We start from the raw sequence: 136,394 nt of genomic DNA on the forward strand, positions 1-136,394 counted from the left end.
AACTATTTTTGATTTGTCCGTGTTACCCTGGAAACCCCCGTTTACAGACAGACGTCGCGCAACCGCTTTTGTTTCAACCCAGCCATAAACGAAGGTAATTAATTATATTTATTATTCTAAATGTCTCTCATTTTTAGCTTAAAATCATTAATTGATGTCTAATATTTCGTTTTAAAAAAAACGACTTTAAAAAATTATTAAATCGCAAGTTTTAAACTTTTAAACAAATTACGTCACAATGAAAAAAACGGCGTCTGTAAAAAAAAGTCACGGATATCTGCCTCACAACTACCGCTTAATTGTATTTTTTTTGTTACTGTTGCATTTTCTCCGATATGTCAGATAATAAATAATCGATCCAAACAAAGAAAAATTGGGGGAAAAAAAGAATGTTTAAAAGGGTAAATATATGAAAAAGAAAATCTCAACCACTCCTTGATGTCTGCTATTTCTGCATCGCGACCCTTGTTATATTACCATGTTTCACCCCTAATATCCCCAAAAAATCCAGCTGTGGCCATTCACAGCTGTGACTTGACACTCAGTGATACATGCTACATGGAGTTTTTGGATCGAAACAAGGTAAGTACGCGATAATAACTCGTTAAAGTCATGGCGTCTGTAATTCTGCTCTCGCGTGCTCTCACCTCCAGATAGGGTTTTGCTGTTTAAAAAACTTTTTTTTTTTTTTTTTTTTTAAATGCCCTCCTGTTCAAAATTTTTCTTCCCCCAATAAATTGAGATTTTAAGCTTTCCAATGATGTATCACACATGCATATCGGACAATTTTGAAATTTGGCTAAATTGGGGGTCTCAGAGCGGAACTTCAAGTCACCTGAGTGTTTTCCGCCATAGATGTATATGGCGGAAAACAGACAAGACTGAAAAAGAATTTTGTGGTCTTGCACTGCTCTTTAAAAGATACTGCTGTATTTTAAGCCAAAAGAACTGTTGTGTGTGACAGAAAAATATGTCTATATGCTGCCATAGCAGATTCATGGTGCATTAAACCCCCGAACTATTTTTAATTTGTCCATTTTACCCTGGAAAACCCCGTTTACAGACGTCGCGCAACCGCTTTTGTATCAACCCAGCCATAAAACGAAGGTAATTAATTATATTTATTATTCAAAATGTCTGTCATTTTTAGCTTAGAATTATTAATTGATGTCTAATATTTTGTTTAGACAAAAAGCGACTTTAAAAAATGATTCACTCGCGTATTTTAAACTTTTAAACAAATTACCTCACAATGAAAAAAATGGTGTCTGTAAATCACGGATTTCTACCTCATAACTATAGCTGAATTGTATTTTTTTTGTTACTGTCGCATTTTCTCTGATATGATAGATGATAACTAATCGATCCAAACAGAGAAAAATTGGGAAAAAAAACATTTAAGAGGGTAAATACATGAAAAAGAAAATCTCGACCTCTCATTGATGTCTGCGATCTCTGCATCGCGACCCTTGTTATATTACAATGTTTCACCCATAAAATCCCCCCAAAATCCAGCTGTGGCCATTCACAGCTGTGTCTTGACACTCAGTGATACATGCTACATGGAGTTTTTGGATCAAAACAAGGTCAGTATGCGATAATATCTTGTTAAAGTCATAGCGTCTTTAATTCTGCCCTCGCATGCTTTCACCTCCAGATAGGGTTTCGCTGTTAATTTTTTTTTTTTTTTTTTTAAATGCCCTCCTGTTAAAAAATTTTCTTCCCCCAGAAAATTGAGATTTTAAGCTTTCCAATGATGGATCACTGATGGATTGTGCATATTGGACAATTTTGAAATTTGGCCAAATTGGGGTTCTCAGAGCGAGACTTCAAGTCACCTGAGTGTTTTCCGCCATATATATAATCCAATTTGATACATTGTGCTATCTTGGTTGTGATATTATTGACATTTTTTTCTGTAGTCGCGGGACATTTTCTTTGTTCTGCAAAGTTCGTTTCAGTAATGTAAATATAGATATTGCAATATCTTTATACCTGTGGATTGTTTTGTTGATTGTAGCTCCTAACTCATTCACTGCCATTGACAGTTATAGACATCAAATCTATTTAAACTGGGAAGGATGGCATTGAGTGATGTTTCACTGCCATTTACGGCAATAGACGTCCAATTAAATTTTCCTCCAAAATGTATCGGATGTCTACTGGCGTACATTGCACCCAATAGGTTAATAATTTAAAAAATTAAATAAGTAAACCTTATCTTTTTTTTTTTTTTAAACATGATTCTGATCGTCTTTTAACAAATTAAAGTGGAAGACTCAAAGTTGGCCCTTGCATTGATTTTCCTGAAAGCAGCCCTTGGAGAAAAAAAGTTTGTGATACACTGAACAGCTGGGGTGGTCCAAACGTGAGTACACTCCTCGCATTTCTGCAGATATTTAAGTATATCTTTTCATGGGACAACACTGACAAAATGACACTTTGACACAATGGAAAGTAATCTGTGTGCTGCTTATACATTCGAGTTAATTTATTTTCCCCTCAAAATAACTCAAAATGTAGCCATTAATATCTAAACCCCTAGCAACAAAAGTGAGTGCACCCCAGAGAAACTATGTACATCCCTAAATGACCAAATTGAGTACTGCTTGTCAATTTCCCTCCAAAATGTCATGTGACTCGTTACAGGAGTGCTGTCAGCGTTGCTGCAGAGATTGAAGAGGCAGGGGGTCAGCGTGTTAGTGCTCAGACCATATGCCGCGCTCTACATGAAATTGGCATGCATGGTTGTCACCCCACGAGGAAGCCTCTTCTGAAGAAGGTACACAAGAAAGCCCGCCCGTCTCATCAGACCATAGGACATGTTTCAAGTAATCCATGTGCTTTGTTCACATGTCTTCAGCAAACTGTTTGCGGGCTTTCTTGGCTTTCTAGCACCTCTTCAATCACAGTGTCATTTTGTCAGTGTTGTCCCATGAAAAGATATACTTAAATATCTGCAGAAATGCGAGGGGTGTACTCACTTTTGTGATACACTGTATATAAATTAGGGCTGTCAAACGATAATTTTTTTTTAATCGAGTTAATTACAGCTTCAAAATTAATTAATCGTAATTAATCGCAACTCAAACCATCTATAAAATATGCCATATTTTTCTGTAAATTATTGTTGGAATGGAAAGATCAGACACAAGATGGATATATACATTTAACATACGGTACATAAGTACTGTATTTGTTTATTATAACAATAAATCAACAAGATGGCATTAACATTATCAACATTCTGTTAAAGCGATCCATTGATAGAAAGACTTGTAGTTCTTAAAAGATAAATGTTAGTACAAGTTATAGAAATTTTATGTTAAAACCCCTCTTAATGTTTTCGTTTTAATAAAATTTGTAAATTTTTAATCAAAAAATAAACTAGTAGCCAGCCATTGTTGATGTCAATAATTACACAATGCTCATGAGTGCTGAAGCCCATAAAATCAGTTGCACCGAAGCGCCAGCAGAGGGCGACAAAACTCCAAAAAACACAAGTAACAAGTGGACATTGCACTGTGCTGTCATTTTAATCTGTTTAAGCGGGGCATGTGTGTTAATTGTGTCAAATATAATTACCGCCCGTTAACGCAATAATTTTGACAGCCCTAATATAAATGGGAAGTTGCCCAAGCATTAGTATAAAGTGTAATATCTGTGACGTGTTTGTGCTTGAAGATGAAATAGAAAAGTTCAGATAAAACAGTAAAGAGACATTTAAATTTGGACATTGGCTCCAATGATGGTGTATTACGTAAGCAACTCCTGCATCTTACATGCTCACAAGCCGCTGTGGGGGAGAACAGGGATTGTTGTGCAACAGATTGATTGTCCGACTTGCTACAATTTGACTACCACAGAGCGGTTTTGCACAAAATCAGTATGGTATTGAAATGATAACAATTGTGCCTCGATTATTTTTACTGTGTACAGTTACACATCACTTTGAGGTAAGAGTTTAAGAGGCACCAATTAGATTGGATGTTGAAAATACATGAAAGTGTAAAAGTTGTGACAACCAACCCAGTTCTCTCCCCTTTTTTGCTAGTGGATATTTTACTAAGTAACAAAAGAATGTAAATTTCACTGATGATAACATTTGAGAAAACACACAATTCATGCATTCTTATGGACTGAGAATTTTTGAATGTCAAAGCATTTGGTTTTTAGGCTAGCACACGATAGAACACAAGCTCCTATCCGGCACTATTAGGCACCTCTTCTAAATGAGACTTTGGCTGGCGAATATGTCGCTTTGCTTTTTTCTGTCGTTACTGCTTTGTTTCACACTCAAGTCTCTGCTGCCCGTTTTTTAATGTTGTTTCCCCATACTTGGTGGCTATAAAAGTAGGCTAATTAGCCTATTTTGACAGAGCATAGAATAGAATGCGCTTGTTAGATTTTAAGAAAAAGTCCAACTTCAACAAAAATAAATGCTTAAATACAAACACCTGAAAAAACACTAAAGTACTACTATACTGCTACTTTCCACCACCGGTATAAATGTAGGGTACTCCTAATCCATAGTCCAGTGTATACACTGCAAAAAAAAAAAAAAAAAAAAAAAAAAAAAAAAAAAAAAAGTTGCTATACTCTAATTAGTGTTCCCCTATCAGTCAAACCTCTGGGATATTGGTCTGGTCAGTTAAGTAGCAGAGGAGGTTGCTCTTCAGTTTGACTTGCATTGTCGGCAATGATATCAATTACAGGTGTATGTGATGGGGAACAATGAAACGGCCCCCAAAACAGGTATAGTTTTCCAGGTTGAGGCCACTGATGTATCTACTGCTGGAGTTTTTCATTTGGCTTGGATCAACAGATCTGTTGATAGCAATGTGTGGTACCGGGACAAAAGGAAAGGACTGAAAAAAGGTTGGTCATTTCTCTTAGCACTGTCTCAAGAGCATGGAGGAGATTCCAGGAGACAGGTAGTTACTCCAGGAGAGCTCGACAGGGCCGTAGTAGGTCCTTAAACCCTCAGCAGTATCAGTATCACTGCTCCTTTGTGCAAGGAGGAACAGGATGAGCATTGACAGAGCCCAAAACAAATTGACCTCCAGCAACCCACTGGTGTGAATGTTTCTGACCAAACAATCAGAAACGAGCACCACGAGGGTGGCCTGAGATTGAGGGTCCTACGTCCTGTAGTGAGCCCTGTGCTTAGTGCCCAGCACCGTAGAGCTCAATTGGCATTTTTTTAGACCACCAGAATTAGAAACTACTACCACTGGTGCTCTGTGCTCTTCACCGATGAGAGCAGGTTCAACCTGAGCACATGCGACACCCGCGAAACGGTCTGGAGATTCCGTGGAGAACATTATGCTGCCTGCAACATCATTCAGGATGACGTGTTTGGTGGTGGGTCAGTTAAGATATGGGGAAACATATCATCGATGTAAGGTCGCACAGAATTCTACAGGTTATATAATGACACCCTGACTACTATTAAGTATCAGAATGAAATCCTTTGACTCATTGTCAGAACCTACGCTGGTGCAGTGGGACCTTCCTTCATGTTGCCAGAGTATGCAGGTAGTTCCTGAAGAATGAAGGAATTGATACCATTGACAAGCCCCTACATTCACTTGACCTAAACCCAATAGAACACCTCTGGAACATTATGTTGAGGTCCATTGGATGCTGCCAGGTTGCTCCTCAGACTGTCCAGGAGCTCAGTGATGCCCTGTTCCAGAACTGGGAGTAAATCTCCGAGGACAACATCCGTCTTTTCATTAGGAGCATGCCCCGAGGTTGTCAGGCATGTGTACAAGCACGTGGAGGCCACACAAACTACTGAGAATCATTTTGAGTTACTAAAATGAAATTTTGGCAAAATGGACGAGTCTGCTGAATCATTTTTTCACTTTTTTGACGCGTCTTTGATATCAGGCTCGATATGGTGATCCTTTTCATTTTTATCAAATTATGAGGCATCATTTTGCTATGCAATATTATAATACACCACCTACTTATCAGGAATGATAAATCTAGACCCCGTGCCCCTTCTTGGATCTGATGAGTTTTCAAAGTGTTCCTCCAATATTTTTGAGCAGTTGATTCTTTATGACGTAGTGCATACGCAACGAAGGTTATGATTGCCAGCTAGTCTTGATGAGGTTCTGCAGTTAAAAAAAAAAGCCTGCCCTGTTGAACTGCTTAGATACATTTTTTTTCTCCGACAATGTACCAGATTCAGCATTGCAGGTGTTATTACCTTGCTTTTTCTGTGAAATTCAAAAAAGCTCTGAATAAAAATTAGTTTTTTTTTTCCTCCCGTGTTGCGTTCCCATGATTTAAATCGTGGTGACACGAAGAGATGGATTACATTAGGGAAGGACCCAGTAAAGAATCAGGTACCAAATAAAACTTGACCACGTCTGGCAAAAATCCAGGTATTTGCAAAGGGTTCACATACAGCATACAGTTGGCTCTGTTAACTCGAGCCAACGATATTCTTAGAATATACTGTATGTATCCTACCTTTATCTCCATACAAAAGTAATTGTTACTTGGCTGTAATCAAAACACTAATATATCTAAACGTCAACAGGCAATATCAGCCAAATGCTCCCAAAGGAGTAAGCAAATCAGTAACAGTAATTTAACGTTTCTATCGGATTCTCATTCAAAACACTGCTTACATTTGAATGAAATGCAGTTTGACCTTGAGAGTGATACATAGAGACGGGTCCATGACATTACGAAAAAAAAAAAAAAAAGTCTGGGTTTTATTGTTAATTGTGGCATTTGAGTAAATTGCCAAACATTTCTGAGGAATAAAGCAAGACTATTTCAGGGCGGAAATGCAGTATAACAGAGCAACCTCAAACATGGTCTTATATGAGTCTTTGTTGGCATGGTGATGAGAACCTGGCATTGTAATGAAGTATAATATCAATGAAGATTAAAAAACGTAATCACACATACTAAAGAAAGCTAGAGTGACTCTTGCTGCATCTAAACCTTGACCTGATGCTGAACTGAGCCAAAGTTTATATGAAACTAGATGGAAGTAAAACAGGACTGAGTAGAATGGTGTGGAGCAAAGTGAGTGTCTTGGTTGGTGTCTGAAAAGTTGGCTAATGGTAGCAGAGAAAGGGGGAAAAAAAGCAGCATTTGCACTGTCTGGGATGGGTGGGATGCAGTGAATGACAATTAGATTCCGGTGTTCACATGCTTGTCAAACAAACAATAGCAGACAGCATAATCTTTCTCCAATCTCTCCAAAGGCTCTTTGACTCTTCCCTTCACTCCATCACTGTGGCTGCTCATGCCCGCTGGAGTAGAAAAATGTTCAGGCAAAGTTGTGAAGAGCAAGCCTGAACATTTCATTGGTGCACACCCATGCAGAATTTATTTCCTTCAGGAGGAAAATCTGATGAAAACCCATGATTTGATCATTGTCAGCCTGCAAACACAAAGAACAGCACATCAGTTGTACCTGTAACACTGATGCATCCATGTTCAGCAATACATTGATAAATGGCAAATACAGGCTGTTCCAGAGGTCTTGGATACATTTCAATTCTTCCTATCTGTTTAACTTCGAATGGTACCAAGATGAACCTGGTAGAACTAAATGAATTAATGCATTTTGTAATCCGAATGTTTTTGTGGACTACAAGAATGAATGAACGAACTAACTCATTGAACTATTTGCTTGGTGTGTGCCTATGTGACCTACGATGCTCACATTGAACGTTCCATAAAAATATTGAGATTTGCAAGCTTTCAGAATATGTTTTTACATCTTTAATACTTTGAGATATTCAATGTCAAAATGCGCACAAGACTTCTGAAACACCTATAGACTGTAAGAGAAAAAGTTGAAGACAGACATACAGGAAAATCTTTATAGTATATTTGTTTTAAAAAAAGCTTATTTAAAACAAAGGTAGACCTCTAACTGTATTTTCTATACTTACTTTTAGTTGCCCCACAACCATACTCAAGATGCAGCTGTCTGTGGTTGGCTGATGGTCATGTGCTGTAATAGTATGACCAATTTTTTTGATGCCCAGATTCTGTAACACATACACAGAGAGGAAAGTTAACACACAATAATTTTGATTGATGTTGCAAAGGTTCATTTAAAGTGGGTTCTCTCATAATCACGGTTTGGGATTAATGGATTCACTTTCAATATTAGCAGATCTTTTTAATTAATTTAGGATGTTGGCATAAAAATCAACGGATCTTACAAAAGTCAGTACTCCCATAAATGTTATAATACCTGTGCAAATAAAGAATAGTATTTGTTAGATAATAGCGAGCCATGGACCTTCAAAATAAAAGCCTTACCAAGTACTGCTTCATGTTACATGTCACAAAATTTATTGGGCTTTTATTATGAAGCTGTCAAGCGTGTTTCTGACATTGTTGCAGTGGAATGCTTGACTCAATACCCAAACACTGCACACTACTGGAGCATTATACTCAAGATATTTCTTGACATCCAAAAAATCTGTTCATGACATATTGATATGTACAGTAGCACATATTTAAAACTTGTTTACCTTGAAATTGAATCAGTTGAATAATCATGTCATTCATTGAATTGTTATATTTTTTACTTGTTGTGTAAAAGAACTACGCAATAAACAGACCAGGTATTTCACATTTTTCACCCATTTTCCCCACATTAGCCAAAACACTAAGCTACATTTAGGGACCGTTTACACGACAACAGCAACGGGGTGACAATGCAAAAACTTTTCCAGAGAGCCCGATCGTTTACACGGTGACGGCATTGTGGGGGCTGAAAAGGCAAAAATTTGAAAACGCCTTAATAATTTCAAAACAAACTCAAAATAGCCCCCCCAAAAAAGATGTTATTTGTTTTACAATTGTTTTATTTGAAAACGAGAAATTAAATAGGTTGTTATCCGTTTTCCGATTTGGGATTCGAAAACAGATATGGAATGAATGAAACACCAATAAAGAATGGAATGGAATTTTATTATCATCATCAGTATCATTAACAATCACTGACATTTACAAAATGTGATATGATTTGCCCGAAGAAACCGAAGAAGACGACAAAGGCGGACGAGATGAAGCATATGCTTATCAGTTTCCCGTCCCCCATACAACTAAAGACGCACATTCAGGCATGGAACATACATCAAAGCTGTAGAATAACACAGTCCACAATCTGAGTTCAGTGACTAAGCGTCCAGTCAAGCAGCTCGATTAATTTTAGTGCGTACAAGGTTATGACTTTGTCATGTCCCTGACATTTTTGCGTCCGTTTGCTGTGTAACATTTTGTTGTGGCTATGTGTGTGACATGTTATCACAGCTGGTGTGAGTAGCAACTCAAAATGCTTTTCTTATAAGTCTCTTAAAAGGATACATTGCTGAGGTGTACATGGTGGCAACAATTGGTGCACACAAGGTCACTGTAACAGTTTCATCAGACATGAATGTATGAGAAATCAAACAACATGCTGTACATATTTTGTCTCAAGATTAATGTCTCCACAACGAAAACATGCCTATTATTCGTTTTATACAGTATATTTTCCATATACTCAGTAAACTAGACATTTGAATCAGGAGCTCGGTAGACACAGCAGATAATTATGTTTTTACAATTGGGGATTAGGAGTTCAATTGTAATTCATTCCAGGAGATTGTCAATCATAATTGCAACACCCCCTCCCCCCTTAGATGCCCGATACTTTTGTGTCATGTTATATCCATGCAAATTAAAGTCAGAGCCTTTGTTGTCTTTAGTAGACAATCCTTAATGTGTTCAAGATTCTTCTAACTCCTGCCGTTGATAAGTTTCAGCTACCGTCCACATCCACGAGTTGTTATACTGGTCGGCTGTGTAGTATTTACAGTTATCCAGCTATTGTAGTCAGTTGGTCAAGACTCGTAATAGCTCTAATCTTCATATCCTGCGTCTTGACAAGGATCCTGCAATCTGAGACCCAGGTGTTGGCTATTTTTCCAGCTTTCTTGAGTTGACGTGCTTTTCTTGCAATTTCTGCATTTCGGCGAGTTGTCATTCAAAAAAATCTTCGACCCTTTCAGGTGGCGGCGCTGGTTAAGCAGGGCAGTCTTGGTCTTGTGGTCTGCCAGCTACATGAGCACCGTCGCCAGTCCTCTCCCCCCAGATGAGAGCAGAAGGCAGCGACGGATGTCCAGCGGTTCCATGTTTATTCCATACTCTTTCAGCTTAGCAATTGCCAGTTGCGCCACTGTGTCCCCTGGGCCAGGCGTCAGCTGTAATCCAGAAATGATGAGCTCATTTGCGCGTTGGCACTGGTCGAGATCGTCAGCCAAAATTTCCAGCTTCTTGATGCAAACATCTCTCTCCTCGACCGCCTGCTTGAGTTTCTCGTTTTCAGCGCGAATTAAATGGAGCTCTCTGACGATTTCTTGATTCTGGTTTTGAATCAAGCCAGTCAAGGAGACCTCCAACTTCTGTATGGAGGATTTTATTTCATCCAAGTTTCCAGGTTTTAAATTCTTTGGAGCCATACTGGGAGTCGAGCTTGCTGGCCCTGAGCGCTTATCGGTTAAGATAAGAGAGTGCTTCAGAGTGCGTCTGTACACGGCGAAGGCTGAGCAGCGGAATCTAGTCAACTACAGGTAGTCCCGGGTTACGAAAGAGTTACGAAAGAGTTCCATTCCTACGGGGGCAACGTAACCCGAATTCCCATGCAAGTCAGAATTAATGCTTTTAAATACCCCTAAATAAACCCTAAATCTCAAAATAACTATACAAACTATAACTATACAAACATAACTATAAAACATGTATTATACAGCCTATTAATAAAGTAAAAAAATAAGCGGAAAATGGCAGACAAGACACCATTACACGAAAAATGGCCCAAAATGTCAGATGATAGCCGGCGTCGTAAAGTTGAAATCACGAAAGTCAGGTATGTCATAACCCGGGGAGTATGTGTATTCACTATTCTAATTATAGACTCTCATTTAGAGCAGAGAAGAACATTATACTGTATGTCCAGGACGAAAGAGATAACAGCACACAGGAAGGCTTACACGCAGGAATCAAGTTTTGGGTGGTTCTGCCACCTACACATTGGGAATGCATACTACATCGGCAAATTGGAGGTTTCATGCACTTTTGCGCTTCCGTGTACTTCCCCACATATAATGGTCGTTTAAACGCGAAATTAAAATGAGGACAAAACAACACTTTTGCGTTATTGTGCAAGATCTTTGTCGAGTAAATGTGGCCCTAGTCTGAAATATATCAGTTTTGTTACCGATTAAAGATGACTATATATTTTATTTCTTAAATTTTCTGATCCCATTAAAAAAAAATCTTTTTTTAATTCCCATGTGGTATTGAATTATATCGCTTTGTTTCCATATATATCGAATCACATTGGTTCCAAACTGACCCAAATTATAATCAAATTGTTACAGCTTTGAAGATCGAATCTCAACCCTTGAATCAAGACACATCTCAAATCAGTCTGATGCTAAGGGTTCCCAACTTTGTACAAAGTGCTTTACATAATAAAACTCAAGCAAAAGCACAACAGATACCATATCTGTGCACACACAATTTACACCGTTAAAAAAATGTTTTTTTTTTTTTTTTTTTTTTTTTACACATACACAAGCATATTTTAGAGAAGTAAACTGAAGTGAAATTCAATTTAACAAAAAATAAACTTTCTCCTAAACTCAAAAGTTAGAACGGTAAGACTTGCTTTATTGACTGCTAAACGGTCTAAGTACAAAAATATAAGGCCTAAACATACACAGACTGAGGTGACGTCATCAATAAAAGGCAGTGTCAACACGGGGTCCTATATGCAGGGGTTGTCCACATTTTTCATGGCAAAATTCAAGCACTTTTTTAAAAGACTTTCAAGATCAATTGTCCAGTTTTTCCCAGTACCTTTTTTTTTTTTTTTTTTTTTTTAATATACAATTAGGCAGAAATAAAGTATCATGCCTTCTCTCAAGTAAGTAAACATTTTACAAAATGTTCTGCGACCCCGGAGGCTCGAGAAATATAGTTTGAAAGGTGCCGATTCTGAAACATCATGAGAACAGTGAGAGATTTTCTGGCAAACTTGAGCACATTTGTCCTGTAGTGGACGGTGACACATCTCGGCCAAGGAAACCTTGATAAATGTACTTTCTTGAAGTTTGGGAAATTAGGACACTCGAAAAATGGTTCCCACACCTCCAATTTCTAAGCCAAATGATATCTCGATGTACGTTTTGTTTTGAACTGTAGTTTACAACAAAAAAAACTATTCTGTTCTTGCTGAGACTTGTAAAACTCTTTTCAAGGCTATTACAATTTCTACACCTTAAAATAAGATAAGTGGTTGTTTTCTTGTGTTACAAGGGAAGTCGATCGAGAGCTGGGTGAGTAGGCAGAGTCCTAGCGGCGATGAAGCCGAGCAATGTGACTCCCATCCGGGTCAAATGGCGAATAGCAGAGGGGATGTGGAGGTCGCAAAAAAAAATGTGACAAAAAGAGGAACTGGTCATGTGATATAAGTATTGTACTAATCCACAGCAAATGCACATGTATGCATTTAAATACTACTCTATTCCTATACTGTGCGTTTGATTTAGTTCCAAACTACTCATGCACATACTCAAATGCACTGTACTCGATGTGATGCGGGACATCAAGGAAAAGCAACTTCAGAACAAAAATGTAGCAGCGGTTCAGCAAATGCATATAATTTTCATTCATTTAATAATTTATATTTTTAGACAGGGCATTGAGAAATATACAGTATATGTATATAATATCATTTAGCTGTACATGTACATGATCTAACTGGCCAGCGTTATCCTAATTGCGACCGCGTTATCCGCACTGCTTACCCCGTCCAGATTGCTTGCTTAGCAGCAAGCAGAAAAGAATTCTGGATATTTTTATGCCATACCATGACTTGATACATTGTTAAGTCTGTTTCATGGCAATTCAAAATAAAGTCAAAGGGGAAACAGCTGTCATTGATAATTTGCTTGATTGCATTTTTTTTTTTTTTAATCAAATAATACTCATATTATAAACTTTATTATTATTATTATACAGCAGCATGCTTTTATCAAGATATAGAATGGCCCATATCATATATCATGACAAAAGATCATTGTTTCCATATCACATAATTTTCCATATACAAGCACATCTGAGCCCCACAGACATGTTATTTATACTGCCAAAATTACATGCAAGGATGCAGTGATATCCACATTATATTATGATGTGCTCATAGAGGTTGGATTGTTGTTTGAAATTATTGTGTCGGCTGCATCCTTAATCACATCCTTAATGTGTCAATTTCAAACAGGTAAACTTACAAGGAGTTTCTTGGTAATCGCATCCTTTCCAAAGATTTTTTCCCCTTCCCAGGTTAGTAATGACTCTGCAATCTGTGTGGTAGAGAGAAACAGTTTAAGGAGGAGGAAGGAGGATTTATAAAATATAACCATTACAAATATTGGCCAAAGTGACACACCGTGTACCATGATGAAACATGAATAGACCAGAAAATAACTGGAGAAGTTAACCTGGCAACCAAAACCAAAGTTACACTTACATACAGGTCAGCAAGTTTTGCTCGGTCACTTTGAAATAACTGGTAGTAGTGCCGCACGAAGCCAGTGCCTATCTGCTCCCACAAAGGCGGATCCTGCATCCTGAATAACGCTTAGAGGGGCAGAAGAGAGAGGGGAAACAAGAAGGATCACAAAAGTACACTTGGACAGTACTTTTTTATATAGCTGACTTTTGCTGAACTTCTAATCATAGTTCTACACATTTCAAATTAATATTAAGCATTGTTCAGATTGGCAGACAATGCCTGATGCCCATCGTGATTGAAACTGGATGGCTCTTTTGGAAGATGAATGCTCACAAAGCACAGAAATTTCATTTTTCCGAGACTGATTGAAACCGCTTACGGTAGGTAGTTTTATATCCGATATGGACAAGATGCTTTTCAGTCTGAACAGCTCCGAAGGGTTTTGACTAGAGAACGACCAGGGTTTCCCCGACAAATAAAAGATCGTGGCACACTGCTACAGCAAAATAAAAGCCGCCACACCTTGCAAATGAGTTTTTTTTTTTTTTTTGAGATACAACATCCATTCTGATTCATAATTTGTATAATTTAACATTTCTAAATGAATATATGAAGCTCATTTTTACGCACTATTTGCCATAAATCATCTGAAATAGTACGTCAAATACAAATTGTTCCATTACACGCAATATTTTTAAAAGCGAATCAGTTCTCCGATTGAAAGCTTGCGCCTGTGTGCGTTGGCGCGGAGATGCAAATCGGGAGAAAAATAATCAGAAATGTACTTGAAGATAGTGAATGTACTTCTGGTTTAAGCCTTTGAAAACCAGATTAATATTGACCTTACGTAAAGTTTAAGTTCTTTATTGCATGTCTTTGACCCGAATAATCGTGTCCTAGCATAGCATTTGTACCGCGCTGAGGTCAATCGTTGTAATTTCAGATGAGTATTTTGAAGTACAGTATTTTGGAATGAGAAAGGTTCCTGAGGAGGAACGTCCGCTAACAAAATGACCATTATTGTTGTGGTGATCTAGACCGTCACGTTCCCAAATATATAAATAAATATTGTGGAACGTGAGGCTCACGCTCCAATGTGCCTTTCAGTTCCGAAGGTATTACCGGTAGAGCTAACGTTCCGAGGAGTAGAAATAACCAAATGGTTATGGCAAGCTTTGCATTTTAATGTTGAGATAATGTTTTCAAAAACTGAATGAGGCAAGATCACAGCTGGAGACGCAGATCAGGAAGGCACACAGTCCAGGGTAGGAGAAGTCTCAACTAAGCAACAAACCAAACAAGGTATCTAGCTGGGACCCAACATGGAAAGAAATGGCAAAATTCAAGCCGTGGCTGTACCACTCAAATCAAGGTGAGTGTCATGAATCATGCATCTATTATTTTTAATACTCATAATCTTATTATTTTACCTTAAATTGTGGTGTTGAAACAGGTTCATTGTCTATAACCTGGCATATTTGTCATCTAAAGAAAAAATGTAAAACATAGGGCGTATTTGCATTGAAAGTAATTTTGAAAGTATTTTTCATCTCATTGAAACAAATTATATGAATTTGCACTAACAATCAGAACGGTAACTCCCACAAAGACACTTCAGTTTGAACTGAAGTTGGATTGACTAATGTAAATTTGATACATACAGTGGTACCTCGACATACGATCGCTTCGACACACAATCTTTTCGGCATCTGACATAAAATTTGACTCTCCATTTGTTTTTACATCCGACGACATGCTCGAAATACAATTTTTGACAGTGCCGCAGTTTCTTTGTTTTGCCGGAAGACCGAAAAAACGGCTGGTTTTCTTTTGAGAGAAATCAACACTGGATCCAAAAAGGTTAGTGCAGGTGGTGAAATGAAAGAAAAGGTGACGCTTACCATTGAAATGAAGTTGTAAATGATAGCAAAATATAAGCATGGGGTGTGCATCCATGAACTGGGTCAACAATAAGGCCGTGAAATGTCAATCTCGGCCGGCTGTCCTCCTCCGTTCGCCAGGTGACAATTCTTATTGTGGTAACATCGCCAAAGAAATCACCAGCTTTGTCTGGTGTCTAATCATTTATTCCATCAACTTGTGCAACAGCAGCGGACACCAGCATCAAAACAGAAAGTAAACTCTTGCTCACCGTCACATCATCCCCGCGGTGCATTCAGGTACAGCAAAAAACATCTGCCACATTAGAACCCGATTTGTTACATTATTACAGGTATTATTATTATTATGATTTTTATTCATAATTTGTTTGTTTTGTCTCAACAGAATCTCCGATTCGATTATAAATCGATTATTGATGCCCCTCTCCCCCCATTTTTTTTTTTTTTATGTTTTGTATATTTGTTCCAAAATTGTTCAAAAATCCTCTCACGCTAAATAAACCAAACTACTATTTTATTATCAAGTTACCGGTTAAAAACAGTAAATAAAATACTCAAGTCCCCATTCTGTATCAGCAGCTTTAAACTACATTCATTTAATTTAATGTTGTGAATCAACCGTTAAAGTTGTTAAAATTGCACCCGTTATTCCATAATTTCCCTCATGTCTACTTTCGACATGTGAAATTTTTAAAATTGTTTCATCATTTAAAGATCGATTCAAGTCAAGATTTTGCCCATTTAGGGGTATTTTATATAAAAAGTAATTAGGTTCTCTTCAACAGAGCCTTCTAGAGAAGTCTACTGCTTTAAGATGGCGCCTGTTTACTGGCGCGGGAAAGTCTGTATTTCACATCTAGTCTAGATATATGTGATATCTACCATAGCCGTATGTTGCTGTATGTTTGTAGCAACTAGCAACTGGGCGCTATTTGTAGCGGCTGACGGCCGCAGTCAGGTATTATTGTTTTTTTTTTTTACCTAGCGGCATTAGCTGCACATGATATTTACTCTCGGTCTGTTCCTCATTGCGTCCTGAAGACCGCGCTGACTGCGTTTTATTTCCGCTTTACCTGGTATAATTCAATAATCGGAAATTGGGTGTTTGTGAATCGTTCTCGAATCTTCCACGGCCGAATCGCGAATAATCTAAGAATCTGAAATTTTGCACGCCTCTAATTATAATGTATTCTTATGGGAAAATCCTTCTCGACATGCGACCATTTCGACTTACAAACAACGTCCTGGAACAAATTAACTTTGTATGTAGAGGTACCACTGTATTTGACTTAAATCCAAATGGGTAAAACATCGAATGTGCTTCAGAATATGGACCAGGTCAGTGTGAGACGTCAAAAATGGCATCACAGACTGATGATTGGGGAGTGCTGTACCCTTGTTTAAGCCAACTGTCGGCCATTGTGTTGACAGTGCCCATCTCAACAGTGGTAAGACATTTGGTCAACTGTACATCATGCAGAACTGTAAAATGTAAGTTAGAGATGCTTGAGTCTCATTTCCTAAATCTCATGTTTTTCTTATTCCTGTGTAGGTGAAGACATACTTGAGAAGCAGGGGGACCATTTTGCAGCATGCCTCACATTGACTATAAATGGACCACCTATTGCTGATATCCCCCTTTTTTTTAGCCCAGGAAAATCAAGTGTTCCCAGGCAGGATGCAAACTTTGAAAATAGATCTATGTTATGGTTCTTGGAATAAATAAACGTTGCTAAAGAAAAATCTTATTTGTCATGAAATGAAACAAATTTGCCGCAGCACAACACGGTGGGGTTGTCCGAGTCCGACGCAGCCCACCATTACCAACGCTTCAAAAAAATCCTAGGGGGAAACCCTGACCAATATGGGGTTTTCAGGACTGATACCGATTATTAGTAGTTAAAGGGGCCAATAACAGATTTTTGGAGCCGATAATAATTTGCAGTAAAAGTGTAAAAATTGGCGTAAAAAAAAAAACAAAAACAAAAAAAAAAAGAATAATGCAAACACTGAACTTCATTGAAATGTCTAACGCATGTTTATTGAATCACAAATAGAAATGAATAACTAAAAATAGGGGGTGGCGTGGTTCAGTGGTAGAGTAGTCGTTTCCCAACCCAGAGGTTGCGATTCTCTGCCCTGATGACCTCGTTTAAGTATCCTTGAGCAAGATACTAAACCCCACGTTGCTTCTGGTGCTGCGTTACCAGTAGGTAGATGCGGATATAGTGTGAAGCGATTTGAGAGCCTAAAAAAGGCGGAAAGGCGAAATACAACTGTACCTCCATTTACCATTACCATTTAACCAATCAAAGATTGGTGTGACTCCAATTGCTGTATTTCAGCAACAACATACATCAAGCTGGATGCAATGGTATCCCATCCCAGCTAACTACCGGCTTTAGGCAGGGTACAACGAGAAACAACAATTCATGCACACTCTCATAGACGCAATTTGGAATGTTCAATCAGCCTATCACGCATGTTTTTGGGATGTGGGAAACAACCAGACTACTCGGAGAAAACCCACACATACAAAGGGGAGAACATACAAAGTCCACATAGGAGGGCCGGAGCCAGTGACTGAACCCTTGGATTCAAAACTGTGAGGCGGATGTGCTCACCACTCATCTACTGTGCTGCTCAGTGCCTTACAATATTACCTAATTCACTGCCACAGACAGCAATAAAAATCACATCTATTTTACCTGTGATGACTTCACTCACTCCCTCCCTCGGTGCTATTGATGGAGGTAAAAATCCACTTGATTTATCTAGGAGGGCTCACAATGACTGCCATCTTTAAATACAGGTTCTTATGAACACATGGGCCTCATTAGTTGTATTTGAATTAGGTCTGAACGATATTGGAAAAAACTGACATTTTTGGGGGGTTTGCGATATATATTGCGATATTAAAAAGAGACTAATTTTCACCAGACTTGAATAGCTCTGTTTGGGAAGACTGGTTGACTCACTATGACCACAATGTATTCATTAGAGATCTCCCAATCCGAACACTTGATCGAAAATTGGGCCGATAGCTGATTTTTAATGTTTAATGAAAAATATATTTTCATGTTTTTCTGCTTCTCAACCCCCCTCCTGCTAAGCAATGCAACCAAACTTTTTCTTGGTCACCAGTGCAGCTGGCGTTTGGTACTTAAAGTTAATGATGATTGACAGGTTTGTAGCTTTGATCTGGCCCGAGACGTCTCTGTAGCTCTACGATCAAAGGCACAGATGTGTTAATCATCGTTAAGCTTGGCACACAGTCTGGAGTGTGTTATGGCTACTCATTCATTGTGTAAGGGAAAGGGTGTTCTCAGCAGCGTGAGCGTCAAAGTACAGAGCCCCTAAAGGAACATTGACAGAAATAAAATAAATTTAAGCAATCTGGTGCACACCAGAAATCCCCAAAATTTGGTAAACATTAGCATTATGTATTTAAGCTAGCGGACTTTGCTATGCAAGTTAGCCAATTGTTGTAAACATTAGCATTATATAGCATTGAAACCATCGGACTTTTACTATACAAGTTAGCCAATTGTTGTAAACATTAGCATTATATAGCATTGAAACTAACGGACCTTTGCTATGCAAGTTCACCAAATGTTGTGAACATTAGCATTATATAGCATTGAAGCTAGCGGACTTTTGCTATGCAAGTTAGCCAATTGTTGAAAACATTAGCATTGTATAGCATTTAGACTAGCTGACTTTCACTATGTAAGTTAGCAAATCGCAACAATGCAACAATTGGCTAACACCAGTAACAAACTTTTCTTTTTCGGTATCGGATCGGCACTCGGTATTGGCAGATTTTCAAACTCAGGTGACTCGGGTGCAAAAATATGCTAGCGGGACATCCCTAGTGTTCATATAATATTGTTTAATCTAGGGTTGCAGCTATCGAATATTTTAGTAATCGAGTAATCGACTGAAAATTCTATCGATTAATCGAATAATCGGATAAAACTTTTATTTAGGTAAAAAGCACTTATATACATGAGAAAACAAGACATTTCATCCAATATTAAACCATTTTTTAGTCATTCGATGTCTTTATTTTCGATGTACATTGCTGAAAACAGCCAACAATTGCATCTCAGATGTTCCTTTACTCAATAAACTTCTAGATCTTATATAAAAAAAAAAAATTCTTACCAAAAAATGTCATTACGCTTGTCAACACATATCACTTAAAAGTTAGGTGTTTTTCCCCACGTGTTTCAATTTGATTTCCATTTGTGTCAAGCTAGTTTTAAGTTCTTGTTAAGGTTTAAGTTAGTCTAAACCAGACATGTCCAAAGTGCGGCCCGGGGGCCAAATGCGGCCCATGGTCAAATTTCATCCGGCCCCCAGTCTGTGTCATAAAATCAATAATGTCCGGCCTGCACCCAGACCTAATAAATTGGTCAGCAGTACTGCTACCAGCATATGAAGTAGCTTACACACTAAATGCTGCTCCTCATTTACCCACTAAAAGGCAGCAGCACTCTAAGCAACATTACCCCGCGTGACCCTTTACTCCCAATTTTCTAAAATGGCGACAATCAACAAAACAAAAAAGAAAGTTGACTGTGACAGCCTACGCTTCAAGGATAGGTGGAAATTGGACTATTTCTTCACTAAAATACGTAAGAACTGTGTCTGCCTCATTTGCAAAGAGACAGTCGCTGTTTTGAAAGAGTTCAATGTGAGGCAATATTACTAAACAAGACACGCTGACATGTACGACAAGATTGCAGGGAAGATACGTAGCGAGAAACTGAAGCAACTTAAAGCTAGTTTAATTTTACAGCAGCAGTATTTCGCAAGAGCCCAAGAGATGAAAGCGAACGCCACAAAGGCTAGTTGCAAAATTTTGTGGAAATTATTAATTAAAAAATAATAATACTAAAGCAAATGTGACACACAGAATGGCTTGCTAAAATTTGCATAAATATATTGTTCTACGTAAAGGATGTCAGCCAAGGTCGGCCCCCCACATTTTTACCACTCCGATTCTGACCCCCTTTGCAAAAAGTTTGGACACCCCTGGTCTAAACTGCACGTCCGGATAGGATTTGAGTTTTTGCAGTGTTCAAAATAAATGTATGATACCTGCTATATTGCAGCACATTAGGGACCAGTGCTACTTGGTGTTTTATCCAGCAATGACTACTGAGCTAAAATCGACAGTTAGCATTATTAAGTTTTTATTTTACACCCTCATCTCTCTACAGAGCTATGTTCTCACAGATTAAATAAAGTCTGTATGTAAGACACGTTAGCTACGCATCGACAGTGGTCATAATTAAGAGAAAAGTAACCCTCCGCAGGGCTAACGTTACGTGAGCGAGTGACAGTCCTTAATCTTATTTATTAGCGCTGAGAAGTCTACTGCTTTAAAATGGAGGCTGTTTACTAACGCGTCTGTCAGACTAACGAGTCTGTCATTTCACATCTAGTTCTTCATACATGTGATATCTATGAGACGCATCTGACGTTACCTGCTACCACCGTAGTATCATGCGGGCGTAGCTTTTAGCAACGTCGGCGTAGTTTGTACTTTGTTGCGGCTGTCGGCTGCAGTAAGGTATTTAATTTTTAATTGCTTCTTCCTCTACGCACGTGATGTCAGCGTGTTGTCCCGCATTAAAAGTAGTCCGGGCAAAAGGTGATGCTTAGAGCTGGCAAAATTAAACGATTCCTCGAGGTGAATAAAATTACTCGGATCAGTTTTTAAACTCGAGTTACTCGGGTATTCATTTCAGATCAAGTTGAATCCAGGCTAAGGGGTTTTATCTGTGAATATTGAAGATCGGTGCATATAAAGGGATCCAGGAAGCTATGTCTCTGCAAAATTGCTGCTTTTATGAAGAAAAACAAAAGTTAACATAAAAAAAAAAAAAAAAAAAAGGAAAAACAATTGCACATCCTGCTATGGGACTATTGCGCAAACACACATTGCGATGGCGATGTTCAAATGATATATTTAACATATTGTGCAGGCCTAATTTGAATGTTTATCACTGTCATACTAAAAGAGCCGAGGGTTTTAGAGGTGATACTAGGTTACAAAAGTCAAAGAACGACTGGTTACCCTATTGCCTTTTGGACGATTAACTACAGCACCCCCACCAATATGTGACAGTGCATATTAATCAGCACTACACAGTACAGTACAATGCAGTCTTATTCGTACATATTCTCATTTAGCATACGTTATTGGATATTAGGGTTAATTTGTTGTGACCTAAAATTGCACCTTGTTTATGAAAAAGAACATTATGACTACTGTTTGTACTAAGTTTTGGCTATGGCAAAAAATTAAAGATACACGATAATATCGGTGGCCGATAATTATCGGCCGATAATGGCAATTATGACGTCACACAGATAATCCAGATAATAAAAAATTCAACCGATAATGCAATCCGATAATTATATACTTGATTTAGCCTCCAAATGTGCACAACCGAAGAATTCAGCACGCCGCCTCCTCAACCCCTCCCCTCTCTGAAGCCCCTGAGGGAGGAGGGGTTGAGGAGGCGGAGTTACACGACAAGAAATAGTTTAATATTATGGCGGCTGTTACTAAAAAAACGACGCTCTCGCCATTTGCGAAACATGTACCGCAGAAGTTCCACGAGGCCGAAAGAAAGCGTCCTCATTCAAAACCACTAACCCAGCATCCATTTAAAACTGCATCACAAAGATTTTTGGAACGAATACCAGGCTGCTGCTGCTAGCGGGAATGCTAAAGCTATTGTAAACACTAAGTTAAACTAGGGGCTTGTGACGATAGAGTCGGGTTGTTTGGGAAAGCAGCCCAAGGCGGGTGGTAAACTCTCATCTAAGGCTAAACACCGGCACGACTGGAGACCGATAGTCGGCAAGTAGCCGTCTTCCGGTCTGGCGGGGTGGGCAGAGCCCGGTTCCCCGGCTTCAGGACCTCCAGCGAACACCCCGGTTTCTCGAGCGTTCCCTCACGGCGTGAGCAGAGCCAGGCCCCGAATACGCCGCAGCAAACCGGCCGGTGCGGGCAGATTATCCGGTACGAATGTAGCCGCCGCCGAGACGAGACACGATTTTTTTTTTTTTAACCGAAATGACCCAAGAGCCATAGCCCTGGATAAAAAAATAATGCAGTTTATACGACCACCATTCTTCATGAAAAGCATGCCAATCACATTTTCACCACTACATTTGGAAAAGTGATGTCCAGTAAGCAAGCTTATCATGACGGCACAGTGGTTAGATGATCATTTAAACATGGAGAAAACGAAGTCAGCCCGTCAATAATGCATTCAGTATGTAAAATGACGAGCGGTCAGATGACTTTGTAATGCTGCCTTTATTTTCGGCTCAACAAAACTCAGGCACAAAACAACACGCACGGAGATGCGAGCTCCAACTGCATCCAAATAGTACTGCCGTTTATCAGTTTAGCTGCTGTAAAGCGAATGTCGCGACTCGCGCTGCAGAATGGGTACATGACATCTCGCTCTTTTGAGTTAATCATTTTCACAGTGTGCAACAAAGCATATAACATTAGCAATCACTTTTCAAATTAATTTAACTTATTTGTCTGCTCAATTACAGTCACAGTAGATAATCTAAACTTATTGGCACTTATTAACACTTATTAATTTAAATATGCACATTCCTGTTGTAATGAAAAAACAATAATATTCTGTAGCCACAAATATTCAAAATCTTTTCTTCTTCCAAGTTTTTTTAGGATTAAGTATAATAATGTATTGCTTAAAATAAGCTGTTAAGATTATTTTCAGCTAGCTATTTTTCTTCCAAGAAATCTGAGAGAAATACACCTGAAGCGCTGACAGATAGTTTCACTTATTTCCAATAGATTTACACTTAAAACTGACTAGTTTTAAGGAAGTGTGTTTTGCAGTGTATTAATGTTATGTTAGGAATGGCTTACTTTTAAAGGCATTTTTGTGCAACTTAGGTATTTACTCTGTAAGTAATTGTTGCCAAAAGTTTACCATTACACAATGTCAGACAATGTCATTATTTAGATGTTGGAATTGACGACTTGTTCATATTTTATGTTAAAAAAAAGAGCAATAAATTATATTTTTGCACAGTAATATTTTCTTTTGTTTAAAATTTTACATAAATCTTTTAATAGGATTATCGGCTTGACATTATCGGTTATCGGTAGGAATGAGGAGGGAATTATCGGTTTTCTGTATCGGTTGAAAAATGTATTATCGTGCATCACTACAAAAAATGGTTGTTGAAAGGTATGAATTACAGACGCTATATTTCCTATCGTTTTAATTGATGATCATGCATGTCACAGCACTGAAATTCAGTGAACACGCGGAACATTCAGCAATCAGCAGTCGACTGTGCGTAATTCATTTTCATTTTACCGCCTCCGGCCACGGCGTTTTGCTGGAATAGGCGAGTGGCCATGAGTTTCTTTGTTTTAAAAAGGAAGAAAAGTGGCTTAATAAAACACTTTCATGAGGACTTCTTCCCTCAAGTACATGTCAGTAAGGACGAAGGTTATTTTTAACGTTGATGGCAGACATGCCTGCGTCTAGGCTGTTAGCCTGTTAGCCGCCTAGCCATTGCCGGTACAAGCTATTTTGGCATTAAGAGACTAAAGAATGTTCCACCCCTTCACACGCAAGATAACACGATTTCCGCATGAGGTATCTAACTAAAAAGGTTATCTATCATTCACCATGGGCTAAGAAAATATGGGTGTTCCTAAATGTGCACTGGGCGAGAGCACTGTAATACACCACTTGGCTAGCATAGTTGACATAGGCGTGCCCAACACGACCTGTGAACTCTCAAATTCGAATTACTGCGAGGTATGACGATCGTTTATAATTATATACATTTAGTTTCGATTTTTCCAAAAGCATTTATTACTCAAAAACAACTATCCTTACCTCCAAAACCCGGGCCAGGCGCAGATGATACAGTGCGACTTTTACGTACGAGTCACGTACTAAAACAGTTCCGTCACGTGGCCCGGTGTATTGTGGGTATTGTAGTACAGTTCTTGAAAATAAACCTATTGCTGTCATGGAAAAACGCAAACAAAAATACCAATACGATTTGTTATTTTAAATCTCAACAAAATAAAGCAACTGCATTTTTTTTTTCATAAGACCCATTTCATCACTCTTGTCCAATAGTTTCCATACCACGATTTTGCCTTCAGTACCAGCAACCCTGGCCATTCGTGCATGCAGCTCTGTCTCATCAGGAGCAACAGAAGAGTAGTGTGTGGCTCTGCAGGCTGCACCGCTGCTTTTTTCCAAAGTTGAAATAACCTGGGTTTCCACGCTCAATGTTCATGTGGAGCCAAGTTCCATGAGTAGTCACCACTAGCCAGAGGGTTATGGCCATTAGTTCTGGCCCCTGACATCAGCACCTTCCCCACAGCCACAGGGTCCAATGACTGGGTCTGGAGTTACCATAAACCACAAATTTACTTATGCTGTAATTGCACTTTACAATCCTAATGGTTTGTACTGTCATTTAACATGATTTCACCAATAGAATCCATAAATATTTCCTTTATGTTCTTTCTGCACTGTATCTTGTTTATTATTGTCCAGTTTCAGCATTGTATGCATTATTTTTCAGCTTGGTGGGAAACTTAGATTCCATTGTTGCTACAATTCTATCTTGAACAGTAAACAATATTAAAACCCAGGCGACACACATGTTTACTGCTTATCAGACAACGTTAACGTCCTAGCACTATTATCTTGCAATATCATCAATATTCTATTGTAGTCTTTCGTGCATATATGTAATTGCTTATAGAGTTTAGTGGTCAAAAGGCACTATGAAATTGATATATTTATAAAAGATTAGGGCTGTCAAACAATTAAAAATTTTAATCGAGTTAATTACAGCTTAAAAATTAATTAATCGTAATTAATCGCAATTAATCGCAATTCAAACCATCTATAAAATATGCTATATTTTTCTGTGAATTATATATATATTCTGTAAAATAAATTGTTGGAATGGAAAGATAAGACACAAGATGGATATATAAATTCAACATACGGTACATAAGGACTGCAGTGGGCATTTCACTCTACTGTCATTTAAATCTGTCTATGCTGTCCTCACTCCGAAGCGTCTACTTTTTCCAAAGCTAGACAGCTAGTGAACGACGCCTTAGTAATCAGACTTCTTCCTTTTTCATCTGATTTATTAATAAAATGGCCTCAAACAATTGTCCTCTTTAGACCGTCGTAAAAATACAAAAAAAAAGTACACAAGCATTGCATTAGCAACAACGTTAGCTTAGCACGCTATACAGGTTAACTAAAAATAAACAAAAAGCATCTCATACAAAAAATATAACATTTCGCTTACTAACATAATATGTACATTCTTTACAACAACCATACTTACGGACAAATCTTGTCCAAGGATCATATAAGCACAACATTACAACGTAGGTGTCAGCCCGAGATGTCGTGCAGCCATATTGAACTGGCAAGAAAACCATGTCGCAAAGCGACCACAAGAGTTCGCTGTTAGACAGCACAAAAAGCCTTGCTGTAAAACTTACCAAAAGGCAGAATACTGTCTGAGCGGGACATATGCGTTAATTGCGTCAAATATTTTAACGTGATTAATTTAAAAAATTAGTTACCGCGCGTTAACGCGTTAATTTTGACAGCCCTATAAAAGATATTACTCGCGGCAACAACTACAGCGACGACGTCGTAGTACAAATGGTTGATGAACTCGAAGGACATTTGACATGTGATCACCCCTGGAGGGGTTGTCGTGCGCATGCTCAGTAGTGGTTTGGATATCAATTTGACCGGGATACCCATTCCTCAGAACACCTAGCTCCAGAAGCAAAGGCGGAGCTTGGGGGGGTTGCTGGCGGTGTGGCTGCACCTGGGCCAGGGCCCTAGGCGGTTTTGGGACATAAAGGGGGCCACGGTGGGTGAGGGGAGGGTTTAGAAAACACGTATGAAGATTTGCAGTGGTTTATTAGTGTGTTTAAGTGGGCATACATATCACATTTGACATTTACCTCTCAGCTAGCACCCTCTCATCCAGTTTGACCTCCCTGAGATATGATATTTCTGCTAAATATTGAATCACTTGCCGCCGATGCATCACACCTTCCATCTCCCACATATCTGAGAGGAGAAATGACACTGACTGGGTTTTGTGTTTATAAAGCCAATTCGGAGGCCTCTATCTGGCGACAGCAACGGAAATGTAAAGTGATGGATGTGAGAGAGATAGGAGATTGATTAAAACAAATTATACAAAAAAACAGTGGCCACAAGTGTGGTGTCCTCAGCGCTCCCAAGATGAGTAGGTGGAATTTATTAGCCAGTAAGGCTTGGTGTGATGTCACATAGTGACGAGTTTCAAATCTGCTCGGTTGCAGAGCGGTTTAAAAGATACAGTGACAAACCACATAAATGAAAAACTTCATCCAGAACACACACATTTTGGTCTCGATTTTGAAGGTCTCGGTCTTGAAAGCGCGGATTTAAAGATCTCTCCCAGTTTTTATTTTGGCACCGACTGACCACGGAAAACCGGAGATATGATCCTTTCAATTTCAAAATAGTAACTATGAAGGCACTTCAATATTCACTATTTAAACTAGGAACTATTTTCTACACTAGAGGGCACTCATGGTCTTTGGACAAATAATCCTTAATTTCTTTTTTCTTTTATGTAATGGTTTATTGTACAGTATCATTATAACAATAGTTCATATAGATAAGTTTGTGCTGAAAGAAAAAAATACCATTGTTAAAAAAAAAAAAAAAGCAATTATTCACAATGTTACTCATTACTTGAGTCTTCATTTCACTGGATACTTTTTACATGTATTTGAGTAAATTTTCTGGATGACTACTATAATTGAGTACCATATTTTTCAGACAGTTTTTTTCCTAGTTTGGCTGGGGGTGTGACCTATACTCTGGAGCGACTTATGTGTGAAATTATTAACACATTATATCATTTCACATGTTACTTTGGTGTTTTTGGAGTGACACTGATGGTTTGGTAAAGTTGTTATCATGTTCTTTATGCAAAGGTTATCTGAATAACTAGTTATAGCTATGTTACGTTAACATATGGGCCACGTTCGCATTGCATTGTTCATGCATTATGTAACATTATCATACTGTACACTTATTCAGCATGTTGTTCTCTATTGTATTTTTATTTTAAATTGCCTTTCAAGATGACATATTTGATGACACATTTCATCAAGTAAATTTCCCCCCAAAATGCCGCTTATACTCCGGACTCCGGTGCGACTTATGTTTTTTTTCCCTCTTCATTGCGCATTTTTGGGCTGGTGCGGCTTATATTCAGGTGCGACTAATAGTCCGAAAAATACAGTAACATTATTTTGAAGTAACGCTACTCCTACTTGAGTACATTCTCCCCACTTCTGATTGGAGACAAGTGTACATCACTGAATTGCCACAGGTTACTAAAGCAACAATGAGCAACACAAAGTCCCACATACATAAACATACACAGCCGACACCGCGCTCGATTTGTTTTCGGAGCAAATAACTTCCCCACAAAATGATGCAAGTTTACTTTTTACTGTAAAGTAATGAATCACAGGTGAAAAATATAGTATATATAATCATAATATAAATAACAATACAATACAATATATAATACTAAAGATACACGATAATATCGGTCACCGATAATTATCGGCCGATAATGGCAATTATGACGTCACACAGATAATCCAGATAATAAAAAAATTCAACCGATAATGCAATCCAATAATTATATACTTGATTTTGCCTCCAAATGTGCGCAACCGAAGAATTCAGCACGCCGCCTCCTCAACCCCTCCCCTCTCTGAAGCCCCTGAGGGAGGAGGGGTTGAGGAGGCGGAGTTACAAGACAAGAATTAGTTGAATATTATGGCGGCTGTTACTAAAAAAACGACGCTCTCGCCATCTGCAAAACATGTACCGTAGAAGTTCCACAAGGCAGAAAGAACGCGTCCTCATTCAAAACCACTAACCCAGCAGCCATTTAAAACTGCATCACAAAGAATTTTGGAACAAATACGAGGCTGCTGCTAGCAGGAATGCTAAAGCTATTGTAAACACTAAGTTAAACTACAGGGCTTGTGACGATACAGAGTCGGGCTGTTTGTGAATTCAGCCCAAGGTGGGTGGTAAATTCGCATCTAAGGCTAAACACCGGCACTACTGGAGACCGATAGTCGGCAAGTAGCTGTCTTCTGACGGAGCCCGCCGCTCTGGCCAGTCCGGCAGGCCGCCGGGGCGGGCCGAGCCCGGTTCCCCGGCCTCGGGACCTCCGGCGAACACCCCGGTTTCTCGAGCGTTCCCCCACGGCATGCGAGCAGAGCCAGGACCCGAATACGCCGCGGCGAACCGCCTGGGGTGGGGGGATTATCCGGTACGAACGTAGCTGCCGCCAAGACGAAACACAATTTTTTTTTTTTTTACCTTAATGACCCGAGAACCAAAGCCCTGGATAAGAGAAATAATGCAGTTTATACGACCACCATTCTTCATGAAAAAGTGATGTCCGGTAAGCAAGCTTATCATGACGGCACAGTGGTTATAAGATAATTTAAACATGGAGAAAACGAAGTCAGCCAGTCAATAATGCATTCAGAATGTGAAATGACGAGTGGTCAGATGACTTTGTAACGCTGCCTTTATTTTCGGCTTAATAAAACTCAGGCACAAAACAACACGCACGCGGATGCGAGCTCCAACTCCGTCCAAATAGTACTGCCGTGTAGCAGTTTAGCTGCTGTAACGCAAATGTCGTGAAAGCCGCAAATGTAAACAAAGCGCTGCAGAATGGGTACATGACATCTCGCTCTTTTGAGGTAATCATTTTCACAGTGTGCAACAAAGCATATAACATTAGCAATCACTTTTCAAATTTAACTTATTTCTCTGCTCAATTACAGTCACAGTAGATAATCAAATTCTTAAATCAATATTATGTAGCCACAAATATTCAATATTCAAAATCTTTCCTTCTTCCAAGTTTTTTTTTTTTTTTTTTTTTAGGATAAAGTATAATGATGTATTGCTTAAAACAAGGCTGTTAAGATTATTTTCCGCTAGCTATTTTTCTTCCAAGAAATCTGAGAGAAATACACTTGAAGCGATGGCAGATAATTTCACTTACTGCCAATAGATTTACACTTAAAACTGACTAGTTTTAAGGAGGTGTGTTTTGCAGCGGATTAATGTTATATATGTTAGGAATGGCTAACTTTTAAACGCATTTTTGTGCAACTTAGGTATCTACTCTGTAAGTAATTGTTGCCAAAGGTTTACCATTACACAATGTCAGACAATCTGTCATTATTTAGATGTTTGAATTGACTTGTTCACACTTTATGTTGAAAAAAAGAGCAATAAATTATATTTTTGCACAGTAATATTTTCTTTTGTGTATACTTTAAAATTTTACATAAATCTTTTAATAGAATTATCGGCTTGACATTATCGGTTATCGGTTGGAATGAGGAGGAAATTATCGGTTATCGGTATCGGTTGAAAAATGCATTATCGTGCATCACTATATAATACACAAAATTTTCAATGATTGCAACTAATTTTTTAATAACTGTGTGAGTACAATATCACTTATACAGAAAAACCTACTTAAATCGCTCACGTCTCGTTCATTTTAAAGCTCAAGAACAATAGATATTTGTGTTTCACTCTTGTTTTTAAAGTCCAGTCTGTGATGACATATCATGCATTAGTCATGACATAGGTAACTTTATAACACTTTATTTAACTACCACGCTTGATTTAAAATGTATTCTTTGTAATTTAACGCTATATAAAAGAGTGAAATACGCTTGAGCCACATTATTAGAAAAACTACATTTTCTCGACAACTTGGTTAAGTTTAGGACCCCTCAGGGGGCGGTAACAAAGCAGTGTAGTCTTTTCTGAAGCTGTCAGCATGAAAGTGCGCGGTGGGAAACTACAATACCCACAAAGCACTGTTCCAGCCTTCAGTGACTACATTCTGCTGCTTATCCGGGGATGTCACACCGCTGCTATTTTCTCCTCACAGTCCCTCTCACTTTCAGCTTATAGTTCCACTGGAGTGACACACGGGGCTTTGCATAGATAGAACCAACATTAAGACACCAGACTGAAGCCCAAAATGGCAGAGCTTTGTGCCGGGAGCCTGTCGTTGGGGGAACCTGTTTTTAATTACCAAGAACACGAGCTGAATGAGCGACTCAAACGGCTTTACCCGGCCGTGAACGAGGAAGAGACCCCTTTACCCCGATCATGGAGTCCCAAGGATAAATACAGCTACATTGGGCTGTCACAGAACAACCTGAGGGTCCATTACAAAGGTTAGAGATTTGGCTCAACGCTGTAATGAGTAGTAATGCTAGTCACGCCGATTGTATGTTAGCTCGTGTTTGTCACGATGCTTATCAATCTTTTACGCTATATTAGTGGTAAATTGCTGCCTTTCTGTCCTTAGCCTTGCTTCGAGCAGACAAATGCTCAAATTGTGAACTCGCTCAACTCGACAACTCATCCAATAACAATACTGAAATTCACCCCTCATTAACACGGCTTCTTTTTTTCTTTAATTGTCACCAATGGCGTTGTTGTTGTTTCTTTTGTACTGACATGAAAATGTATTTGACGCACTCTTGCAGCTTGAACTCCTGGCTCAAAGACAAAATTTGTGATGCATATTGGGGATTCTCCTGGCTTGTAGGAGCTAGCTAATGGCTATTACTTATGCAAGCACGGTAGTTAGCCTAGAGGCTAACCATCGTTTCCAAATTGAGTTTTAACTTGTGAATCACATGCTCGTGGGGAACTAGGATGACAGGATAAACAGGCCTCAAGATGGATACGAACCATACGTGTTAACCTTTAACACGACAGCACTGAGTGGAACGCTCCAGTAGGTTGTTTTTTCGTCACGAACTTAACATCCGAAATGGAATATCTCATAATTGACAGCGATCTTGTTCTATAAAATCCGAAAATTGGCCTAACAGTGTGCCTCATGAGACAAACGGCCCAGTTCAGCTGAAGCCGAATGGTGTCCCGAGCACAACAACAATCTGATGCCTCTTTACAGGCATCCAGCTCGTTTTTTACAGCTGCTGCTACGGTGAAGGCCTCTGCGCATTCATAAGGCCATTTGCACCTATCGACCCCAAATCCAGAAACTCCTTGTGCTATATTAGTATCATTCGTCCATACTGATACCTCTTGTCCATGTTCTAAATTAAGGCTTGTTTCTGTTGCTCTTCATTGGTTCAAAATGCCAACATTGTGGGCATTTATTTACCTGATACACAATCAGTTCTGATTTCATCACTCAAACATGAACACCATGATGCACCCTATTTTAGCAGGTACATACCTGGTACTAGGGGTGTGACAAAATATCCAAATTGTAATATATCGTGATACTTTGTATCCCAAAAGGTTATCGATCATTTTAAAAAGGTGTCAATTTAAACAAACAAAAAAAAAAACAGTAAAAAGGAACCAACAAGTTGCTACCAAAATCTTCCACCATAATAGTGTCTCGGTTAACTCTTAGGCTGCATTGACGGTGCACGACGCCCAATCCATTTAGATTGGGAACGTTCGTTCATTCAAAACCAGAGCATTCACAGTCGTTCTGTCCAATTTTCAGTGCATTTACAGGTCACTTGTGCGGTTCATTTTAGGGCATTTACAGGTAATTTCCTGTTGAGTTTGAGTCACTGCCTATTCATTCGGGTGATTCCCAGGTCACTTCCTGTTCTGTAACTCAAACAGGAAGAGACCCAAAATACCCCAAAGTCAACAGGAAGGAACTAAACATCAACAGGTAAATGACCTTAAATGGCCCAAAATTACCTCATTCCCTGGCAATGGCTGCCACTGACGGCCATAGACGTTCAATTCGCTGTTCATTCGCTGCCATCCATCCCACTTCAAACGGATTGGACGTCTACTAGTGATGTACTCATTCTATTAGTTGTTTGTAGAATATCCTAGAATGATTTCCTGACCAGTGTATCGATAATCGTTATATCGCCATATTGTCAGATCATCGTTATCGTGACCTTTGTATTGCAAATCGTATCGTGAGGTATCAAGAGGTTCCCACTCCTAGGACTCATAAAATACCTCAAAATCAACAGGAAGTAACTGAAAATTAACAGGTAAATGACCTTAAATGGCCCAAAATTACCTCATTACCTGGCATTGGCTGCCACTGACGGCCATAGATGTTCAATCCATTTGAAGTGGGAGGGATGGCAGCAAATCGTTCATTTGCTGCCATCCCTCCCACTTCAAATGGATTGGACGTCTACTAGTGATACTCATTTCAATTCACAGCAGACGCCTGTTCTTCTGTTTGTTAGTTGTTTGTAGGATATCCTAGAATGATTTCCTGACCAATGTATCAATAACCGTTGTATCACCATATCGTCAGATCATCGTTATCGCGAGCTTTGTATCGCAAATCATATGGTATTGTGAGGTACCAAGAGGTTCCCACTCCTACCTGGTACGTCCTTCCTGTTTGTGCATAGCAGCTAAAGGCCTTATATTTGCTCAAATCTAGGCTGACCTGCAGAGATAGTTATAATCCACTGATAATACCATGCAGAATTTATCTGTTCCCTTTTGACAGAAGCGTGGGCTGATTTCATATAGTTCGTACTTCAATTAGTAGAAGCTTAGCATTCCAAATTTATTGATCTTGACAGGGCTCCAGATTGCCCTTAAATGGAGGCATTTCCCCCCCTAATTTAGACAGTCCAATTAAATGTGTCATTTTCTCTCCCATGTGTGACCAGGATATAAGTTGATTTTTGTTGTCGTTGCCATTGAATAGTTTTCTTTCCGTAAAAGTCTTCCTCCTCTCTTTGTCCCAGCTGCTGGCTGTAACAATGTGCAAGTCAGCTTCTTAAGCAGCAATCATTAAATGAGTGTAAATTTGAACATTTACTTAGTGAGTCGATTTAGATTATGTGCCCCTCACTTTTGTACTTAAGCCACTAAAATTTCAGGTGAAGAACTAATGTTAGTCTGGAGCTCAATCATTGCTGTTAGCAATATTTTCTCTTTAATCTAGATCATGTTTACTCAAAAGATGCTATGCAATGTTATGGTTGAGGATTAACTTCTAAATGGGTAAGATAGCATGCGCTTCTGTATTATTTCTCCCAGAATAGCAGGTTCTTTTCTGGACTCTTGCATTATATACTCCTCTTATTTCATAGTATCCATGCTAAAAAATGAAGTACTGTACTGTATTATTCCCATAACAAGAAGTTGTTAGGGTTTTCAAATAAAAACTATATTCTCAGGGTTTCCTTTTGGATTTTTTTGAAGCTGTGGTGGTGGTGGCGGCTCAAGACTGCAGCTAGCCTTTGGGGGTCCATTGGAAACTGTTCTGGACCCCTCTACAACAGCAATAACATTGCCTCCCGCTTCAAACTGATTGTACGTCTATGGTTGTCAATGGCAGACAATGCCAGGCAATTAGTTGATTTTTGGGGCATTTAACGTAATTTCCTGTTGATTTTTGGTCACTTCCTGTTGATTTTGGGGCATTTACAGGTCACGTCTTGTTGATTTTGGGTTACTGAAAAGGAAGTGACTCTAGAATCTCCCCCAATTGAATAGGAAGTAACTCAAAATAAACATGAAGTCACCTGTAAATGCCCTAAAATGAACTGGAAGTGATATGTAAATGCCCACAAAATGCACAAAAACGCTCTGGTTTCAGTCCGCCTTTCACGGCGCAAGATGGCCATTCCAGTCAAAATGAGTTAGATGTCTAGCACCGTCAATGGCAGCCAGTGGGCTAACGTAAGGCAAGGCAAGGCAAATTTATTTATATAGCACAATTCAACACAAGGCAATTCAAAGTGCTTTACATCACACGGAGATCATAAAAATCCCATTAAATCAATAGAACGTAAAAACAAAGACAATCAAAACAGGAACTAAAGTTATACATAAAAATCGCAATTAATCACAAATGCAATAAAAAAAACTACTACTACTACTACTAATAATAATTGAAATCAGCAATGGAGATAAAGCACAAGAGGAATAGAAAGCAATTAGCTTGAAATATATGGACAGTTATGGATATGCTGTGCTAAATAAAGCGTTTTAGCCCTGATTTAAAGGAGCTAACAGTTTGAGCATACTTCAGACCTTCAGGTAACTTGTTCCAGAGGTGAGGATCATAATAACTAAATGCTGCCTCACCGTGCTTGGTTCTTGTTCTTGAAACATACAGGAGACCGCTTCCAGACGACCTTCGGGGTCTAGATGTTTCATAGGAATCTAACAAATCAAGCATGTATTTTGGTCCAAGGCCATTAAGTGTTTTGTAGACGAGCAGTAGTATCTTATAGTCTATCCTTTGACTCACTGGAAGCCAATGTAACGATTTCAAAACCGGCGTAATGTTGTCCAGTTTCCTTGTATTTTTGAGGACTCTGGCTGCAGTATTCTGTACTAGCTGTAGCTTCCTAACTGATTTTTTTATCAAGACCTGTAAATACACCGTTGCAGTAGTCCAATCTGCTGAAAATGAATGCATGCATAAGTTTTTCCCATGTTTTGTTGAGTCAGAAGCCCCTTAATTCTAGCTATATTTTTAGATGTTAATAAGCAGATTTAGTAACTGATTTTAGATGGCAATCAAATTTTAGGTCTGAGTCAATAATTAAGATTTATTACGCCAAGATTTCTGACTTGATTTGTAGCTGTAAGTGACACACGTGACAATGTAGACACTATTGTAATCGAAGATTTGGTAGCAGCCTGTTGCTTCCTTTTTTTCTTTGTTTTTGTTTAAACAATGACACCTCTTTAAAACGATATATCTCGTCTCTTTGTGGGAGCATATCGTTAACCTTTTGTGCTACATAATATCGCGATATAACACCTTTTAGATACATTGTAACACCGCTACTATTCAGATTAATTCGAGCCCTAGCATAATAAAGTAATTTATAATGCAAATGGCCTCAAAAGAAGACGTGAAGGAAGGGGGTCGGCAGTGCTTTTCACTTGTTTTTCTCACTAGAAAAATCCACTCAGAAGGCTGTCATGATTCTTGGTGAGCAGCAAAAATCATACCCATTAGATATAAATGTGCTCATCAAAATTTCTATCATATCCAACTGGTATGATAGTACACATTTTTACAGCCTCGTCGATAAAACATCCTTTTTTCCTTCTGCACCCATTGTTTATTCATGAAGATTTAAAAAAAAAAAAAAAGAATTACGGGATTAACGCTCTATCATCTGAAGTCTGGCTCTTCACATTCTCGCCTTTTTAGATTGTATAGTAAAAATCAAAAGTGGAAGAAACATGAGTCCAAACCAGAAGACATAAGTCCTGATGTACATTCATGCAATTCTGTCTACATAAGCTTAATTGATTTTCACTTCACAGGGCATGGCAAAAATCACAAGGATGCAGCGTCTGTTCGAGCCACACATCCAATTCCTGCTGCCTGTGGGATCTACTATTTTGAAGTAAAGATTGTCAGTAAAGGTCGAGATGGGTAAGCATACACCTTGCATATAACTGATTTAGTGCATTTCCCAACTTGTCCTTGTAGACTGTCAAGTCCTTACATTATGTTCTGTGAGTGCCTTTAAAACAGAAAACCCCAATTTTAGTGAAGTTTGCATGTTGTCTTAAAATACAAACATCTATTGAACTGAAGCCGGAAAGTTGTGTAAAACTTGTATACAAACAAAATATAGCAGCTTTTTTTCCATCAACGAAATCATCACTTTGAAAAGAAATGCATCAGCATGTGCCAAAACAACGTCCGTTAGCTTGAACATTAAATAACTTAACAATTTATTTGAAAATAGGCTGAAAAGGTTTTGCAAACTTTCTTGAATGTTTTGCACAACACTCCAGCTTCATTGGAATTTGGGTTTGTACAAACTTTTGTTGAGAAATGTTAAACATTCATTGGGCCTGAGTTGGGAGGTAAAACACCTTCTGAGTGACATTTTGATAGAATGGCACTTGAAGAAAAAAAAAAAAGTAACCCAAAGGGTGTCTTAAGGTTTGGCAAAAGTTGGAATGTTGTACTGGGGTCCTATGCACAGATGGGGTTAAATTTTGAAAAGTTTTAAAGATTTGAAATATGTTTTAATAAGTTGTCCTAAATCTAAGAAGGACCAAACGGGACAGAGTGAAATATCTAAATATCTTTGAAGTGACACTAGGCAACTTTTCAACCTTTATAAAATATTTTCATAATATTTGTGATATGTCGACTGACAACTTGTTGAATGACAACTCTTTTATATCTTCAAGGGGGTCAATGAAAGCGATGCAAATTAACTTTTAAGCGGTTGGTAGGAACACAAAAAAAATACAAATGTGCTGACTCCTTTATGGCATACGCCACTTACCCCTTTCCCCATTCATCATAAAGACTGAAGTCAATGTAAACGCTTTCGCAGGAATTCTGCAAAGATGGCAGAGCAACAAAAGAGACAAAAAGTTGTCTCTGAGGAGGGGGAAAAAAAGGGAGCCTGCCAGGGTATACAGAATAAACATTAGCCTGGCTTTCACTCTGATGTGATGATTAATGATTTTACAACACTGTACGGGTGTGCGCTGGTCCTCATGGGAAACGCAGTCTTCCTTAAGGCAAAACACTACCCCTTTTGTCCACCGGCGTCGCTAAAATCGACCAAATCTGAAAAGTCAACAAGTGTTGCTTTGAATAAACATTTAAATGTATCATTAATTATTTAAAATACAAGCTCATTTAATGTAAAAACATATGTAGTTATTCAACTATTTAATTGTTTCATGAACACAGGTTGCAGCACTTCTTTATTTTATCTGTCAAACTTGCCCATCAAAGTCAGTGGTCAGCTAACGCTGATCTTCTGTAAGTTGAATCATTTGCTGTCGTCTGAAGTCTTTGAAAACATGACTGCCCCAGAGTGTGGACTTCAACTTTCTCGGGAGTTGGTTAGACCTTGCTGATTACATGGAAGCGGAACCTGCGGACCAAGGACTTCTGTGTGCTAAGCAGAGGAGTTTATTGAAGTTGGTGGTGTCATTTTTGCTCTTCAGTGCAGCACCTCATGAAATCATGATCAAAACCTTCTGTCATTCTTCCTCCACTTGTTTGACCTGAGTAAAAGAAGCGCCACTTTATATCCCAGAATATGTTTACTGGGTCTGCATTGATCGTTTCTGAACTCGACCCATTTTGGCTTGATGAGCTGGGTAACCAATCAGGTAATATTCCCACCCACTAAGGTTGATGGGTGATTATCATTTTTGTTGATTTTATATGATGGGTTGGTACTGTAAAGTCCTACCTACAAGCAATATGAATGTATGAATGAATGAAAGGTCAGAAAAACAGGGAATCCATTGTTCACAGGAAAAATCCCACTGTCTGACTGCAAACTGGAAAGCTTTTTGCAAATGGAAGCAGGTCTCATTACTCTGCTTTTCAATGAGTTGGACCTATTTTCAGGATATCATTCTACATTTTGCGGCAGGATAGCTGAGCAGCCAGTGGGGTGTCACTTGTGGAGTTATTTCAAAATACTTTACAACAGTTTGGTGTAGACATGGCTGATGTGTGGGAATTTTTCCCAGGTAGAATGGAAAATTTCAATTCTGTGAATTGAACTGGTATCGGAACCGGATACCGATACTGGATCATATCAGCCCTATCCCTACTTGTCATGATACCAAAATTCTGACTTTCGTAGGACACCTGCGTGAAGTACCTTAATACCAGTACTAAAGAATGAAATCATTAACTATCATGAATTAAAAAAAAAAAATCTTCAATAGAATAAAAACCCCAACAATGGAGAGCAATTAAGACCCATCAAGTTTAATAAACAAACTAGCGGATATTTTCCGAGAAAAAGGAAAAATACTCCCAAAAGTATAGTTACAAAGGTATCGCAAATCCTAATATACAAATGGGAAAAGAGAATTTCAGTTTACAAATATTGGATTTTTTTATATGAATATTGTCTCAATGACTAAGAAATGAAGACAGGTTAAAAAAAAATAGCTATTGAAGATGCCCCTGCCACTTTAAATTTGTACGGTAGGGTTATGGGTACCTACTGAAAGTGATGAAGTGAAATACAAGACCTATTTCATATATTATGTAACATTACGACTTTTTTCACTTAATTTTACGTAAAGGTACGTAATACGTAAAACGACTTAATTTTAATTCGAATTTTTTTCATAATATTACGACTTTCATCTAGTAAAATTGGGACTTTTGTCTCGTAATCTTGCACTCTATGATGTCATTCTTGTTATATTGTGACTTTAACTGAATTTATTGTTGTAGTCTTTTTTTTTTTTTTTTTTTCCCCCCTCCTTCTTTCTTTGGCCTTTGGTTCACTGGATGTTGAGGCAGAGTCCTGGCTCCGGCAGCTAGTTGTGTGGCAGCTGAATGGCAGTGAATGAGAAAAAGTATTTCATTTGCTGCTCCTTCATTATTGCCCGAAATCTGTCGCAGAAAGATAAACCAAAGTCATCTTCTTACGGCGCAAACATTCACTGTGCGATATCGCTGGGCGGAGCCTATTTGATCAAAATGGCGACATTGCATCGTGTTATACGCGTATCACCAGGCTTTCTGTTGCGAACACGGAAATATTAACCCATTTTATCCCGAATTTTCCCCAGACATGCAAACTACCAAACCGGGTTGCCCCTTTCAGTAATCAATAATAAAGAAAAAAATAATTTAAAAAAATATTATTGTTTTCTGGTCACTATTGTGACCGGCGGGTTGAAATGGGTTAACATTTTTACTTAACGGATTGCACATGCTAGAAATAGTATTGCTCTTCCTGAATTCAAAATTCCCGTTCGTATTGCGAGCAAAGTCCGTTCATTCCAGAATTTGCTGCTGTTATGTGCTGACACAATCAACAAACATTGTTATTCTTCTGCCCGAGGCTCTAGCTACAGTCATCAGCGCACTCTGCTGTGCCTGCCGCTGCGCCATCTATGTTTACGGATGCATTTGTTTGTGTCTCTAGTCTTCTATAATTACTTTGGTACGCTGACTCTGGAGCAGAATACTTTTATGCTTATGATTCAGATACCAATCTTCAATGTTTGTCCTCGAGCAAATTGCAGCACCCATTTTGTCAAAAGGAGATCTGAAAACCTGTATGTATGTATGTAACACATCTTAGTACCACAATTTATATGTAATTTTCTTGAGCGAAATATGGGTGGCTCCATCTTGAACAATGTCTGCCTCAAACTTTCGGTTTAGAAAAACCCTCACGAGTTGCGGTTGAAGTTAGCAGTGTGTTGACAAAGTTATAACGGCGAAAACAAGCTAGAGGAACCCACGGAATCTCCAAAAATAGATTCAGCATGACGTAGATGAGACGTAGATTTGATTGGATGATTATTCTCATCACTTCGATGATCATTCGTGGACAAAATTATAACAACCCGTCAGCCTGTTTTGACGTAAAGTATAGATTGATACACCGGCCACCTTAGTGACCAAAATGATTATTGTATTACATTTGCCAAATGCAGAAGGGCTGACACCGATTTTGTTGTTACAAGGAAATACTACAAGGTATGCACATATAAAGGAAATACTACAAGGTATGTACATATAGTATATACAAAAATAGTCTGTCATTCTCTTTTATTGCAGATATTGATCGCAATAAAACATTTGGACAACATGATTCCATTTCTTGTTTTATTTAAAACGATTGGTGCATGTGCAAAACAGGTCAATAAATCACAATTTATAAAATGAGTAGAAAAATATTAACGAAGGTTGAGCATACAAGGAATATATTATCAGACAGCAGAGCTTAAGGGAGTTTCTCCAAACTTTCACCCGACATCATGGAGACCCTTGGCGGCATCCAGACGGACTTTATCCCGCTGTCCTTGGTAATTCTAGCTCCAACAGCATATCTTAAAAGTTGCTGCAGTTAGAAAGCTTGTAGTTGGATCTCGGGATCGAGCTGACTGTCCGCTTCGAGGCGAGCCACCGCCTCCAGTCCCAGCCTCATGCCACTCCAGCGCCATTGAAGTCAATGGTAAAAAAATTGAAAACTGAAGTTGTAGGCTCACATAAGGAAGTAAAGCAGAAGTACAGTACCTCGGAAACTTGTGTATATACACTAAATATGTTTGTATATATAAATATATATAAATTAGGGCTGTCAAACGATTAAAAATTTTAATCTAGTTAATTACAGCTTAAAAATTAATCGTAATTAATCGCAATTAATCGCAATTCAAACCATCTCTAAAATATGCCATATTTTTATGTAAATTATTGTTGGAATGGAAAGATAAGACACACGACGGATATATACAGACAACATACTGTACATCAGTACTGTATTTGTTTATTGTAACAATAAATCCACAAATGGCATTATTAACATTCTTTCTGTTAAAGTGATCCACGGATAGAAAGACTTGTAGTTCTTAAACGATAGATGTTATGGTTACAAGTTATAGTAATTTTATATTAAAACCCTCTTCATGTTTTCGTTTTAATAAAATTTGTAAACTTTTCAATCAAAAGTAGAGTTAATATAATAATTATAAGAATAAAAATAACAATAATAAAAATAGAGTGAAAAATTTTACGTGTATTTTGCATAGCTAAATTGATATGGAATGCCAGTTTATTTAGCATTGTTGTTTAACTGTGTGTCAGAATAGGGCCTCATTACTATAGACATTATTTTTTTTTTTTGGAGAGATAGGAATATTATTTTTGTTGTGCTTTCACTAAACGATACTTATGTTTGTTGTGAAGGAGAAGCTTATGCCAATAAACGGCGCGCCTGTGTCCACTCGCCTTTACTGTATAACATATACAGTGGGGAGAACAAGTATTTGATACACTGCCAAAACCCATTGGCAGTGTATCAAATACTTGTTTTCCCCACTGTATCTGTACATATTTTACCGAAAATAAAACAAGAGACACATAATTGCCACTAAAAGAAAGAAAACTTACCGAAATATGTGTGGAGCACAAATAGCAATTTGCATTGCATTGTGAATAGACCCTACCCACGTGACGTCACAACTCCTTCCTCCTGACTGGTGCCGCCCAATTGTCCGTCAACACATCATGTTTACCTGTTACGGCTACGTACATTCCTCCTATTTACGACGTGTTTTTCTGCTCGTTAACATTAATAATCAAAATGGTGAAGGCGTGTGTGGCGGTCGGTTGCAATAACAGAGAAGATAGACGGAGAAGACGGAGAGACTTGAAGTTCTACCGGATTCCTAGAGACCCGGAGAGAAGAGAGCGAGATGGGCTGCTGCAATTGGACGAGAAAACTGGGCTCCAAACGATTACCACAGATTATGTAGTAGTCATTTTATATCTGGTAAGATGCATTTAATATATATTTAGAGGGTTTTGGGCTGACAACCCCAATTAAGATCATTGCTAGGCTAATCGCCGACAACATACACGTATGTATGTAGTGAGAGTGCTATCGCTAAACCATATAAACATTAAAAGCCCTAACTCCATTGACAAACGACATGAAATACATTATACTTGACAGTGGATGTTAGCAATAACAAAAGATTTTGAATTGAAAATTTCGTAACTCACCTTTCCAAGCACAAGATAGATTCCTGCCGAATTTTCGTGGACGAGGACCTGTTTCACCCAACCAGCAACGAAGTATTTATAAGCCTCCAAGCTCTTAAAGTTTTTCAAACTTTCGTGAGAATAGGCTGATTTTGTGTGGACAAGATAGTTGTACATATCAGGGTAGCTAGCAGATGTCAGGCAAATACGGCGGAGACAGCAGGTCGAAAAACATCGATTTACGCATCAAATATGGATCTGGCGAATGGATAAACTGAAGCTTTTCCACATAACGCCTTTTATGCAACGCATCAAGTGAGTTTACGGCATCCGAAAGCACCGGGTCTTCCATGAAATGCATTATAAATTGCTCGATCAATTGAGACCATTGATAATACAGACACAAAATGACGGACAAGGGGGCGGAACCATACAGCGAGCACGTGATTTTGTGACGTCGGTGGGTAGGGTCTATACAGCATAAACGTCTCACAACTACTAATTCTCCCACGTTTAGAAGACATAACATGAGTATGGAACGGCGCTGCCCCCAAGCGGCCGGTGGCATTCTCTTCACTCTTAAAGAGCATACGACACGAGAAAAAAAGTCTTAAATGGCATTATTATGTGAATTAGAATCATATTTTGAGACGATTCGACTATATACAACAATTTAGCAAAGCACAGATGACGAGAAATTAGCCTTTTAATCTGCCAGTTAGCCACGCCTACCATTATAGGGCTTTAGCGTCCCCAACAGGTGGATGACGTCAGCGGTAGACTGGTCTCATCGATTTTACTATTCAGCCCATTGAGGGGGAATTATTCAGAACGAGGAAAACGCGACGAAGAAAGCCGCCAAATGTCATTGTTTCAGTCTCTCTACTCCAATATTTTTACAGGATATTCTTTTTATCCAAGTATTTTTCCCCAATAGCAATATAAATGGCTTGAGAAGGACCAGTCAGCCCGTCGAGGGAGAACTATTCAGAACGAGGAAAACGCGACGAAGAGAGCAGCAAAATGTCATTGTTTCTGTCTCTTTACTTCAATATTTTTACAGGATATTCTTTTTATCCAAGTATTTTTCCCCAATAGCTATATAAATGGCTTGAGAAGGACCAGTCAGCCCGTCGAGGGGGAACTATTCACAATGAGGAAAACGCGACGAAGAGAGCAGCAAAATGTCATTGTTTCTGTCTCTTTACTTCAATATTTTTACAGGATATTCTTTTTATCCAAGTATTTTTCCCCAATAGCTATATAAATGGCTTGAGAAGGACCAGTCAGCCCATCGAGGGGGAACTATTCACAATGAGGAAAACGCGACGAAGAGAGCGGCAAAATGTCATTGTTTCTGTCTCTTTACTTCAATATTTTTACTGGATATTCTTTTTATCCAAGTATTTTCCCCAATTGCTAAATAAATGGCATGGTCATGACAAATAACAGTCTTGTGCTGAATGGAATATGAAATAATAAAAATGCATTTATTCAGGACGACATGGCAAAATTACTCCATAATGGTCAAAACTGTCGACTTCACCTTTACTGTCGCACCTCCCGAACTATATTTTATGACACCTAAATCGGACACATGTCATTTCCCTTCCCCGGCTTCGGAGAATGTAAACAAACCAGAAGGCGTGACAGCTAGCCGACATGCTAACCCGAACCGAGTGATGTTTCAAAGTCTTCAAAGCAGAAAATCACACATAACTATCCTGGATTATTTGACATGACGACCCGGTTGTCTATTGTCGTCGCGGATCGGCAAACCGCCCGGCGGAGAGCAATTTACAGTTCGTTCCCCGGAGGAGGGTGGCTGGAGTTGTTGTGCAGCTAACGGGCTGCTGCTAATGACCATTAGGACAGCTTTTTACGTGCCTATCAATGATCAAACGTAAGTAGTCCTTCATTTAAAGGAAGTTTGTAGTGTTTACTTTGTAATCGCTGTATTAATATTTGACATAATACAAAACAAGATGTTTACTCACTTCCTCGTAACTCCAATGGTCCCACAGTAAATATCCACGGTGAATGGGAACCTTTTGAAACTCCAAAAAGGCGCATACGCCTCTCCCTCATACAGAATGATTTTTCTGCAGCCGTTTGGCTGGCGTGATGCGAAAAATAAACGTATTAATCCGCAAAATCAGCTGAATCATTCGTCCCCATACACAACAGTACGCTGTATAGTGAAGAGGACGTCTTCTACCGTACACGTCACAGCGCCCTCCTCCTCAATGCAAGACCGAAGCCGGAAGTCACTCAATTTCCTGGCGCGGGATTCAAAAAACTAAATAAATATAGCGATCGCCTCCACACACATCCAAGCGGTCCATATCATTCAGAAGCATAAAATACCGCGTGTATTATGAAATAAACATGCTTTTTCGTGTCACAGGCACTTTAATGTCCATAAACGGCCTCATTGTAATGTTTGAGGCAATATGCCAGCGGGTGCGTTAATTGCGTCAAATATTTTAACGTGATTAATTAAAAAAATTAATTAACGCCCGTTAACGCGATAATTTTGACAGCCCTAATATAAATTAATGTAATTATTTAAGGACCACATAAAGCTTTCAAATGTAAAAAAATCAGAAATTTCTGTTCATTATTTCTGGGGTCAGGCATTATACAATTCCAAACAACGATGGAATTCTCATTTTTTCCCCCAGAATTACAACCTTTAAAAGGTGTCCTCCTGTACAAACACATTCTTGAAACCTGCTGTGGACCACTGTTTAAAAAAATGGGAATTTTGAAGTGCAGACATGAGCAAGTTGCAACACTGCAATGCGGTGACCTTGAGCAAGTAATTGCTCTGCAATTTTAGTAACCAAAGTGAATTCAGGATAAAATTCACAGTATGCCAGCTGAGATGATGCAGCAGTCCGTGAAGAAAATTAACAGATTTCAGGAATGCATTTGTGCAGGAGGATACCATTTAAAGGATATTTACGGACCTGACGGTGTAAACGAAATACTTGCAAAGCATTGAATGTAAAAATCTTTTTTTTTTTTTTATGCTTGCAGGTACATGGGAATTGGTCTGTCTGCACAAGGGGTTAACATGAATAGACTGCCTGGTGAGTAACAAGTGGCTGATGTTGTTTTAGAAGACTAGGATCAATCAGTAAATGTAAAATGAGTGAGACGATAAATGTCCACACCTTTGCTGCTAGGTACGCTCGATAATTATTAGATCGAAAACTATCAGGCTGATTGTAGAAATTATTACTTTATATGATGAAGCTGATTAAATTAATATTAGCTTTGTTCTAAAAGAAAAAAAACATCCAGTAAAGCATTTTTTTTTTGTCTGCATTAGGGTTGGGAAAATTTGGTAAGAGGTCAATTCGATTGCTATCTAGATCAAGGGTCCCCAAACACTCCATATCGGGCCACAGCGGGTGCAGGATTTCTTTTCAACAAATTAGAGTGACACCTTTGCACCAATCTGATGTCCTGTAAGTGTAATCAGTTGATTGTATTCAGTTGCTGCTTGTTTTAGCAGAAACGTCATTGGTTAAACGGTCTGTGCTCAATCGGTGGGAACAAAAAACAGGACCCACAGCGGACCTTGAGGACCGGTTTGGGCACCCCGATTTAGATAAATGGGTTGCGATTCGATTCAAAGACACTGTTGGATTAGTATCAGTTTGGAAGTGAGTCAATGCGAAATGAAAAAGCTATATGTAAACATCAATTGTAAAGAACCCAATTGTATCAAATTACATTCTAATTTATTTTCAAACTGGTAACAGTTCATTTATTGTTGAGAATGTTTCCTTGTGGCATTGTAAGAAGTGACAAGTGAAGTTCAAGAAAAACGTTTTGGCTTGGTTCAGAGAATATTAAAAACATACAAACTGTAAAACGTAGCACAATGTTTTAGGTAACAAAGGTTATTAAATTCTTTCCCTTGGTATAACAGCATATAGCAACAATTTATTGAAATAATGCAGTAAATTAGTAAAGATTATATTCATTTTGAACAGTTTTTTTCTCACATTGCCCCTTCAGAAAATCCCAAACTATATCTTTCTTGACTCAAAATAAAATGCAGCAGTACTTTACTTTACAGACAGAAACACAAGATTTAAGAAAATTGATAAATTCAATCTCTGGAGAAGAAAACCAATTGATTACCATAATTTTCGAATCTGTGACTCGAGTCCATTTGTCTGCTAAACATTTATGGAGGTAGATTTGTGTCTTTATTATTCAATCAAAAAAAAAGTTGCTTCGATCAAATAAAAAGTTGCTTCAATAACAATATATATTTTCAATCGAAGAAAACGTCACTTCAATCAAAAAAAATGTGTTTGAATGCAAAAATAAATTTGAAACTCCCAAAAATATATTTGAAAACTATTTTTCTTTGATTGAATTTTATTTTTTTGATTAAAGTCAATTGAAACACCATTTTTGATTGAAGTCATGTAATTTTGCGTTTGGACCACATTTTGGCTTAGACATTTGTGTCTTTATTATTCAATCAAAAAATAAATTGCTTCAAACAAAAAAATATATATTTTCAAAAGAAAAATCACTTCAATCAAAAAAAAAAAAAAATCAATCGTAGAAAAAAAGGTTTGAATGTGAGAAAATATTTGAGACTCAGAAATTTGCATTTGAACACTTTATTTTTCATTTTGTGACGTCGGTGGGTTTCTTTGAAGCAATCCTTTTTGTGTTTGAGCCATATTAGGGGTAGGACATTTGTGTCAAAATCATTCTATCGCAATAAAAGTTGCTTTAATCAAAAAACTATTTTTAATCAAAGAAAAAAATCATTTGCAAAAACATTTTACCTCCATAAACATTAAGACTTATTTTATTTTACTGAATTCACTCACAAGGGAAAGTGTAATGAGGCCAACTCGTGACCGCAAAACAATTACCACACGAACAATACAGAACGCCATTTCCCCTCCTTCTCATTTAAACGTAACAAAAAGCGGCAGGCTGTAATCATTATGTTTGTGTCGTGAAAGGATGAAAATACCAAACAAGTGTCCTTACAAGCTCATATTAATGACCACGAATGTCTGCAACCAAATGCTACCAGCCTAATATAGCTAACTGATGCTAGGCGCAATCGGCAGGCAAGATCGGTTACACAAAATTTATAAAACCGGCCCCAATTATTGGTGCCCCTTAATCTCCCGCCTTTAAGATTGGACATGAAAACAAGTCTATTAGGAGTGTAAATACAGTGAGGAAAATAAGTATTTGAACACGCTGCGATTTTGCAAGTTCTCCCAATTAGAAATGATGGGCGGGTTTGAAGTTTTCATGGTAGGTGCTTGTCCACTGTGAGAGACAATCCCCCCCAAAAATCCAGAAGTCACAGTGTATGATTTTTTTTTAACCATTTATTTGTATCATACTGCTGCAAATAAGTATTTGAACACCTGAGAAAATCAATGTTAATATTTGATATAGTAGCCTTTGATTGCAATTACAGAGGTCAAACGTTTCCTGTAACTTTTCACCAGGTTTGCACAGACTGCAGCAGGGATTTTGCACCACTGCTCCACACAGATCTTCTCTAGATCAATCAGGTTCCTGGGCTGTCATTAAGAAACACAGAGTTTGAGCTTCCTCCAAAGATTTTCAATTGGGTTTAGGTCTGGAGACTGGGTAGGCCCCTCCAGAACCTTGATATGCGTTTTTGATGATAATGCACACTCAGCAGGAAAACAGCACATTATTTTAAATTAATTGTACCCACCTAGACGCCACAAACTGTAAGTAAAAAAAAAAAAAGTTGCCTGAGAGTTTAAGATGACGCTGGACATGCTAATTGCTAATGCAAACAAGAATGCGAATTCTATGATAACGCTCCGGGCCACTTAGCCAATCATCATTGTGTTTGCAACGGCCTCCCTTCAGCTCTGCACGCTCCAGGGCAATTAATCAGTCAGGCAGGCAGGCAGATGTGGGATAAAATCACACAATTTGCGCTTCATTCAACCAAATGGTAGTAACGTGTCGCTTCACATCTTCAGTAACGGTGTTGCAAGGATGGGAAAAGTAATTAATTAGACTACTCACTACTGAAAAAATAACGTTGTTAGAAACGCTGTTATACTCCGTTAAAGGCAGTTATTAACAACACTGGTTTTGACCGTCTGTGTAAAAACAAATCAAAATAATTCCCCCCAATTTCACACCAGAGTTACTCCCCCTACGTGGCAGACTTTGTAATATCAGGAAATATTGTATCGTATTGTCATGAAATTGATTTCAACCACCAATATAAAATTGGTGCACTAATTTGCGCGTCATTAACATTCATCCACACGGCTTTGTTCTCTCGCTCCCTTTTTATTAGTGCTGCAATGATTAATCGATTAACTCGAGTATTTCGATTAGAAAAAAGCTTCGAATCAAAATTTGCTGCTTTGAGTATTAGTTTAGAGTGGCATTGTAATGGTTTGTTTTGAAAGAGTTTGCATTTATATTGATTTGGGTGGATGCAATGCCTTCTAGTGGCAACAGTGAATATGACGTAACTTATTTAACACGGCTAGATCCAGTTGCTCCCTGTCAAGACAAACATAAAGTAAGTTTGTTTGAGCTAATGTTTTTTATCCATTCGTAATTTAGTTCATAAGTGTATTTAACCCGTTTTTGTTGGGAATTTGTATTTGAACGATTTGTTGAGAGCATTCTAAAAAGAAGTTGGCATTTTATAGCATTTAAGATCGCTTACTTCTGCTATATGTTAGCCAGTTGTTCTTTTGTTGTACTTATTTTTTTTAAACCGTTTGAGGCTAAGCTCAGGTATTTTAAATTTTTTTAAATGAAAGTGCAATTCTACATTGATTGAAGAAACACTCGGGAATTTTATTTTGTATTCCCATTTAATGCTCTTTTGAAAGTGCAATCTTAGCAAGCCTTTGTTTTACATCTCATAAAACTCATTCTGCAACGCATTAAATGTCCCTAATCCGATTATTCGATTATTCGAACTAACTAGTTGAGAGATTAATCGACTACTAAAATAATCGATACTGCAGCCCTACTCTTTATACAAACAAGCCCTCTGCTCGATAATGATGTACGAACGTAGCAGTATTCTTTTGGTCAACGATGGCTATAATATGACTAAGATTAATAAGTATTATTGTCCAAAAGACTAAGGCTAAAATTTGAAGGGCTGCCAAAAACAGCACTGATATGCATTTCATATTCAAGGTAGATGACTGATCGAATTTTTTATGTTGTTATTTTTAGGACCTTCAATTATTTCTGTGATTATGAATAAGTCAAAAGAGAAAAAAACCAAAAACAAAAACTATCGTTTATCGAAATAGTTCTAGGGAAAAAAAATATAATCCTAAGAAAATTATCATAACGGGATCCAACGTCATGGTGACGTTTACACACAAACACAACATTTTGACTTATAGGGTGACATTTGCTCACATAAAATGATTTCAATGAATGACTCAGCAAACTAGATGAAGAGACATGCTTATAGAGTAACATGACTGAAGCCCATCATCCCCTCGGCCAATAAGAACATTCCCTGTCATCTAACTAGCTACAGTGCAGAGCTTCCAGGTCTGTCTGGAGCCATTTGACCTGCTTATTGATCAGGCAAGATCTGCTTTGATATATGGGGTTGTCAAATTTAGAACACAAGAACACAAGGGCAGCCAGTTCATATAACTCTAAATGTATTCACAAAGATCATTCTTTATGCCAACGTGTCATAGAACGTCAACGTGAACATTGTGATATTAAAGAATTTGCTTTATAATTCTAACCATTAGTCATTAAAAAAATATTGGTTGCTGGGATACAGATGGGTTGTCGCCCTGAATGAATAGTGTTTGTATGTTAGTTCATATGTGTAAATGTATTTGTCCTGGACACCTTTACAGGTATAACTATTTGTAAACTTCGATTTTTACATACATATGCAAAAGAGGGAATATATCTTGCGCATGCGTCCCCCTTAATAGTGCAATGTTCTCTCCTGCTGACCTCTATGTCTGATCCTGCTGTGGAGGCCTGCCCATTTCATTAGCATGTTGGAACAGTGAGCCTCGGTTTAGAGGCAATATCCCTGTCAGCAGATTAATCTAATACCTCTCAATACAGAGACCACACAAACCCACAAGTACCTTTTACAAATTATTTAAAAAAAATAAAGAAAGAAATAAAGAAATGAAAAAAAAAAAAAATAGATATAGGCATATAGTTCAAATTGAACAAAACATATTTAATGAAGCATCAGCAAATAAACTGATTTTAAAATATGTTTTTACAGTTTACAGGAAAGAATTTTAGAGTTTTGTGCCATCAGTGTATCACCACAAAGTGCCAAAACTTGCGGGGCTGCACTGATATCAAATGGATGTGGATGCACTGTAATAAAGAGCCACAACTAAGAATGGGAAGATAGTCGTGGTTTACTCATGAAAATAAGTCAAATAAATTTACACGCAACATTTGAGGCAATCAATGCAATCAAATTATTTTTATTACTTTGAGTGAGACCTCTCTTAACGGGTATTTTGGCCCACTTTTCATGAGCAAAGACTCCTGCTACCTCAGTTTTAAAGGGTCCTCAATTTTTCTTTTTCATTGAGGTGACTACCCATCCTATGTAGTGCGTGCATGTTTGTATAGCGTTTTGAGCACAATTCAGGTGTCCCTCAAACTGAGGCTTTGTCCTGCAAAATAGAACCATTTTTTTCCCCCTCTTAAGAGAGCCCTCCGTTGGCAAAGTATATTACTGAACTATGAACACATTAAGTGCATTCCTAAGAAATCGAATGAAATCAGAATCGTCTTCATTGGCCATTGCTTTTCACAAGGAAATTACCCCCCTTCTGGTTAGGGATGGGAATCGAAATCCGATTCCAATTCCGAACCGGTTCCGAGTGTTTCGAGGCCTCGACATCACAATGAAAAAGCCTTAACGATCCCTTTAATGAACCCTGAAAACGCATATTGCGTCGTGATGTGTCTTGTTGTCCAGACGCATCAAACTAGCATGGCGCCAAGAGCCACTCGCTCCAAAGTTTGGCTACACTTCACCAGGAAAAAGGGTGAAAATGAAAGGTTACGATAGTTTAGCACGAGCATTGCCGCCGTAAACAAAACAATGACAGCACATAGGTTCGAACGCTCGAAAGTTTGTCTTCACTTCACGAGGAAAAATTACAACAAAGCGACTTGCAGTCATTGCAAGGTGGAGATAACTGCATCGGGAGGGAATAGACTGCACTGTCCTCACCGAGACGCTAAGGCTTATTCCTGACTATCCAGCTAGCTAAACTCCCAAATGACGATGCAGAAGACGTTGGTATAATTTGCTGACTTTATTCAACCATCACTTGAAACTAAAAATAGAAATGAAACAATCAATTTGGTCCCCAATAACAAACAGGTTTGCATCAACGTAAATCAGCGATGATTAGCTGCTAACACAGTCATAACAAACAGTTAGCATGCGTTCGCTAGCATTAGCACATCGTTTAAACCACTACACAACTGGATTTAAGTGTCCGATCGCGAGTGGAAACACACAACAACAACACAGAAGATGATATATACAGGCGTTGCCTCTGTAGATATTTTACAAACATTAACAAAGAACGTAGGCTCGTGGCAGTGTTTCCCTTTCTAACTAACTCGCTTGGATGCAGCATTTCTTCTTCTGCGCGTGTAAGCCCGTTCTTCGCGTGAGGAAGCGCAAGGGCGCCACCACTTGAGTGTGAAGGCGCCATAAAAACTAAAAGGTGCGCATTTCAATATACTGGTAAATAAAAACAGGGGTCCCCAAACTACGGCCCGCGGCTCCATATTTGGTCCGGCCCCCTGAACAATTCCAGAGAGCATTTTGAATTTTTTTTTTTTTTTTTCTCCCTCAGTAGTGTCATTTATTTCCTGGCCTTTTTCAGTGAATAACTCAGAGAGGGTTATTTGGTTATTATCTATTTAATTAATAGTGCTATTATTATTTATTATTATTATATTATATTATATTATTATTTTAATTTTATTTACTTTTGTTCCGTGAAGAATCCACAGTGGGTTATTTGATTGTGGCTTTCTAAAAAAAAAATATTTTTTTTACATTTACGCACTCCTGCAATCGTCACACTTTTTCTGTTACAAACTGACCCCGGCCTCTCATCAGAGAAGGGAAAAGTTGTGTGGCCCTCACAGGAAAAAGTTTGGGGACCCCTGCTTTAACACATATTGCCAAAGGCAGAACAACGACCTATATGCCAATATATACCAATATTTTTTATTTCTTTTAGAAAAATGTTTCAGTAAAATGTTACACATTCTTGTGCATTTGCCACTTATTGCCACAGTTAACATTAAGGCTTTGGGCGTCTTTTGACCTCGTTGTGAGTTTGTAAGGTTGTGACTTGTGATTAAACAAACTCGATGCCAATCACAATGTTTGTTCTTCTTTTTCCCGAAATTAGAACCGATAAGAGAATCGATAAAGAATCGAATCGTTAAGCAATATCGATAATGGAATCGGAATCGGAAAAATCCTATCAATTCCCATCCCTACTTCTGATAGAGCCACTGAAGTATGACAACAAACAAGCCACTACAGCAAAAAGTACATTCAGAACATAACACAAAGTATAAAGAGCCATTTACAGTAGCAATCTAAGGGTCCATACAGTGAGGGTACCACTGGATACCATACAGTATACAGTGAGGGAAGTAAGTATTTGAACAGCATGTGATTTGGAAAGTTCTCCCACTTGGAAATGATGAGCAGGTTTGTCTCCAACGGGGACAGTGCATTGCGTTCTTTTTTCGGTCGGATTATAGTTAAAATGCAACCATAAATCCTCACGCCTGCAGCTTCCATTGTTGATGTTAGATCAGTGGCACTGCTCATATGCACTGCCTCGGGGGTGGGCGGGGGCGTGCTCAAGTAGCAAAACACGGCAGGCTGACTAACTACGAGCACCCAAAAAAAAAAACTACGTGCACATCTATCAAAGGTCATGTATTATGACCATGTGACGGGTACGATGGCGCATTTTCATCCCGTTGTCGTCTCGTCAGACGTAAATTGGCAATCTTTTTGTCACGTTACAGTCATCCAAGACCCGTTTTCAGCTCTTTATCGTTACGTCATTGTCATGAAAAAAATTGTTCGTCAACGAAATGCTTTCGTTGTCGTCGTTGTTGATGAAAACAGCACTGGTGGAGTGGAGGTGGATTTATAAAAGCGGCTAACAAGTCTTTGAGGCTCATAATTCAAGCTAATAGACAGGTGTTCAAATACTTAATTGCAGCAGTATAATACAAATAAGGCAGCACGTTGGCTGAGTTGTTGGCACATCCGCCTCACAGTTCTGAGATCAAAGGTTCAATCGGGCTTCGGCCTTCCTTTGTGGAGTTTGCGTGTTCTCCCTGTGCAGTGTGGGTTTTCTCTGGGCACTCCGGTTTCCTCCCACATCCCAAAAACATGCGTGGTAGGCTGATTGAGCACTCCAAATTGTCCAAAGGTATGAGTTTGTGCGTGAATGGTTGTGTCAATGTGGCCTGCGATTGGGTGGCACCCAATTCAGGGTGTACCATGCCTACTGCAAGTAGTTAGCTGGGATAGGGTACAGCACCTCCGCGACCCTCGTGAGTATAACCGGCATGGAAAATGAATGAATGAATGACTAATACAAGTAAATTGTTAAAAAGTCATACACTGTGATTTCTGGATTTTTTTTAGATTCTCTCACAGTAGACAAGCACCTACCATAAAAATTTCAAACCTGCCCATCATTTCTAAGATGGAGAACTTGCAAAATCGCAGGGTGTTCAAATACTTATTTTCTTCACTGTGTGTGCTGGAGAATGACAGCTGTGGGAGTGATGCAGGCTTGACCAAAAATATAAAATGAGCAGTTGTGCAGTAATTATTCTATTATTATAGCGACAATCGAGCAAACGATAGTCGTTATGCAATATAAATGCAAAGTCATGCACTTGGTAGAAATTATTGAAGGGCGGCTGTGGCTCAGTTGGTAGCTCGAGATTTCCTGAGCCCAAAGCGTAGGCAGTTTGATCCACGGTTAGGTCTGCCCACTGTTAGTGTGCACTTGGGCAAGGCACTTCACACCAATTTGCCCCTCGTGGGTTGCCAGCACCTTCCATGGCTGGAGCACCATTGGTGTGTGAATGGGTGAATGTGAGTTAATGTGAAGCATTTTGGGCCTCATTTGGTAATAACGTGTAGATAAATGCGCTATTTAAGTACTCTTAAAGATTCATTGTGAGCATCAAACGTAAATAAGCTTGCAAGTTTTTAAAATCAACACCAGTTCCAGATTTAGTTGAAAATTACAATATTTCATACACTGAATGTTCTCAAGAAAGACAGCATTTTTTCGCACGGGTTGAAAGTATAAAGTATAAACTAATCCTAATCCTTGCCCTATTTCAGGATGGGACAAGCACTCATATGGTTACCATGGAGATGACGGTCACTCCTTCTGCTCCTCCGGAACGGGCCAACCATACGGTCCAACTTTCACAACGGGTGACGTGATTGGCTGCTGCGTTAACCTCATCAACAACACTTGCTTTTACACCAAAAATGGCATTAGTTTAGGTCAGTGAAGTTGGTTCCCTGTATAGAGTTGAAACCAGACGTTTACAAACACTGTACAAAAACGCACATTTCATTTTTTTGTCTCACTGTCTGAGGTTAAATCAGACTAAACATAAACTTTTCTGTTTGAAGTCCGTCAGAATATCCCCAAATTATTGAATCTTGTTAAGTGTTGCCACAGTAATGAGAGAACGTCTTAGAGAATTTTATTTATATACTGTATATTTTTTTAGATCAAAAGTTATGTTTTCCTGGCATCAAGCAGAATTCCCTTGGAACTGTATGTCATGGTTCAAACGTTTTGGGTAACCTTCACAAGCTTCTGACAGCACTGTGCTGGAATCCTGGCCTATTCCGCCTGACAAAACTGGTGGAACTGAGTGAGGTTTGTCTGTCGCCTTGCTCGGACACACCTTTTCAGATCTGCCTGACGGTAGACAAGAAAAGCCCGCCCGTCTCATCAGACCATAGGACATGGTTCCAGTAATCCATGTGCTTTGTTGACATGTCTACAGTCTTCAGAAGAGGTTTCCTCCTGGGGTGACAGCCATGCACAACATTATGATGTAGAGTGCGGCGTATGGTGTGAGCACTAACAGGCTGACCCCCCACCTCTTCAATCTCTGCAGCAATGCTGACAGCACTCCTGTAATGAGTCACATGACATTTTTGAGGGAAAATGACAAGCAGTACTCAATTTGGACATTTAGGGATGTACGTATTTACTAAGGGGTGTACTCACTTTTGTTGCCAGGGGTTTGGATATTAATGGCATATTTTGAGTTCTTTTGAGGCGAAAATAAATTAACTCTATTATATAAGCTGCACACAGACTACCGGTACTTTTCATTGTGTCAAAGTGTCATTTTGTCAGTGTTGTCTCTTTAAAAGATATACTTAAATATCTGCAGAAATGCGAGGGGTGTACTCACTTTTGTGATACACTGTATATGACCTCATCATCTGGTCTTCCCATGTTTTTTTAAAGACATAGTACTATTGGTGAATATTAACCTTTGTAAGAAATGCTCATTATTGTGACATTTAACAAAATTAAATAATTATGTAACCCTGACTGACCTGAAACGGGAGAGGTTTAGTTTGATTTGACTTGAGACAGTGAGACAAAAATTGAAATGTGTTTTTACGCAGTGTATACAAACGTCTGGCTTCAACTTTACATTCATATTACTATATTAAAATCATTACTCTTTTATCATAGTGTTGCTTGGAATCCTCATGTGTATTCTTTTTTTAAACTTATTTTTACCTTACAGGTGTGGCTTTCACGGACCTTCCTGTAAGTATTATTTTGCAACATTGTTACCTGATCAGGTTAAACGATTTAAGGATTCAAGTTTTACTTTGACTTAGTAGAAAAATGATTCATCTTAGGGGCCGTTCACACGATAATGAGGGGAAACCAAAGAAAAAAAAAACTTTCCCAGATGATTATATCGTTTAGACCGGGGTATCAAACCAATTCCACAAAGGGCCAACAGGGTACTGGATTTCATTCACACCAATACAGATTAACACATGAATCTTTTTTTCTGAAACAAGCAATACCTGAATGCAATCACTTGATTACACTTGAAGTAAAGGTACCCTCGTCATTGGATGGGAAGAAGACGTGCACCCGCTTGGCCCTTCATGGAATTGGTTTGACACAAGTGGTTTAGACTAGGGGTGGGTAAACCATTCCACAAAGTGGGTGCAGGTTTCCGTTCCAACCAATACCTTTTCACCAATTTGGTGTCTTGAAAGCTCATTCGGTTGATAGCAGCCTGTTGCTTCTTGTTTCAAAAGAAACCTAATTGGTTAAACTGTCTGTGCTGAATCAGTTGGAACAAAGACCAGGATGCACTACGGCCCATAAGAACCAGTTTGCCCACCCTTGCTTTAGACAGAGACAGCGTTTTGGTGGGAAAAAAACGCAAAAATCTGAAAACTCCTTCTAGTGTGGAAATCTTGAATATCCTCCACCTTATCATTGCCATCTAAATGGTTGAAAACGCAAAAATGAGTTTTAGTAGCAGCTGTAATCAGTAGGGTTGCAATGGTACACTGAATTGTACTTTTGCTTCGGTTTCTTGAAGTGCTGAGTTGGGTTAATTTTCGGAACAAAAAAATGCAAGAAAAATACTTGACGCTTTTATTTTTGATAATGTAAATGATAGAACGTGTGTAAATAAATAAATAAACGTGACCCCTTTGGGTGATATTTCCCAAAAAATACACAGTTTCTAAAATCAATAGTAGCAATGATAAAATATTAATATAATAATAAATTAACAAGCAAAACTAAATTTTTTAACCTTTTGCAGTAACAACATGAACATATGTAATTATCCAAGATGAAAAGTTTTTGGTTGAGAGATAACATATCCACATTTTCTGTAGAAAGCACATATTTGGTTGCAGTGACAATCTATAGCTGATTTTCATACCTGTAGATTCGACATTTATTGTCGTATTATGCAGTTTTTAATGGGTTAACATATTCGTGCAGCAATGTTGACATAACTTTGGATCTATCCACTTGGCTTTGTCCATTGGTAAGTTTAAGAGTGATGCCAAAGTGTTCCCCCGCGCTGTTACTGGCGACGGCGTCTGCCACCGGCCGCGGCCCTGCTACCAGTCTTTGCGCCGCTCAAGATGGGACGGCCCAACAGTTGTGACATACAGGGGTCTACTAGCTCAAGCTTTTCACTTCCATTTGTAATGATGCCATTTGTTATGCCTGCAAACAGTACTCATTCAGAGCCCTGAGTGTCCGACACTTAAAGCGTTCATGTGGAAACTCCCACAGGACTTAGGTTCCGTACGCAGCGCTTTCCTCGAGCTAATAATACATTTTATGAGGGAAAAAATGCATAAAACAAAACCAATACGTACTACAAATTTCATACACTTTTGGGTCTCCGTGCGCACGCAAATTTCCCCAGAGTAAAAAAAAAGTAACAACAACACACAACTTTTGCATTTTTCCTTCAGACCATATCCATCTAAACGTGGCCTGAAAGGCAGGGGGAAAAGTGGGCCGGAAAGAGCTGGAACAGCGTTCCGGCATGCGGTGATTTGATCCGAAAATATGACTGCAACTGTCAAAACCCCATGTTTAAAAAAAACAACAACAAAAAAAAACAAACCTGCCACGCTGCTGCACATGCATCTCCAATAAGAACAATCTACTAACGTCAGATTTACATAAGTGTTAACAACAAGCCTCACAAAGAGCTTGTGTAGCGTAATCTATTTCCACCGGTATTTATTATTTATTCTTTGTAGTTCTTACCAGCATCTCTCTCTGTATCTGACAAGTCTTATCGCCACATGCAGGCAGAAAAAAAAAAAAAAAAAAAACCTGGACTCTGCTGTCCGTTCAATTGCCTGACGTATTGATGTGATCAGCATGGATGGATAGTTAGCTCTGATTGGTTCAAATGCACATTTATCTCCCCAAGAGAGTCGTGTGGAGGAGGGCCCTGAGAGGTGCGGTCTGCTGCCAGACCCTTCCAGTTTTTTTTGGAACAACAAATAGACGGGGAAAAACTAACCTTGTTGAATTAAAGGGGCAATGCAATGGAACATTGATCAGATCTTTAAGAGAATGGAAAGAGTTGAATAGGTTTATTTTATTTTAATCTTCCATGTTAAGCCATGTTGTGCACTTTGCGCTTAACTTTGTTCATTTATGTAAGGCTACTTGTTTATTCCAAACGTTTCTATCTACTTTCACCCCTGCTGAAAGGTGCAATGATTAATTGACTACTAATTCATGATCAAATTAACCAATAAATACTTAAAGAAAAAGAACATACTAAAAAATATAATTTATAAATATAATTTCAGCCTCCTAACAGTCACTATTCTCAGGTTTGTGTACTCTTCTTGAAAAAAGATTATTAGTTGAACTGTTCCTATGCATGCAATAGCAGGTTAAAAGTGATAGAATATGGATATGTAGATGTATAACTCTTTGACTCTTCTTTTGACCCAGCCTAACTTGTACCCTACTGTGGGGCTACAAACTCCGGGCGAGATTGTCGATGCAAACTTTGGACAGCAGCCATTTGTCTTTGACATTGAGGACTACATGAGTGAATGGAGAGCTAAGATCCATGGAATGATTGCTCGCTTCCCAATTGGAGAAAGGCTAGGTGATTGGCAGGCTGTCCTGCAGAAGTAAGGTTCATTCTGTGATACCCCACCCACCACACACACACTTGCATAAAGATTTGTTCATAAAACTCTTCAATTTTATTTTGTTGCAATTATAGCACCACAGTATTTGTAATGTTTTATTGTTTTACTATTTTGATAGCTATTTTTGACGAAATTGGATTATCCAAATAAAAAAGGGAATTGTTTTTTGATACATCAAATTTAATTTGTCCAAATTTCACCTGAAGCCAAGTGATTTTTTTCTCCTTTAAATCCAGTATGGTGTCCAGCTACCTGGTTCACCATGGATACTATGCCACTGCCACTGCATTTGCTAGAGCCACAGAAACCATGATACAAGAAGACCAGACATCTATCAAGAACAGACAGAGTAAGTAGATAAACTACGCACATGAATAAATTGCTTGAGCTTATAATGTTTCAATCAGCCAATTTAAATAAAGAACAGGGAATCGTAATACTTTTCATTCTACTTAAAGGTATTAGATATACTTACTGTACATAGTTTTTGAGTCTATACTCATTTAGCAATTGAAGCTTTCCTCACTAGCTACACAAGGCCAAAGCAAAACCCCAGTGGCGTGTAGGTGGATGCTAGGCGTGCCGAAAATTGACCGCATGTAGTCACGAGGCTTCACTGGCATAGTACATGAGTTGTGCAGGCAAAAGAAACAAGCTAAACAAAGTTGCATCCATTTTCCACGTACAGATGAGTGACTAGAAAAGGTGGTAGGCACATGAACGAGGCGTGGTTTGAGCTCAGTCGGTGGACAGTTCCGATACCCGACATGACAGACTTATTTTTCCCCATTTTTAAGTCTTAATGCATATGCTTAGCAATTTGTTATGAATTCCAATTTGGAATGCTTGTTAACAACACTCTTTTCTTTGGCGTATCAAATTTTTTAATTGATAACTTCTGTTTCATGGACCATCAAATGACCAAAAACGAATTTTGACCTCAGAGTCGACAGCGGTGTATTAAAATTAGTGATATTTTACTACTTGTTCATCACATATATATATATTTATTAGGGGTGTAATGGTACACAAAAATCTCTGTTCGGTACGTACCTCGGTTTTGAGGTCACGGTTCGGTTCATTTTCGGTACAGTAAGAAAACAAAATGCAAAATATAAATGTGTTAGTTGTTTATTACACACCTTTGTGCTTTCAACAATAGGAACATTAGCCTATACAAAGCTAGAATTCTGCTCAAAAAGTAGCGGGTATTTAAAGATAATCCAACAATTTGCCTTTCAGACCCCGCGTATTGGTGAGCTTTCTTTCTAAAAGAAAAAAGAAGTCCTGTGCTAAAGGCAAACGCAAGCCCAATGACAAAGATTTTAATATGTATTTTACAAATGAAATGCCTCAATGAATCATTTTTTTCCCTTATGAGCGGTTTTCAAAAGTTTTATAGGTGGATTTTCTTAAGTTAAAGCGCCACACAGAAATTAATAAATTTAATTGTGTAAGCAGGATCTGTGTATTATTCTTATTATTTAATTACAGGTGTTTTATCTCATATGATGTAGTATTCATTTATATTGTACATTTATGTTGTATAACTTCAGTTCCTATGTGAATATTAGTTCCTCCTTGTTTTGTTGTGGTAGGAGGGTTTTGTATTGAACACGGGGACGTGTTGGTTATTATTATAGCAGAGAAGACAGCAGTAAATCAACAAAGAAAAGTCAACTGTGCCCTGATCTACCACTCAAGAGATCTAATGGACTCAAAAAGTGGGTTACGATTGCATATTAGTTTGAAAATCGACCGGATCCACTGTATTTTTACACGAGTGACTTCCGGTCTGCCCGATCCTAGCTACCGGTAGTAGTATTGACACAGGAGGGCCGCGTCTGGCATCAAATAATAAACTCTGCCGTTCTTTTCGCATGTGTCGTGTTGAGCCGCTTCTGGAACGCGTCTAACACGCGGCCGCATTGCGACTGGTGTGCATTGGCTGATTGACTTTAACGCTCGCGTTTCACTGCATTCTCGCGGCGGCCACGTTGTCGCGCCGTTGACGTTTCTAGGTTATACGGTCCTACCGTGTTGGTCCTCATTATAGTAGAGAAGACGGAGTAAATATAATCGACACAAAAAAACTGTAACCAGATCGACTCACAGCCTCGAAATGTAAGGGTTACATTACGTCAGAAACTCGTTCAGTACGCCTCCGTTCCGAACCGAGCACCACGTACCGAAACGGTTCAATACAAATACATGTACCGTTACACCCTTAATAAATATATATATATATATATATATTTAATGTACATTGGGGCAAATAAGTATTTAGTCAACCACTAATTAAAAAGTTCACCCACTTGAAAATGTTAGAGAGGCCTGTAATTGTCAACATGGGTAAACCTCTACCCTGAGAGACAGAATGTGGGGAGAAACCCCCCCAGAAAATCACATTGTTTGATTTTTAAAGATTTTATTTGCAAATCATGGTGGAAAGTAAGTATTTGGTCAATACCAAAAGTTCATCTCAATACTTTATTATGTACCCTTTGTTGGCAATAACAGAGGCCAAACGTTTTCTGTATCTCTTCACAAGCTTATCACACACTGTTACTGGTATTTTGGCCCATTCCTCCATGCAGATCTCCTATAGAGCAGTGATGTTTTGGGGCTGTGGTTGGGCAACACGGCTAGGCCACTTCAGGAACTTGAAATGCTTCTTACAAAAACACTCCTTTGTTGCCCTGGCTGTGTGTTTGGGAACATTGTCATGCTGAAAGACCCAGCCACGTCTCATCTTCAATGCCCTTGCTGATGGAAGGAGATTTTCACTCAAAATCTCTCGATACATGGCCCCATTCATTCTTTCCTTTACACAGATCAGTCGTCCTCGTCCCTTTGCAGGAAAACAGCCCCAAAGCATGATGTTTCCACCCACATGCTTCACAGTGGGTATGGTGTTCTTCGGATGCAATTCAGTATTCTTTCTCCTCCAAACCTCTAACCTAACCTCTGTTTCTACCAAAAAGTTCTATTTTGGTTTCATCTGACCATAACACATTTTCCCAGTCCTCTTCTGGATCATCCAAATGCTTTCTAGCGAACCGCAGACGGGCCTGGACGTGTACTGGCTTCAGCAGGGGGACACGTCTGGCAGTGCAGGATTTGAGTCCCTGGCGGCGCATTGTGTTTCTGATAGTAGCCTTTGTTACTGTGTGCCCAGCTCTCTGTAGGTCATTCACTAGGTCCCCCCCCCGTGTGGTTCTGGGATTTTTGCTCACCGTTTTTGTTATTATTTTGACGCCACGGGGTGAGATCTTGCATGGAGCCCAAGATCGAGGGAGATTATCAGTGGTCTTGTATGTCTTTCATTTTCTAATAATTGCTCCCACAGTTCATTTCTTTACACCAAGCGTTTTACCTATTGCAGATTCAGTCTTTCCAGCCTGGTGAAGGTCTACAATTTTGACTCTGGTGTCCTTCGACAGCTGTTTGGTCTTGGCCATAGTGGAGTCTGGAGTGTGACTGACTGAAGTTGTGGACAGGTGTCTTTTATACCGATAATGAGTTAAAACAGGTGCCATTAATACAGGTAACGAGTGGAGCCTCGTTAGACCTCGTTAGAAGAAGTTAGACCTCTTTTACAGCCAGAAATCTTGCTTGTTTGTAGGTGACCAAATTCTTATTTTCCACTCTAATTTGGAAATCTTTAAAAATCAAACAGTGTGATTTTCTGTTTTTTTTTTTCCCGCATTCTGTCTCTCATGGTTGAGGTTCACCCATGTTGACAATTACAGGCCTCTGTAATCTTTTCAAGTAGGCGAACTTGCACAATTGGTGACTGACTACATACTTATTTATTTTGATGAATAGGAATACAGAAGCTGGTGCTGGAAGGACGTGTGGGTGAAGCCATCGAAGCCACGCAGCAACTTTATCCTGGTCTGTTAGAACACAATCCAAACCTTCTGTTTATGTTGAAGTAAGTTGGCACGATTTAAAGCTTGGAATTTCAAGTCAGTAAAATCAAAATCCACATTTTTGAAGGTGTCGTCAGTTTGTGGAAATGGTGAACGGTACAGACAGCGAGGTTCGCTGCTTGACCATACGCTCCCCCAAATCCCAGGGAAGTTACCCGACTTCTCCCAACCTTAGCCCTCGACAGGGGGCTGGAAATTCACACATGCACACTGGAGGTATGTTTGCTTTTAGAACCTTCTTCAGAATCATCAAAGGTGGGCTCAAGCATCACAAAGTTTAGTCAATGCATCTTCCTCTAGGTGTTGACAGCCCAACATGCAGTAATGGGGTGACTCCCTCCAAAAAATCAAAGAGCCACAGCAATGTTGTTAGCAGCAACATGAAATACCCAAGCACGTCATCCTCTGCCTCTTCATCCACCTCCTCCTCACCTTCATCCATCAACTACTCTGAGTCTAATTCTTCTGACTCCACCAAGAGCCAGCCACACAGCAACAACAGCAACCAAGAAACCAGGTATGAATGGCCTGGCTTGATCTGATATCAAGTAACTCTTACTCTTGGAACATAATCTACATTATTTAGATATTAGCGACCTGACAGGCAGCTCGGCGTGTATACACCTCCATGTACTATGTGTTGTTGTAAGTGTCTCAGTTTGGAACTTTTGGGGTGTGACAAAATATCGAAATGGTGATACATCGTGATACTTCGAATCCCAAAAGGTTATCGATATGCTCATGCCAAGAATCGAGGTATTGTTTTCAAAAGGTGTCAATGTTTAAAACAAAAACAAAACAAAAAAAAAAGAACCAACAAGTTGCTACCAAAACCATCCACCATAATACTGACTCAGTTAACTCTGGCTGCCATCGACAGGCTCTCAACACCAAATCCATTCAGACTAGGAAGGGGGAATGAACATTTTCATTCAAAACCAGAGTATTCATGATCACTCATTTACAGGTCACTTCATGTTGAGTTTAAGTCACTGTTTGAGTCAAATCGACAGGAAGTGACTGAAAATCAACCTAAAAGGGCTGCAAATTACCTCGTTCACTGCCATTGGCTGCCACTGACGGCCATAGAGGTGGGAGGGGCCTGTTTGAAGTGGGAGGAGTTCCTTCGCTGCCACCCTCCCAGTTCAAATGGATTGGAATAGTACTAGTGATGAACTTACAGCAGAAGGATGAAGATAGCTTGTTTTTCTCTATTAGTTGTTTTGTAGAATATCCGAGAATGATTTCTGACCAATATATCGACAATCGTTGTATCGTCATATAGTGAGATCGTTATCGTGAGCGGTGTATCAGAAATTGTATTGTATCGTGAGGTACCAAGAGGTTCCGTACCCCTAGTTAATCCTTCATCTAAATTAACTGTAATGAGGTGCTTGACGCTGGAATACCCCCTGGACTTTTTTCATGCTGCTAATTATTGGTTTTGGTGCAGGTGGGCACACTGACCCCTGAATTACCCCTAATGGACATGGCAGCAGCACCACTTACTGCTGTGTGAATGGCTTAATATGCACCTTTAAGCTCTTTGGATGCTCTAATGGTATTGATAAAAGCGCTTACATTAAGTCTTTACAGTTTTCCATTTGCTATTTTTGTGGAAACAATTCAGGACATTTAGTTGCTGTATCTGACTATGCCCAAGTGCAAAAAGAAAGAAATTATGTCCCAATGGAATATTTCTCAGACATATGCCTCCACACGACAACTGATTAGTGAGGCTGATCCATGAATCTTTACAAGTGTTTTCTACACATTGTCCTGGATTTTGGATTAAGACTCATTAAAAAATTGCTGTGTCCTAAATTCTTAATTGAATGTTTGTTACCTTTCTTGATGTTTTATGCAATGCGCAAATTTCACTTTAGTTAACTATGTTTGAGTAGTGACCCACTTGTCTTTGTGTTTGCGTAGTGACAGTGAGATGGAGATTGAAGCGGAGCACTACACTAATGGGGTTGTTGAGGGCTCGTCCGCTCGTATCATGAATGGCACATATAAACACGAAGAGATACTTCAGCCGGATGACAACAGCATTGGTAATGGTGTCACAGGTAAGCACACACAAATACATAGCCCAAACATTACCAAGCTACTTTCCTTCTTTTTCCATGGGAGTTTTTGGGTCTTATTTACGAACCGGATTCCCAAAAAAGTTGGGAAACAATAAAAATTGATGCAATGATGTGGAAGTGACAAATTTCAATATTTCATCCAGAATACAACATAGATTTTCCCATTTTAAGCTTTTCACCTCTCATCTATCATCCCATCTATCTTTTTCAAATTCTCTGTTGTCAACAAATATAGATAAATGATGGGAAAAGGCCATTTTCACCACTGGGAAGCATGCCATCTTCCTACAACAATCTGCAAGTCTGGGGGCCAAAGAGATTAGTTAGTTTTAGGGGCCGTTTACATGGTGATTCTCCGAGAATATGAAAAATTTCAAATTTTCATTTTTATGGTTCCGTCTTCCTTAGAACAATGTCGTAATTCTGCGTGAAAGCGATGTAGTATTCATGCCAGGCCCAAGGGTACATTGCAGATTTACAAGGCGACAGCGAATGATGCACTTTGCCCCCAACAACCTCATCAGTCCGGAAGACAACATACCCGCCTACTCCAAGCAATGGCTTTTTTCTTTTGCTCCAAAAGGCACAAAAATGAAAACATTCAACATATTTAAATCAAAAGTATTATAAAAAAGTAAATATTTGCTCTTTCTAATGTTAAATGGCACCGCTGTGCACGCCCAATGTGACGTGTGCGAGTGCTGACGTTATTGGGGCTGGAGCTTTCCATTGATATGGATGCGGAGCCCGAAACCCCTGCAATCGAATCCTTCCACTTTGGAGCCTGGATTCAATGGTTTGCGTCTTTGCTTTCCATTTTCGCCGACACCATATGAGGGAGAGGCCTTTCTGCAACACAGTCATTGTGTCTTGGTGTCACAGAGTCGCCATGTAAACTGCTCCTTAGTTATCAACTGTCTTGGGCCTTCTTTGTCACAGCTTCCTCTTCATGATGCGCCAAATGTTCTCCAAAGGGGAAAGATCTGGACACCTGGATGGCTGTTTCAACACCTGAATCCTTTTCTTACGCAGCCACGATGTACTTGCACTTCACTCATTCATAAAATGGCCATAATGTTTTAATGTTCTAGACTTTAAAGAAACACGTTTTTTGGGAAATACTTCTAAAACTGATCCCAATGGTTAAGTGGAGATTTTAAAAGACGATTTATGATTTGCAAATTTGTTGAGACCAGTTTCCAGTCTTCGTCTGGGTTTCCACAGCACTGTAGCCCCATAAACTAAGGCTGCGCCAACTTAGACAGTCGGAACTATGTGTACCACTCAAGCAAAAAACAAAACAAACACGTCATTACGGATCTCAAAGGATTCAGGACAACAAGAGAAGCAAAACAAGGATATGCGTTCATTTGGCGTGGTTGTGCTACGTTATTTAGCCTGTGGATCCACTGACTGGTGCTACGTTATATAGCATTTGGATTCATTGAGCGGGGCAAAGACAGTCTTTATGCGTGTACATAGTTAGTCGATAATTGAAATTAAAATGGATGGAGCAATTAATCATCTTTGTGGATGCTTGTCTACCTAGATTGCATCTTAGTCATTATGTGTATGGTTGTCTGTCAACAGGAGATGAGAGTTACAGAAATGGCAGACAACTTTGTGGCGGGAACCAGGCAGCCACAGAAAGGATGATCCAATTTGGACGGGAACTTCAGGCACTAAATGAAAAGCTGTGCCGCGAGTACGGCAAGAACACAACACACAAGAAGATGTTACAGGTAAATGTATTGCCACATATATTTTCGCCTGCACACCTTCACCTGTTTCCATTAATAACTTTGCTAAATCTGTGCTGCAAAGACTTCTCTTATGGTGAAAGTGTTGCGTGCTGCTGTAGAAATTGGGCAGCCTTTTAATTTATACTAAAATACAGCATCTGTCACCTCTTTTAGCCATCCGTCTTCTGTTTACCAGAGGTCAGGCTGCTTAGGCAGCAGCCTCAGAAGGGAAGCCCATATTTTCTTTAGAAGAATGCAAATTGTTCAAACGGGTCAACATTACAATATAGTCGTAAATAATTCAAATAAAAAAAATCTTCTTCAAAAGCCACATGTGCAATGTTGTGACTTTTGTAGGTCTGCGAGCCCAAAGCAATTACACTGACAAATGAATATAAAATAATGCTAAAACAACACTGAAATGCACAATACTAACGGTGAGATGCCGGCAAACACTAAGCACATCACGACACCAGCCACTGACGAGTGTTTATTTTTTTAACTGCTGTTTTATGTGAACATATAATCTAACTTATTTGCTATTGATACTGACTACGTGCCCATCTTTTCGACCGACTCATCCGCAGACCAATGTGCGTGTGTGCCAAAATGTGGAAAGTGTCTGTCTGTTACACCGCTCTCTTGTTCATAACACAACTCAGTAAAGCTGTGCTTTGTGCTATTTTTCTTTTTTTTTTAGCAGCCAGAGCAAAGAAATTTACCATTTCGGATATCCACCAAAGCGAGGAAACGTGAGGCTCGAAGCGGATTGGCGACTAAATTTGTCATTTGTCACTCAAATGCAAGAGTGGTTTAAAAAAAAAAAAAAAAGAAAGAAAAACTCCATTTCATGAGGTTTGCTAATTGCAGCAGTTATAACCTCAATGTTGACGCGATGTACAGTGCCTGACAAAAGTCTTGTCGCTTATCCATTTTATCGAAACAGTTGCTAATAACCTGACTTTTAATTATTCAACTGGTTTCAGAAATGGCTCATTTGAAAGCTAAGATCCTCCCAAATGATGTTGAATGTACAAAAATATATTTGTTTCACTGAAAAAAAGATTTATCATTTAATGAAGACATAAAGGTCAAATTTTGTCGCCTATAGAAAGTGTGAAAATTGAACAAAAAATGTACTTCAAATACAAAAATGTTACATAACATAAGCAAATTAAGTAGTGGTGCTATAAGATCCAAATTTAATATTTTGTATGACTTCCATGGGCTTGAAGGACTGCATCCATGCGGTTCGGCAAGGATTCATACAATTTATTGATGAAGTCATCAGGTACATCAATGAAAGCAGTCTTGCATGCCTCCCAGAGTTCATCAACATTCTTGGGTTTTGTCTGCCATGCTTCCTCTTTCATCCTCTTTCAGACATGCTCAATGATGTTCATGTCTGGTGACTGGGCTGGCCAGTCCTGGAGGATCTTGATCTTCTTTGCCTTGAGGAACTTAAAGGTGGAGATTGAAGTATGGGATGGAGCACCATCCAGCTGCAGAATTTGTCCCTTTTTATGGTTAGGAATGTAAGAGGCAGCTAAGATTTGTTGATATTTCAGACTATTTATGTTGCCTTCCACCCTGCAGATCTCTCACACACCCCCATACTGGATGTAACCCCAGACCATGATTTTGCCACCTCTAAACGTCACTGTTTTCTGAGTGAATCTCGGATCCATGCAGGCTCCAGTAGGTCTCCTGCCATATTTGCGGGCACTGTGGTGTAATTCAATGGAAGATTCACCTGAAAAAGCCACCTTTTGCCACTTTTCCAGCATCCATCCTTTTTACAAGCTGTGGGCCTTGGCAAATGCCACACGGTTTTTTAATTGTCTTTTGTTTAATGCCTGTTTCTGGGCACTGATTCGACCATGGAGGCCATTTCTAGACAGATTTTGACAGACTGTTCTGCTTGACACTGGGACTTCAGGTGACCAGGTCTCGTGGAGCTCTGCTGCAGTGGAAAAAGGGCTGGCTTTGGCAGCCAATAACCGGTCCTCCCAAGCAGTTGTCTTGCAGGGTCTACCTGACCTGGGCTTGTCAAAAACATTTCCAGTCTGTTCATATCTTTTTTTTTTTTTTATCCTCTGTACCTGACGGTGAGACACATTGAAGGTGTCAGCCACATCTGCAGTGGATCTGGTCTTCGGGCTCTTGATAATTAACACTTTGGTCTCTGGAGGAATCTTGGGCATCTTGTCAGAGGTCAGGTTGCAGTTGATGTGGCAGTCCAGTGCACTGGGGTTCTTCTTATACAGACTGCAGAGTTAATTGACCCGTTATTGGTAACGGGTGAAGCTCTAATCTGGGATTGTGTGCATCATTTGACAAGGCGACAAGACTTGGGCTTTACCAAGCTGTAAACATCAGAACACTTTTCAAAAGTTTTGCCTGTCACAGAAATGTTATTCCAAAACCTGTTGGGATTAAAATTATCCATTTCTTGTAAGAAAATATTGATTACAAATATATTAGAGGGACACTCCAGGTCCATGTGTATGCAAGCAAGCGACAAGACTTTTGTCAGGTACTGTAGGTTAATAGTTCAGCTCTAGTACTAACTATAATAATAAACGATGGCATAACATCTACTCAAGTAAAAGTACTGTATGGTTACACATATGACATTTTACTCAAGTAAAAGTACAGGTGTAAAAATCTACTTCAAGTAAAAGTAGTTGTTTTAGAAATTTGCTCAAAGTAAATCTTATTCACTTTTTCCTGTGTGTGGGAGTTAACTTTTTCTACAAAAAATAGCATTTATCTTAGTGATGGCAAATACCGGTACTTAGGATATGAGCAAAATTAATTTTAGTGATACCACCCCCTCCCCCCCAAAATAATTTGAATACTGATGTCGGGGTAATGTAAATTATTAAGAATTCATAATTTCAGCAAATGCTCCTGAAATATCTATTTGGACATGTAAGTGCTTTGCAGGCGAGTCAAAAGCATTGATAAATTGTTTGATCACCTACTTTGTTCAATTTTTCAAAGATCCAGCGGATGTATTATAGAATCAAGAAAAAAAGGAAGGAAATACACCTTACTTGAGTATAATGTTATATTCAAGCAGTTTTCATTCCAGAGTAGCCAGTTTGCCAAGGGACAGTGTTATTTCAAACATTTTACTTGGTATCTTATTGTATGATTTGTTGTTCACAGTTTTGTTTCTGCTGCCCTCAAGTGGAAAAGATATTGATGCAGATAAACAGTTTCCCCCCCCTCCTCAGCAAATACAGGAGTTTTTTTTAATAAACCTTTGGTGGGATGAAATGTGTTGCATAACAGTATCGCTGAAGACATGCCTATGTGCGCAGGATGCATTCAGCCTGTTAGCGTACTCTGATCCGTGGAACTGCCCTGTTGGTCAGCAGTTGGACCCCACACAGAGAGAGTCACTCTGCTCCGCACTCAACAGCGCCATACTGGGTAATGCAAAAACACACTTATTGAAAGATGCTGTATCTGTCACATCACACTCAGCCTATCTGTTTTTCATACACATAATAATTGGGGGATGGAGGGGCAGTGTGCACTGCTTCTATTACTATTCTTTACCACAGCTATCTTTTTGTCTGTCTGTCAATATAAAGGGGAATTAAAAAAAAAAAAGTGCCAAAACCATTGCGGTATGTTTAAAAAACAAAAAACAAATACCAATAACTAACTGGATACAAGTATTGTATATAGTATGTATAAGTTTTTATTTCATGGTTTACATGTGCCAAATGTGACCACCACCAGAGGCACGGGCAACATCAAGCCGATATGACTTTTAATTTGTTAAAATTACTTACTTGTTAAAAAAACGTTCAATTCTTATTTTAATTTTTTTTCAAATTATTAATTAATTAATTAATTTATTAATAATTCATTCTATTTCAATGATTTTAAAATGCGTGATGATTTTGGCACTTTCTTTTTGAATCACCCTGTATTAGGCCTGTCACTAGTTGGGACATCTATTGCCATCAATGGCAGCCAAAGAATTAAAATACGTTAAGTCAGAAGTCAGATTTATGAAACAAAAAAATATCCGAAAGCAAAACACACACGGATAATGTTTCTTTGTATTTCTTTCTTCTTATTCATTTTCTTTTTTTTTTTTTTTTTTAGCCAATTCATTAAAATTAGTTTTAATTTATTTTATTTTATTTTTTGGGATTTTATTTTTATTTATTTATTTATTTTTTTAACGGCTTTTTATTTGCAGTTTTTATCTTGCTATTTAAATAATATTTTTTTCGGAGATGTATCTTTTATTTAATTCATTTATTTTATCTAAAATTACTTTTTTTTTTTTTTCTTTTTATTGGCCATTGCAAAATACATGTGGGCAACACTACAATGTCAAATGTGGGCCGCAAATTATTGTCCCTATGGGTCCCTATGTCCCTTATGGGCCCTCGGGCTGCATTTGGCCCCTAGGGTGCAAGTTTGAGATTCTTGTCCTAAATGAGTGCAGTAAAAACATTTAAGAAAAGAAAGGATAATTGGTGCATTGAAAGGTTTAAGCATGAGTATCGTTTTAGATCATGTACTCGTACTGTACACTCATTGGTGGCGCGTTTTGACTCATGTTGATTCTGATTTGATTTCTCTCATGTTTAGAGTCCCAAAATCTGCCTAAGCAGCCTCCTCTGGTGTTAGCACTGGGCCAGGCTACGGAGTGTGTACAACTAATGGCCCGAGTCAGGTCTGGGTCTTGCTCCTTTGCCAGAGTAGACAACTTTTTGCTTTAGCCCTTGTGTAGGTGGGTATGAACAATACAATGGGAAAAAAAATATATATCTATATACAGTGCTGCTCGAAAGTTTGTGAACCCCACAGCGATGGTCAGATTTTTTGTAAAAAAAACTAAAATAACCTTATTAAATGTTAAGTTATACCCAAATCCACAATACTGACATTCCAAATAATGGACTGAAACAAAAGAAATAGTTATATTGTCATTCTTTATTTAACAAAAGTGGTTGATTTAAGTAAAACTCAGATATCATGTGTGCAAAAGTATGTGAACCCCTTCAGTTAATAGGATTTTGCGCCTCCTTTTGCAGAGATTACCTCAACCAAACGGTTTCTGTAGTGACTAATCAGCCTCTCACATCTACTTTGGGGGATTTTTGCCCATTCTTCCTTGCAGAACGCAGTCAGTTGAGAGAGGTTTGATGGGCGTCTGGCATGAACTGCTCGCTTCAGGTCCCGCCACAGCATTTCAATGGGATTTAGGTCAGGACTTTGACTGGGCCAGTCCAGAACACGAATCTTCTTCTTTTTCAGCCATTCCTTGGTTGTATTGCTGGAATGCTTTGGATCATTATCATGTTGCATGATCCACCTTCTGCCAAGCTTTAACTTCAAAACAGATGGCGTCAGGTTATGTTCTAGGATTTGACAATATTCCTCAAAATTCATGATTCCCTGGACTATGTGGAGTTGTCCAGGTCCTGAGGATGAAAAGCAAGCCCAGATCTTGACATTCCCACCTCCATGCTTCACTGTTGGGAGAAGGTTCTTTTGGTGGTATGCAGTGTTGACTTTTCGCCAGACATGGCGGTTTTGGTTGTGACCAAACAGTTCAATTTTGCACCTACATCAGTTGATGAAAACTCTTTTTAATTTAGTCTCGACAACACAACTGTTAAAAAAACAAAAAAAAACTACTGAATTGATTGATTAGGAAATCAGGTTGAAATAATAGAAAATTCCAAAATGTTGAGGGGGTTCACAAACTTTTGAGCAGCACTGTATACATATACTGTGTATATGTACAGTCCCTGACCAAAGTCTTGTCGCTTATCCATTTTGTAGAAACAATTGGTAATAACCTGACTTTTAATTATTCAATTGGTTTCAGAAATGGCTCGTATGAAAGCTAAGACCCTCCCAAATAATGTTAAATGTACAAAAATATATTTGTTTCACTGAAAAAAGATTTATCATTTAATGAAGACATAAAGGTCAAATTTTGGCAAGACAAAAGTTTTGTCGCCTACAGAAGGCAGTGTAAAATTTGAACAAAAAAATCTACTTCAAATACAAAAATATGTTACATAACATAAGTGAATTAAGTAGTGGTGCTGTGAGATCCAAATTTAATATTTTGTATGACTTCAATGGGCTTGAAGGACTGCATCCATTCGGTTCGGCAAGGATTCATACAATTTATTGATGAAGTCATCAGGAACACCAAAGAAAGCAGTCTTGCATGCCTCCCAGAGTTCATCAACATTCTTGGGTTTCGTCTTCCATGCTTCCTCTTTCATCCTACCGCAGACATGCTCAATGATGTTCATGTCTGGTGACTGGGCTGGCCAGTCCTGGAGGATCTTGATCTTCTTTGCCTTGAGGAACTTCGAGGTAGAGATTGAACTATGTGATAGAGCACCATCCTGCTGCAGAATTTGTCCCTTTTCATGGTTAGGAATGTAAGAGGCAGCTGTGTTGATATTTCAGCAAAAGTGGCAAAAGGTGGATTTTTCCAGATGAATCTTCCATTGAATTACACCACAGTCGCCGCAAATATTGCAAGAGACCTACTGGAGCCCGCATGGATCTGAGATTCACTCAGAAAACTGTGAAGTTTGGTGGTGGCAAAATCATGGTCTGGGGTTACATCCAGTATGAGAGATCGGTAGGGTGGAAGGCAACATAAATAGTCTGAAATATCAACAAATGTTAGCTGCCTCTTACATTCCTAACCATAAAAAGGGAAAAATTCTGCAGCAGGATGGTGCTCCATCGCATACTTCAATCTCTACCTCGAAGTTACTCAAGGCAAAGAAGAGCAAGATCCTCCAGGACTAGCCAGCCCAGTCACCAGACATGAACATCATTGAGCATGTCTGAAAGAGTATGAAAGAGGAAGCATGGCAGACAAAACCCAAGAATGTTGATGAACTCTGGGAGGCATGCAAGACTGCTTTCTTTGATGTTCCTGATGACTTCATCAATAAATTGTATGAATCCTTGCCGAACCGAATGGATGCAGTCCTTCAAGCCCATTGAAGTCATACAAAATATTAAATTTGGATCTCACAGCACCACTACTTAATTCACTTATGTTATTTAACATATTTTTGTATTTGAAGTAGATTTTTTTGTTCAATTTTCACACTACCTTCTGTAGGCGACAAAACTTTTGTCTTGCCAAAATTTGACTTTTGTCTTCATTAAATGATAAATCTTTTTTCAGTGAAACAAATATATTTTTGTACATTCAACATTATTTGGGAGGGTCTTAGCTTTCATACGAGCCATTTCTGAAACCAATTGAATAATTAAAAGTCAGGTTATTAGCAATTGTTTCTACAAAACTGATAATCGACAAGACTTTTGTCAGGGACTGTATACACACACAAAGGTAGTCCCCGGTTTACGAACGAGTTCCGTTCATTCGCTGGCGATGTAACTTGGATTGAGCCCTTTAAATACCTCATAACACCCTCTAAATTAAAAAAATAAATAAATGCAAAAACATGTATTATACGTCATTGTACTGTCCTCGCCAACACGTTGGAGCTAAGTCCTAGCTAGACAGTGAGCTAAGCTCTGAAATGACGATGTCAGACGTCCGTGTGGTTTGCTGACTTTATTTAGCTGATACAGCAATAACAAACGATTAGCATGTATCAGTTAGCGTCCGCACATTATCAAAAACAATCATATAAACTCACCCCAAGTATTCGACCACAATAAACAGTAAAAAAGGGGTTATATACAGCCGTCACCTCTCAATGCGTCACAAGCAACAAATGTGTGCGTAGGCTGTCACCTCTGTCACTCAGCTGCTCTATGTGTGCGTGTGTGAGGTGGGTGCGTCTGTAAATGTGGTCGCTCCCTGTTCATCGCTTCCTGCTCCAAAATAAAAGCATGCATCACAAAACAAAAGTCAACATAAAAAAAAAAAAAAAATAGCGACAAGACTCTGGCGTCGTAAAGTTGAAATTGCTAAGTTTGGTCCGTCGTATCCTGGGGACTACCTGTATATGATAATTCCAAATAGTCGTGTTCAAACTGCTGTGTTGTCTTCTCACAGGTTTACGTTAAGTTGCACTGAGAGTGAGCGGGCGCATCCAGCAGGTGGTTATCTTGGCTATGGAGAAGAAAGCATGCGTGTGATTTAGTGTTTGGCGTTACTGTCGTTGTCAGCGGCGGAACCGGTGGGCCAGACAGAAAAAGCAGAGAGAAGAGTAGAAGAGAAAGCTTCCTTTTTAATTTAGTATTATCAAATAAACGTGTGACACTATTTAAATATTAATTATACTTCTGTTTATCTAGACTTTCTTGTCACATTCTAGTGCTCATCTCCTATGAACACAATTTTTTTTTCTTGGTGGATTTCAACTCCCTACGATAGGTTTTCTACATAATTTTTGAGCTACACCATATCTTGTGCCACTATACCCACAACCGGTTACCTTCACAATAGTTGGTCATTATTACATCAAGTACCCCCGAAATATCAACTTGGACAAGTATCCTTTTCACAGTGCAGTGCAAATCTGAGGAGTGTTACTTTGCCAGGAGAGCAGAACAGAAGCACTGATGAATTGTTTGCTCACCCTATGTTATTGATGTTTAAAAGATCCAGCTGATGTATTCTAGGATGGAGAAAATAAGAACTCTAACCTAAGTATAATAATCAAACCATGTCAATTCCAGAGCAGCAGTTTGACAAGGGATAGTGTTATTTCTAACATTTGTATTAGTTTTGCTCTTTTTCTGCCCCTCCCTCCCATTTAGAAACTACAAACCTCAATCAAGGGAAAAAAACTGAGCATAAACTGATTTACTGATGAAATGTCATACCATAACAAAATAAGAAATTTGGTATAAAATTGATGGAGGCCACATCTAATAATATTAAAAAGCCTTGCTTTTCCACTACCCATCTGACCAAAATTAATTTAATCACAACTCAATATCGTATTGTACAACGACAGGTGCATGTATTTGAATGAGTAGAAGTGGGGGCGTGGTTGAAAGAAGTACATTTTATATTTACTATTGAGTACTTGTAGTATTTTAATCTTACAATTCTTAATCTTGGAGGAGTGCTTTATAATTTAACTTGTTTAATATAGGAATGACAGCAGCATCAGCTGCAACAAAAAGCCTCACCCTGGTTAACTGTATTCAAGAGTGACATACCCTGGCAAAGGACGAGATAATGGATCCGCTCCAGAGTGAGTGAATAGTTCTACATTAAAAATTTTGAAATAAACATTTGCAGCAAGTGTTTGGTCCCTCCATATAATTAGAGTATGCAATTATTCAAACTTTTTTTTTTTTTAAAGGTTTAATGTCACTTGGACCAACTTGTTTATTGTGAAATGATCAAAAGTAAATCTGATTTCTCAGCTTTAACATACACCTGTTACACAAACACAATTTCTGGTTCATCTGTAAAGGGAGCATGTGCCATTGTGTTGCTGATGTTTAAGGCCTGGTCTCCCTTGATCCCCGCATACTTGATATAAATGACTCATTGGACGTAACAGATTTGTTGGAAAGAGGTCAGAGAACGGCCTTACGGAGAATGCCTTGGGCATTGGTAGAAAAGCAGTGCACAACTGACTCCTATTGTGGTATTAATTTCTTGTTTTACGTTTTAGCATAACAGTAATAAAGGACCCCCACCTCTTTTTTTTTTTTTTTTTTTTTTTTTTTTTTTAAGTTTAAAAAATTACTGTCTCCTTAGCATGACTTTGAAAATCTATGGGGGAAAAAAGTTTAATTGGAAAAAGATGTACTGGAAATGTGTTAAAGAAATATTGTATTCTGTTTTGACAGAATTATTTTTATTAAAATACACCCATGGGCATATGACGGATCTGACTTTTTGTCTTATTTTAGCAGATAGGATGACATGTTATGATGTGTGATTCCAAAGGAAATATGAATCGTTACAATATGACTGACAGCATACGTGTCAAGTTGTACGATTTCGGTGTAATTTGTACAAGTGAGCACTGATTTTTATACTGTATGTGTGCGCTGTACATTCAAAATCTGTGTTTTTCGTGCATTACGTTTTTTTTTTCTCCGTTCGGATTTTGTCACCGTTTCGGCAACGAGACGATGCGTTACGTTGGTTGAATGACACGACAAAAGTCTGAGACCGAGAAGTGTTGTGACGCTGTAGCAAACGCGATGCTAGGCTAGGTGGCTCCAATATTTCCTGACTGTAGCTGACAGCCTATAATCTACGCCGAGATCTCAGTTGCTTATAGAACTACATGCGAAATGACATTGTTACAGCCGCCATTTTGAAGCAGTAAACTTCTCAGAAAGGCTCTGTTGTAGTGAACCTTCCTAGCGAACTTAAGTAACTTTTTATATAAAATATTCCTGAATCGGCAAAATCTTGACTTGAATCTATCTTTAAATGATGAAACAGTTTTAAAACTTTAACATGTCGAAAGTAGACAGAAGGGAACTACTGCAAAAACTGTAGCAATTTTAACAACTTTAAGAGTTGATTCACAACATTAAACGATTTCCAAACAGCAAAGGTTACTATGTGTGTGTGTTTTTTTTGTTTTTGTTTTTAAATGGGGGAAAAAAAAAAAAAAAAAAAAAAACTGAAATGTAACACCAGTTACTTTGCCAAGTAACTAATTACTATTACCTTCAGGTAACCAGTTACCAGCTCAATTACTTTGGGGGAAAAGTAATTTGTAAGTAATTACTTTTAAGATTAGTTTTTAATTTTTAGTTAGTTTTTAGTTTTTAAGATTAGATTTCCTAGATTAATGTTAACAGCACTGGTCATAAACGGGGGCGGACTGGGACTAAAAAGCAGCCCTGGACTTTGACTCAGCCCAGCCCACAAGAATCACTGTACACAGACCCTCTAGGGGGGTCCGGGGGCATGACCCCCCCCATACCCCCCACCCCCCGGGAGAATTAAAAAAAAAAAAAATTTTATTGTAAAATGCATCAATTTCGTTCACTTTGAGAGAAAAATGGAGAAAATGTGTCTAAACTGTCTGACTTGGGGCGCTCAAAGTACTGCAAGGCTGAACTGGAGTTGGATTTATCTTTCTCCCCTAGCTCTATAATCAACCTGAATAAACAAAGAATTTATTTTTGAAAGCAAGTTTTATGTATTCAATTCATTATAATAACACCTATCCCCTGTGACTATAAAACGACTTCATTGTTTATGCCATAATTAATCTTGCCACACAAAAAATAAATTTAAATGAATATACAATAAACATTTCAAGACAAATCCTGTACACATAACCTTTATTGGAAAGTATTAACCAGAAAAAAAAAACGATATATAAGGCAAGGCAAGGCAAATTTATTTATATAGCACAATTCAACACGAGGCAATTCAAAGTGCTTTACATCACATGAAGATCATAAAAATCACATTTAAATCAATACAACGTAAAAACCAAGACAAAAGATCGCACTTAATCACAGAATAAAAATAAATAAATACAAATAAAACAAAAATAAAAAATAAAACAAAAACTACTACTCCTAATAATAATTGAAATCAGCAATGGAGATAAGCACAAGAGGAATAGAAAGCAGGTAGATTGAAATATATAGCCAGTTATGGATATGCAGTGCTAAACAAAAGCGTTTTTAGCCCTGATTTAAAAGAGCTAACAGTTTGAGCATACTTCAGAGGTTCGGGTAACTTGTTCCAGAGGTGAGGAGCATAATAACTAAATGCTGCCTCACCCTGCTTGGTTCTTGTTCTTGGAACATGCAGAAGACCGGTTCCAGACGACCTGAGGGGTCTAGATGTCTCATAGGAATCTAACAAGTCAAGCATGTATTTTGGTCCAAGGCCATTGCGTGTTTTGTAGACGAGCAGTAGTATTTTATAGTCTATTTTTGACTCACTGGAAGCCAGTGTAGCGATTTCAAAACCGGTGTAATGTGGTCCAGCTTCCTTGTATTTGTGAGGACTCTGGCTGCAGCATTCTGTACTAGCTGCAGCTTCCTGACTGATGTTTTATCAAGACCTGTAAATATACCGTTGCAGTAGTCCAATCTGCTGAAAATGAATGCATGCATAAGTTGTTCCATGTCTTGTTGTGTCAGAAGCCCCTTCATTCTGGTTATATTTTTTAGGTGGTAATAAGCGGATTTAGTGACTGACTTTAGATGGCTATCAAATTTTAGGTCTGAGTCAATAATTACGCCCAGGTTTCTGACTTGATTTGTAGCTGTAAGTGACATTGTGCTAAGTTGGCTGCTTATCTTTGACCTTTCCTTTTTTGGCCCAAAAATGATCACCTCTGTCTTCTCCACATTTAACTGGAGAAAATTCTGGCACATCCATTCATTGATTTAATGAATGCATTTACTCAGGGAGACTAAGGGACTATAATCATGTGGGGACACAGAAATGTACAGTTGTGTGTCATCTGCATAGGTGTGATAGGAGATGTCATACTGTTCCATTATCTGAGCTAATGGAAGCAGATAGATGTTAAATAAGAGTGGTCCAAGAATTGACCCTTGAGGGACTCCACACGTGGATTTGGTTCGTTCTGACTGATAGTTTCCGATTGACACAAAGAAATCCCTATCATGTAAATAGGATGTGAACCACTGAAGAATAGTGTCAGTAAGCCCTACCCACTGTTCCAATCTGCTGAGTAGTATGTTGTGATCAACCGTGTCAAACGCGGCGCTGAGATCCAATAGTAGCAGAACAGATGATTTGCCTGCATCGGTATTCCGACGAATATCATTTAGGACTTTGATTAGCACGGTCTCGGTGCTGTGTTGTGGCTGAAATCCAGACTGAAATTAGTTAAAAAGATTGTTTTGCATCATAAAAGTCTGGATGTGTTCGAACACAACCCTTTCGATAATTTTCCCCAGGAATGTCAGATTTGATATTGGCCTGTAATTACTAATGGTTGAGGCATCCAGATTAGGTTTTTTTTTAGGAGAGGTTTTATTACTGCAGTTTTTAAAGTCTGAGGAAACTCTCCTGTTTGGAGAGAAGTATTTATAATCTGAAGTATGTCTGGGGCTATGCAATGAAAAACAGTTTTGAAAAAGTTTGAAGGAAGGATGTCAAGGCAGCATGTTGTGGGCTTTAGTTTTGACGCAATTTCTGTTAAAGTGGCATAGTCCAAGAGGCTAAACTGTCTAAGATTGATGTGGGGGACATTTTGGGAGGAATTTAGTGTAACATTTGTTAATCTGGAGTTGCACACAGTCTGTCTAATCTTTAGTACTTTATGTGTAAAGAATGCTGCGAAATTATTACAGGACACCTCAGATGCCAATTCCTGAGGTATTGATGCTTGTGGGTTTGTCAGTTTGTCAACAACAGAAAATAGTGTGCGAGTATTGTTGGTGTTTCTACTAATGATCTCTGAAAAATATGACTGTCTAGCATTTTTCAGTTCCTGGTTGTATTTGCGAAGACTCTCTTTGTAGATATAATAAAAAACTAGGAGTTTGTTTTTTCGCCATCTGCGTTCTGCTCGTCTACAAACTTGCTTTTGTTTTATAGCTAGTATGGCATTTCTCCAGGGTGACCTCTTCTTTCTTGACAAAGTTTTTGTCTTAATCGGGGCAATAGTGTCCATTACGGTCATCACACTAGAACTGAAACTATTTACAAGTTCTTCCACTGGAGCTATTGTAGGGGTAAATGGTGAGGCATAGGCCTGTGTGAATAACGCACAAGTGTTATCACTTATGTAACGCTTCCTAATTACCTCTGTTTCCCTTTTCAGAGGATGGACAGAGGTGGTCATTTTAAACATAATGCAGTAGTGATCAGACAGAGCAACATCATTCACTGTGACCTCAGAGATGTTAAGACCTTTGGATATTATTAAGTCCAGTATGTGCCCTCTGTTATGTGTTGGAACTGTGACATGCTGAGATAAACCAAATGTATCCAAAATATTTAAAAGCTCTCTAGCACATCGTTCTTCAGGATTATCAACATGAATGTTAAAGTCACCCACTAAAACAACACAATCAAAGTCCATGCAGACAGAAGACAGTATTTTGGTAAACTCATCAAAAAACATTGTGTTATACTTTGGTGGTCTGTAAATTGTTACCAAGGCAGCTCTGCAAGGGCTTTTTAGATGAATGACAATATATTCAAAGGAATCAAACTGACCACATGAAATATTCGTGCATTGAAAACTGTCCCTGATCAGACTGGCAACCCCACCTCCTTTCTTATGGGTTCTTGGCGCACTAAAGAAATTGAAGTTTGTGGGGGTTGCCTCAATCAGAACTGTAGAGCTCTTATCTTTATCTAACCAAGTTTCTGTTAGGAACATCATGTCGTATAAATGATTAAAAATATATATCATATCAATTTAACTACCTAAACTTTAAAGTAAAACCATTCATTTTATTAATATTTTGTTATATTTCTTCTGAATTAATATTGCTGCTGCGTGTGCATACGTTGTTTTACAGCTAAATTTTTTTTTTTTTGCTGGCACTAGCCCTTTAATTGCCATTTATTTCATTTAAATTGTAGCTACCTGGTGGATAACAATTGCCAATATACCTAGCAAGTAACCCTCTTCATTCCATCAGCCCGGTGGCAACTAGAAAGTTTTATTTTTGTTTCATTGCACGCTACATAGAACGTTGTCACCAATTTGTAAGGGCATACGTCACTATTTGTAAGCTTGCCAACGGCCTCGGGTTGACAGGTATGTGATAGGTAATGACTGGCATAGATGGTCGTCGTCGTCTCTGCCTCAAATGACGAGCGGACATCAAAACCATCAGTGGATCTAGTGGAATCCCAATATTGGACAGGAGAGGGCAGCACTAACTTTATTAAAACGATACACCTTCGTTGTAGGCTACTGTGTCTCATCACAAGAACTAAAAACGTAACATGGTATAAGTAACGAGATTTTAAAATCAAATTTTAAATCGTATGTAGATAATATTTGGTGTAATAAAATTAGGATTTAACCCTCCTATGCACGAATAATTTTACTGGGCAGTTCGTGGTAAGTGTAAATGCCCAGTGGGCCCACATTTAACTCACTGGCTGCCATTGACGGTGCTAGAAAATCCAGGTTGACTGGACAAAAAGTATGGAATCACCAGTCTCGGATGATCACTCAAACAATATCATGTAGAACGAACTTAAAAGCTTGAATAAATAATGAACTACTTCATAAGTGCAACTACTCAGCATTCAGAAACACTGAAAGAAATAAAACACATCGTGGTGGTCAGAAAATGTTAATTTTATAGAGCAACTGCAGGAAAAAAAAAAAAATGGAATCACTCCACTCTGAGGAAAAATACATGGAATCATGAGAAACAAACAAGGAAAAAACAATCAAAACACATCTCTAGTATTTAGTAGCACCACCTCTGGCTTTTATGACAGCTTGCAGTCTCTGAGGCATGGACTTGATAAGTATTCTTCATCAGTTTGGTGCCCACTCTCTTTGATTGCAGTTGCCAGGTCATCCTTGCAGGTCAGAGCCTTGCTGTGGACCTTCACCACATCTCCCCAGTGCCTTTGCCTGACATGCAGCTAGGGGTGAAAGTGGTTAGAATTTCTTGCCGGAACTCCCCGATGTGAAGGTCGCCACGGAGCAAATTTTATTTGTTTATTTATTTGTTTGTTTTAGGGCTGTCAAACGATAAAATTTTTTAATTGAGTTAATTACAGCTTAAAAATTAATTAATCGTAATTAATCGCAATTCAAACAATCTATAAAAAATGCCATATTTTTCTGTATATTATTGTTGGAATGGAAAGATAAGACACAAGATGGATATATATATATTGAACATGCGGTACATAATGATTGTATTTGTTTATTATAACAATAAATCAACAAGCTGGCATTAACATTATTAACATTCTGTTAAAGCGATCCGTGGATAGAAAGACTTGTAGTTCTTAAAAGATAAATGTTAGTACAAGTTATAGGAATTTTGTATTGAAACCCCTCTTAATGTTTTCGTTTTAATAAAATTTGTAAATTCATTCATTCATTCATTTTCAATGCCGCTTTTCAATCAAAAAATAAACTAGTAGCCCGCCATTGTTGATGTCAATAATTACTTACACAATGCTCATGGGTGCTGAAGCCTATAAAATCAGTCGCACCCAAGCGCCAGCAGAGGGAGCAAAACTTCACAAAACACGATTAACAAGTGGGCATTTCACTGTACTGTCATTTAAATCTGTCTGAGCGGGGCATGTGCATTAATTGCGTCAAATATTTTAACGTGATTTATTAAAAAAAAAAAAAATTACCGCCCGTTAACGCGATAATTTTGACAGCCCTAATTTATTTTTTTATTTATTTATTGAGGGGTGGGGTCAAAACTACTTAAATGCAAAGAAAACTTTTATGGTCAACTATTTCTACAACACATACAAAAAACAGATTTTCATTTAAAATTGTATTTTTTCAATGATTTGCAAAATAAAAGTTAACAAAAAAAACTATAACCCCAACCTCTATCTCCTAATTTTTATTTTCCATCATTTCCTCACATACTAAATGCCAAATCTCAATTTTAACTACTTAAGAAAATGGGATGTATATTAAACTTGAAGATAATGTAAACATGTACTTTTTGTTGTGTTTAATAATAAAGATATAACTAACATACAATAAGAAAAATAAGTACAAATGATGAACAATGAGTCCAGGCGTTTTGCTTTGTTGCGTGCACACGCACATTGACGTGACTCGTCATCGTCAGACTCCGATAACTGCAGCAGTTGGGGAAACCTCCATGCCGTCCGTGGAATAAAATAATAATAAATATCGGTGGAAACGGATTACGCTACACAAGCACTTTATTTTGCTTGTTGTTTACACTTGTGTATGTAAATCTGATGTTGGTAGATTGTTTTCTTCTAGGAGATAAAATGCATGTGTGGCAGCTTTGTATTTTTTTTTTTTTTTTTACAAAGCGTTTTGACAGTTGCCCACATATTTTTGGAATCAAAGCACCATATACAGGAACAGCGTTGCAGCACTGAATCTTATACTGGAACTGCATACTGGCCCTGAATCTTATACCGGAACTGCGTTCCTGACCGTTCTGGCCCACTTTCACCCCTGCATGCAGCCCATATCATTAAGGACTGAGGGAATTTTGATGTCTTCTTCAGGCAGTCATCTTTGTAAATCTCACTGGAACAGCACCAAACAAAAGTTCCAGCATCATCACCTTGTCAAGAGTCAAGAATCTGCATTGCCCTAAATACTAGAGATGTGTTTTGATTGTTATTTCTTTGTTTCTTGTGATTCCATATTTGTTTCCTCAGAATGGAGTGATTCCATATATATTTACCTGCACTTGCTCTACATAATTAACATTTACTGACCACCACAATGTTTTTTATTAATTTCTTTTAGTGTTTCTGAATGCTTAAGTTGCACGTATGAACTAATTAATTATTTTTTCAAGCTTTTTAGCTGAGTTTGTTCTACAAGATAAAATGTCTGAGTGAGTGCTCGTCCGAGACTGGTGATTCCATACTTTTTGCCTGGGGTTGTTCTAGGCTACTACAAAAACAGCGTTCTATTTCCTCTTTCGTGTGTGTTGGAGTTTTTGTATTGAAAACAAAAGCGCCCGAGTATTATAATGCAAATCCCCGTAACTAGACGGCGCAATGACACACAAACATATTTGAAAACTAAAAGGCCCAGTTTAACACCCACTTTTTTTCCAACACTCCAATAAATAGCATACCGCACGAATGCTATTTTTTGACCGCAATGCTGCGTGACATCACCATCGTAAACCGGAAGGGGGTCAACATTTAAGCGAGCTCACATACAACCAATGCTATTACTGCTTGTTTTCTGCCGGTAATCTTTCAAAAAAAGAACATGCCGATTAAGCACTGCCGCTATGGAACTTGTAGCAACAACTCTAGACATTACGACTGTCCACATATGAAGGATGTTTCCTCATACGTTTTCCAAAGCTAAAAACTCTGAGGAGGGGGAAAAAATGTGAGCAATGGATTAACTTGTGCAGATGGCCAAAAGACCAGTTTAACGCCAGCAAGGTGAAGCCATTCACCTTCATATGCAGTAAACATTTTGTTGGGGGCCATGGGTCCTACAGATCGACAATCCTGCCCTGAAGAGGTAGGCCATTTTGATATTTTTACTTATTTTTTAGCGTGGCATTTTGCGGTGCTGCTTCTGTCTGACAATGAATGACCTGAAAAAATTAGAATTTTATTTATATATCTCAACAGTCATGTAGGCCTATTTTTCTAAAATACGGATGTTTAAATAAATTCCCATGTTTGGCCTTGGTCTTTTTGTATAGTAAGCCTATTCATGCCTACAGGTAGGCTTTAAAAAAAATTTTTTTTAAAACTTTTTCTATAAGAAAACTTCAGTAAGGGGGAAGTGTAAATAAATTAATAGAATTAAGATTTGTTATAAATGAAAAAATTAAAAGTATTCGTTGGCTGTCACTGAGTAGCATTTGCGATTGCTACACAAAAATAGCAATATAAATGCCCCCCAAAAACGGTCAAAAACATAAGACAGAGGATATAATATATAACAGACTGGGCATATCGTGGTAAAAGATAGCTTGTTAAAACAGGAGAATGTCATTCTCAGTGGCGTAAGGCAATGCACACAAGAAAAAGGTGTCAGTACAAAAGCTACCTCTGGATCAGGTCGGCTCTTTTTCCTGTCTTTTTCAGCCCTCAACATTCAAGCCATCGCTTTAACTGAACATTTGTATGCTCTGCCACATCTTTACCAGTGAATTGGCACCATGGACATCCTTTTCAGACAGAATTGGTAGGTTTACCTCAGTAAACATCTTGTTCATTCACTATTTACATGCATCTAGCATGTGGGACAAACGCGAGCTAGACCCCCCTAGCAACAGTTACTAACGTCATGAATATTAATGAGCAAAAGTGACATGTTGCGTGCAGTACGCTATTGCACACGAATATCCAACAGCGCTCTTCGTGGCGGCAGCTCAACAGACATAAACAATAAGAAGGTTACAATGCCAATTACTTGAGTTCTCCACGGTCTAAATATGCAGCTAACTTTTTCTCGCTGGGCACGAAATAAAATATCATAATCTTCATTTTCAACCTTGAATTGAATTTTAGAAAATGGTGCTTTTTTTGTAAAGAAAAAATCGCTAATTCGTTTTTGCACCATGTTAACGCCTCCTCTGTCAACAGATAACTTCCGTTCCAATAACGCCTTATCCAGTGTGACCTGATAACAAGCATGGTGTATGGTTGTGACCATGTTATTAATAACAACAACCAAAAAAACCCCCACTTTTTCAACATATATATTTAATCCCCAAAGTTGAATACGCTATTGTTACAATATTTTATTTATCAACAACAACAACAAAAGAATCTACCAAAATCCTTTTTTTCCCTCCCCAACACCTGGGGGTGAAAAATGGTCAATAATGGTCATCTGTGTGACTTGTGATTTGATTTCACTTGCTCTTGTAAATCAAACTGCTCTCTATATATGCAATCAGAGCAGTGGTGCTGAGGGTGCTGCAGCATAAAAAAGATTTTCTTCTTAACAATAAAAAAAAAAAAACATTGAAAGAATAGTGTATTTAACTTATTATTCATTTTGAATATAAATATATATACATATATATATTAGGGCTGTCAAAATTATCGCGTTAACGTGCAGTAATTAATTTTTAAAATTAATCACGTTAAAATATTTGACGCAATTAACGCACATGTCCCTCTCAGACAGTAAGTGTTCTGCCTTTTGGTAAGTTTTACAGCAAGGCTTTTTGTGCTGCAGCACAACAGCGAACTCTTGTGGTCGCTTTGCGATATGGTTTAGTTTTTTCTTGCCAGTTCATATGGCTGCACGACGTCTCGGGCTGACGCCTACGTTGTAATGTTGTGCTTATATGATCCTTGGACAAGATTTGTCCGTAAGTATGGTTGTTGTAAAGAATGTACATATTATGTTAGTAAGCGAAATGTTCTATTTTTTGTATGAGACGCTTTTTGTTTGTTTAGTGAACCTGTATAGTGTGCTAAGCTAACGTTGTTGCTAATGCAATGCTTGTGTACTTTTTTTTTGTAGTTTTATGACGGTCTAAAGAGGACAATGGTTTGAGGCTATTTTATTAATAAATCATATGAAAAAGGAAGAAGTCTGATTATTAAGGCGTCGTTCACTAGCTGTCTAGCTTTGGAAAAAGTAGACGCTTCGGAGTGAGGACAGCATAGACAGATTTAAATGACAGTAGAGTGAAATGCCCACTACAGTCCTTATGTACCGTATGTTGAATTATCTTTCCATTCCAACAATTTATTTTACAGAATATATATAATTTACAGAAAAATATGGCATATTTTATGGTGGTTTGAATTGTGATTAATTGCGATTAATTACGATTAATTAATTTTTAAGCTGTAATTAACTCGATTAAAAATTTTAATCGTTTGACAGCCCTAATATATATATATATATATATATACATATATGGCGGAAAACACAGACAAGACTGAAAAAGCAGTTTCTGCTCTTGCGCTCCTCTTTAAAAGAAACTGCTGTATTTTAAGCCAAAACAACTGTTGTGTTTGATAGAACAATATGTCTATATGCTGCCATAGCAGATGCATGGCGCATTAAGCTCCCGAACTATTTTAAATTTGCCCGTTTTACCCTGAAAACCCCCATTTACAGACATCGCACAACCGTTTTTGTTTCAACCCAGCAATGAAAACAAGTTAAGTAATCATATTTATTATTCAAAATGTTTGTCATTTTTAGCTTAGAATCATTAATTGATGTCTAATATTTCGTTTAAAAAAAAAACGACTTTAAAAAAATTATTCACTCGCATATTTTAAACTTTTACAAAAATTACGTCACAATGAAAAAATTGGTGTCTGTAAAAAAGTCACGGATATCTTCCTTATAACTATCGCTTAATTGTATTTTTATTGTTCTTATCGCATTTTCTCCAATATGTTAGATGACAAATAATCGATCCAAACAAAGAAAAATTTAAAAACAACATTTAAAAGGGTAAATATATGAAAAAGAACATCTCAACTACTCCTTGATGTCTGCGATTTCTGCATCGCGCCCCCTGTTATATTACCATGTTTCACACATAAAATCCCCCAAAAATCCAGCTTTGGCCATTCACAGCTGTGGCTTGACACTCAGTGATACATGCTACGTGGAGTTTTTGGATCAAAACAAGATAAGTACGCGATAATATCTCTTTAAAGTCATGGCGTCTGTAATTCTGCTCTCGCGTGTTCTCACCACCAGATAGGGTTTTGCTGTTTAAAAAAAAAAAAAAAAAAAAAAAAAAAAACATTCCCGCTTGTTCAAAATTTTTCTTCCCCAAGAAAATTGAGATTTTCAGCTTTCCAAAGATGTATCACATGTGCATATCGGACAATTTTGAATTCTGGTCAAATAAAAATCTCGGTTCGGTACGTACCTGTTTTGAGGTCACGGTTCGGTTCATTTACGGTACAGTAAAAAAACGCAAAATATAAATGTGCTAGTTGTTTATTACACACTTTTGTTCTTTCAACAATAGGAACCGTAACCTATTCAAAGCTAGAATTCTGCTCAAAAAGTAGCGGGTATTTAAAGATAATAATCCAACAACAATTTGCCTTTCAGACCCCACGTATTGGTCAGCTTTCTTTCTGAAAGAAGAAAAAAGAAGTCCTGTTCTCAAGAGAAAGGCAATTCCAATGACAAAGATTTTTGCATGTATTTTACAAATGAAATGCCTCAATGATTTTTTTCCCCCTTGTGAACGGTTTTCAAAAGCTTTATTGGTGGATTTTCTCAAGTTAAAGCGCCACACAGAAATTGATAAATTTAATTGTGTAAGCAGGATCTGTGTATTATTTTTATTATTTAATTACAGGTGCTTTAGCGCATTTCAATTTATTTTATTTAAATGGGCTATTATTTATTTTATTATGTGTTTGTATTTTACAAATGTGATGTAGTATTAATTTATATTGTATATTTTATATTGTATAACTTTAGTTCCTATGTGAATATGAGTTCCTACTTGTTTTGCTGTGGGAGGAGGATTTTGTATTGAATATGGGGCCGTGTTGGTTATTATTACAGCAGAGAAGACAACTGTAAATCAACAAAGGCAAATCAACTGTGCCCTGATCTACCACTGAAGAGATCTGATGGACTCAAAAAGTGGGTTACGATTGCATATTAATTTGAAAATCGACCGGCTCCACCGTATTTTTACACGAGTGACTTCCGGTCTGCTAGCTATTAGCATTGACACAGGAGGGCCGCGTCTCACGTCAAATAATAAACTCTGCCGTTGTTTTGCCGCTTCTCGGACGTGTCTAACACGCGGCCGCACTGCGACTGCTGTGCATTGGCTGATTGACTTTAACGGCCACGTTTCACTGCGTTCTCACGGCGGCCATGTTGTCGCGCCGTTGACGTTTTGTCCTACCGTGTTGGTCCTCATTATAGTAGAGAAGATGGAGTAAATATAATCTACACAAAGAAACTGTAACCCAATCGACTCACAACCTCGAAAAGTAAGGGTTACATTACGTCAGAAACTCGTTCGGTACGCGTCCGTTCCGAACCGAGCACCAAGTACCGAAATGGTTCAATACGAATACATGTACCGTTACACTCTTAATATATATACAAACATACAATTTTTTTAATAACACCATCTGACACCTTGCTTGCTACCGGATCACGTTGGATTAGGCGCAATTGGAACGGAAAAGTAAACTGTTGACAGAGGAGGCGTTAACGTGGCACAAAAATTAAATAGCTATATATATATATAGCTATTTTTTTTTTAATTTTTTTTTTACAAAAACTGAATTTTTAAAAAATTCAATCTGAGGTCGAAAATGAAGATGATTGTCCTTTGGTGTCTTCAAATCGGTAAGACATGATTGCATTGTAGCCATATTTAGGGCCCGAGCACTCAGTGTGCGGGGCCCTATTGTACTATATAACGTTCAATCTTTTTCATATCTGGCATGTATGTGAGGTATCTCAGCCTGAACACGACTGCATTGAAATATTACACATTAAGCCTGGCGCCCCTTAGTGGGAACAGGAAATACCCTTTTTTACGAGACAGGCTCCTCTTCCAAGGAAAAAAAAAATTGACCTCAAACCTGTTTCAGGAAAGCCTTAAGACGTGTTCAGGTGCCTGATGAAAAATATTGAGGTTTTGTTGAAGCGGAGGGGTCTAAACAGGAAAGTAAAAATGACCGTCGCCATTTCGTCTCGCCACAAATTTTGAACAGTTATAACCTGGCAGACATACAACATACCTGCGCCAAGGAATTGTACCCTGAGGGGTCCTGTAGGGATCATTTACATCAAATCTGTAGCGCCAACTAGTAGCAACAGCAACTCACTTATTTTACTCATATACAGTGCCTTGCAAAAGTATTCAGCCCCCTTGAACCTTGCAACCTTTCGCCACATTTCAGGCTTCAAACATAAAGATATAAAATTTAAATTTTTTGTCAAGAATCAACAACAAGTGGGACACAATCGTGAAGTGGAACAAAATTCATTGGATAATTTAAACTTTTTTAACAAATAAAAAACTGAAAAGTGGGGCGTGCAATATTATTCGGCCCCCTTGCACTAATACTTTGTAGCGCCACCCTTTGCTCCAATTACAGCTGCAAGTCGCTTGGGGTATGTTTCTATCAGTTTTGCACATCGAGAGACTGACATTCTTGCCCATTCTTCCTTGCAAAACAGCTCGAGCTCAGTGAGGTTGGATGGAGAGTGTTTGTGAACAGCAGTCTTCAGCTCTTTCCACGGATTCTCGATTGGATTCAGGTCTGGACTTTGACTTGGCCATTCTAACACCTGGATACGTTTGTTTTTGAACCATTCCATTGTAGATTTGGCTTTATGTTTTGGATCATTGTCCTGTTGGAAGATAAATCTCCGTCCCAGTCTCAGGTCTTGTGCAGATACCAACAGGTTTTCTTCCAGAATGTTCCTGTATTTGGCTGCATCCATCTTCCCGTCAATTTTAACCATCTTCCCTGCCCCTGCTGAAGAAAAGCAGGCCCAAACCATGATGCTGCCACCACCATGTTTGACAGTGGGGATGGTGTGTTCAGGGTGATGAGCTGTGCTGCTTTTACGCCAAACATATCGTTTTGCATTGTGGCCAAAAAGTTCAATTTTGGTTTCATCTGACCAGAGCACCTTCTTCCACATGTTTGGTGTGTCTCCCAGGTGGCTTGTGGCAAACTTTAAACAAGACTTTTGATGGATATCTTTGAGAAATGGCTTTCTTCTTGCCACTCTTCCATAAAGGCCAGATTTGTGCTGTGTACGACTGATTGTTGTCCTATGGACAGACTCTCCCACCTCAGCTGTAGCTCTCTGCAGTTCATCCAGAGTGATCATGGGCCTCTTGGCTGCATCTCTGATCAGTTTTCTCCTTGTTTGAGAAGAAAGTTTGGAAGGACGGCCGGGTCTTGGTAGATTTGCAGTGGTCTGATGCTCCTTCCATTTCAATATGATGGCTTGCACAGTGCTCCTTGAGATGTTTAAAGCTTGGGAAATCTTTTTGTATCCAAATCCGGCTTTAAACTTCTCCACAACAGTATCTCGGACCTGCCTGGTGTGTTCCTTGGTTTTCATAATGATCTCTGCACTTTAAACAGAACCCTGAGACTATCACAGAGCAGGTGCATTTATACGGAGACTTGATTACACACAGGTGGATTCTATTTATCATCATCGGTCATTTAGGACAACATTGGATCATTCAGAGATCCTCACTGAACTTCTGGAGTGAGTTTGCTGCACTGAAAGTAAAGGGGCCGAATAATATTGCAAGCCCCACTTTTCAGTTTTTTATTTGTTAAAAAAGTTTAAATTATCCAATAAATGTTGTTCCACTTCACGATTGTGTCCCACTTGTTGTTGATTCTTGACAAAAAAATTAAATTTCATATCTTTATGTTTGAAGCCTGAAATGTGGCGAAAGGTTGCAAGATTCAAGGGGGCCGAATACTTTTGCAAGGCACTGTATGTCCAGTTCTTTTCAGGTTGGTCACTGTAGTTTCAAGACCTTTTGTAAGACTACAAATTAAGGGCCATGTCCACACGTCTCTGTCGCCGTGATGACCCTTTGCTCGCCATTAAAAGGAAGTAGATTTTTTCAGGGACTTAGGCAGCTTGTAGACCCACAAAATTTGGCACATTTGGTCGAATTGGCCCAATTAGGAGATTCATTTTGGTTTTGAATATGGGCGTGGCTGCACAGCTCAATAGCGCCTCGTTTTGTAGAACGGGCTTTTTCACCAAGGTGTGTGATTTGTATTTGTAATCCCACAAAAGAGGAGGGTTCCAAGAAAGTTATGTTCTCAGGAGATGATGACAGCCAGGGTGATCATCTGCCACCACCCTGACCTGCGTGCCGTCCGAGTTGCGCCAAAGTGCGAGGGCCCGTTCAATCCTGCTTGCAGGCCTGGTATTGTTTGTTGTTGCCTTTGAGCTGCCACCGTGCAGAGCTCTGTTGGACCAAAACGGCTGTTTTTGGATGGGAAAAACTAAAAAAGATCCACAGCACCCCCTGCTGCGAGTGACTACCAGCGCCCCTGGATGAGAGTTTAATTTAGGGACGGTATGAGTATCACACGGTGCCTTGTTATGCAAGTGCCTGTCTACTAGTGCTTCCTACACATCCATTCTCCAACAACCAGTCACACACATGAATGAGAAATTGGATATCTTAAGAGCAGGGGTGAAAGTGGTTAAAATTTCTTGCCAGAACTCCCCAACGTGAAGGTCGCCACGGAGCCAGAAATTTAATTTAATTTTTTTTTTTTTGGGTTGGGGGGGACACATACAAAAACTGATTTTCCTTCAAAATTGTATTTTTCCCAATGATTTCCAAAATAAAAGTTAACAAAAACAGCTATAACCCCAACCTCCATCTCCTAAATTTATTTTCCTTCATTTCCTCACATACTAAATGCCAAATCTCAATTTTATCTACTTAAGAACATAGGATGTATATTAAATTTGAAGATAATGTAAACACTTACTGTTGGTTGTTTTTTAATAATAAAGATATAAGTAACATACATTGAGAAAAATAAGTACAAATGACTTATATTATGCAGAGTGAAATGGAATATATTTTGAAAATCGCGCTTCTTAACTGACATGACTTCTTAAATCATAAGGAAATGAATAAGTAGCCTAATGTAAATGAAAAAATATAAGTCCAACGTACACATTGACATCTAAGATGTTCCGAACCTCCCCATCAGAGCAAATAAAACTAAATATAATAAATAAGCCACCTTAACTCTTTCCTTGCTCTTAAAGATTAGATTTTCTGTTGCATTGCTTGTTGTTGTTACATTTTTTTTTTTGTTTTGTTTTTGTTTCAGAAAACATGCACATTTGAACCAATCAGAGCCAGCTATCTCTGGTGATCACATGTCAGTGTGTCAGCCAATTGAACGGATAAATGAGTCCAGGCGTTTTGCTTTGCTGCGTGCGTTCGTACATTGACGTGACTCATCATCGTCAGACTCAACTGCAGCAGCTGGGGAAACCTCCATGCCGTCCGTGGAATAAAAAAATAATAAATATTGGTGGAAACGGATTACGCTAAGCGCTTTATTATGCTTGTTGTTAACACTTGTGCATGTAAATCTGATGTTGGTAGATTGTTTTCTTCTTGGAGATGAAATGCATGTGTGGCAGCTATGTTTAAAAAAAATTTTTTTTTTTTTTAACATAGCGTTTTGACAGTTGCCGTCATATTTTCTGAATCAAAGCACTTTATACCGGAACTGCGTTCCGGCCCTGAGTCTTATACGGGAACTGCGTTCCGGCCCTGAATCTTATACCGGAACTGTGTTCCTGACCATTCCCGCCCACTTTCACCCCTGCTTAAGAGGTAAACGACCAACTAAAATAGCTTGAAAAAGGACATTCAGGGTATTTTCAAACTGTATCATAAAACTGATATAATTGCATTAAAGCTTATAAAAAATAATGTAAAGAAAATAATGGAAGGTGAACTTTAATGGCCGACAACCATACTTACGAGGCCCATATCTTTGCTTCTTTTATAGGTATATATAATGCCAAATCTGGTGTAAAATGAACATTCTGAGGGTTAATTGAATACAATTTCCCCTCAACAGTCAATAATTCCCCTTTAGTAGCATGTGTCTGTCCTGGTTATCCATTTTCAATCGTAATGTGTTTGCTGTTTCGGTTTCAGATTTCATGTCAAGTTTACCACATACAGTTAAACAATTTGGGACTCTAAACAAGTACAGTGAAACACATGAAGATATTTAAACAATCCTTTTACAGCTTGTAGGGCAGTACCTTATCAAATGACTTATCTCACAACACACACGCACTCGGGCCAGCAAACATTCCTGAAAAAAAGGAGAAGACATCATTGAAGGCATTGAGGATGATTTGATGATATACAAGACTGTTCTGAAAATAAATCTGTCTTCAGGCAACATAAAGGGTAATATTTCTGTGGCTCATTCAGTTACTATAATGGTGGTTATCCCTATTGAGACGAGCTCTTCATCTTTTGAAAGAAATTCTGCTGTATGCGACGTCATGAGAAAATAAATAGCTGCTTGGAAGATATGTGGAGGCTTTTCACACAAGGTGAATCTTTTTTTTTTGTTTGTTTTTTGAATAAAGTTCAAATGTTCATGAGCCACTGTGGCTTAAATTTATTTTACTTTAGGTCCTCTGAAGTTTTTTTTTTTCTTGAGGACTTGCTAGATGTGCTAGAACAGCCCGGATGTGCCATGGGTGAGTTTGAAATACTCCCTTTGTTGTTGTTCTATATTGTGGTGTTTATTAGAAAATGCAGCTGGACACTAAGGGTTTGAAATAGCACGCAGAAAGAAAAAAACCTGTGGAAAAGGTATACTGATGTATGATATTTATATGCTACCAGACTAGAAGCACAACGCGTTACATGTACTTGAGTAACTTTTTGAGAAAAATGTACTTCTAAGAGTAGTTTTGCTAAGCCATACTTTTTATTTTACTTGAGTAGATTCATGAAGAAAAAACACTACTCTTACTCTGCTACTTTGGGCTACACAAGATTTGTTATATTTTTCCTCTTTATTCTACATGTTAGATTTTTTCCCCCCAGCAATGCCATTGCCAAGAGTAGCGCTACTAATTTCACCAATGAGACGTCGCAACAATAATCACATGACTCCATTTCACCAATCAGACGCAAGCTTGTCGTTCTATGTTCACGCCATCTTGTTCAATCACGTGGCGTCTTTAAAGCACCGTAAAAAATAAAAGTAGGTGACATAGACCGCTGCCCTCAACATGGCTCGAAAGCGCGGATTCAAACCTCTCTCCCAGTTTTAATTTGGCACCGATTCACCACGGGAAACCGGAGATATGATCCTTTTAATTTCATGATAGTAACTATGAAGGAATTCCAGTGTTTATTTTTCAAACTAGGAACAATTTTCCCCACTAGATGGCAGGAAACTCATGCTCTTTGGACGAATAATGCTTCATTTCTGTCTTTTTTTTTCTCTCTTGCCGGAATTCAATGATTTTTTTTTGTATTTCTTTGGCTTAATGTGGTTATGTAATGGGTAATTGTACAGCATCATTATAACAACAGTTCATATCGATAAGTTTGTGCTGAGAGAGAAAAAAATTTGTAAGCAGCTACTCAAAATGTAACTCATTACTTGAGTATTTTTTCACTGTATAACTTTTTTTTTACTTGTACTTGAGTACATTTTATGGATGACTACTTTTACTCTTACTTGAGTAAAGTTTATGGCGACTCTACTCACCTCCGACTACAAGTAGCATCACGAAGTAGTCACGACTTTACTCGAAACTAGATTACTTACAGTGGGATGAACATGTATTTGATACACTGCCGATTTTGCTGGTTTTTGCCACTTGAAAAGCATGTAGAGGTCTGTAATTTGTATCATAAGTTCTCTTCAGCTGTGAGGGACGGAATCTAATACTAAAATCCAGAAAATCACATTGTATTATTTTTAAATAATAAATTTGTATTTAACTGCATGAAATAAGTATTTGATACATTACCAACTAGTAAATATTTCGGCTCTTAGTTCTTTTTTAAGAACCCTTCCCGTTCTCCACTCATTACCGGAAGTAACTGCACCTGTTTGAACTTGTTACCTGTATAAAAGACACCTGTTCACATGCTCAAACAAACAAACTCCAACCTCTCGACAATGGCCAAGACCAAAGAGCTGTGTAAGGAGATCAGGGATAAAATAATAGACCTGCACAAGGCTGGGATGGGCTACAGGAAAATAAGCAAGCAGCTTGGTGAGAAGGTAACAACTGTTGGAGTGATTATTAGAAAATGGAAGAAGTTCAAGTTGACGGTCAATCTGCCTCGTTCTGGGGCTCCATGCAAGATCTCACCTCGTGGGACATCACTGATCATGAGGAAGGTGAGGAATCAGCCCAGAAATACACGGCAGGACCTGGTCAATGACCTGAAGAGAGCTGGAAGCACAGTCTCGAAGAAAACCATCAGAAACACATTACGCCGTCATGGATTAAAATCCTACAGCGCACGCAAGGTCCCGCTGCTGAAGCCAGTGCATGTCCAGACACGTCTGAAGTTTGCCACTGACCATCTGGATGATCCAGAGGAGCAATAGGAGAAGGCCATGTGGTCGGATGAGACCAAAATTGAACTTTTTGGTCTAAACTTGGCTCGTCGTGTTTGGAGGAAAAAGAAGGATGAGTACAACCCCAAGAACACCATCCCAACTGTGAAACATGGAGGAGGTAACATCATTTTTTAGGGCTGCTTCTCTGCCAAGGGTACAGGACGACCGCATCGTATTGAGGGGAGGATGGATGGGGCTATGTATCGCCAGATCTTGGCTGACAACCTCCTTCCTTCAGTGAGAGCCCTGAAGATGGGTTGTGGCTGGGTCTTCCAGCATGACAACGACCCAAAGCACACAGCCAAGGCAACTAAAGAGTGGCTCCGTAAGAAGCATCTTAAGGTCCTGGAGTGGCCTAGCCAGTCACCAGATCTGAAACCGATAGAAAATCTATGGAGGGAGCTGAAAGTCCGTGTTGCCCGGCAGCAGCCCCGAAACCTGAAGGCTCTGGAGAAGATCTCTGCATGGAGGAGTGGGCCAAAATCCCTTCTGCAGTGTGTGCAAACCTTGTCAAGGACTACAGGAAACGTTTGATATCTGTAATAGCAAAGGTTTCTGTACCAAATATTAAGTTCGATTTTTGTGATGTATCATATACTTATTTCATGCAATTAAATGCAAATTTATTATTTAAAAATGATACAATGGGATTTTCTGTTTTTTTGTTTTACATTCCGTCCCTCACAGTTGACCAATTCTTTTCATAGTGGTTTACCGTCCCCCTGGTCCCTACTCACAGTTTTTGTTAGATTTCTCTGACTTTTTATCTAGTACTTTGCTAAGCTGGGATAGAATTATAATTGTAGGGGATTTTAATATACATGCTGACGATGAAGGTGACTCCCTTGGTAAGGCCTTTAATGACCAACTAGATGGGACTGGCTTCATTCAAAATGTAAATAAACCAACTCATAGTCACAAGCACACCCTGGACTTGATTTTAACATACGGTACAGAGATTAGTGATCTTAGTGTCCATCCCCACAACCCCGTACTGTCTGATCATTTTCTAATTACCTTTCAGTTTGTGCTTCAAGATAATCCGCCACTAGTGACCAGAACTCAGATGAAAAGTACATTAGGTGATCACTCTGTTTCAGAGTATAAACAGATAATTCAGCCTATATTTGCCTCCATGTCATCTAATTATGAAGGAATGATGCCCGGCCTTGCTGTTAATGACGAGTTTGTTGATCGTGTTCTGTTTACGTTTCGTACCACCCTCGATGCCGTCGCTCCCTCCAAATTAAAGTTTGTCAAGCCGAGACGAGCCTCTCCCTGGTATAATGCTGAAACTCGCTCTCTTAAACAATCGACACGTAAATTAGAAAGACTTTGGCGCCGTTCCAACACAGAGCACACCCTCTCTGCCTGGAAACGCAGCTTAGTGACATATAAGCAGGCCTTGCGTACGGCTAAAACCAGATATTACTCATCCTTAATAGAGGAAAACAAAAATAATCCTAGGTTTCTGTTCAGCACTGTAGCAAGGCTGACAAACAGTCACACCTCAATGGAACCTTATATCCCAACCACCCTTAGCTTTGATGACTTCCTAAAATTTTTTAACAATAAAATCGCAACTATTAGAAATAAAATAAATGAATCACTTCCAGTTATTAGGTCTGATAAAGTGCAGACAAAGAATTCGGAATCTCCTATAAAATCCTCTAAAATATTAAATAACTTTACCACTGTAGACCAAATTGATGTAATTTCAATTATAATGTCCTCCAAACCATCAACGTGCCTCCTCGACCCAATCCCAACCAAACTTTTCAAAGAGACCCTGCCTCTAACTATTGACACTATCTTAAATATAATAAATACCTCATTAGTTACTGGCTACGTGCCGCAGTCCTTTAAATATGCAGTTATTACACCGCTCTTGAAAAAACCTACTCTTGATCCTGATATTTTGGCCAATTATAGACCTATTTCTAACTTAAAATTTCTCTCCAAAGTCCTTGAAAGAGTGGTAATTAAACAGCTCTGTCAGCACCTACAGGACAATAGTTTATTTGAACAGTTCCAGTCTGGCTTTCGAGCTCATCATAGCACTGAAACCGCATTAGTTAAAGTAACTAATGACTTGTTACTTGCCGCTGACGTTGGATTAGTCTCGATCCTGGTTCTGCTGGACCTGAGCGCAGCCTTTGACACAATCGACCATAATATCTTATTGCAGAGATTAGAATGTGACATAGGCATTAGAGGAGCAGCCCTATGCTGGTTTAAATCATATTTATCTAATAGGTACCAGTTTGTCAATGTAAACCAGCAATCATCATCGTACTCTAGAGTTAGTTATGGTGTGCCGCAAGGATCTGTCCTCGGGCCCATCTTGTTTACGCTGTATATGCTTCCTCTAGGTAATATCATCAGAAAACATAGCATTAACTTTCACTGTTACGCTGACGACACACAACTGTATCTATCAATTAAACCTGAGCAGGTCAGGCAAGTAGAAAAACTAAGCGCCTGCGTCCGAGATATAAATACCTGGATGAGCACTAACTATCTTCTACTTAACCCTGAAAAGACAGAAGTCCTCATAATAGGCCCGAAAAGTGTTAGAGACTCTTTATCTGCCCAGATAGTCACTCTGGACAATGTAAGTGTAGCCTCCAGCACCACAGTTAAAAACCTAGGAGTTTTATTTGACCCTGACTTATCGTTTAAAGCACACATTAAACAAACCTGTAGAACGGCTTTCTTTCACCTGCGCAACATTGCCAAAATTAGAAATATTTTATCTAAAAGTGATGCAGAAAAATTAATTCACGCGTTCGTTACATCGAGATTGGATTACTGTAACTCCCTACTTGCAGCTTGTCCTAAAAACTCTCTAAAAGGTCTTCAGCTAGTCCAAAACGCAGCAGCAAGACTTTTAACAGGAACCAATAGAAGAGAGCACATCACCCCTGTGCTCCAGGCACTTCACTGGCTTCCAGTCGAGTTTAGAATTAAATTTAAAATACTCCTTCTTGCATTTAAGACCATTAATGGGTTGGGGCCATCTTATCTCACCGATGCTCTCGTCCCATACCGCCCCAACAGAACACTCCGATCTCAGAATGCAGGTCTACTGGTAGTTCCCACGGTTTATAAAAGTACTGTCGGAGCTAGAGCCTTTAGCCACCAAGCCCGTTTTATGGAATCAGCTTCCAGCTAGTATTAAAGAAGCCGAGACAGTCTGCACATTTAAGATTAGATTAAAAACGTTCCTATTCGACAAGGCTTATGGTTAGGCTAGTTGAAGTCGGAGTAGACTCACAGTTTAGTTTAAGCTGCACTAGAAGCTATAATGCTGGGGGCAGTACAGCCGCTGAGTTCTATCTCCTTTTCTTACTCTACCTACCACTTGTCTTACTTTATTTCTATTTTCCAATGTTAATATCTAGTTGTCTAGTCTCTTCATCACTAGTCACCCGGTGTCCCCTTTCCCCCCTCCCCTCTGGGGAGGGGCTATTTTTCAGCTGCAGCCTCCTGACTGTCCGGACCCCTGGCTGGATTGACGTCCTCGCTGCTACCCCGTCTCATCTGACCAGAGGGACCTCTTCTTGCTCCTTTACTCCACTGTATTTTTACGGACTACAATTTCGCTTGCTAATTCCCATTAGCCGTTCTGGGGTTCCTGTCTATCCGTCCTGGGAGTGGATCTCTCCTGACTGTGGTACTCCCCAAGGTTTCTCATTTTTCTCCCAATTGACTCTGGAGTTTTTGGAGTTTTTCCTTGCCGGCATGGAGGGTCTTAAGGATAGGGGATACCCAGGACTTGAACTGTATCTATTCATCTTTGTTGCTTCATTTCTAATTGTGTATCATATTGCCTCTGTAAAGCCCTTTGAGACCTCTGTTGTGATTGTGGGCTATACAAATAAAATTGAATTGAATTGAATTGAATTGAAGAGAACGTATGATACAAATTACAGACCTCTACATGCTTTGCAAGTAGGAAAACCAGCAAAATCGGCAATGTATCAAATACTTGTTCTCCCCACTGTATGTAGGCGAGACTGGGGCAATGTAAGACATTTTTTACATTTGCTCTCCTCCAAGCAAGCTAAAACGACAAACCAGAGAAGTTTGCATATTTCCCATTAATTTTGGAAGTTTCCTAGCAATGGAAATGATCTGAATGTACTTAAGATGAATAGTATTGAAAATATAAGTAGTTAGAAACAGGTGGTATTGCGTCTTACTTTGTCCCGTCTAAAGTGCAAACTGAGAGAGATTAGAAAAATGAAAGAGTTAAAGTGAACCAATGAGGCGTAAACGGATTCAGTTACATTTTCCATCTTAACATAAAAAATCATCAAAGCAAATTTTGTGAAACTTATAATCCTAGAGGTAGCTTGACAATAACACAAATCAGAATGAATGTCAGAATAGTAACAACATCCTTGAGTTTGGTCGATTTAACACATTTTTAAACACCTGAACGCAACTCAAGATCTACTACACCAGGGAACCTTTTTGGCTGAGAGAACCATGAACACCACATATTTTTAAAAATGTAATTCAGTGAGAGCCATACAATATGTTTGAAATTAAAAATACAAGTAATATGTGCATTTTATGTCATTTCAACACTTTTAAAGTACAATAAGTCTTTGAATTCTTTTTAATAACTTATATGAAATTAAATTAAATAATAAATAATTGGGCGGCACGGTGGCTGAGTGGTTAGCACGTCTGCCTCACAGTTCTGAGATCAAGGATTCAATCCCGGGCTCCGACCTTCCTGTGTGGAGTTTGCATGTTCTCACCGTGCCTGCGTGGGTTTCCTCCCACATCCCAAAAACATGCATGTTAGGCTGATTGAACACTCTAAATTGTCCGTAGGTATGAGTGTGTGCGTGAATGGTTGTATGTCTCCTTGTGCCCTGCGATTGGCTGGCAACCAGTTCAGGGTGTCCCCTGCCTACTGCCCGTAGTTAGCTGGGATAGGCTCCCGCACCTCCGCGACCCTCGTGAGGAATAAGCGGCATGGAAAATGAATGAATAAATAATTGAATGGTAATAATTAGAGATGTCCCGATCGATCACGTCATTTTCAAAGTATCGGAATCGGCAAAAAAATATCGGCCATGCCTTTTTTAAATATATATATATTTTTTAATTAAATCGTTTTCTAATTGTATTTAACGTTACAGACATAATATGTTACACTCATCTTTAGTCTTTAGTTTAGGCTTAAGGTACGGTTATCAAATTTATCCCGATAACGGAGGTAATTAAGTTTTTAAAAAATGTATCACGTTAAAATATTTAACGCAATTAATGCATGCACTGCACGACCCACTCACGCATTGTTGTGCTCGATCTGTAATGGCGCGGTTTTACCTATATAGATGGATAAAAGGCAGCGTAAAATGAGTAGAGTGAATTTTGGCAGCCTTTGGAGCCTTTTTTTTTAATTGGCTAAAGCCTTACAATCCCTCTCCCTACGATTAGAAATATCATGGGAAGCAATGTGGGGAAGCAAGGTAGCAATTGTTCTTTTTCTTAACACCTTATGTTATTTCCCACGCAGAGAATATATATCAATTGGTAGCACTACGCACAGTCATGGTTCCACTTCCCATCATGCCTTTGGGCATGGCTACAGTATCATTGACTGAAAGCTCAACAAATACACTAGATGGCAATATTTAGTTACAATATACAAAGTCACAAGTCTTTCTATCCGTGGATCCCTCTCACAGAAAGAATGTTAATAATGTAAATGCCATCTTGAGGATTTATTGTCATAATAAACAAATACAGTACTTATGTACTGTATGTTGAATGTATATATTCGTCCGAGTTTTATTCATTTTTTTCTTAATGCATTGCCAAAATGTATATGATCGGGAAAAATTATCAGGAATGATTGGAATTGAATCGGGAGCAAAAAAAAAGCAGTTGGATCGGGAAATATCGGGATCGGCAGATACTCAAACTAAAACGATCGGGATCGGATCGGGAACAAAAAAACATGATCGGAACAACCCTAGTAATAATGTAATTTAATTAAATAATAAATAATAAAACCATATTAAAATAGGTATTTTCATATTTTGTTGTGTCCACAGATAGATTCACCCTATGTTTAAATTGTTTCATCTTATTTCATTGTGTTCGTGGAAAATATACACACAAGTTTCAGCCTGAAAAGACTGTTGTACTTATGGTTTTAAACCAGCAGGGGGCATCGTTTGCTTCTTGGCGTGCATGGGTAATAAATGTTCGCATTTTAAAGCGAATAAGAAATGAGCTGTCTGCGCAGCAATGCGAGACGGACGTTGTTGTTTTTTACTTGTTTCAGCTGTAAAAGAAAAATGAAAATAAAACAAAATTAAATGTGTAGCAACAGACTGAAGCATTTAATCTCTGTCTGCACCACGCTACAGATGCATAGCTATTATTTCAACCAACTGCCACAGGCTTCATCAGACTTGCGTTCTCCACTGCCGCACCTGTCGTGAATGTCGCTGTTAAAAGAGCCATATCCGGCTCACGAGTCATAGGTTCCCTACCCCTGTACTACACCATAATTGAATATCATCGTACATCATAACAAAATATGACAAAATTACCCATGGCCAGATCTGTTTCTTCGATCGTTTCTTTCACCTTCAGAACTCTCTCCATCAGGCAAGTGGGACAAGGATATCAATCTCAGAGCTGCTAACTTCAATTTTCCATTTGGTATTTTTCTTTTATGGGTTGGTCTTTTCTTTGCAACTTTGCCTTTTCCCAACCAATTTCTGACTGGGACCATGTGACACATCTGAGACAGCTGACCAGGCTTATCCATGAACGGAAATGTCTGAAGTGAGTAGTTCATCTGCAGGTGGATCGTCGGCATGGGTGGGTCATCCAGATCTTCTGCAGTGGCAGGCTGCAGCTCAGGGTTCAGTCTGTCTGACACCAATGTTGGTGCAAATGTTTAATCAGAGAAAATTCAGTAATTAAATCCAGCTGTGGTGTTGTGTAGTGTCACTGCTGACCAGGGGTGAAAGTGGACCTGAACGGTCAGGAACGCAGTTCCGGTATAAGATTCAGGGCCAGAACGCAGTTCCGGTATAAGATTCAGGGCCGGAATGCTGTTCCGGTACACTGTGCTTTGATTCTGAAAACTGCCACACATGCATTTCAGCTCCAAGAAGAAAACAATCTATCAAAATCAGATTTACATACACAAGTGTTAACAACAAGCATAATAAAGTGATTGTGCAGCGTAATCCATTTCCATCAGTATTTATTACTGATTTTATTCCACGGACGGCATTGAGGTTTCCCCACCTGCTGCAGTTATCTGAATCTGACGATGATGAGTCATGTCAAAACAGCTGGACTCATTTATCCGTTCAATTGGCTGACATACTGACATGTGATCAGCAGAGATGGTTAGCTCTGATTGGTTCAAATGTGCATGTTTTTTGGAACAGCAAAAAAAAAAAAAGCTTGTTGAATTGATGCGACAAAAAAGGGCAATGCAACATAAAATGGATCAAATCTTTAAGCGCAACGAAAACGTCCAGGAGGCTTATTTATCATTTTATCGTTTTATGCACTCTGATCAGGAGGTTCAGAACATCTTAGCTGTCAATGTGCCCTGACACCTGCCTAAAACTTTTGCACAGTACTGTATTTTTATTATATTATGTATATACAGGATATACTGTATGTATATATTTTCCCCAAGTGGAAGCTTCCATGATCCTAATTAATTGAATAATTCAAAAAAATATATATACAGTACTGTGCAAAAGTTTTAGGCAGGTGTCCTGCCTAAAACTTTTGCACAGTACTGTATGTTAGACTACTTATTCATTTCCTAATGATTTAAAAAAGTCAATGTTTGCACGATCTTCAAAATCTATTCCATTTCACTCTGCATAAAATAAGTCATTTGCAAATCATTGAAAAAATACAATTTTGAATGAAAAATAAATAAAATTTCTGGCTCCGTGGCGACCTTCTAGCCTTTTTCACCCCTGCTGCTGACATGAGGAGGTGAAGTGAGACATCTCACTTTACCCCACATCAATTGCCTCACTTTACCCCATCGCCACAATTTTGTTTAAAAAAAAAAAAAAAAACTCTCCTAGCAACACAGGCTAATCTTAAACTAGCATCATCATGTGGTTTTATATGCTGTTAGTTCATCAACATGTGTGATGAAATATTTTCAAGCTAAAACGATTTGCTTTGGCACAACAGCTGATTAAGTTGACAGAAAGAAAATTGACTTTTACACGAAAAAAAAAGTATATTTTTGTGGGAAAAAACATGTTTTCCACAGTAGGAGGAGGATCTTTTCTTCATGGGCAATGTGACTTGGTAGGGGCTTGAAAACATGATGGTTGCATGATCACAAATGTGCTAATTCACTTAGATACAGGGAGTGTCTCACATTACTCTATGTCTCACATTACCCCCCAGTCCTCCCTACATAGTTGAGTTGTATAAGCATATGGAAAAGCAATAATCACCAGCAATGCATTTTTAATACAAAATATACTACAGGGTGTCCACAAAATCTGGGTACATAGAGGATAAACACATACTTTTAAAACAAAAAAATATTGATTTTTTTCCCCCTCCCCCTAAAAAAGAAAAAAAGTCCTATGTACCCAGACTTTGGACACCCTGTCGAAGTAAACTTGTCCTGCTAAATTTAAAATTGTGTAATTTAACGCTCAAGCCTAAGCCTTTATATGTATGTGTGTTTGGCAATTTTTTTTTAGATTTTTTTTTTTAAGTGCAAACAAACTCAAACAAAACTATATTACAATTAGTGAAAATTGAGTAGACTGAGAAGAACAAGAAAAAAAATGATTTGCATGAAATACTTTTTACTCCCGCTTCACTCATACCTCTTATCTCCCACACTCTCATGTTGTCTTCCGTTAGCAACAGTACCTCGACCAATGAGATGAGTGGGATTTTGTATAGTCATTGTTCCGTCAGCTCATTGGTCAAAAAAGGGGATATGCGGGGTAATGTGCTTCCTTGCATATTCTTGTAAAGCACCATACCAGTATTACTTGTTTTCTCAATTGCTTTGGTACGTTTCTCAGATCAGAAATGAATGTCTCAGAACTACTTGTTTAATCCTCACAACCTGTCGCACAAGTAGCAAAACAACATGGATTATAGGGGTGGGCCATTTTAGGCACCCCACGATTCAATTCGATTACGATTCAGGGTGCTACGATTCGATTATTGAACGATGATCACTACATTGACGATGATCAAGGTGTCGCGATTATCACGATTATCAATGCATCGTGCATTACTAATTAATAAAGTAGCCAAACAAATTGATGTCCATTATTTATTTAAAATATCCTAATGATTCAACAGGAACGATGGAAAAATGCCCATACAACAAAAAGCTGCCCTTAAGCTGCTTTTTTATTTATTTATTATTTTTTTTTTTACAAGAAAGTGCAAAAACATTAACCATTTTAAAGGGATTCCATATTCCTCTCAGAAATACAATAAAATTTACACATGTGGAATGAATTGCACATTTTCTGGAAAAAACGTGTCGTTTACTTTGTTTTCACAGATGTCTGTACTATTTTGCATGTTTGTAGTGTTACCGGTGTACTTAATCCTGGTTTTACACGTTCTGCATATGAAATACACGTTAGCTAATTAGCTTAGCACCCGGCGCAAACTATTAACATCTGAAAAACAACAACAATAAAGGCTAAACAGTACAAGAGGGTTCGTGTACTCACCTCATATAGACGCCCACAGGTCTTGGCAACACACTCAAGACATTTTTCAATTGAAATGCCTCAAAACTACTGCTGGACATCTGAAAGACAAGAACCAACGAACTATCTCTCTTCCCCTCTCGCTCAAAAAAATAATACGCAGGTCGCGCTTCTGTACCTGCCTGTCTCATACACAAATTTGTTTTCCAGTCTTTTGAAAAGGAGTAGATCTCTCGCTGAGTAACCGGCAGCATCCATCACAACGTTGTGCGTGCGTCCGTTAAAGGTGTCCGGGCGGCAGACGTGTCTTGAATTTCGTTCCGCTACGAGCGACTGTAATAAAGTTATGAGGGAAAATCGTTTTTGAACCTTTATGAATCGTAATCGAATCGTCACGTGTCGAATCGCGATGCATGTAATAATTGATTTTTTGGAACTCCTCTAATGGATTACCTGCAAAAGTCAATTTTCTGTGCAAAATACTTTGCCTATCGCTCAAAATCAAATTTCTGTGTCAATGAACATGTCAGTGCTGTCAGAATGCCAAGTCCTTGTTTCATCGTGTACAGACAAGACAGTCAAATGGCTTAGTCATGCTTTCAAATGAACAGTTACTCCATACTACCATGTCATTGCAATACAGAAAGCAAAAGACAGCACTGAGTATCACAAAGAAATATACAATAAAAGCAAAATTACAAATGTGAACATAAGACGATCGGCACAACTAGACTTCAAATGCTGTCAGGATTATTTTACCCATTCTTTCTAAACGTCTCGACTCTCTTCCCTGTTGGACCACAAATTGTCATCCACGTCACAACGGATGTCCTCTCTTGCTATACAGCATGGAGAGAATCTTCTTGAATGCCTTACCCAGCCTCTGCAGGCATCTGCTATGATGTCACCGCATGCTGCATTTGTGGCATTCAGGAGAGTCATCTGATTGTGAGGCTGGCGATCATACACTTGCCATCTCCATGTGGAGAAAATTCTTCTATGTGATTGAGAACGGGGGTGGGGGGTTATAATGGTAGGAACTTCATTACCATTCTGTTGTAGGCAGGGGTGAAAGTGGCTAGATTTTCTTGCCGGAACTCCCTGACGTGATGGTCGCCACGGAGCCAGAAATTTTATTTATTCATTTATTCTTTCATTTTTGTGTTTGGGGGTCAAACCTCTTAAACTACTGAAATGCAAAGAAAACTGTTTTAGCAGTTATTTCTATATCTAGGGCTGTCAAACGATTAAAAATTTTAATCGAGTTAATTACAGCTTAAAAATTAATTAATTAATCGCAATTCAAACCATCCATAAAATATGGCATATTTTTCTGTAAATTATTGTTGGAATGGAAAGATAAGACACAAGACGGAAAGGCTATATACATTCAACATACGGTACATAAGTACTGTATTTGTTTATCATAACAATAAATTAACAAGATGGCATTAACATTACCGTAATTTCCCGAATATAAGGCACACCCGTGTACAATACACACCCCAAATTTACTTGTAAAATCTAGGGAAAATTATTGTACCTGTTTATAACGCGCACCCTAATTTTAGCACCAATAAATAGAAGAATACAAGAAAATAGAGCTCGTGTACAGATACAGAAATGTCATTATACTGAATAGTGAAACACAGCACAAGCATTTGGTAGTTCAAAACATTACCATAAACTGACAATATTTACGGTAATAACATGATTTGACAACTTCTCCAACTTACCAGAATCTAGGAGAAAACAAAACAGATGTGACTTTTCTTTTAAAGGCTGCTGTATAACTTGCTCATTTCATCATGATGAATCAATGTTTCTTCCATGGATTGATTCGGTAAAATGAAAGTGAGAACGTAAGACGGAAATCCGAGAGAGAGCAATAGGAACTATTGTTATTTGGGTTTGAGTTTCCTGAGGGACAAATATAGTTGACGGACACACACAGGAAGTCTGTGTTGTTACGTTTGTTATGGTCTGAGTTACGAAGCTGCAATAAACGTTGACTCAAGTGAGTTCAAGAAACTAAATTCTGTGCTTTATGAAGAGTGAAAAAAGCAGAATTTAACACAGACGAAATCATTCGGCCGATCAGAGTGAAGTATTACCGAAACAAAATGGTGACGTCACGTACCGTAATGGTCGGTAACGGATCGTCGCATACGTTTCTTCAACACAACGTGGCCGTGTCAATAAAAAAAAAACAAAAAACGGTTTATATATATACAGTGGGGAGAACAAGTATTTGATACACTGCCAATGGGAAAATCCATTGGCAGTGATCAAATGCTTGTTCTCCCCACTGTATATACAGTATAATATATATATATATTTCTGGCTCCATCCATGTACCCGTTTATAATGCGCACCATGATTTTACAAGTTGATTTTGGGGAAAAAAAGTGCGGGTTATATTCGGGAAATTACGGTATTAACATGGCTTTTAAAGCGATCCGTGGATAGAAAGACTTGTAGTTCTTAAAATATAAATGTTAATGTTTTCGTTTTAACAAATTTGTAAAATTTTCAATCAAAAAATAAACTAGTAGCTCGCCATTGTTGATGTCAATAATTATACAATGCTCATGTGGTACTGAAACCCATAAAATCAGTCACACCCAAGCGCCAGAAGAGGGCGACAAAACACAAAAAAACCCACAAGTAACAAGTGGACATTACACTGTGCTGTCATTTTAATCTGTTTGAGCGGGGCATGTACGTTAAATGCGTCAACTATTTTAACGTGATTAATTTAAAAAATTAATTACCGCCCGTTAACGCGATAATTTTGATAGCCCTTTCTATAACACATACAAAACCTGATTTTCTGAGTCTTTGAAAAAAGACCCAGATAGTGTTATTGTTTTTTTCATACAAAATTGTATTTTTCCAATGATAAAAGTTAACAAAAACAGCAATAACCCTAACCCCAACCTTCATCTCTTAATTTTTGTTTTCCCTCATTTCCTCACATACTAAATGCCAAATCTCAATTTTAACAACTTAAGAACAAAGGATGTATATTTAAATTGAAGTTAATGGAAACATTTACTTTTTTTTTTTTTTTTTTTTTTTAAATAACAAAGATATATGCAACATACATTCAGAAAAATAAGTACAAATGACTTATATCATGCAGAGTGAAATGGAGTATATTTTGAAGATCGCGCAAACATTGACTTTTTTTAAATCATAAGGAAATGAATAAGTAGCCTAACATAAATGAACAAATTTAAGTCCGAAGTGCACATTGAAAAAATATATAATAAATTAGCATATTCAACTCTTTTCCATTTTATGTTGTATTGCCCTTTTTTTGTCACAGCAATTTAACAACCTTTTTTTTTTTTTTTTGCTGTTGTAGAAAACATGCACATTTGAACCAATCAGAGCTAACTATCTCTGCTGATCACATGTCAGTATGTCAGCCAATTGAAGGGATAAAGGAGTCCAGGCGTTTTGCTTTGCTGCGTGCATTCGCACATTGACGTGACTCATCATCGTCAGACTCGAATAACTGCAGCAGCTGGGGAAACGTCCATGCCGTCCCTATATAATAAATATTGGTGGAAACGGATTATGCTACACAAGCACTTTATTATTCTTGTTGTTAACACTTGTGTATGTAAATCTGATGTTGGTAGATTTTTTTCTTCTTGGAGATGAAATGCATGTGTGGCAGCTTAGCATTTTTTTTCTTTTTACATAGTGTTTTGACAGTTGCCGTCATATTTTCGGAATCAAAGCAACGTGTACCAGAACAGCATTCCGGCCCTGAATCTTATATCAGAACTGTGTTGTGGCCCTGAATCTTATACCGGAACTGCGTACCTGACTGGTCTGGCCCATTTTCACCCCTGGTTGTGGGTTGCAAACTATTCCCTATTATGTTGGTGTGGTGGAAACTCACATTGTCCCAAACTATTACAAATTTTGGCAGGTTAAAATAAGTTACGTAAAATAAGTAACGAAAATGCTTAGAAATAAGCACGCACATCTTGACATATTTTGACATGTTCATGCATTTTGCATGTAAAGACTTATGCAATGAAGTAATGACTAAATGTTGTGGGTGGTGAGACTATTCAATAGACCCGTGATCATCCATTTTGACCATCATGGCAGATGCAACTGATAATGTAGGAAACAGCAGAGAATTGTAAAAAGTCATTTGCATGGATAGACAAAAACATCTGCAACTTGCTCAAAGGAATGCGAAACTGCTTTTTTGATGAGCGCTAGTGTTGCGATGTTGTGAGGATTGAACAAGTAGTATTGAGAATTGCAAATCTTACCTGAGAAAAGTACCAAAGCAATTGAGAAAAACTAATTTGTTCTACAAATAAGACACATTTTCCTTGTTTGATGTTAATAAGGGACAAAGCGCATCTCTTTAAAGCTCAATAAGGGACGTGTACTTTTGTTTTTGAATAACGGACAATTCCGTTTTTTAAGGGACAGTTTGCTACCCTAGTTGCACGCATTAACTGGACGTCAATTACGCTTGACACACCTGATCTTAAATCTATATTACCGTATTTTTCGGACTATATGTGGCAGTTTTTTTTCATAGTTTGGCTGGGGGTGCGACTTATACACAGGAGCGACTTATGTGTGAAATTATTAACACATTATGATATCATTTCACATGTTATTTTGGTGTTTTGGAGTGACACTGATGGTTTGGTAAACTTGTTAGCATGTTCTTTATGCTATAGTTATCTGAATAACTCTTAATAGCTATGGCAACGTTCACATTCTGCCTTTGGCAATGTGTGTTCAATTGTATTATTGACTTTTTTATATTGAAATGCATGATTTTAGTTTGTGGCGCTTTCTCAAGCTTCACAGCTTGAGTGAGTGGGTGAGTTAGCGGGAGAGAAAAACGGCTGCGAACCTACGTTCATTCTTTATGCTTGTAAAATATCTTTACAGAGGCAACGCCTGTGTGTATCATCTTTTCTGTTGTTGTTGTGTGTTTTCCACCCGCGATGCGACACTTAAAGTCAGTTGTGTGGTTGTTTGAACGATGTGCTAATGCTAGCGAACGCATGTTAACCGTTTGTGTCATTGCTGTAACAGCACCTAATTATCATTTATTTACGTTGATGCGAACCTGTTTGGTGTCGAGGACGAAATTGATTCCGCAAATTATACGGACGTCAAGCATCGTCATTTGGGAGTTTAGCTCGCTGTATAGCCAGGACCGAGTCGTAGCGTCCTGGTGAGGACAGTATATTCGCATTTCGTTGTTCATGCACTGTACACTTATTCAGCATGTTGTTCTCTATTGTATTTTTATGTTAAATTGCCTTTCAAGATGACGGATCTGTTCTATGTGTTGGATTTTATCAAGTAAATGTCCCCCAAAATGCGACTTCTACTCTGGTGCGACTTATATATGTTTTTTTTCTTTTCGTTGCCATTTTATGGCTGGTGCGACTTATACTCAGGTGCGACTTGTAGTCTGAAAAATACGGTATTTCTTGTTGGTCTTGTATCCGTGATTGCATATTTTTGCATTGTTGCTCCAATGCAATCATAATCCTGCTGTCGGACTAAGTGGACGGTTATCAGAAGCATGCAATTCAAAATATACACATCACCAGGCCTGAGGACAGTGTGATGGTTTACTCCCACACACAGCGGCGGTTAAATTCTATTCAAGTCTCTGAAATCTCTGCTGGCTGACCAGAGGTTAGTGGCTCAGACTCTGGCTTGAAATTTCACTTTGAGTGTTGTTGAACTTCTTTTATTGTGCAGTCAAAGAGCCGAGCCTGTAATTATTCTCAAGGCGAGCACAGCGGGCTTCTTCAGACTTTCCAGCGTGTATAATAGCATTTATGGCTGTCGACATCTTCAGAGCACCGAAAGACCTCCGGCCTTCACAATTGGGATGAACATGTAGCTTGGTTGCTATGGGACACAGAAATCACCATGACAACGAGCCACCTCGTTCTCAAGAGGGTGTGTGGTGGGGGTCGTACAGTATAGCGCGCAACACCCACTCTTATTGCCCAATCACTTCAATACAATTTCATACTCATATGCAAGTCATTAACTCTTAACTTCAGTCACCCTTCTTTCCGTCCAACCATGCATTCTCGCTTCCATCTTTTGTCCTGGTTGAATAATAATTACTGTACTGTGAGGCCAGTTGAAGGATGCGTCCCCCGCCTGCGTTCACAATTTCAAGATTGTAATGGGCTCATAAACGCGTTTGATTGAAATGATCGCCGCAGTTGGAGTCTTTGGAGAGTGCTACTCGGTGAAATGTTTGAACATTAATCAGCTCACGCCAAAATACTGCTGGATTTCACTTTATTTCAGATACATTCGAAAACAAAAACATAGTTAGATCACAAACACAATACAGGTAGGTTTTTTACGCGCGCCGTTGCAGATCAACAGGATGAAAAAACATTATCTAACGACATTAAGTTATAAATATTGGCTCTTTTGAGTCTCAAATTATTATAAGTCCAATAAGAAAAATCAGAACAACAGTTGAATACTTTTAAAGGACTACAAATGGGAAGGGGAGTCTCTTATTGTCACAATTTCATTGTCATTTGTTACTCTGAATACATACAGTAGATCCAAATGATAGTTTATCTTGTTCAGTGGTTTGGAATTGTTGAAGTCGATTTTACCTAAACTGGGGCCAAAAGTGAACTAAAAGCAATCCAGTCTTACTTTGCTGCTTTTTTTTGGATAAAGGCGGTTTAATGAGGCTCACTGAGGTAGACTGTGACTTGTTGTCAAGACTGTAAACGTACAACAACAAAATCACTAGTCTTCCACAATGTGCCACACAATTACGACACACTTGTTTTTGATTCATACTGTGATATTGGAATTCTGCAAGTTAAAATGCAAGCCAACAAATCCAAAGAAAAGGATAATGCTCTACTAACTGCATATAGTCAAAAAAGTGAATATTTCTTTTAAATTTAGTGACCAAGTGGAATTAACAAACAGAACTATTATAGTGCTATTGCTATTGTGTGTTTGTACGTTACAATTGTAAAGAGGGAGGCACTTACCTGTGTATGTTTACAATAACCAGAGCACAAGGCATAAATCAGAGATGATGAAGCTGCCAAGAAGGGAAGTAGTCATTAATCAGTAATCACTATTAATAGACTTGGAGAAGCACAGTTACAGTAGATGTAAAAAGTCTGCAAACCAATATTCAAATGCCAGATTTTCACAGTATAAAAAATAGCTGTACAAGGGCGCAAACCCTCTTATAAATAATTAAGGATTTTGCTGTGTTCCGAATTAAGCCAAATTAACCAGTTAGATTTCAAGTTCTCCCGATCACATATTTTTGTAACCAAGTTTCCTGATATTAAATTAGAGAACTCTGATACTTAGGCAATATACGGTTTATATTATTTAATAATTTATTACAAAACATACTTTTTTTTTGTTTCTTTTGACAATATCCTTGTCCATGTTGATTAATTTGTTGCTCTGTTGTATAAACAAAAATCTTTATTATATGCTGTACATATGTATGGCGGAAAACACAGACAAGCAAAAAGCAGTTTGTGCTCTTTCACCCCTCTTTAAAATAAACTGCTGTATTTTAAGCCAAAAGAATTGTTGTGTTTGATAGAACAATATGTCTATATGATGCCATAGCAGATTCATGGCGCGTTAAGTCCCCGAGCTATTTCTAGTTTGTCCGTTTTACCCTGGAAATCCCCGTTTGCAGACGTCATGCAACTGCTTTTGTTTCAATCTAGCCATAAAAAGAAGGAAAGTAATCGTATTTATTATTCGAAATGTCTGGGATTTTTAGATTAGAATCATCAATTGATGTCTAATATTTAGTTAAAAAAAAAACGACTTTAAAAAAATTATTCACTCGCATATTTTAAACATTTAAACCAATTATGTCACAATGAAAAAATTAGCGTCTGTAAATAAGTCACGGATATCTACCTCATAACTATCGCTAAATTATATTTTTTTCGTTACTGTCGCATTTTCCCCAATATTTTAGATTATTAATAATCGATCCAAACAAAGAAAAATTAAAAGAAAAAAGAAAAAAAAAAAACCTTTAAAGGGTAAATACATGAAAAAGAAAATCTCGACCACTCCTCGATGTCTGTAATTTCTGTATCGCGACCCTTGTTATAGGACCATCTTTCACCCAGAAAATCTGCAAAAAATCCGGCTGTGGCCATTCACAGCTGTGTCTTGACACTCGGTGATACATGCTACATGGAGTTTTTGGATCGAAAATAGGTAAGTACGCGATCATATCTCGTTAAAATCATGGCGTCTTTGATTATGCTCTCACCTCCAGTTAGGGTTTTGCTGTATAATTTTTTTTTTTTTTTAAATGCCCTCCTGTTGAAAATCCCCCCCCCCCCCCCCCCCCCCCCGAACAATTTTGAACAGGAGGGCATTTAAAAAATAAAAAAAAATTTAAACAGCAAAACCCTATCTGGAGGTGAGAGCACGCGAGAGCAGAATTAAAGACGCCATGACTTTAACGAGATATTACCGCATACTTACCTTGTTTCGATCCAAAAACTCCATGTAGCATGTATCACCGAGTGTCAAGACACAGCTGTGAATGGCCGCAGCTGGATTTTTTGGGGGATTTTTTGGGTGCAACATGGTCATATAACAAGGGTCGCGATGCAGAAATCGCAGACATCACGGAGTGGTCGAGATGTTCTTTTTCATATATTTACCTTTTTAAATGTTTTTGTTTTTTTCTTTTAATTTTTTCTTTGTTTAGATTGATTATTTATCATCTAACATATTGGAGAAAATGGGGTGAAAGTAGGGTGGCGTGGCTCAGTGGTAGAGGAGTCGTCCCCCAACCCAGGGGTTGTTGGTTCAATTCTCTGCCCTGATGAACTCGCATAAGTATCCATGAGCAAGATACTGAACCCCACATTGCTCCTGGTGCTGCGTCACCAGTATGTAGATGGCACTGTAGTGGAAAGTGCTTTGAGCATCTTGAAAGGTGGAAAAGCACTATAAAAGTATAACACCATTTACCAAAATACGGCAGTAACAAAAAAAAAATACAATTAAGTGATAGTTATGAGGTAGGTGTCCGTGACTTTTTTACAGACACCATTTTTTTCATTGTGACATAATTTGCTTAAAAGTTTAAAATATGCGAGTGATTAATTTTTTAAAATCATTTTTTAAAAAATGAAATATTAGACATCAATGTATCATTCTAAGCTAAAAATGACAGACATTTTGAACAATAAATACAAGTAATTACCTTCGTTTTATGGCTGGGTTGAAACAAAAGTGGTTGTGCGACGTCTGTAAACGGGGGTTTCCAGGGTAAAATCGACAAATTAAAAATCGTTCGGGGGCTTTATGCGCCATGAATCTGCTATGGCAGCATATTGACATATTGTTCTATCAAACACAACAGTTGTCTTGGCTTAAAATACTACAGTTTCCTTTAAAGAGGAGTGCAAGAGCAGAAACTGCTTTTTCAGTCTTGTCTGTGTTTTCCGCCAAATACATATATATGTATACTTATATATATATCAAAAGAGAGAGAGAGAGAAAGAAAGATAAATAAAGAAAACACAATTTTTTTGGTAGTCCTTCAATTAAAGCTCAATAAGGGACGTGTACTTTTGTTTCTGATGTTGATGTAATCGTTAAATTAAAAAAAAAAAAAAATCTTAAAAACCTGATCCTTTTCCCTTGATTCCGATCTTCTAAAAACGACGTGCTCGAGCCCTATTTACGATCCCGGGATCTGATCGGGAACACCTCTAATCGTTTATACATCTGGTTTATTTAATTGCTAGTAGCCCTTAACTCATTCATGCCATTGGCAGTGATAGACGTTAAATCTATTTGAACTGGTAAGGCCTACATTGAGTGATCATGTTTCATTGCCACTGATGGCGATAGACGTCCTGTCTAATTTCACTGGGGTTAGATCAAAATTGTCCGGCCAAAACTGATTGGACATCCATCATCGTCAATGGCGGCTAAGAGTTAGTACTAAAAAATAGAGATACATTTAAAAAACGAAATCTTTTTTTACCCGATCCCAATATTTTAAAAATTATGTGACAGGGCCTGATTTCCAATGATGTAATTGGATCGGGTACATCTCTAATTAGATTAACCTTAAATAAAGTATTAGTATTTTTATGGCAGTTTTGTCGTCAGGTCTTACAGAACAAGCTCTCATTGATCAAACATAAGATCTACCAGGACATTAAAACATATATTAGAAAAAAGAGAGGACAATCACAAAAAGTGGAGCTTCCTCCCAAAATTGATGAAAACATTCAAAGGAAAAAGGTCAGGAAGACTAAAAAATGGGCTGATTGCAATATTGAAGGAACTTCAGAAATGTCAAGAAATTTCAAGGGAAATAATCATTTAAAAGTGATCTGTTATCAGGCGCATTTATCGAGATAAATTATAAACAATTTTTAAATTAAGAAAAAAAAAAATCACCAAAAACCTGGGCTCGTGTGGACTTCATAACCAGCATATTTGCAAACACACTTGTGCACAAACCTGAGTCTCACCTTGAATCGGATGCAAATCCTACAAGATGAGCCGCAGCATGGGAGAGGTAGGTACACACAACACCCAGAAGGAGAAGCGCATCTGTTTTAATAAGAGAAAGACTAAAACACAAGTTTAATCTTCAGGAATTGGTATCTAAAGGTCGTGCAATAAAGCTGGATCTCTGCAGGATAAGGAAGATAAAGGAGAGGACGGAACAGAAAGGACACAACAGGAAAATGAAGGCAGGTGAAAAGTGCGGTGTCTATATATAGACTCTACATAGTGCGTAGAGAAAAGTATAGAAAGAAGAGAAAAATAGGTATCAGAAGAATTGAGTATAACAAAAGAAAGGCTCAGAGAAATATAGAACACAAATAGGGAAAGAGCATGAAAATATCCAGGAAAAGCAGGTAAGAGCAAGAATAAAAGTGCAAATCATGTGACTGCTGCAGTGAGATGACTGCTTTCATGTTATTTGTGATTCCAGACAAACATCACGACAATTCCGCCGTTCAGGATGTGTTGGGAATGCCAAATCTCCTGTAAATGAACGGTAATGGCAAGTTGCGGATGAACACGTCGACTCTTATTTCCTGTTCATAGCACGAGCTTCTGCCCGCCTGGCTGACCTCTCTAGCGCTTTTCTATTTCTGTTCATCTTTAATAGTGGCTGAACTGCCTCATATCACACATTGGCCCAACTACCTCATGATTTATCATCACAGGGGAGAAAAACATTTATTTCCCCTAAATGAATTGGAGCAGTGGGCTTTTAAAATCATGTTTGCAATGTCTGATGAATTCTCTTACATTCTTGTTGCAGATTGCTTGCCTGTTGATATTGCTCACACGCTTTGTACTTGTGAATGTGAGACCGTACCACCTCACGTTGATTTTGTGTTGAACTTTTGCTGTTTCCATGAATGGTTGCTCATGTGGAGTTTCTTTTAGTGTGCTACTGGACCTGCTACATGGGGAACGCGCCCTAAGAAAAGTACTAAATAAAAACTTCCTCACGTTTCACATTTGTGATACTTGTAGTCGCACCTTTTGCTAGACAGCTCTTTGAAATGGTCACATTGAGAGGTGCATAAATGACCGTCTAGGTGGGGGTGTGTTTTGTTCCACATTTTACTTCTCGGGGATATGAGCTCTTAAGACCTGCAAAGAACATATACAAAGTCACACACATACACAGATGCGAGCTTTGTGCTGATCATGAAAAAGTACTGGATATACCATATACAGTATAAGAACACTCCGCTCTCAATTTCCTTTTAAAAAGATAAGTGTCCGTCCAGAATTAAAGAACATTTTAAGAGCCACCCATCAAATTTTAAGCAATCATTATGCAAAATACTAAAAAAATCTTATTCAGAGTCAATTAAAAAACAATCTGAAAAAAAAAGTGAAAAGAATGCTGTAAAGAATAAATTAAAAAAAAAAACAAACAGTTCTGAAGTGTCCCTTGAAATGCAATTTTTCTTTTGACCCCCCACTTCCAACTCATGACCAAATTGAACCTCAGGCAAATCAGTTCAAATGACATTTGAATTTCATTGTTTTGGTATTATTTGTGTTATTGTAGTGGTTTCTAACTGTGGGAACATTGTTTTTAATAAAGATAGTTAAAACATGAATTATTATTAACTCTCATACCATACCCTTTTTAGCATGGTAGAAGACGAAAGCAGTGAATCACATAATGCACTCGACATAGCGCAAATTGATGTCCTCTCTTCTATTTTTCCAATATTCTGATAAAGGTTAGGCTTGATTGAATGCCTCACTCTACCTCATACAAGCCTGTTATGCATATGCTCAGAATAAAACAATTATTACGGCCCGAGCACCAACTGGCATGAGACCCTAACCCCATTGTAATGCAAAGTTTATTCTTTTTTCAGGCCAAAAAAAAATGGACAAGTTGGAGGCCTGAACATGCTCTAAAACTCACCAAAATTTGCACATACGTGCGGCTTCGCGTAAATTTCAATAATTTTGCAACATTGTGAAAAAATGTAACAAAATTATTATTATTAATAATAAAAGCCAATGCAATAGGATTCCAAGTGAGTATCAAAGGCCTATTCTCACCGTTTCATCAAAGTCAAACAGACTGCATATGAATCAGCCATTTCGGTCGCAGTCGTCAGAAAGTGTAAAATATTCTTACGGCGCCCACGGCTTTGCATCGAAATTTTTATCACAGTGGTAAACACGAGCAGCCTACGCATTGCGCCATGTCGCGTTTGGAGTCTGTCTCTGTACAATGCCCTCATCAGTGGTGCTGTCAAAGCCAACAATACTGGGAGTGACAGCTTGCGCTGGCACCAAGTTTAAGTTACTTCAGCCATTGATGCTCTACGGGGTGCTGGCTGCGCGCACAATACAGGGTCGACAATGTGCTCGCACCGTCCACGCGGCGGCACCAAGGAGGAGAGTGACAGCCCATGGCTCGGCTCGGTTCATTAGACCAATGCCGAGCTCCTTTTTCATTTTTCTTGACGCCGTGCGGGCTACTTAAACTCTCCTCTTCTTCCCTCTCACCTCCTGCCTGCTGAGGTGTGCCCATCTCACTATTCATTATCGTGAGCAACAGGTCGAACACATTTCCCGGTTAAAAACCGTGCACACATGCACAAAATGAAACATTGCAAGTTCAACTTCACATCCAAGCTGCCTCTATTTTTCACTGCGTGGTTTAAGTAACTAACCGACATTGGTTTGCAAGGCAGGACTTGCGTGTTCTCTGAAAAAGAGTACAAAGAAAAGCTTGATGAGCGAGAGTTTCTGACTATTATTTTTCCAGCCTGGGTCGAACAATTATCGGCTGCCTGCTGAATAGTTCTGTGTCATTACAGTGGGCTAAATTATGCTCTTCACTTTCTGAGCAAGGGCCTTTCACTCCGAAGAGCCGAAGAGGGATTTAACCGGGAGACGCCAGGGTAGTATTCACAATGAAGCTGCCAGAGTGTTCAAGGACACTGGGCTTCCATTTCTCTTGTGCTAATGCTTCATATTAGACTAATGTTCAATTAGCTTGTCAAGGCTGGTTAGTGAAATGTAATTCTTCCACAGAGAGCACGAGGGGAAGGCGTCTATCATCTTGTCATTCTCCTTACGTGTCATGCAAATCGTCTATCTATCTATCTATCTATCTATCTATCTATCTATCTATCTATCTATCTATCTATCTATCTATCTATCTATCTATCTATCCATCTATCCATCTATCCATCTATCCATCTATCCATCTATCCATCTATCTATCTATCTATCTATCTATCTATCTATCTATCTATCTATCTATCTATCTATCTATCTATCTATCTATCTATCGAACGATCGATCGATTGGTTTTTATTTCGAGCAATAACAACCAAAAACAACAAGTATGGAAAAAAAAAATAATAACAATAAAAAAAATAAAAAAATAAAAAAAATAAAAATTAAACAGTAATGATGAATGTAACAAAAATAATAACAATACATACACGTGTAGCTCGAAAAGGAATGGGAAGAAGCCAAGCTTTCTGAGTCCCACCCCCATTTCACTCCAAAAATTCCATAGGAATGCAGTCACTTCCCTACAACAGCTGTACTAATCATAATGATTACATCGATAATAATAATAATAGTTGCAGTAATACCAATATATATATACATACATATACATATATATATATATATATATACGGTATATAATATATATATATATACATACATACATATATGTATGTATACATACAGACACGCAGAATCTTTTAAGAGTAGTACAAAATTTTGGTAGTGAAAAGTTAGCAAATCTTCTCAAATTATTAGATTGCTCTTGCACTGTAAAAAGACATTGTAAATTGAGGGGTAATAATTTATCAAATGCTTTAAATAAAAATATTGATGTGTTGTATTTTACAAGATCATTAAATTTTAACAGTTTTGATTTATTTCTATTTTTGTTTTGTTTTTATTTATTTATTTTTATTCTGTGATTAAATGCGATCTTTTGTCTTGGTTTTTACGTTGTGTTGATTTAAATGTGATTTCTATGGTTTTCATGTGATGTAAAGCACTTTGAATTGCCTTGTGTTGAATTGTGCTATATAAATAAATTTGCCTTGCCTTGCCTTGCCTTGAGTAAATAAATCATGAGTGTTATCCAAGAAACCCACTTTGTGTATAATCCGAATTGCTCGCTTCTGTAATGTAATTAATGGCTATAATGCACTTTGTTAAGTGTTCCCCCATACTTCGACACAATATGAAAAGTATGGGAGTACCAAAATGCAGTATAAAATCCGAAGTGCATTTACATCAAGGTATTGTTTTGCTTTATTTATGATTGACAGACATTTGGAGATTTTGTTTTTCGTGTATCTGATATGGTGTCTCCATGACAGCTTGTTATCAATTACAACACCAAGAAATTTAGCTTCATTTACATTTTCAATTTGTAGACCTTCAATTATTATTTTCAACTCAGAATTAGCTATTTGATTACCAAATAATATTGGCTATCGATCTGTACGTTTTTCGTGCATTATGTTTTTTTTCTCCGTTCGGATTTTGTCTCCGTTTCGGCAACGAGACAATGTGCCTTACTATGCGTTACTACGTTGGTTGAATGACATGCGAAAAGTCAGAGACACGGAGAGAGAAGAGCGGGAGTGGGAAGGAGGGACGAGTGTTGTGACGCTGTTGCAAACGCGATGCTAGGCTATGTGGCTCCAATATATCCTGACTGTAGCCGAAAGCCTACAACCTACGCCCACTTGATGCTAAGCTAGATATCACATGCATATAGAACTAGATGCGAAATGACAGACTCGGCGGCGTCACTAAGCAGCTGCCATCTTAAAGCAGTAGACTTCTCAGAAAGGCTCTGTTGTAGTGAACCTTCCTAGCGGACCCAAGTAACTTTTTTATCTAAAATACTCCTAAATTGTCAAAATCTTGACTTTAAATGATGAAACAATTTTAAAACTTTCACATGTCGAAAGTAAACAGAGGGCACCTAATGCAAAAACATTTTAACAACTTTAACAGTGTATTCACAACATTAAATGACTTTCAAACAGAGCAAAGGTTACTATGTTTTTTGTTTTGTTTTTTGAATGAAAAAAAAAAACATGAATGGTAACACCAGTTACTTTGCCAAGTAATTCATTACTCTTACATTCAGGTAACTCAGTTACTAACTCAATTACTTTTGGGAGAAGTAATTTGTAACTGTAATTAATTACTTATTTAAAGTACAATTAACAACGGTCTGCAGAATGAAAAGCTATGCTGTGACGAAAGCGGAGATTTTATTCTGCCAATTTTTTGCCGTACACAATTTGCCTGCAACTATTGCTGATCACTTCTCAGAATTAGCAAAAGAAATGTTCCCTCACTCAAAGATTGCATGGGTAAGTTCATTTTATCAATTGACCTTTTTAATTTATAATTGGACACACTAACGAACTACCTTCAAGTAACTGAATTGCGAGCTGAAGTGCCATAAAGTGCAGCCATCGAAAGACATGATTGCCAAGAAATTGCCAAAAGTGCTACATACAATCATAACAAAAGTCACTGTTAAATTTTAGTAATCATGATGTAGCTGAAGATATTGATTGTTCTTTGTTTGCACCAGGTTATATGTGACAAAATTACCAATAAATTCATATTATCTTAAAAATTCAGTTTTATTTTTGTTTCATATTGCACGCTATATAAAACGTTGTAAGATTAGTCACCAATTTGTAAGGGCATATGTCACTATTTGTAAGATTGTCAACGGCTGACAGGCATGTGAATATGACCCACACAAGATGCTTAAGTTCATTTCTATTGCGCTCCTCAGCTTTAACACCAGATGGTGCTAGTCACTTAACCCTTTAACCAAATGTGTCAGCGGCAACAAAATTACATGTATCAGCTTTGAAGTCTCGTCACACTGTAATTACATCATCCACATGCCGCTTGGTCTCATTTTAAAGGCAGAAGTTGAGGTCCATGCCTGTTTTTACTTCAAGTCAATCGACCAATTAAAGTGGGAGATAATGTCATTTGAGTTTTATAATTTTATTGCCCTCATAAATAAGCATTGCATGGAGCATGTGTTTATGTCCATATTTCCATCATTTCCTATCCTTTTTCAAAACCGAAAGAACCACGAAAGACTACATATCCCAGGAGCCATTGTGAGGCCATGAAAGACGGACAAAATGTTAACATTTTTAATAAATTGCCGCGCGAGGCGCCACCTAAGGAGAGGGAGGCAAGGTAGGGAGGGACGGCCGGTTGGATTGAGCGAGCGACTTTGAAACTTGCGTAATGAATCGAAAACTAAATTCAGCGCAAGCTAATGCATTATTTCATCAACTCAAGGAAGAGAATGAACCGGATTTGTTGGTGCTTTCTTCGGATGAGTCGGCGTCTCGGCGGGTGAGAAGTGACAGCAGCGCGCAAACGGCGGAAGAGTGGGCTGTGTGACGTAGTGTGTGATGTACAGTGCTGCTCAAAAGTTTGTGAACCCCCTCAACATTTTGGAATTTTCTATTATTTCAACCTGATTTCCTAATCAATCAATTCAGTAGTTTTTTTTTTTGTTTTTTTAACAGTTGTGTTGTCGAGACTAAATTAAAAAGAGTTTTCATCAACTGATGTAGGTGCAAAATTGAACTGTTTGGTCACAACCAAAACCGCCATGTCTGGCGAAAAGTCAACACTGCATACCACCAAAAGAACCTTCTCCCAACAGTGAAGCATGGAGGTGGGAATGTCAAGATCTGGGCTTGCTTTTCATCCTCAGGACCTGGACAACTCCACATAGTCCAGGGAATCATGAATTCTGAGGAATATTGTCAAATCCTAGAACATAACCTGACGCCATCTGTTTTGAAGTTAAAGCTTGGCAGAAGGTGGATCATGCAACATGATAATGATCCAAAGCATTCCAGCAATACAACCAAGGAATGGCTGAAAAAGAAGAAGATTCGTGTTCTGGACTGGCCCAGTCAAAGTCCTGACCTAAATCCCATTGAAATGCTGTGGCGGGACCTGAAGCGAGCAGTTCATGCCAGACGCCCATCAAACCTCTCTCAACTGACTGCGTTCTGCAAGGAAGAATGGGCAAAAATCCCCCAAAGTAGATGTGAGAGGCTGATTAGTCACTACAGAAACCGTTTGGTTGAGGTAATCTCTGCAAAAGGAGGCGCAATATCCTATTAACTGAAGGGGTTCACATACTTTTGCACACATGATATCTGAGTTTTTCTTAAATCAACCACTTTTGTTAAATAAAGAATGACAATATAACTATTTCTTTTGTTTCAGTCCATTATTTGGAATGTCAGTATTGTGGATTTGGGTATAACTTAACATTTAATAAGGTTATTTTAGTTTTTTTTACAAAAAATCTGACCATCGCTGTGGGGTTCACAAACTTTCGAGCAGCACTGTAGCTCTGTGTCCTTTTCAAGAGGAAACTGAGTGGCATGCCTCAAAAAACTGAACTGAATTAGTTTATTGTCAATATTTTTGAAAAGCCATTTTTTTCAATGTTATATTTGATTTTTTTTCTTCACTATCAATTTTTTCAATTTGTATGTAGATGTGTGTGTTCGAGAAGCTTGATCACATGTATATGGCAGGAAACACAGACAAGGCTGAAAAAGCCGTTTCTGCTCTTGCACCTTTCTTTAAAATAAACTGCAGTATTTTAACCCCTTCTTGCCAAATGTATCACATTTGATACACTTAGAATTTCATGATTTTGAGACTAATTCAGTATTAGTATTCAGTACTAATTCTAATATCTTTCGTTAAAAAAAAAAAAAAAAAAATGGATACAAGTATCCTCATGCATCTGCAGGTTCAATGAGAAAAAAAAAACAGGATTTAGCAAGGGTTATAGATATTAGAGTGCTTATTAAACATATTAATATTTTTTTTCTTTTTTACAAATTTGAAAAAAAAGGTTTCATTAAGACCTTATTTTTCAAATTTTGTGATTCTCTGACAATTGCTTTATATTACAGGCATTAAAGGGTTAAGCCAAAAGAACTGTTGTGTTTGATAGATCAATATGTCTATATGCTGCCATAGCAGATTCATTGCGCATTAAGCCCCCAAACTATTTTTAATTTGTCCATTTTACCCTGGAAACCCCCATTTACAGACATCGTGCAACTGCTTTTGTTTCAACCCAACCATGAAAAGAAGGTAAGTAATTATATTTATTATTCAAAATGTCTGTAATTTTTTAGCATAGAATCATTAATCTATGTCTAATATTTTGTTTAAAAAAACAACTTAAAAAAATTATTCACTTGCATATATTAAACTTTTAAACAAATTACGTCACAATGAAAAAAATTGGTGTCTGTAAATAAGTCACGGATATCTACCTCATAACTATCGCTTAATTGTTTTTTTTTTTTTGTTACTGTTGCATTTTGCCCGATATGTTAGATGATAAATAATTGATCCAAAAAAAGAAAAATTGAAAAAAAAAAAAAAACGTTTTAAAGGGTAAATATATGAAAAATAAAAATCTCAACCACTCCTTCTTGTCTGCGATTTCTGCATCGCGACCCTTGTTATATTACCATGTTTCATTCATAAAATCCCCCAAAAATCCGGCTGTGGCCATTCACAGCTGTGTCTTGGAGTTTTTGGATCGAAAAGGGGTACGCAAAAAATATCTTGTTAAAATCATGGTATCCTTAATTATGCTCTCGCGTGCTCTCACCTCCAGTTAGGGTTTTGCTGTTTAATTTTTTTTTCAAAATGCCCTCCTGTTCAAAATTTTTCTTCCCCCAGAAAAGTGAGATTTTAAGCTTTCCAATGATGTATCACACATGCATTTAGGACAATTTTGAAATTTGGCCAAATTGGAGGTCTCAGAGCGGAACTTCAAGTCACCTGAGTGTTTTCCGCCGTATACTTTTGATAAGGTGATGGGTACAATACCTAACCTCATAAAGAGATATCCTCCAAACCCTTTTTATGTTAGGTCATATATTATTGACTAATTTGCACTGTATATAACCTGTTTTGATCATTGTATGTGTAAAGGCTAAAAACGCCTATGAGCATATCTGCTGTTTGTGTTGATTGTCAAACAGAAAACTATTCAGTCTTATTTTTTTCTGTTGAATGTTAATCCTAACAAGTTCAATAAATATTACAAAGCTTCAAAACGGTTGGTTGAGCAAGTTTGGTTGTCAATGGGACATCAATTTGACAAATTTTTTACAAAAGATTTGGGTATTTTTTTTGTCTTTTAGGGTCCAAAATGTTGATTATAATTGGTCAGTGAAGAAAACAACAGCTTGGACATGAAGGTTGTAGTATCCTGAAAAAAGGGACTAAACCAAGCCATTTTGAACATTTTTTCTTTGAAATATAAAAGCAACATCAAATACATGAAAATTTGGCCAAAATAGGCTGAGGTGTTAAAGGGTTAAACAGTGGTTCTCCATGAGCTAAGGGTTTAAAACCTAACATGCTGGAATCACTCTAGGTCACGGTATAGAATTCCAGTATTTTGAGATAAATAATTGTGTATATAAAAAAAATCCCGGTTGTGATTTTCTTCCTTTTTTTAACTGTTGCTGTACATTTTCTTTTTATTCTATATTACTACAGCAATATCTTTGTACCTCTGTATTATTATTTTTTGTGGCCCTAAGAGTATTTTACTAAGCCATACTTTTTAATTTTGTTTGAGTAAATTTGTGAAGAAGGAACTCTCCTTTTACTCTGCTACTTTGGGCTACACTAGTCGTTACATTTTTCCTCTTTATTCTACATATTAGATTTTCCTTTTTATTTGCCAGAGATGCCAACAGTGGCGCTAGCAGTTTCACCAGTGAGATGTCGCAACAATAATCGCATGACTCCTTTATACCAATTAGACCCAAGCTTGCCGTTCTATAATCACGCCGGCCTGTTTAATCACGTGGCGTCTTTAAAGCACCGTAAAAACAGTATTTGACATAGAGCGCTGCCGTCAACATGACTCGACAGTGCAGATTTTAAACTCTCTCCCAGTTTTTATTTGGCACCGATTGACCACGGAAAACCAAAGACATGATCCATTTAAGTTTGTGTTTTCTCCACTGGAGGGCCCTCATTCTCTTTGGACAAATGATGCTTCATTTCTGTCTTCTGTATATCAGTTCCTATAGACAAGTTTCCTGAGCGAAATATGGGCAGCGCCATTTTGGAAAATTTCTGCTCCGAACGTCCGGTTTGGACAAAACATCAAGAGTTGCGGTTGAAGTTAGCAGTGTAATGACGAAGTCAAAATCAAATCAAAGGAACCCTAACCCTCTCCAAAAAATGGATTCAGCACAATATAAACAAGGGTCCAGGCCTTACTGTGCTGTGCGAACTCCGGGAAGCGCCAAAATATATGGTTTGAAGGGGAATGTTTTTATCACCGACCAGCTACAAAGTGCCACTGTGAATGTACCCTGCCATACGCCTTACATCTGAAACAAGCAGCAGCCAATATTTCAAGAATACGGATGGCTTCTCTACACTAAAAGGTTCCACCTAATAGATTATATGTTTGTTCTTATCACTTCCTTGATAAGAAACCCATTGAAGAACATCCTTTCCCGGAACTTTGGTTGTGTTTTTGTAGTAGCAGCTACAGCAGCAGCAGCAGCAGTTGTAGTAAAAATTAATAAAACTTCATAATTACAATCATTATCGTAATATCAATAGCAAAGGCAACAAGTCGTTTCATGCGACAGATTTTAGGTTTTGTATTTTTGGAGAAGATACCTTCCATAATACAGCGGCAGCATGAAAACACGAATGCCCGGGACCCGTGATACATGTACAGCCTTCAGTTTTGACATCTCCCTCCTTTTTTACCAGCACCCATGCTTTATGGTACGGAGAATTGAGCCTTTGGCTTGGTTCCACATCCACCTTCATGATGACAAAATTCCTGTGTTCGTGTATGAGGACACATCTAACTTTGTGGCTGTGCAGCTACTGGAATGCCTCGGAGCTTTTCAGGTTCCTGATGGCGTTTCCATCTACTACCATAGAGTCAATAGAATACGATAATATTTTTCGTGTGGTTACCCTCGGCCATTTCTTTATGTTGTCTTCCCATCTCGAGATGGCAGAAGAATGCAGTATTTCCAAATTGTGTTTTTTAAGGGTTTTTAGTGAGCGATGCCACTCCAGCGCCATTACTGTCAGTGTTAAATAACGTGAAAACGGAAGTCGTGAGCAGAAAGCAGGAAGTAAAGCAGGAGTACCTAAGAAACTATAGATAAAAAACATACAATTGCTAAAAAAGAAAAAAAATCGGTAACACTTTACAATAATGGTCCCTTAATTAACATTACTTAATGCATTTTAAAATAATAACTAATGTTTAAGTAACATTAAAATAATTCATATGATTGCTTATCTAACATTTATTAATATATTAATTAACATGAGTTAAAGCATTGGTTAATGCATTAGTTAATGCATAACCAGACAGTAACTAATGGTTTGGTAAAATTAAAAAAAAAAAAAAAAGGCCTATATAGGGTTTGTTAACTTAAGCATTTATATTTTTTTTTAGTTAAGGGACACATGTGCTACACTTTACAATAAAGGTCCAAAAAGCATTCAGTAACGGTTAATTAAGGTTAAGGGGGAAACTTAAGCATGTATAATTTCTTGGTTAAAGGACACAAGTGCTACACTTTACAATAAGGGTCCAAAAAACATTCAGTAATGGTTAATTAAGGTTAAGTAATACTTATGAGGTACGTTCACGTGAAATAATACCATACTTAAGGTTAGGTTAGCAGCACCCAAGGACTCACAGAGCAATGTTTCTCAATTTAAAATAACAATCACTTACTAGTACCAGTATACATTGATAACTATTTATTAATGCACTAATATATATTTATTAATGCACTAATGTATATGTGAATTAATGATAACTAATGTATTATATATATATTATATATTATAACCTAACCTTAAGTATGGTATTATTTCACGTGAATGTAGCTCATAAGTATTACTTAACTTTAATTAACCATTATTTTTTGGACCCTTATTGTAAAGTGTAGCACATGTGTCCCTTAACTAAAAAATTATAAATGCGGAAGTTCCCCGCCCTTAACCTTTATTCACCATTACTGAATGCTTTTTGGACCCTTATTGTTAAGTGTAGCACATGTGTCCCTTAACTAAGAAATTATAGATGCTTAAATTAACAAACCCTAACCATAAACCCTAACCCTATATAGGCCTATATATATTTTTAATTTTATCAAACCATTAGTTTTTGTCTGGTTATGCATTAACTAATGCATTAACTAATGTTAATTCATATATTACTAAATGTTAAATAAAGGATTACATGAATTATTGTAATGTTACTTAACCAGAAGTCCCAGAGAATCCTGGTACTCCTATTAGTCCCAAGCAATGGCCGATATGGCCATGCCTCTGATTCAGTCCTTCTAAACTATAGACACAATACCTGCTTTACACTCAAATGCTTTTTTTTTCTTCAAAACAATGTACATTTGGGCCATTTTTTTCTGTCATTGTGTGTAGAGTATAGAAGTAGTGAGTTAGGAGGGGAGGAGAGGCCAAATTGGCCATTGCTTGGGAATATTAGGAGTATTTGTCTTGGGAAAGGCCGAGTCGGCCGCTGCTGGGTTTTCTAGTGTTAAAGATTAGTTATTGTCTTAAAATGCATTAACTTAATGCATTAACTCATGTTAATTAATATATTGATAAATGTTAGATAAGGGATTAAATGAATTATTGACATGTTACTTAAACAGTAGTTATGGTCTAAAGATGCATTAACTAATGTTAATTAAGGGACCCTTATTGTAAAGTGTTACAATCAAACATAATAAGCAGTTACTCACTACTTGAGTACGTATTCGTTTTACTTATACTTCAGTACATTTTTTTTGGATGACTGATTTTACTTTTACTTGAGTATTATTATTTTGAAGTAACGCTACTCTTACTTGAGTAAAACTTTTGACTACTCTATTCACCTCTGCCCTTAAGTCATTCACTGCCATTGACGGTTATAGACATCAAATCCATTTCAACTGGGAAGGCTGGAATCGAATGATCATGTTTCAATGCTATAGAGTTAATTCTTAAAGATATATACGGTTTTAAATCCTTTTTTTTCCAACCCCAATTTTGCCCTTGCATCCTTAGATTTTTCTGAAAGCGGCCCTCAGAGAAAAAATTTTGGACACACTTTTCTAACACGTGAGGTTGCACTGTTTTTACATGCACTTCACTTGTAATTAAGTGAGGTAAAATTGAAAACGTGCTTCAATTTATAAAAAGGTAGCTATAATAATTGGCTTTCCAAAGCTAAAAAAAAAAAAAAGAAAGAGAAAGAAATCAGTAATATAACCGAAGAGGACATTTATAAAGCATTTTAATCTGACTACAAATCAATCCACTCAATTTTTGCTGTTGCTGTTTCGACGTCAGTTTGCTGACCTAATAAAGATCATACCCTGGAAGCTGACCCTCGAAATATGTTTTCCTATTACTACTTCAAGATTGATTCTGGCATTAAAAGAGAACATCATGTGACTGAGGCTAGCGGGGTTTATCAGGAGAGGCTGACCGCCAGCTTACGGGCCTCATAAACAGAAATGCCAGAAGGTCAGACGTAGTAGAGGAGAGGATTGGAGAAGCGAGGACAGAGCACGTTGCACTCGTTCAGCTGTTTGTGCAAGACTGTCTCTTATCAAAAACGGATCGACTAAGTGTAATTTTAATTGTTCATTTGTTTACACAACCCCTAGCAAAAAATATGGAATCACCAGTCTCGGACAGGCACTCACTCAAACATTTTATCATGTAGAACAAACTCAGATAAAAAGCTTGAAAAAATAATGAATTAGTTCAAAAGTGCAACTATTTAGCATTCAGAAACACTAAATGAAATGAATAAAAAACATTGTGGTGGTCAATAAATGTTAATTTTATAGAGCAAGTGCAGGGAAATATATATGGAATCACTCCATTCTGGTGAAAAAATATGGAATCATGAGAAACAAACAAAGAAATAATCAAAACACATCTCTAGTATTTAGTAGCACCACCTCTGGCCTTTATGACAGCTTGCATTCTCTGAGGCATGGACTTGATGAGTATTCTTCATCAATTTGGTGCCAACTCTCTTTGATTGCAGTTGCTAGATCATCCTTGCAGGTCGGAGCCTTGCTGTGGACCATTTTTTTCAATTTCCACCACAGGTTATCAATAGGGTTGAGATCTATTTGCAGGCCATGACATTGACTGGATGAGTCTTTTTCCAAGGAATGCTTCAACTGTTTTAGCTCTGTGGCATTGTCACATTGGAAAATTACAAACATATTTTCAATTAAAGGGATTAGAAAGCTGGCTAAAATTTCAATGTAAACGTGTGCATTTATTGAAGATTTAACCACAGCACTCTCCCGAGTGCCATTGCCTGACATGCAGCCCCATATCATCAAGGACTGATTGAATTTTGATGTGTTCTTCAGGCAGTCATCTTTGTAAATCTCACTGGAACAGCACCAAACAACAGTTCCAGCATCATCATCTTGTCAAGAGTTGCACTTTTGAACTAATTCATTATTTTTTCAAGCTTTTTATCTGAGTTTGTTCTACATTATAAAATGTCTGAGTGAGTGCTCGTCCCAGATTGGAGATCCCATACTTTTTGCCAGATGTTGTATTACAACAGCATTTGTTCTCCTGCTAGTATGACAAGACCGGAGGAGAACAGAGAGAAGTTTCTTTTTGCAGGCTTTAATACAAGTTATCATTCCAGAATTGGAGGACATCTAGGCTTCCAAATTCAGTCCAAAAAAATATATATAGGGAAATTGACAGTTTAGGGTGTATTCCTGTGTTTGGTATTTAAAATAAAATACAGTTTCTTTTTCTCTTATCAAAAGAATTGTCTTTATTCTTCTGACTTCTTCCACTCCAGTATTTTTCAATTTTCACACCCTAGTCTCCCCATGAGCTTTGCCCTCCTTCTTTCACCCGTCACCCACAGTTCCTGCCTCGCAACCTCATGCGCCGATGCATTCTACAGTGGTGAATTAGAAGCAGCGGGTGGCATAATGACCACTGAGCGGAAGTGAGCTGTGTTGCACTAAACTACTTCCTGCGCACCGTGGCGGTCACTCCATCCCCTATGGTCATTAGTGTAACATCATCGCCCCCGCATCCATTCTTACTTCTACTCCCCCTACTCACCCTTCTCATCAACCCCATTACCTCCATTCCTTCATCACACCTTTTTGTCTCTCTCGTATTCTCTCAACCTTCAGGTGCTCTCTAAATACCACACCACGCTGAGGACAGAAAGATGACAGATCGTGAAGGGTCGCTGTAGGCTGATCATTAGCAGCGCCCTGCGGTTGACTTCAATTAGCCTGCAGAGACAGTATGCCGCACTGAGAACATGAAGTCAGGAGGGCTCGCATATAGAGTTACAGGAAAAGAGCAGCTTTAGAGAATAGCGGCTGTGTATTCTTTATGAATTAGATTCAATTTTAGATGCTGAGATGCAAGAGGAGGTATAACAGGTCTATGACTCTGGTAAACACATCATTTGAAGTACAAATAATTGTGTGGGTTAATGTGCAGTGTACGTTTTTAAGAAGTACAGTACTCCACAGAGAAAAAAACTAATACGAGTAAATTTACAGTTGTAAACTGAGCTATTAATTTTCCACACTCAAGTAGTTTTAGAAGTGATATCGTGAGGTGTAATCAGCTATTTTATTAATATACATTAAACTATTGAAACCAACGACAAATAAAACTGTTCATAGGGATGATATGGTTTAATTTAACGTGTTTAGTTGAATATCAAAATTGGTGATGGTTTTATGAAACTGACTGTGATGTTGCCATATGTGTAGGCCTACACAGAACTAATTGAATGATGACTGGTTTTGAAAACAGAAGCCAGTAAAAGGAAGACTGATAACAACAATAACATTTCCACATACAGGTAGTCCCCGGGTTACGATGTACTCGACTTACGTGATTTCGACTTTAGGACGCCAGAGTCTCGTCTGCAGTTTTGTCTCCAGTCGAATTTTTCTTCTAGTCGCGTAAACAGTACCTTATTGTACCTCACTGTGTCTTATTTTTTTCATCCTATACTACTACTACTACTACTTTTTTATACTTTATTAATATGATGCGTTCTTTCCTCAGTAAATGTAAAGTTCAGCTTGACAGACAGCAAACAAGGCAATTGTCGTTTTTTTAAGCTTTTGACTTCCTTCACTTTTGACAATTTGTAAAGCCTTAACACCCATCTGTAGACTTATGTTCAAAATAACACGCATTTTAACAATAAATCACTTGACACAAAACAATTGGTGTTCAAACGTCCATCTAGTCTGAACAATATGTAAATTTAATAGGTTAAATTACCCTAATTTGCCTAAGAAAAGCCCGCTAGCTTAAATGCTACGAATGCTAATGTATTTACAGTTCTCATACCAAATCGCGCACAAAGAACTCCAATACTTAATTACAAATGAATACACAAACATATATTAGCTGAAACAACTTACAGTATTTAAAGGGTTGATTCCGATTTACGCGGAAATTTGGATTATGTCGCCAGCGTAGTAACGGAACTGGTTCGTAACGTGGGGACTACCTGTATCAACATTTTTAATGGAGATGATCTTCAGTTTTTAGGGTTTCTGCAGAGTCTTAATATAATAATATGAATAATGGGTCTTAAAAACTCAACAGATAGGTCTTCAATTATCCATATTTTAAATTGCTCCTTCTTGAATGAAATTATATCTGAGTTACTGAGAGTTTCTCAGAGTTACTAATGTTTTTTTGTGAGGTTGTGGATAATTTGCATTAGCCCCAAATTCTGCTCTAAGTGGCCCTAAAAAGCTGTAAAAATCTGTTATCATTATTTTTAAATTACAGTGTTACCTCGACATACGAATTTAATTCATTCCAGGACCTGGTTTGTATGTCGAAATGGTCATATGTCGAGAGGGATTTCCACATAAGAATACATCATAATTTAATAATATACATTTGTTCCACTGCCCAAAAAGCTTCCACAATATTGATAAAAACTAAATTAATGAAATTAAAATGAATATAAAAATCAGAGTTACACACTTTACAGCCCCAAGTACCACTTTAAGATTTTTTTTTCTTCATGCACTGTATCCAATTGATGGCAATAGATGTCCAATTCAGTTAAACCGGGAAGACTGATTGTGAATGCTCATTTTTCAATGACAATGACGATGCTAGACATCTAATACATTTTTACTGTGAGTGGCGAATGAACATACGCTCATTTGCCCCTCCCAGTCAAAATGGATTGGACTTTGTGCATGAACTTCTGTGCATGAAAGGGTTATTCAGTAATACAGTATATGCCTTTTCTCCATCTCCGTGAAGTTAACTCCTAATCAGATGCAAATGTATATATAAAAATGATGTCAATCGTTTGTGTTACGTTCGTGCCTGTTTGTGCTGTAAAAATTTTCGTTGGTGCTGCTATTGTTTTTGACATATTGAGATATTAATATGGAGTGATGACGTCATGCAGCACCCCATTTATTACAAAATGGACCCGAAATGGTGCCATTTGTTTCTGCTATGTTTGTGATTGTTTGTGCTGTAAATTTTTTTGTTTGTGCTTCTATCGTTTTAGAGCTATTAGGTGATTGTGTCACTTGCAGCCCTTGGGAAAGGGGTTGTTGACGTCATCACTAGAAATTAATATCATTCTCAATATCTAAAAAACAATCGCAGCACAAACGAAAATTTTTACAGCACAAACGAAGCATAAACGATTGACATCATTTTTGCAAAAAATTGCGTCTGATGGGAGGCCAACTTCACAGAGGTCTCTTCTCTTCAGCGTACGCGAATGCACACCACCTACCCAAGCGCCAATATGAAGAGATCTAAAGGTGCACTTTCAGAGGCAGTCTTTGGTCAAAGAATCAACGACTCAAAGACTATCAACAAAGGTGACAGAAAACACTGATTTTTGGTGATGTATGTGTGTGTATGTCAAAAGCAGGACAATTATGTGGAACTCCTCTTGTGTAGCTACACTCTCCTCTTTCTCGACCCCCTATGGCGGCCTGATGGGAAACAGCCTTTCATTTGCTCATTGTGGTAATTGGTGTGTGCGAGGGAGAGGTACATGTGTTCTGCTCCCCCTCTGCGTCTGTCAGAGAATTAGAAAATGGAATTCTCTGAAGAGTGTCTGCCTTCCTCATCCAATCTGACACATTTTTATTATTCAATTGGCGACAGAACACAATTTCCCTTTCCTCCGGCCACACATTAATATTTGCAATTCCAGAGTTAATTTACATTGAGGACAATTCTGGATTGATTCATTGGGCAATTCAATGTTAAATTAACAGGTTTTGCAATTAAGTATTTTCTATTGCTTCAGGTTATTTTTACCAAGGATATAATATAAAACAACTATATATATATATATATATATATATATATATATATATATATATATATATATATATATATATATATATATATATATATATGTATTAGGGCTGTCAAACGATTAAAATTTTCAATCGCGTTAATCACAGCTTAAAAATTAATTAACCGTAATTAATCGCAATTCAAACCATCTCTAAAATATGCCATATTTTTCCGTAAATTATTGTTGGAATGAAAAGATAACACATAAGACCGATATATAAATTCAACATACTGTACATAAGTACTGTATTTGTTTATTATGACAATAAATCCACAAGATGGCATTAAAACTATTAACATTCTTTCTGTTAAAGGGATCCACAAGAAAGACTTGTAGTTCTAAAAAGATAAATGTTAGTACAAGTTATACTACTTTTATATTAAAACCCCTCTCAATGTTTTCGTTTTAATAAAATTTGTAAAATTTTCTATCAAAAAATAAACTAGATACACTAAATACACCACAAGGTGTCAATGGCGATTTTTAAATTAAATTAGAAATCAAGCCAAATAGTGTGATTTGTCCCTCGACTGACGCCGTTGTTTCCTGTTTACTGGTCCATCCATTGTAATTCACGTCATTTGAGTGCTGGCTTCACAACGTACTTGACCTCTGATAGTTTGCAGATTGTGAATAAATATTGCCCTCCAATGTATTTGTTGAACTAAACAAAATGTTTGAATAGATGTTTGAGTAAATTTTATGTGTATGTTGCATAGCTATTTTGATTGGGAATGCCAGTTGTCTTTGCACTGTTGTTTAACTGTTTGAGAATAGGGCCTCATTAATACAGATTGAAGCGCTTTTCTTTTTGTCAACATTATTTTTTTTTTGAGAGATATTATTTTTGTTGTGCTTTCACTAAATGATACTTATGTTTGTTGTTTAGGAGTTGCCGAAGCTTATGCCAATAAATGGCGCGGTCCAATGAACGCCTGTGTCCACTCGCCTTTTGTAGTATTCTGATATAGAATTATGCTAAGCACCTTGAAGTGCACGCGGCGCCAACATGTTGTTTACTCACATGATGCAGGAGTGAGTTAGAGTTACGGCCTGCCGAGAGCCGTAAGCTGTGTTGATGGTGAAGCTGAATGTGCTAATAAAGAAACAAAGTGCCAGCATGTCATATACCTTTGT

General features: G+C 38.1%; 2 protein-coding genes across 2 annotated transcripts; one reads left to right on the forward strand and one right to left on the reverse strand.

The window, feature by feature from the left end:
• Positions 1-4,595: 4,595 nt before the first annotated feature.
• Positions 4,596-24,465, reverse strand: nutf2 (nuclear transport factor 2). Its single transcript, XM_057837369.1, has 5 exons — positions 24,378-24,465; positions 13,571-13,680; positions 13,332-13,403; positions 7,932-8,030; positions 4,596-7,414 (listed from the first exon to the last, which is right to left on the reverse strand). Exons 2-5 carry the CDS (start codon positions 13,667-13,669, stop codon positions 7,301-7,303), a joined length of 384 nt encoding a protein of 127 aa, XP_057693352.1. The 5' UTR covers positions 13,670-13,680; positions 24,378-24,465; the 3' UTR covers positions 4,596-7,300.
• Positions 24,466-30,465: 6,000 nt separating this feature from the next.
• On the forward strand, positions 30,466-76,982 carry ranbp10 (RAN binding protein 10). The gene is made up of 15 exons (XM_057836598.1): positions 30,466-30,844; positions 35,943-36,054; positions 45,172-45,224; positions 54,581-54,748; positions 56,026-56,048; positions 58,752-58,936; positions 59,194-59,306; positions 62,786-62,894; positions 62,960-63,108; positions 63,193-63,409; positions 64,825-64,964; positions 66,576-66,727; positions 70,057-70,168; positions 71,351-71,492; positions 74,778-76,982. The coding sequence occupies exons 1-14, from the start codon at positions 30,646-30,648 to the stop codon at positions 71,479-71,481; spliced, it is 1,863 nt and encodes a 620-aa protein (XP_057692581.1). The 5' UTR covers positions 30,466-30,645; the 3' UTR covers positions 71,482-71,492; positions 74,778-76,982.
• The last annotated feature ends 59,412 nt before the right edge of the window (positions 76,983-136,394 follow it).

This window comes from Corythoichthys intestinalis, chromosome 5, assembly GCF_030265065.1.
Source record: "Corythoichthys intestinalis isolate RoL2023-P3 chromosome 5, ASM3026506v1, whole genome shotgun sequence".
Classification (NCBI taxonomy): domain Eukaryota; kingdom Metazoa; phylum Chordata; class Actinopteri; order Syngnathiformes; family Syngnathidae; genus Corythoichthys; species Corythoichthys intestinalis.

Bases quoted from the DNA above. Each gene is read 5' to 3' on its own strand.
- nutf2 (XM_057837369.1), bottom strand. From the start codon at position 13,669: ATGCAGGATCCGCCTTTGTGGGAGCAGATAGGCACTGGCTTCGTGCGG. The intron at 13,404-13,570 runs GTAAGTGTAACT...TCTACCACACAG, and splicing joins CAAAACTTGCTGACCTGTAT to ATTGCAGAGTCATTACTAAC. The intron at 7,415-7,931 runs GTAAGTATAGAA...TTGTGTTTGCAG, and splicing joins TGGTTGTGGGGCAACTAAAA to GCTGACAATGATCAAATCAT.
- ranbp10 (XM_057836598.1), top strand. From the start codon at position 30,646: ATGGCAGAGCTTTGTGCCGGGAGCCTGTCGTTGGGGGAACCTGTTTTT. The intron at 54,749-56,025 runs GTCAGTGAAGTT...TTTACCTTACAG, and splicing joins CAAAAATGGCATTAGTTTAG to GTGTGGCTTTCACGGACCTT. The intron at 70,169-71,350 runs GTAATGCAAAAA...TCTCATGTTTAG, and splicing joins ACTCAACAGCGCCATACTGG to AGTCCCAAAATCTGCCTAAG.